This window comes from Felis catus, chromosome B1, assembly GCF_018350175.1.
Source record: "Felis catus isolate Fca126 chromosome B1, F.catus_Fca126_mat1.0, whole genome shotgun sequence".
Lineage (NCBI taxonomy): Eukaryota > Metazoa > Chordata > Mammalia > Carnivora > Felidae > Felis > Felis catus.
Window position 1 is genome coordinate 161,268,262 of NC_058371.1, and position 126,135 is coordinate 161,394,396.

Consider the following 126,135-nt stretch of genomic DNA (forward strand, 5'->3'; position numbering starts at 1 on the left):
AAACAGCGATAAGATGCCCTGGAGGGTTGAAGGCAAGCCCGCGGGGGCAAGCAAGGTCAAATCACATCATGGGAACAAGATGGGATCTTACATAGTTTGCGTGTTGACTGTTTCCCCCTCGCCAACAGGGGGACGTTTGTTCTTGTTGTTAAATAATTAAATAGGCAGTTTGTATTTATTTAACATACGGACTCTAGCCAATGCCTGCTGACAGCTACCAAAATAACCCCGCATTTCCTAGCTCCCGATCGCTCAGAAGCCTGTTCCCTGACTGCGGGGGGCACCTCACTCCCCTCCAAGTCTCGGAACACCTTTTTTCATCACTTCAAACAATAAATCAATTCACAGCGTGTGATCCAAAAACAACAGCCCAGTTTTATTGGATTAGGTTCCCGTTCTCCGAGGCGCTTCCCACCACCAGCGCCGAGCTGTCTTGAAACTATGCTCAGCTGTGGGTAGAGGACAAAAAAAAAAAAACCACAAGCTACAACTTCTCCTCATTGGTGCTTGTCCAGGAGAGAAAGTGAACTGTGCCCTAATGCTTTAAAAATGGGGGAGGGGCGCCTGGGTGGCTCAGTCGGTTGAGCGTCCGACATCAACTCAGGCCATGATCTCACAGTTTCCGGGTTCGAGCCCCGCATCGGGCTCTGTGCTGACAGCTCGGAGCCTGGAGCCTGCTTCGGACTCCGTGTCTCCCTCTCTCTTTGCTCCTCCCCTGCTTGTGCTCTCTCTCCTGCTCTCTGTCTCAAAAATAAACATTAAACAAAAATTTTTTTAACGGGGTAGAAAATGGATAAATTGGAGCAGAAAGTAGGGTGTTTGGGAGAAGCAGGTCATGGAGAGAGTTGAGGAAGGACAATATTTGTTCGTTTATTTATTTTAACATTTATTTATTTTTGAGAGAGAGAGAGAGACAGAGCACACGCAGGGAGGGGCAGAGAGAGAGGGAGACACAGAATCCAAAGCAGGCTCCAGGCTCTGAGCTGTCAGCACAGAGCCCGATGCGGGGCTCGAACTCACAGACCGCAAGATCATGACCTGAGCCGATGTCGGTCGCTTAACGACTGAGCCACCCAGGTGCCCCTGAGGAAAGACAATATTTAAATGTCGTGTTGGGCAGTCCCTGATAAAGCGGAAGCCCCAGAGGCGGGCTTCAGGGGGAAACCACTAAGCTGCCAAAGACAGCCGCCCCTTGACCGGTGGAGGGTAGAGCTAAGAGAGATACTGGGAATATTTCTGTATTGTCAAGACTTTTGCTCTATCATATGTGCAGAAAACGTTATCACAGGAGATGTAAACCAGACTCCTCTGGAGGCTTCCTGGGCAGGGGAGTGTTTGAGGTATTTAGGCAGTGCGTGCTAAAGAGGGATCTGCAGTGGAAGGTAAGGCGGTGGGGAGGAAGCTCTCTGCCCCGCCCTATTTGGGGGCCCATTGGCCAGTGGCGAGACAACGCGTGGGTACCACCACACTGCAGCAACTTCCTCCTGATGCTCCCACTAAAGTGGGGGCACGGAAGGACAGGGGAAGAAGCCAGCAAAGTCGGAGGCAGGGGGCAGCCCAGTGGGAAGAAAGGTGCTTTTCCTAGTCCTGATTCTACCTTCACCCCCTCGCTGACTCTTGAATGGTCTCTCTGTGCTGTGCAATTCCCCTTTTTTGAGGGACTCCACTGATGGTGAGCACTGTGAAGGAGTCTTCATTGTCAATATTAAAACCAAGCGTCAGCGAGTCAAAGTGGCTCTACGTTGAACTGTTCAACTTCAGTAGCCCCACGGGGGTTGGAACTAAGTTCCCTTCACGCAAGTAAGAAGGAGGCAGTCTGTTTTCGTGGCAAAGCATTTCACCCAGAATGTCGTGTCTGAAGCAAGAAGGTTCCCTCCCCATTGCGTGTGCATTTTAAATGGTCTGGCCTCAGTTTCCTCACCTGTGAAATGGGTCTGCCGACTTATCACTGTCTTGTTCTGAGGATTGAAAAGCATCATGGAAATGGAAAGGCTGTGTGCCCTGTCATTCATTGTTAGTGCTGTTCTGTTAATTAATCTTGAAACACCAGAGTTCATTTCTACTTCTTCCCGAAGTGGGAAACCTCAGAAGTGATTTTTTTTTGTTTGAAAGTCATCACTCTGTCCCTTATTTTCTCATTTGTAGAGGAAGGAAGTTTTCCTGTTACAATCCCCAAGGTTTCTTCCAAATTAAAAAAAAAAAAAAAAAAGGGCAGACAATCTATTCAAAAATGTCAGTCATGGAGTCTTGACCTACTTTGGAACGAGAAGCAACTTCTGAGTAAACCTCAGCTTGATCTCTATTAGCTCAGTCACAGAAGCAGATGTTCTGGGCTTGGGTGGCTCTGGAGCTGGGGCCGAGCCCTCGGCATGTTTCTAAGGCATAATAACGTGGGTGTGGATACCAGAGAAGTATGTCATACCTTTGCATTATCTGGGACCACACTCCTGGGAGGCTCATTCAGCTATTCATAGCCAGGAGCCATTTTTGGTCACTGTCCCAAGTTTCCTATCAGAAGCCTGCTTCTGGACATCACATATCCTGCTGCAATCTTTCCCATTCCCTGGACCACGAATCAAGAAACCACTGCCAGAAGCAGTCAAGTTGCTGACTATAGATTCTTCTGGAAGGGTCCCTCACCTCTCTCTGTACTTCATCCCTTCTCCCTTTCTTGCCCCACTCACTGGGACCCTCTACAGTTTTCTCTATCATCCCTTCTCTCTCCTCATTCTTTTTTTTTAATTTTTTTTTCAACGTTTATTTATTTTGGGGACAGAGAGAGACAGAGCATGAACGGGGGAGGGGCAGAGAGAGAGGGAGACACAGAATCGGAAACAGGCTCCAGGCTCGGAGCCATCAGCCCAGAGCCCGACGCGGGGCTCGAACTCCCGGACCGCGAGATCGTGACCTGGCTGAAGTCGGACGCTTAACCGACTGCGCCACCCAGGCGCCCCATCCTCATTCTTTCTCTCCTCTCCGTTTTTCCTTCCTCAGCACCTCAGCTGATGGCAGATACTATTTTCCATATTTCCAAGCTTCCGCACGGCCAGCCTCACTCACATTTCCCTTCTGCTCTTCCTTGCCTGTCCCATTTCGATTCCTCCCCACAGAGGGCAAGGGGACTATGTCCAAACTGGGACCAAATACAATCAACAACGAACCTAATGACCCCCCACACCCACGGCCCATTAAAGGCCAGCATGATATTCAGCAGATCAAAGGACCAAATATCAAGCCCTTATTAGAATGGGACATTTTTGTTCCCTGTGGAGATTTAGCCTGTCGAGTTGAATCCCTTGACATCCGTAACACAGAGCTGGATAACGGGCAAAGGAAAGAAAAAAAAATCACAGTTTGGAGGTTATGGAAAAAAAGGCAGAGAGACAGATCAAACTAATGTGATAAATACTGAGTGTGAGACCAAAAGCTGAATGAGATGGGGAAGCGTTTTGTGGGGAAGGGGCCAGTGTCAGTGAATGGGTGCTGCGGAATAACGTGGGGTTGCAGGAGAGCTGGGGAGACCAGCAGAAGGCGGGAAAAGCGTCTCTGGGTTATAAGCTGGATGCTCATAGCCATTTTGAAATAAGAGATACAATTTAGAGGCTGGATTCCTTCTTGATTACTTTTGGCGATTTGATTCCATCTTTGAACAGAAGTGTCTCTAGAAACTGAGCCGTGTGAGTCAAGGGGGCAGACAGGTTCCACACTGGAGTTTAGGTAAGCACAGGAACTTCTGGGTTGTCTCTAGATTAAGCTCTGACCGCTGAAGTTTACAAAGGGTGATAATCACGGGAATTTCCCCTACGATACTCTCTCATCAGGCAGATTTTTTTCAAAGGGCACTCATTTTCGCAGAATCAGAAAGACATGAAGTGGCATCCCTGGGCATCTGATCTTTGATATATCCTTCCTCTTCTGAGAAATGAGTGCTTTAGTTCCAGGCTTACCTGAAGCCATGAGGAGACTCCCGGAGACGGGAAACTCCAGCGCTGTGCGGACGAGAAAAATTGTCTCTCTCCGTAGTTCGAATGGCATTCAGAAATCCAATTAATGTTTGGTTTTTAAAACAGAATCTGTAATTGTGCTCCATACTTCCAACTGTTCTGTGTGACAATAAAATAAGCTACTCTAAAGATGACTCAGAGTCATTAGGGAAGTCTAGCTCTGTAGGATCAACTTTCTCTTTGGAATAACAATATTTTATGTTTTTATCATTTCTTTTATCCAAGAATTTCAAAGCATTTTAAAATCGTTTGGGGTGATAGGAAATGTAATGTTTCATAAGTGATGTTACATATGCCGATACTTTGCCTGGGGCCACAAATTACTTATGCTATGGCAGCGATGTCGGTATATCTAATTTTATTCCACTTGCACCATAAAAGCATCACTCTTAATAATTACGAAAGCTATTATTTATTGAAAGCAGAATGCTTATTCTGTTAGTTGTATCAAGTGCTTTGCATGTATTAGCTTATTTAACCTTCCTGTGAATCTAATCTAAATCTCATCCTACTATGATTCTTTGAGAAAAGTACTGCTTTTATTCTTTCTTCACAGATGATGTATAGTAGGTTCAGAAGGTTAAGTAACTTGTCCATTGTCACACATCTGCTAAAAGTGATTGTGCCCCTTATTGAGTGAGGACCGGTCAGTTAAATTTCTGGTGATCAGTTACTTCTCCAACTGTCATCCGCATGGCATTTTATGCAGCCTCTTAGATCATGAGGAGAGGGACTTCTTAATCCTGGAACTGTGTGGCTGAAATCTTTGCCAATTCTTCAGTGTGCTAAGGGGTAGCTCTGTTGTCCCTTGACACCTTAGTAAGTAGAGAAAACTCCAGGGTGATTTTGAAAATATAGCAAATGAGAACCCTTCTCAGCTGTCGGCCAGTTCTCTAGAATTACAACTACAGCACGTCGCGTAGCCAAAAATTCCAGTATTGGAAGCTACAGGGCCATCATCTTTCCCCTGGATTGTTGCGATATCCTCCTCTTAATTGGTCCCCCTGCTCCTACCCTTGTCCCCTACAATCTCATATTGATTGAGCATTTAGAATAATCGTGAAACCAAGTTAATTCCCTGCTTAAAATCTCCCATTGCTCTGCCATCATATTTACCATAAAACCCACAGTTGAATGCTTTACGTGATCTAACCAAGTCTACCAATAACCTGCTCCCATCTTATGCCGCTCTTCCTGGCCCAGTCCTTTCCAGGCTGACTCACTCGACCTTGACAGATCATCAAGCACACCACGTTCGTTCTGCCCGAGGGTGTTTATAGATGCTGTCACCTTCTGCTGAAACCTCTTACCCCTAGTTTCTCCGTTCCTTCCCCTAGTCTCAGGTCTCAAATATTATACTCGGTCTTCAGTCTCTCTCTCTCACTCTCTCTCTCTCTCTCTCTCTCACACACACACACACACACACACATGCACACATTCTCTTCTTGCTACATTTTCTCCTAATGGCTTGTGTCTTTCCTTCATAGCTCTTATCCATATTTACTTTCTATTTTTTGAGTACTCGTCTAATGAGCACCACGAGAGAAAATTCCTTATCCCTTTCATCACCGTTGGACTCCCAGTGCCTGAGACGTTGCCCGGCCACGCTGGGTACCAGTGAAACATTTGATAAGCTGAGTGGCTTTCGGTATGAATCCTTATCAACCACCTAATTGCTAATTGCTTTGGAAATCTATTCAACTTCTTTAAGTCTCGGTCTTTTCATCCGTCGAATGGAACTTGCAATAACTGCGTCACGGAATCTATACGATAATGTATATGATAGGTACATAAAAGCTTCATAAGTTACTAAACCTTGTATGTAAAATTGCAAATTTCAGATTCAGCTTCACCCCTCCGAAGCAAAAAGAGCACTTTGCTAACTGCAAAGTGCTGAACTCAGCTTGCAGGAGGCGCTGATTTTGGACAACACGTGGGCAGTTTTCACAAGGCTTGGAACTGGGCTCCAGGGCCCTCAGAGGCTCAGAAAGGGGTGAAACAGGCCCCACTTGTCCCCTGAGGCGTGCACTGGCCCCTCAACTGAGCCAGATGCTCGCGTTGCTTATTTAGGCTTCAGAGACTCAGCTACCTCCTACTGGCCCTTCGCCCTCTTTCCTAACTGACTTCTCCCCCAAAGCACAAAGCCAAAGGGAAACCCACAAGGGCATGTGTATCAACAGAGCACATGTCCTTGGAGGGTCAGGGTGACTTGTGAGTATTTTAAGCGACAAAATGAAGGAAAGTTTCTGCAGGCACCTAAAACACAGGGCTCTTATCTGTACTCAAAGTAGACATCACTCTCTTAACTGCTTATAGATGTTTGGAAGGAAGGGCTGCGTCCGATTCAGACTAAGACTTTCCCCAAGACGTTTTGACGAAAGCCTTCTTCCTTCTTGCTGATCTGGACCTCAAAAAACAGTAGTGTCCGCAACTCTAGTAGGGGAAAGGTCAGGATGAATAGAGGTCGCCTGCTAGGGGAAGAGGTCACCTTGGAGACCAAAGTCTAACATACACATTTTCCTTTGACTTTTTTCTTCTCATCAGGGGGCACACTAGTGACAGGGGTACCAGCATCTGTGGGACCAGCCTTGGAAATTCTCTAATCCTCTCTAGCGTCTTGAGGTAAACAGAGTATCTCAGAGCAGACTACAGATCTTCCTCGACTGAGGATGGCTTACATCCTGATGAATCCATTGTGTGCTGGAAATATCCTAAGTAGAAAGTGAAAGTGCACTTAATACACTTTACCTACTGAGCATCTTTAACTTAGCCAGGCTTGCTTTGAAACGTGCTCAGAACACTCACAGTAGCCTACAGCTAGGCAAAATCATCTAACACAAAGCCTATTTTATAATAAAGTGTTGACTAGTTTGCGCGATTTATTGAATACTGGACTGAAACTGAAAACCAAAATGGTTGTACAGGTAGAGAATGGTTGTAAGTATGTTGGTTGTTTGCCCAGATTCAAATCCAGAATTGTCAGGTCCTGTTTTTTTTGTTTTTTTTTTTTTAACATTTTCTTATTTTTGAGACAGAGACAGATCATGAACGGGGGAGGGGCAGAGAGAGAGGGAGCCACAGAATCGGAAGCAGGCGCCAGGCTCCGAGCCATCAGCCCAGAGCCCGACGCGGGGCTCGAACTCACGGACCGCGAGATCGTGACCTGAGCTGAAGTCAGACGCTTAACCGACTGAGCCACCCAGGCGCCCCAAGAATTGTTAGGCCCTAATCCAGGATGTTTCTCCTGAGTTGGAACAATGAGTAGAACTCTGGGGTGAGCATTCAAAAGTACTTCTCAAAGTAGGAGTCATAAAGCAAAAAGAGAGGGTGGCGTTGACATGGCACCAGCTTGGGAACAGATATTGGAACAGAAATCTGCGTCCTGCCTGGAGAAGAAATGTGCTGAGCTGATCCAGCTGTGGTGGGTGGTGCACACCTGGTGGGAAAGCAGCAGCAGTTTTTTTCACTGTGCCCTAGGCCAGCTGGGGGAGCTCCAAGGAGTGTAGGACGAACTTCCCCGCCCTCCCTCCACCCAGGCTATAGCTGTTGGGATCTACCGTGAACACAAAACACTTCCTTCCTTAAACACCAGGTTGGGCCTCTCCCTGTTCCTCTGAAGAGCTATAATAGGAGCTGGAGGGATGCATCAAAGAAACAGCAGAGCTGGGGATCCATTCAGCAAACTTTAATTGCTCCAAAGGAATGGTTATAGTGCGTCTACATAAAAGCCCCTAATTATCTGTTAACCCAATAAAACAAATTTCAAAGGGCCCACAAAGACCTATTAACCAAATGTGTAATCTGTAATTACAAATCATCCACTGGGCAATCAATAGCTGTTTTAAGCCATTACTTGAAAGTTTATGCACTTCCGTGGGAGATGGTTTTCCTGAAGCCTTTCATGTTTGTTTTTAAACTGAAATATACATAAAAATGTGATCATGGGTACAAGCTACCGGCTGTTAGGAAACTCGCACATCAAGATGCAATATCTGAATTCTGATGAGTTTATAGATGCAGACTACGATGTTGGGAACAATTCCTAAATTGTACTAAAGACATTGGATTTGGGCCTGGAAAACTGAAATTGAGTCTACAAGAATAAAATGCCCGTCTTAATTCAAGAACTAGCAACTTTGGTGTACCTCAGCCACGAAACCAGAGCATCCTGACTCTTGGGCCGAACAAGATGCTTATAAGGTGGTTTCATCCACGCGTGTGTTCATTTGGCCAACAAATACTCATACTATACTCCTAGTCTCTGGCAGACCCTTCTCTACACAGGGAACATTAGACTGACAAGGTCCTGTCCCCACTGAGCTTGTATTTGGATGTCGGCAAGAAATGAGTAAAGGGATAAGATAATTTCAGAGAATGGGTTGCTATTGAGAAACTGCAAAGAGATGAGGGGATAGTGACTATCCCGTAGGAGGCTGGAGAGGGGCTGACTTAGATGGAATAGAAGGTTTCTCTGAGAATGTGATTCTTTAGCTGAAGACTGATGAGAAGGACCCAGGAACATAAACCTCGGCAGTGAGCTTGCCATGTGTGGAAAACAAACAGAAGGCCAACACGGCTGGAGCACATGAGCAACGTGGTTACAAAACAGCATCAGAGAGGCAGGCAGGGGACCAGAGCATCTGGGGGAGTTGTCACGGTAAGGATTCTGTGCTTCATTTTAAGTGCAGCGGGAAACCATAGAGCTGCTCGAGTAGAGGGATGACCTGAAAATACACATTTAAAAGAAGAACATTCTGGCTGCTGAGTGGATAATGGAGCACAGGAAAGCATGAGTAGAGAGGGAGGCTACTGTAATAATCCAGATGAGGAAAAAAAACAAAACAAAACATAGGCTTAGATTACAGTGACAGCAAGGAAGATGATGGCGAGAAATGGTCGGGTTTGGAATCTAATTTTGCTATCAGAGCCCACAAGACTTACTTCATATGGAGAATGAAGGAAAGTGCTAAGTGGAGGCTAACTCCTGAGATGTTGACCTGAGCTATTGGGTGAATGATGGAGGTGGTCACGGAAATAGGGGAAGATAGATGAGGAAGAAGCAGTGGGAGATGGAATCACAGGGATCAGTAGATCTATGTTGAAAATGAGTTGGGTCTGCTTGTTGGGCATCGAAATGAGTGTGTCAGATTGGCACTGAAGGACAGAGCTCAGAGGAGAGGTCAGGGCTGGAGCTTTAGCATGCTGAAAAGTATCCCCGTTTCAGGAAAATGGAGACTTAGAAAGACTAAGGGGTCAGATATGACTAAGGTCATACAGCACATGAGTGTGACCTCATAGACCCCCACGGTGACTTCCTTCTGTCCCTAAGCTGCATCCGTGACTCCCTTGTCTATTGAACCTCCAGCCACGCTGTGTTTCACTCCACTTGTTAAAGGTGCAGAGTGGGACCTTATACTCAACCTACCTTCTGTCTGGACAGTCTTCCAGTTTTCCATCTGCTTAACGTCTCGCACAAAGTCATTTCTCAGAAAAGCTTTTCCGACCCCCTGAGGAAGATCATGTATGTCTGCAATTTGCATTCGTGGTTCCTTTTATGTGTTACATGTCATAACCAGATTTGAATATGTGTGATTATTTGATTAATTTCTGCTCATCTCCTAGAATATAAGCTTCATGAATGGCCTCTTACTACTAGATATCCAGGACCTGAGTAATCAGGAAATATACATTGAAATTGGCAATTGATGAATAGCGGTAATCTACAAATATATGTCAGTGTATGTTGAAAGAATCAATACATTTCTAAAATTTTAAGATTTTTGTTATTGAATTTTGAAAATTAATTCATGACTACAAATATATGTCAGTGTATGTTGAAAGAATCAATACATTTCTAAAATTTTAAGATTTTTGTTATTGAATTTTGAAAATTAATTCATGACTAGATATATTCATGACTAGATGGATTGTTTTATTACTTGAATGATACTGAGGATTTAGCTTGCCTTCATCTTCTACTAGATGTATCAAATTAAAACGAAAGCATCTTTATCCTTTGGGGGATGTCAAAGGCTAAAGATAAAGTGTTTTACTAGTTTAAAGACAACACCTAAATAGGCATATAAGGGTATTTCTAAATACAGACAAAATGCCAAAACATCGTTGAGTTAATAGCCTACGTAACCAAAACTTTTCTTAGAGTCGCAAACGAATTCATTTGAACAGATTCTTGTTTTTCCTTCCTTCTCATCCTTTGCTCACTCACTTTTAGAAAGTGGAAATACTTGTAGAATATGTTTCAACTGAGAGGGACCAAGAACATCCCTGGTAATCTTCTAGAAACTGCCAAATTAATCCCCAGAGGTTAGAAAAGCTGACCGCGGTTTTCTCTCCTGTTGCCTTCTTCGTTGATGGCCAAAAGACTCGGAACCCAATAAAGCTGTCAGAGGGCATCTGTGGGCCATGGGAAAGAAAGTGCCGTTTGCACTTGAGCCAGATGTAAGAAGTCCAGCTAACCCGCTGGAAAGTCTGTGTGCAGAAGCAGAAGTCCTTGGGATTACATGGAGCGTGAGAGAATAGCCCAGTGACTCCAGCAACTAGTGAAACCCAGTCTCCCTGCCATGCCCACCAAGGTCCCAGAAGTGGGAGCAAACCAAGCTTGGGGATTTCAGTCCATTGACTCCCACCATGACTATAGTCACAGTCGACACTGTATGTGAAACAGAAAAACTGCCACATTAGCCCACAGAATCACAAAAAAATAACAAATTGTTGTTGTTTTAACCCTCTAATGTGTGTAGTGATTTCTTAAGCATCAACATAAAAGATTATTTGTATATTTTTATATACCAGTCATAGTTAATAAATAACATATTTCTCTATTATCATTTACAATAGCATTAAAACAACAAAATATATAGGATTAAATACAATGAAAGCTGTTAAGATCTATGTACTGAAAATTATAAAATGTTACCAGGAGAAAGTAAAGAAATCCTAGATGGGGAACTCCCGTTTGCTTCCTAAACTGGATGCTGCCCAATTCACAAGTCCCTTAATAAAGCCAATTAGATAAGAAGAAAAAAGAAGAAGAAGAAGAAGAAGAAGAAGAAGAAGAAGAAGAAGAAGAAGAAGGAGGAGGAGAAGAAGAAGAAGAAGAAGAAGAAGAAGAAGAAGAAGAAGAAGAAGGAGGAGGAGAAGGAGGAGAAGGAGAAGAAGAAGAAGAAGAAGAAGAAGAAGAAGAAGAAGAAGGAGAAGAAGAAGAAGAAGAAGAAGAAGAAGAAGAAGAAGAAGAAGAAGGAGGAGGAGGAGAAGGAGGAGAAGAAGAAGAAGAAGAAGAAGAAGAAGAAGAAGAAGAAGGAGAAGGAGGAGAAGGAGAAGAAGAAGAAGAAGAAGAAGAAGAAGAAGAAGAAGAAGAAGAAGAAAGAAGAAGAAGAAGAAGAAGAAGAAGAAGGAGGAGAAGGAGGAGGAGAAGGAGGGGGGGGAGACAATGATGCCGATGATGGTAACGACAACAGCAGAAAGAGAAAAAGAAAAAGGAAATCCTAAATGGATTGAAGGATATGGCAATTTTCATGGCGCAGAGAATAATAGCATAAAGAGGTCCATCTCCTCAAGTTAATCTACAGATTTAATGCAATTCTAATCAAAATCGCAACAGGTAATTTTGCTAAAAATTGACAAGGGAATTCTAAATTTTACATGCAAGTACAAAGGGTTAAGAATAGCCCCACCCACCACATAAACTGTGAAGAAGCTCTGATTTAGAGAATTTAGACGACCAGACATCCAGTCTTGGTTATAAAGCCCTGGTAATAAAGAGAGTGTGATGTTTGCACAAGGATATACAAATACACCATAGGAACATAACAGAGAGCACAGAATTCAACTTATACACACATGGACACTTTTATTGACAACAAAAGTGGCAAGGTATTAACCAGAGAAGAAGGCATGCTCTTTTCAGTAAATGTAGCCATACCATTGGAACATCCACATAGGAAAACATGCTCCTTGGGGCGCCTGGGTGGCGCAGTCGGTTAAGCGTCCGACTTCAGCCAGGTCACTATCTCGCGGTCCGTGAGTTCGAGCCCTGCGTCAGGCTCTGGGCTGATGGCTCAGAGCCTGGAGCCTGGTTCCGATTCTGTGTCTCCCTCTCTCTCTGCCCCTCCCCCGTTCATGCTCTGTCTCTCTCTGTCCCAAAAATAAAATAAACGTTGAAAAAAAAATTAAAAACAAAAAAAACATGCTCCTTGACTCTTAACCTCACCCCACGTACAAAAATCAATTCCAGGTGGATTCAAGTTCTAATGTGACAGGTAAAACACTAAAGCTTCTAGAATATAAAGTATGGGAATGTCTTCATGGCCTTGAAAGAGGAAAATACTTCTTAGAACACAAAGAGGGGGCGCTTGGGTGGCTCAGTTGGTTAAGCATCCAACTTCGGCTCAGGTCATGATCTCACAGTTCATGAGTTCGAGCCCTGTGTCGGTCTCTGTGCTGACAGCTTGGAGCCTGGAGCCTGCTTTGGATTCTGTGTCTCCCTCTCTCTCTGCCCCTCTCCACTCATGCTCTGTCTCTCTGTCTTAAAAATAAATAAAACATTTAAAAAAATAAAAAAAAGAACACAAAGAGTAATAATCATAAAGAAAACAATATGTTGGATTATATTAAATATCTGATTCATCAAAAGATACCATCCAGAAAGTGAAGAGGCAAGCAACAGAAGAGAAGATATCTGCAATGTTGAAAACCAACAAAAGATCCAATCTACAATATCCAAAGACCTCATGCAAGTCAGTAAGAAAATCTCAGAAAAGCCAACGGAACAATACATAAGACTTGAACAGAAACTTTACAAAAGTGGATCACCACATGGCCAATATGCCTAGTAAAAAGTCTTCAGTAGGGGAAATCCATATTGAAACAACAAGGAGATTGTGTTACATGTGCACCAGATTGGCTAAATCTTAAAAAGTCAGTGAATTACAACCTGCTAGAGACACATGAAGCAAAAGCATCTCCCATATTCACCTGCTCGCGTGAGGAAAAATTAACATAACCACTTTGCAAAACTGTTTGGCAATACCTATTAAAATCGAACATATACCTAGCCTCTGACCCAGAAACTGTCCCCCTAGGAATATATCCAATAGAACTGCATACACGTGTTCATCAAAGCACATGTACAAATCTGTTTATAGCAGTACTATTCTTAGTAGCCCCGAATTACCAACTCAAACGTCACTCAATTGTGAAATGGACATATTGTGCTGTATTTTTTTAATGGAATAGTATAGAGAGCAGAGAGAATGAATGAACTACCACTGCGTCAATAGTATGGATGAATCTTACAACCATAATATTGAGATAAAGAAGGAAAATGCACCAAAACATATGTAGGACTCTGTTTCTAAAAATTCGAAAGTAGGCAAAATTGCTCTATGGTATTAGAGGCCAGATTAGAGATTAGCTTCAGGGAAGGGGAGAGAGGAAGGAGCAACTGCGAGTATCACAGTGTGGGCTGTGGGGGCTGCGACTAATCTGTTACATCTGGGTGGAGATTATATGGCTGTGATCACTTTGAGATTACTAACAGAATGGCGATTTATTATTTGCGCCCATTTCTGCATGTATATTATACTTCCATAAAAATTTTTATTAAACAATTACTTTGCCAACGTGGGACAGGCGGCCCTCCTTTGCTTTCAGACGTGAGTCTCGAGAAGAGCACATCGCTGGTGTAAGTTGGAAAGCGAAATCTGAATCTAACCCTGGCAGCACTTCTCAAACCCCAAATGAAGAACAATCTATTTTATTTATTTATTTATTTATTTATTTATTTATTTATTTTTGTTTAATGTTTATTTATTTTGAGAGACAAAGAGAGGGAGACGGCAAGTGCATGGGAGCAGGGGCAGGGGGAGGGGCGGGGGGAGTGGCAAGGCAGAGAGAGAATCCCAAGCAGTTTCCAGGCCCAGTGAGGAGCCAGTCAGGGGTGGGGCTTGATCTCAGGAACCTTGAGATCCTGACCTGAGGCGAAATTGAGAGTCTGAAGCTTAACCCGTTGAGCTGCCCAGGCGCCCCAGCGGGAACAATCCATTTTAAAAGTGTCAGTATCGTGCAAGACAAAGAAGGGCTATGGAAACATCCCAGATCAAAGGAAACTAAGGGGACATAACAGCAAAATGCCATACTTGTGCATTCTGTGCAAAAGGAATAGAATAGATCAAAAGATCTAACTGGCAAACAGCAGTATTTTTGTTAAATCTACACGATAATATTTAGGCATAAAGGGCCATGATGAATGTAAATTATTCTCAGATAGTTCAGAAAAAATATTTTACATACACACATACGGATGCACTTAACTGGTAAATCTGGGTAAGGATATTCGCTGTGTTTTATGTACTATTCTTACGCCAGCATATTTTCTCCAAGCTAAGAGTTATTTCAAAACACAAAGCTTTCAAAATTCCAGTGGCTTGTTGGCTACCTTCGTTGTACCGACACTAGTTGACGTGGTTTCTGAGTTTGTAAGTGTTACCAACAACTGAATAAATGGTTGCATAGCTTGTACAGCCTGCTGTATGTGATTACTGAGAAGTACTCCAATCCCAGCCGCCCAGCCTGGTTTACTGACCAGGGTGGCCCCAGTAGAATTAGCAATGACTTACGAGTCATTTTTAATATCCCTTAAATCTGGGAAAGTATAATGTCTGTGATGCTTGCATAACTTTTCTTGTCATTTATCAGTGCGATCACTGAGCACCTACTATGTGCCAGGCTCTGTTTTAGGGCACTGAGGGTAAGGCTAAAAGGTAGAGAACATACATGCTACCTGAAGTCCAAAAGGGAACGTAAGAAGGTAGCAAGAGAAGAACAATACAATCCAAGCAATATTTATTTTGCAAATGCTTATTGACTGGATTTCAATACAACGCAAAAGTTTTCAAAAGACAACTAAATACAAAAATAATAGAGCTATAAAAAGTCTGTCTACTTAATGTTCAAGAATCCAGAATTACTGAGCTAAGGAAGGAAGTGTGTTGTGGCCTTCTACGAATACATTCAGAGTCGCCTACCACAACAGCTGCCCATGGGGTCCGTACCAAAGAGAACAAAAGGAATTAAAACAATCCTCATCTATGGAGAGATTATTGCGTACCAGACACTTAAGATGTTGGACGTATGTGCATATGCGTGTATAGATAGATAAAGAGATTTATTATAAGGAATTGGCTCCCATGATTATGGAGATTGAGAAGTGCCAAGATTTGCAGTTGGCTTTCTAGAGACCCAGGAGAGCCAATGGTGTGAGTCCCAGTCCCTGAGTCCCAGTTTGAAGGCAGGGAAAAAGCTTAACATCTCAGCTCAAAGACACTCAGGCAGAGAGAGCTAATTCTGCCTCCCTCAGCCTTGTGTCCTGTTCAGGCCTTCAGTGATTGAGTGAGGCCCAACCGCGCTGGGGAGAGCACCTGCTTTACTGAGTCTACCGATTCAAGTGCTTATCTCAGCCAGAAACACCCAGAAGAACATCTAACCACGTATTTGGGCACTCCCTGGCCCAGGCAAGTTGACAAAGTTAATCATCATCGTGAGCAAGTGCAGCCCATTAGCCGAGTGGTCGCTTGCCCACGTCTTGGGGACAAAGAAGCCGGGCATACGAGTCTCTGAAGTATTCTTGAGTGGGAAGTAGACTTTTCCACCCATCAAAACTCAGAAAGCAGGGAATTTCCCAAATGTAGGAAGTGGGTTAGGATTCTGAGTCACCAAAGAAATGACAGATGTCCCCTCTACCAGGGCAAGAGTTGGCTTTTTATTTGAGCACCATGGGAAGTCACTGGAGGACCTCAACCAGGAAGTGATGTGATCTGATTTATACTTTTCAAAGGTCACCCCGGCTGCTAGGTAGAGACAGATTGTAAGGGGCAAGAGGGAAAGCGGGAGGCTACTGCTGGAGTAATGTCGGCCTGGACCGGTTCGGTCGCAGTAACGAGACACGGTTAGACCGAGGATTCGGTTTGGTGGTAAAATGAGTGGGACTTGGTGACAGACTAGATGTAAGGGATTAAGGAATGGGGCTGGTCAGGGGTGACTCTAGTTTTTCAGTGAAGAAATTGGGTGGATGGTGACCTAAGTTATCGGGATGGGGAGTCAGGGGGGAAAAAGAGGGGAAACAGGAGTTCATTTCTGACATGTTAATTTTGACGTGGAAAGAGGTGCCGATTAGTCATCCAGTCACACTACAAAGCAGACATTCGGGTATTGCAGGTATGATGTAGGAGAGAAGTCAAGGTTGGAGAGAGAAATTGGCAGGATGGGCCTTGGAGCCACTCAGCTTTGCTTTGACTTAAAACTTGAGCTAGTTGTACATCTTTGAGCTCTGGCATCCTCAATTACAAAACAGGGCTACATTAGTTTCCTAGGGCTGCCATAATGAAGTACCACAAACGGGGTGGCTGGAAACTTCCGGAAGCTAGAAGTTAAAGGTAGAGATGTAGGCAAGGCTGGCCAGCCTTCCTCTGAAGGCTCTAGGGAAGAATTCCTCCTTGCCTCTTCCCAGCCTCTGGTGGTTGCAGGCAACCCGTGGCATTCCTTGTCCTGCAGTTCCCTCACTCCAGGCTCTGCCTCTGACATCAAGCGCATTGTCTTCCCCCCTTTCTGCATGTCTCCATGTCTCTGTCTCCCTGTGTTCAATCTCCCTCTCCTTTCTCTTCTAAAGACCCTAGGCACTGGGGTAGAGGGCACCTTAATTCAGCATGACTTCATCTTGATTTGATTACATCAACAAAGATCCTATTTTCCAAGTAAGGTCACCTTCACAGGTAGCACAGAATAGCTATTCCACATATGTTTTTGAAGGGAAACAACTTAACTCACAATAAAGCATAACATCCTACTGGTTCGGTTTCTCTGAAGGACCCTAATACCCCCAACACTTGAATCTGGGTTTGGCGACTTGGGAGAATTGTCCCGGGGGTGGGTTGAAGCAGCTTCGTTGACATCCAGGGAAGTGTCCGGTGACCAGTGCTGGCAGGAGAGGCAGCATTGACCGCATCCGGATGCCACCCCCTTTCTCTTGTCATTCTTCCACATCTGTCCCTGGCAATAGTACCTAAACGCCTTTCAATAAATTCTTTTTCTGATATGATCATCCAATTAGTCTCTGTGACGTAAAGGTGGCTGATAAGCCTCATAAACCCTACCTCCTTGCCCAGTTTCATCACATTTGCCCTTCCCCCCCTGGTTCCTACATGCCACCTCTCTGGACCTTTCTTCTCCAAACTCTTGTCACCTGGGTCTTCGGCACCTGGCCTTTCTTGGGTCTTTACATGATGGCTCCTTCTTGTCATTGAGGATTCAGCTCAAAGGGCTCCTTTCAGGAAGGACTTTCTTCCTACTGTGTGACTTAAAGCAATCCCTTCTCCACCGAGAGACCTTCATTAGTCATTTTCTTTTCTTCACAGCACTTGTCACTATATAAAAGTGCCTTGTTCATATTTTTACACGGTTATGGTCTACCTCTCCCATCAGAAGTGATCCCGGGAGAGCAGGGACCTTTTCTGCCTTGTCAATGCCGCACCCCCAGAACCTCGGATGGTGTCTGACTCACGGTGTGCAGGAATCATTTGCAGAATAGAAAACGGTGAAGGCCCCCCCATAGGAAGCGCCCGGGCCAGTCTCCCCAAAGGCCCTCTGCCCTGCTCCAGGGCTCACTCTTCATGCTGGAGCATTAATTTCTGAGTGTAGGCAACTCGTGAATTTTTTCTTTCTGAGGATCTAGGCTTTATCCCCCCCTCGGGGTGCCAGCAGGGGTGCTTCTGTCCATGTCGATTACTGCCATTTAAACTCGGAAAAGTGCCGGGTGTGTCTGACAGGGAAAAGTTAGAAAGCCAACCCCCCCCCCCCCCCCGGCCACCCCTAGCTACCAATGGCACCAAGAGAGCCCTGGCTGTGCTGGCAACAAAGGGCACCCACTGGTACTTTCCATTGGGAAGCAACAGTAACAAAAAAGATTTATTTCTTTGCTCTGGTCTGTCCTAATCCTATGAGTATGTTTCTTGCTGGAGAAAGGGGAAGAGGGCGATCTGGTTTTTCAGGCTTTTGGAGGAATATTTACAGGGCCGGCCTGTTCGGGGTGGGCACGGGGAGGAGGAACACAGATACAGGGAAATCAGGAGGGGAGTGAGAGAGGAGAGAAAGAGCAGATGGCAGAGGGCAGAACTGGAGCGAAGGGATAAATGCAACAGAGAGGAGACAGAGGATGGAGGGAGGGAAGGGAGAAGAGCAGAAAGGGGAGGAAGAGACGGTGGGAGGAGGAAGAGAGCTTGAGACCAAAGGGAGGGACAGGTACAGAAAACTGGGTTTCACGTCGCCCTTTTTTTTTTTTTTTTTTAATTCCAGTAAGAGCAATTTCCCTCAGCGAGTTACTGGAAGCAACTCCTGTGCGGTTACTCTGGATCCTGTGCACTGTGTTTCCCTCCTTTCTCTCCCCTACAGGCTCCTGTCCAACCCCCACGGTGAAGAGCCAGCCCAGAGAGTGCATTTATGTGCACCAAACACTGCTTGAAGGACCACCTCCAAGTTCAAGTAGTAACTTGTTTTTTCAAGTTTATTTATTTTGAGAGAGAGAGAGAGAGAGAGCGCGCGCGCGCGCGCAGGAGGGGCAGAGAAAGGGAATCCCAAGCAGGCTCTGCGCTGCCAAGCCCCCAGTGTGGGGCTCGAACCCATGAACTGTGAGATCGTGACCTGAGCCAAAATCAAGTCATACGCTTAACCCACTGAGACACCCGGGTGCTCTTCCCTGTAGTAACTCTTAATCCTTGCAACCACCCAAAGATGGAAGGCCAGTGCTAGAGGCCCCATATTTCATTTTTTTTTTCAACATTTTTTATTTATTTTTGGGATAGAGAGAGACCGAGCATGAACAAGGGAGGGGCAGAGAGAGAGAGAGAGACACAGAATCAGAAACAGGCTCCAGGCTCTGAGCCATCAGCCCAGAGCCTGACGCGGGGCTCGAACTCACGGACCGCGAGATCATGACCTGGCTGAAGTCGGACGCTTAACCGACTGCGCCACCCAGGCGCCCCTAGGCCCCATATTTCAGATGGGAAAACTGAGACCCAGAGAGGTGAGTAGCTTGCCAGAAGTCACACATCTGATGATCTAAGGAGCTGGGGTTCAATTCCAAGCAGTCTAGCTCCAGAGTCTATCTTTCTCAACCATCCCTTCATTCAATAGTGAGGAGCTACTCTATTCTAGGCACCCTCACCTCCCTTCCACCTCCCCAGGCACAGCTAATTACCCCATTCCCTGTGCTCCCGAGGTGTTGTGTATTCCCCGGGTCCCGCGGTAATAAATTGTACCTGTGTGATCTGCCTCCCTCAGGAGCCCTGACATTGCTTGAGGGCACTCGTTAGACCTTCTTCCTCACTGTGGTGCGTGGCACCCAGTCCTGGGCCTCGTACAGAGCAAGCAGGTCCTCAGAAAATGTTGGATAATAAGGAGTAAGTGATTGATTTATTGATGGTATCTGCTGTGAGTTTGGAGGTACTGCCTCAGATCCTAGAGCTGCAGGCTTCCCTCGGCTGGTATGGAAAATGCCAAAGCAGCGGTCAAGGCGTCCGAAAGGCAGTGTGCAATTGCCCGTCTGTGTCCTGATTCATTTACCTCGAACTTGCGCAGCCCAAGGCGAGACTGGGGCGGGGTGGGGGAAGCAAGGGAGAAAATCACCAAAGCTGGGGCGGGAGGCATCGCATCGGCAGGAGCTGAGCACCTCCCGGGACGGTTCAGTGCTGACGATGCGTCTCTGGGTTGCCAGCCGTTAGCGGGGGCTTCAGCTGTCGTTTGCTCACGTCTAAGAGAGGGCCTGGTGGGGGCGACATGCAAGAGAAAGGTTCCTCTGTTCTCAGCAGATCCGGCGGCATTCACAGAATCACAGACCCCAGAGAGCAGCCAGTTCGGTGGTTTGTAACACCTCTTTCTTGCTGTGAGTAGCGGGACTCTCTTCTAACCAGATATACGCACCAGATAAACGTCAGGTAGCTCCGGTTAAAGCAAGGGTAAAGACTCAGAATCCCACCCACTCCTATCTTCACATCACTGAGCATTCTGAAAACCACTGAGATCTCGTGACCCGCTCATTTCAAAGAAAGCTGGTGAATTCCACCCCCACAGAGCTTACGCGACCCATAGGAAGCGACCTAGGTGCTGTGTAGCTTCGAGGTAGGATTCACCAGATCTGAAGAAGAGTTTCCCCCATTTTGTCCCTTTGCTTCTTTTCTGATAAATACAAATCCACTAAAAATAGTGATGAAGGGGCCCCCGGCTGGCTCAGTCGGTTAAGCATCCCGACTTTAGCTCAGGTCAAGATCTCACGGTCCGTGAGTTTGAGCCCCGCGTCGGGCTCTGTGCTGACAGCTCAGAGCCTGGAGCCTGCTTCGGATTCTGTGTCTCCCTCTCTCTCTGCCCCTCCCCTGCTCATGCTGTCTCTTTCTCTTTCTCTCTCTCTCTCAAAAACAAGCATTAAAAAAGAAAAAAAAAACAGTGATGAAAACGGTGCTCCGTATTTTCTAGTATGTCGTTTTCAGACCACCCTCTGAAGCCTGGCACGCTGCTGCTTGTTAAAACCAGCCTACAGCCAGACTAGACAAACGGGGAAGCCCGGACTTCTATTCCGTGCACTTGTGTAGCACTTGACAGAAAACTTTTTCGGATGTGGTGGCGTAATCTGTTGAAAGAGTAAGTTGTGTGACAGGCAAATGTTGCCAGAAGACAGCATCAGCACCCCCTCCCTTTTGTCTCTTGTTTTCTGAAGGCCGGGTTCACAGAAGGCGGAAGGCCTTACGCAGGTTTGCCCAGAAGGGGTGAGGCAGGGGCTGGGGATGTGTAGGGGAGCTAGGGGTATTTGGGGAGGCTCTCTGGGACTCGCAGGGCCTAGCAGCTTTGTGGGACGGCACGTAGCTGGGACTCGTGCTCAACAGCACCACAGACTCCCGAGAGGAGGCAAGTCCTCAACGGACACAAGAGCCAGACCCAAGGCGAAGGTCAGTCCCCTAGTGGGCACCAAAGCAGCGAGAATGCCTGGCTTCCAGGGGACCGTGCGTGACTTTCTTTCCCCAGCTTTCCCGAGGTATAATTTACAAATAAAATTGTACTATATTTGAAGTGTACAAGGCGACGATTTGATATAGGTATATATTGTGAAAGGATTCTCACTATTGAACTAATTAACACATCTATCACCTCACATAGGCCCTTTTCCTTTTTTTTTTTTTTTTTTTTTTTGGTGAGAACACTTAAGATTAATCCCTCGCCAGCTTGGTAGGATAGGGGTGGGGAGCAGATAAAATTTGATTTAGAAAAGTTCATTGTGACCTGTGTTTTAGAGACAAAAAGATCCTTGTCGTAGACAAACTTGAGGAGGCCAAATATGCTTCACGCATTATCTTCTTTGATCTCCGCACTGTCACGTAGGGTAATTAGAGCGCATGTTGTTCCTATTCTCATGTTCTCAAGGAGAAAACTGGCTCTCGGGGTGGTTTAGTGTCCCACAGCTATTAAGAGGGGGAGCTTAGGGGTGCAGGTCGCAGTCTCGCGGTCCGCGGGTTCGAGCCCCGCTTCCGGCTCTGGGCTGATGGCTCAGAGCCTGGAGCCTGCTTCCGATTCTGTGTCTCCCTCTCCCTCTGCCCCTCCCCCGTTCATGCTGTGTCTCTCTCTGTCTCAAAAATAAATAAACGTTAAAAAATTTTTTTTTTTAAATAAAAAAAATAAAGAGGGGGAGCTTGGAGTCTTCTTTTTTCCTTTGAGTAGCACTTCCAAGATTGTCTCAGAAAGAGAAGGCATATCAGATACGATGTCATGGGAGAAACTGCTACTCTTATTTTTAAGAAAGGAAAGGGGTGGGAGTATTTTTCTAATTAGATTCCCTCAAGCTTGTACCGGGAAGGATGTATGGTGACTCACAAAAATATTTAAAGTGCAGTGTCGGGAATTGGCCCTCTGCATTCACTGCAACCTTCTTCAGTGATTTGCAGCCCTGCAGAGTACTTGGTTAAAAGTATTTCCTAGGCTCTCTTGAAGCTAGGGTTCTGGCTGGGAATTCGGTTCCACCTGTTTGAAGTACTGATGTGAGGTTGAGAAGGTGGAAGTGAGCAGGGCCACCTTTTCCCTCCTGCTTTGGCTGCTGCTGTTGGCTAACATGGGTACAGGACCATGTTTCTCTGCTGTAGTGTCCTTGTCTAGCCCCTAGCGGCATGGGTGTGAAAGTCAGTAGCAGCAATCCAGCAATAGCCATCTCCTTATCCCTGCACTGCAGCTCTGAGATGAGCTTTTAGAGTCAACAATTCCAGTGGTAGCCTCCTGAGTTTCATTTCCTGGCTGCTCCAGAAACCGCAGCTCCTTTGGTGGGTCAGTTCGGTAGTGTTTTAGAGGAGGCATATTTGTAGGATGAGTCTAGAGACCATCTTCCATGCATAAGCGCCGAATCCCCTGTATTAAATCCCTCTCTGCTTGAAATAGAATAGTTATAGGTTTTGTATCAGTACCTTGAATGATACATAAAGTTCCGTAAAATCACATAAACCTTGCAAAAACGTCCTGGAAAATGAAATGAGAGGGAAACAAGCCATGATATTGGTACAAAGTGTGTATCATCAAAGTGTCTCCATTTGCAGAGGGTAGATCACTAATTTGGTTTCTAACCTTTCTAAGGGTGACTACAAAGAGGAAAAACAAATATTTGACTTACAAAATCCATTAAGCCAAAACATTCCGTTTCATGGAAAAGCACCATGTGTTCCAGGATGAGAAAGAAATTTCCCTCATGGGTCTTAAAAATGCTGTGAATGATAATAATATAGTAGAGGTGATCTGGGCACAGTAACTCACTAATTGATTTAAAAACAAAACAAAAGCCAACGCTGGTTAAAGTGGTTGCAATTATTTACAAAAACATCATGATACAGGCACATCTTACACATTTTATTTAAATTAATCCTGTGAATATGAGTTCATTCCCCAATCTTTTGGTAGGGCAATGCTCTTTCTTTGATTCTAAAACCTGGTTTGAATTATGCTGCCATTTCTCTCTTCTATAAATCACATCCACAATATATCATCTATGATTTGAAGTTAAATTGGAGTGTGAAATTAAACAAATTGTGAAACATTGTGAGTATGTATTTCTTCTAAGTTTTTTATAGGTTTTTCTCCCATTTTTTTTGTAGTGGTTATCATACCCTTACCTACTTTGAGAGCAATTTTTCTTGGCCACTCACCTTTATGAAGTTTTTCCAAATATTTCCCTTGATTTTGATTGAAATAACTCCAGTCATACTTTTTTGGGGTAGTGAATATAAATATCAAAATATACTACTATTATAAGTTCAACTGACATAAATATGTTCTCAACAAGACAACTTGGCTGGCATGAGCACAAGAGGGCACACAGACTGGAGAGTAGCCCTATTGAGTCAGAGTGTCCAGTGGGTCTGGACATCAGTCTCTACAATCCACAGAGGGTCTAGAGCACTCTGGTGAAAGTCATGTCAAGTAACACCAGAATTGAGTACCGTACTGCCAGAACTTAAAACGGATTATCTCATTTAATTCTATGAACAGCCTATGAGCTCCTAGCTCCTAGGCTCCTACATGACTGGACTAAAATCTTATAGTTAATTGATGGCAGGGCTGAGATTAAAACTCGAGTCTTCTTAACTCGAAACATTAGCCACAATAATGTTCTTTTTACAATATCCCTAATCTAAAGTGGAAACTGGGGATACCCCAAAGTAGAATTCAGCAAAAGCATTTCTGGGGGTTATGATATAGTATCAACCTAGTCTGTGCACGCAGCTTTCTTCTGTTCATGGATAGAACTTGAGTTTCAAACAAGAGGCGAGATGAACTAATTATTCTTTAGACAATTGTGCGTAAGCATGGTTTCTATCAACGAGGTTTTCAATGGATTCTGAATGTCAGGGAGTTGGAGGTTATACTGCCTGACAAGTACCCGGAGTGCAGCTATTTTCATCATTGGGTAAGAGCAGGCTAAAGCTTTACTAATCAGCCCAAAGAGGGGTAAGGATTGACATTCTTGGGGGTAGGGGAGTTGTAATCATTGGACAGCAGTCCGAAGAGAAAGTGACAGCCTATTTTATAGTCTGAACAGTTCGTATCTAACGTAACACTGGCGTGATTTGCCTTTATTTTAATCATAGGCAACTGAGCTATAGAAATGTGTATGATTGAGAAATAACTCCTTTCTTCCAATTTCCTTTAGACATCTAAGAAAAGCTAATAATCTTCTAAAATATATTGAGATGCCTGGGTGGCTCAGTCGGTTGAGCGTCCGACTTTGGCTCAGGTCATGATCTTGCAGTCCTTGGGTTCGAGCCCCGCATTAGGTTCTGCACTGATGGCTCGGAGCCTGGAGCCTGCTCTGGATTCTGTGTCTCCCTCTCTCTCTGTGCCCCTCCCCTGCTCATGCTCTGTGTGTCTCTCTCTCAAAAATAAACATAAAGAAAATTAAAATACATTGACTAAAAACCAATCCAGACCAATTAATATTCCTTCTACTTTCTTAGTCCTTTTTTAACTTACTGAAGTATATTATACTTTCAGACTTCATTAACCTTTAATGAACACATGTACCTGCCCAGCACTGCTCTGTACCCTCTCCGATGGATCATCTTTATTTAATACACTGACTAAGATCTATTATCACATACTTCCCCTTGATTTAGCTTCAAACTCAAACAAACAAATGCATGCCACCCTCTACATTTGTTATGAGTGGACCAGAAATGTTAGGTCTTAGACTTCCAGTAGCCAATGTGATAAGTTCTTACCTGAAAACATCAGGTTTTTGGTATGTCCATACTATAGGAAATCCTAAGTTCAGTTTATGTGTGATGCTCTGGAATGATCATCACAATACATGAGAATTTAAAAACGTAAGTTGCAGTTCCAATAATATTCCCATTTCTTTAAATAACAGAAATAGGTGGATAGACAGGTAGAAAGGCATGGGGGGAACCATACCAAACTTATTGATTACCGAAGGAGGAGTAACAGTTAAACAAATCTTTTCAAAATGGTGGTATATTACCTACAAATTAAAAAGAAGATTGGAAACAAATTGGTGCTGGAAAAGACTGGAAAACCTGCAGACAAGGAAGGTGTACTTCCTTCCGTATTTCCCTGTTAAGTCAAAAGGGGAGTCTGTGGTTAAGTGGCTGGGGACTGCCCCCAAAGTGCTTCAGGCCAGGAAGTCTTCCAGCAAGAGAAGGCATGAGCCATAGCCAGCCACAGCAGGCGGGATGGGATTTTAAGCTGCTGAAATGCAGGGGACTTTCAGTGCTTCCAAATGCGGTCTGTGTAAGACTAGAGAGTCTGGGGGTAGCCGTGGGATGGGGGATGAGAGCCTGGCAGGTGGACTTCTGAGACCCCCTTGCCACGGGTTTGCTTATTGGGATTCTCGTGTACCTTGGGCTGCAGCAGGGACAGCAACAAAAGAAGTCGAAAATTTCCAATTCCATTGAGAGGGACTTTGGAGTCAAACACAATTTACTTAATCTCGCTCTTACATAGCTTCCTCATTTGTGTAACGCAGATAAATTTATACCTTCTAGGACTGTTATGAGCATAAGATGAAATAATGCAGTTAGGCACTTAGTATTGAATACGTGGTCACTTAAAAGGAAAAAAAAAAAGGGAGTCAGCCACATGGTAAATAGAGGCACAGGGCAATGGCGGGCTTGGAATGCCTTCCACTAGACCATTGTCTTCAATTTTCCCTGTCACCTTTAGATATTAAGCATTTCAGAGACCTGGGGTAAATGGTCACCAGCATGTGCTCTGAGCACCTATTCATCCTGGGGACTTCCTCTTCCCCTTTTTAAAAAAGCTGTCTCATTTTGCAAGGTTCCAACCTAATTGCTCATCAGCCTAGGAGGAAAGATGGCCAACAGGACATGAAGCTCACTCATGTCTAGTGAGCTTTATGGGAAAGACCCCTTCTTTCATCCTAGACCAGGACAAAACACAAGGCCTTTACTGACCCAGGTAGTCTGTCTTGATGAAGACAGGATAATAAATACACAGCGAGGCAGTTTGACATAGTGCTCAGAACCCAAACTCTGAAGCCAGACTCCCTGGATTCAAACCCTGCCTCTGCCACTTACCAGCTGCCTGACCTTGGTCGAGCTACCTGACCTCTTCGTGCCTTAGTTTTCTGATCCACAAAATAATAACTACTGCATATGGTTGTTGAGAGGATGAGATTAGTTAATGTATGCGAGCACTGAGAACAAAAGAACTATGTAAGTGTGATCTGGAAGAATTAGCACACACGCTCCATTTCTCATCCCATGTCCCTACAGCCATAAGTCAGTGATAGCACTGTTTTTCACTGAATCTGTTTGAGGTCTCTGTATTTTTCTGAACAAAGCCACTTCACGTAGTTGTGAATTGATCAGCTCGCCAAACGAAACTACCTTCACATCGTATTGTAACGTCGACTGGAATATTTAGCGGTAAGCAGTAGAGACAGTCAGTTCACCCATACCAGTTTTCCCTACCGGACCCTCGCCCAAAGTAAAATGTGTTCTGATTAGGGGCAAATGATGCCATACGAGGGGGATTGGACACTCGGGCCGGGCAGCCTGTTGTGTGGACGCAAATGTTTTCAGCTGCCCCAGAATGCTTATTCACATCCTGAGGCAAGCAGCCATGAAAACATCCTCTTTGCCTGTCTTCGTTCTTCATTTGCTATAGAATAAGAGCGGCTGCTAAGCCACAGACCACAAAGAAAAAGGTCAGTCTCATAAACCACACCACAGTCCTGCTGATGTGCTTGAAAAAGCACGCACACTTCAAAGCCAACCATGGACCGAGACACATAGGCAAGCTGCTCAAGAATGTTTATTTCAACTAGGAACATTTACCCTGAGGACCCAGCCCTTGTGAGGTTAAACCCCTCATAGAAGAACCCACATCATAAAAGCTGCATTTAACCAACAAAAGTGGAATCAACAGTGAAGGAGACATATGGGTAACAGCTTGTTAATTTATAACCAACAATAACAACTGTTGAAGCAAAGGCAAAGTGTTGTGTTCACCCCCACTCTCACTGAACCGAAATCCTTGGATTTGCCCTCTCTCTGATGCTCTTCTCTGCACTTCAGACCCCACTCCCTCTGCAAACCCAACATTTTGTTTTGTTTTTCTCACGAGGCTCAGATGAACAAGACTGTTCTTTGAAACCCAGAGGGAAAAGGGGAAACGTTCCTGGAGGACGCGGGGAAGTTCACATGGCATATAAGGAGATGGACGGATCACAAAGCTGTGAGAGCGATAGATAATTCTGGAACTTCCTTATTAATTTTTACTTCAACCATCATCCTCACCCAAATTTAGTAGCATTGGTAATAAGTAGCAAAGTGGTTGATTTGATTTCTTTACCTTTTCTTCCATTTTTGAAGGTGAATAAAATGGCTAAAATATCATCCAAAGCCCAGAAAAAGGACAATAAAGGGCTTGCCCATGTACCAACTAGAACAGTGACATTACTGTTTAAAATCCTAGGATTCAGGGGTCAAACAAACTAGTGTGTGCGTTTCAGCTCCACTGCTCTTAAACATGAGGTTGAGGGCAAGACAGTGAGCCTGAGAGGTAAAGTTTTTTCATCTTCAAATGGAGATAAGTAATATCTACCTCCTGGTGTTATCTTGAGGCTCAAATAAGGAAATAAGTGTAAAATAGCCAATATACATCCAGGTACATAGTAGACATTCAATAAATGATAGTTATCACCATCATCGTTATCACCATCATCATCACTGATAATTATCCAAATAAGGTAACCTATTAGTTATATGACCGAAACATCTTGAAAGATCCCAGAGACAGTCAGACTCAGTGAGCATGTGTACACTCTCAGAGAGTCAGATATGTGGTGTCATCTTACAAGGGAAGAATATTGAAAAGTAACTCATCAAAATTATCTGAATATCTATTAACTATAAACAGGTATGAGAGAAATTTGGGGGATGATAGCAATGTTCTAAAACTATATCAAGGGGATGGATGCTCAACTCTATAAAGTTAACAAAATAACTGAATTATACACATACAGGGAATGGGTTTTATGATATGTTAATTATACCTCAATAAAATTGCTGAAAAATATTCTCCATGGACAGGAGCTGAAGGGGAATTCAGAAAACGGGAAGAACAGAAACTACCTTGCATGTAGCATGGAAAGACAAAAAGATGAAAATATGAAAGCTGGATTAAAAGACACAAGGGCAGGGGCGCCTGGGTGGCTCAGTCGGTTGGGCGTCTGACTTCGGCTCAGGTCACGATCTCACAGTCTGTGAGTTCAAGCCCCGCGTCGGACTCTGTGCTGACTGCTCAGAGCCTGGAGCCTGTTTCAGATTCTGTGTCTCCCTCTCTCTCTGACCCTCCCCCGTTCATGCTCTGTCTCTCTGTCTCAAAAATAAATAAATGTTAAAAAAAATTAAAAAAAAAAAAGACACAAGGGCAGAGTGAGAGTCTCTATGGTGCACTGAATCGGAATCCTAGAAGGAGAAGAGAAACACAATGGACAGAGGCAATTTAAAAAGGGCTAAGAATGTTCCAATATTGATGAAAGACACAAATCCACAGATTCTAGAAGTCAAAGAATCCCTAATAAGATAAATAAAAATAATTTGAGCTTAGACATATCATAGTGAAACTACAAAGACCAAAGACAAAGAGACTATGTTAGAATCAACAAAGAAAGACAAATAACTATCCTCAAAAGAACAGACTGATCTGACTTCTCAACGTCAATGATGGAAATCAGAAAAGAGTGGAAATAAATGTGCTGAAATGAATGAACCAAATAGAATTGCTGTCCTTGAATTTTATTTGCAGTGAAAACACTGTTCAAGAATAAAGGTGAAATAATCCCCTTAAGGCTTGCCACCTGCAGACCTTCCTGAAAATCAAATTCTTCCTGGTTTTTTTTTTTTTTTTTTGGTTTTTGGTTTTTGGTTTTTGGGTTGTTGGTGTGTGTGTGTGTGTGTGTGTGTGTGTGTGACAGAGAGAGAGAGAGAGAGAGAGAGATCACTGAAATTCTACATTTCTTCCTGGGTTGGGCCTTGAATAGTCAACAATTAATTAGGTGCAGTCCCTAGCTTCAAGATGCCCCAAATCTAGACCAGGGTGATTAGATTTAGCAAACAGAATACAGGACACCCAATGTAATTTGCATTTAAGGTAAATAATATTTAGTATCCGTGAGTCCCAAATGGCACACAGAACATGTAACTGGGTGTCGTCTGTTTTACCTGGCCACCAGTCTATCTGAGGGGAGAGATGTCAGAGATATTGTTGGAAATTGTCAGCTGGTAGGTGACATCCACATCCCAGGGACTGGATGAGATAGACCAGAGCTTGGGGAGAGCCTGTCAAATGAAAACAGACAAATAAAGGACCAGACCCAGCATTCCAGACTTTAAAGGGTGATGAAGGAAAACAGGTGGACCAGGGAGGGCAGGCCAGAAGGCAAGTTGCAACGAGGAGGTTTCCCATTGCATGAAGCTGCATTCATTCCACGAGTATTGAGTGTCTGTTACAGACCAGGTACTGTTCTAGACACTGTTATAAGCAATAGAAAAATGGAAAAGAAGAGATTGTTAAAAACTGAGAACAAACTGAGGGTTGATGGGGGGTGGGAGGGAGGGGAGGGTGGGTGATGAGTATTGAGGAGGGCACCTTTTGGGATGAGCACTGGGTGTTGTATGGAAACCAATTTGACAATAAATTTCATATATTAAAAAAAAAAAAGAAAAATGGAAAAGGATGCTTTGAAATTTTTACCTTGGAGATCATATTCTTAAAGCTTTTAGAGAGCCATTTTTCCTACTCTAGTGACGACCAGGCCACTTGCTACAATACAATCCCTTCTGTTATGGATTGAATTACATCTCACCAAATTCATACGGAAGTCATAATGGTAACCAACTCTCACTACCTCAGAAAGTGACCTTATTTGGAAATAAGGTCATTGTAGATGCAATTAGTTAAGGTGAGGTCATACTGGAGTAGGGTAGACCCTTAATCTGACATAAAAAGAGGGGATTTGGACACAGACATACACACAGAAGGAGAACACCATGTGAAGAAGGCAGAGATCTACAAGCCAACGAATGTCAAAGACTGCCAGCAAACCACCCAAAGCTGGGAGAGAGGCATGAAACAAATTCTCTCGGCCGCCCTCGGAAGGAACCAACCCTACCAACACAGTTGTTCTCAGACAGCTGACCTCCAGAACAGTGAGACAACACATCTCTGTTGTTCACGCCCATCCCCACTCCCAGTGCTCAGTGCTTTGTTCCAACAGCCCCGGTGGACTAGTACTTTGCTTCACAAAACTTCCCTAGAAGGCTGACCAGCTGGTACTTCCAGATACAGCCCAGGTAGCCCCAGGTCCCCTCCTGGACGGGGGGTGGGGGGGGGTGACTCTCCATGCAGATGCTGCCCGCAACAACCTGCTCCCAAGATCAAGCCTCAATTGAGGGAGTCTCCTGTCTGCAATTTCTGTACTTCCAGCCCAGGGACCTACTGGCAACTTTAGTGTCTCTCCCCACTCCGACTAAGGAAGAGAAGTTCTGTCACTTTCCCTTCCTCCCTACCCTTCCGAGTCACCCCTTTTGTCTACTTCTCGTGTCCTCCTTCCCACAAAGCAGGTGTGCATGCCTCAAGAAGACTGCCCAAAAGAACTTTCCTAGTTCCCCTTTCCCCTTCTCCCCCAAGCCTCACCCCCAGTGAGTGTAAAATGAAGCTGCCTACCCAGGCCCCACTCTGGGTAAAAGTTGTGTTGTCTTATATTTCCTGTCTTTCCTGGACCCATTTCTTCCCAGATGACTCTTCCTTGGTCCATGCTGATGGAATGTTTAAGTATTCATTAAAAGATATTAATTAATCACTCATGGGCACTGTGCTAGAAGCTTCAGGAGAATGTGAGACAGAGACCACTTGTGTGTTAATATGAACCGTGGTAATCATCTAAGGGTGATGGGTAAGTCTCGCCTGAGGCTAACTCCAGGGGATTTGTATGGGCTTCCTGGAGAAGATCGGGACTTCTAAGGCATTGTGGCTCTGTGAGAAGGAATGATAGATAGATGAGTGATGTCCATGTGGACATGGAATGGGGGACGCCAGCATGGGATGACCCATGATATTTACCACCACGGAAGTACAGAGACTCCGATGTGGATTCAAATTCTGGCTCCTAAGTGAACTTAGGCAAGTCTCAACCTCTCACGACCTTCTGAGCAATTTAACCCCTGAATGTTTGGGTAAATATTTTGACAAGTAGATGATAACCAATAAAACTAGCGATCCTAGCACATACAGGTATTTTATGTTAATCCATTTTAAGACAGGAGAAAGTGGGTGTGGGGAGCAGATGTAAGAACCAAAATAATTACAGCATAAAGCAGAATAGATTTTAAGAGCAGTAAGACGTACAGGTACAGAATGCCATGGGAATTGAGAGGCAACTTCCAATTGAGATCGTTTCCTTGGTCTTGAAAGGTGGGAGCTGATTGGAAGGGAAGAGACCATATGAAGTCTGAATGGGTGAAGGCAGAAAGAATGGGGTGTGTTCATGGGTCTATGGTAATATGAGAGAAGCTGGCAAGGAAGGTTTGATCAGGGAACCTGCATTCCTGGCAAAAATCTACATGGGACACCAACTGGGTTATGCTGGTACAGGAGCATCTTCTTCGTTCCTAGTGAGCCAAATTAGTCATGACAAACGTTACCATTTGTGAGGACCATTTATGTATTAGGCATATGAATGCGGTCTTGATAGCTTCATATTAGTATATTGAGACAGACCCCACTATTATGGAAACAGATTTCCAGAGCCAATCTGCCCGATATCACACATCAGTAAGTAGTCGAGACAAGGCTGGAACCAGGATTTGAACCTAGTTTGAGCCAGGACAAACACCTGATACTTGGTGACTAAAAGATGGGCCAGTGAGGGAATAACTAGAGGCTAGTAATACAGGAGCCTTTGACAGCTTTTTTTTTTCTTTTTTTAAAAGTTTACTTATTTACTTTGAGAGAGACAGAGACAGCGTGAGCCGGGGAGGGGCAGAGAGAGAGAGAGAGAGAGAGAGAGAGAGAGAGAGAATCCCAAGCAGGCTCCATGCTATCAACGCAGAGCATGTCGTGGGGCTCGAACTCATGAAACTGTGAGGTCATGACCTGAGCCAAAACCAAGTCGGATGCTTAACCGACTGAGCCATCTAGGTTCCCTTGCCATTGACTGCTTTTAACTCAAGATTACACACACATGAAAAAGTCTAAGTGACACTGAAAACATTCAGAAAGAAAGGACTCCTTTGTTGTGTGGTCAACCAGCTTTCATTCCTGTAATAGTGGAAAATGCTGGACAGAAATGTGGGTCTGTATTTCAGACTATTGATGTGTCCTAGCCACACAACTCCCCCCTGATTTTAAGAGGATTCCTCTTCTTTATAGTCACCTTTCAGCCCTCTCCCCTTTCCTTTCTAGAGGTTCTACTATAGGTATAGATGCCGTGTCAATAAAGAAAATCAAAACTGATGATCTTTTATGTGCCTAACCCATTTTTAGTAAGATCGCGTGGTTAGTGGTTGTTCTTTGTTTCAGGCGGGGAGGACTCTCGGGCCCCGTGGAGATTCTGGACGGAACTTCCTGATCACAAAAGATGTTCTGGCCACAAGACAGTACCCAACCACCTGCCACAAATCAGCTTCCTCCAAGCAAGTGACAGAACTTAATGTTCCAGAAGCAAGTGAGAATAAGGTCGAAGGGTGGAGCATGAACATCTCACAACAGAATAACCTCTCTTCAAAATCCAAGCCAACAAGAACACAAACCACTTTCTTGGGATGCCTCATGTCAACCCTGTGAATTACTTTATAGTTCACGTTAATTTTTCGATAATCTCTTTTAGGAGGAAACAGGCCAGTTATATTAGACTGGACCACACAACACTGTCGCTGTTTCACCATCATTTTGCCTACAAAACTGGTCATTTCACACAAGTCAACCTAATAATAATTGTAGCAATGTGTAGTATTCTCAAAATGTTTCATATATGTATTTTTCAATTTAAATGGAGACCGTGGGGTGTATGTGCCCCTTTGAAACAGCACACCTGTACCCCTTGGATATATACCTAGTAGTGCAAATGTAGGTAGCAGCGCTGACAACAACCAAAATATGGAAAGAGCCCAAATGTCCACCGGCAGATGAATGGATAAAGAAGATGTGGTATATAGAGACAATGGAGTACTACTCAGCAATCAAAAAGAAGGAAATCTTGCCATTCGCATCTACGTGGATGGAACTGGAGGGCATAACGCTAAGCAGAATTAGTCAGAGAAAGACAAATATCATAGGACTTCACTTAAGATACAAAACAGATGAACATAAGGGAAGGGAAGCAAAAATAATATAAAAACAAGTAGGGGGACAAAACATAAGAGACTCTTAAATACAGAGAACACACTGAGGGTTGCTGGAGGGGTTATGGGTGGGGGGATGGGCTAAATGGGTAAGGGGCATTAAGGGAGACACTTGTTGAGAGGAGCACTGGGTGTTATACATAGGGGATGAATCACTGGAATCCACTCCTGAAATCATGATTGCACTATATGCTAACTTGGATGTAAATTAAAATATAAATAAATAAAATAAAAATAAAATAAAATATAAAATAAAATAAAATAAAATAATAAAATAAAATTAAATTAAAATAAAATAAAATAAAATAAAATGGAGACCTTGGGTTGTAAAAATCAAATGAGAAAATATAGCACATACTAAATTCTTAATAAGTGTTTGTGGAATCTTCAAGTATATAAACCCCAGTGATCTGATGGCCTTGGTTGTATCTTACGCACACTAGGTATAAACTTTTTTTTTAATGTTTATTTTTTTTATTATTATTTTTTTTTAAACTTTAACGTTTTATTTATTTTTGAGACAGGGAGAGACAGAGCATGAACAGGGGAGGGTCAGAGAGAGGGAGACACAGAATCTGAAACAGGCTCCAGGCTCTGAGCTGTCAGGACAGAGCCCGACGCGGGGCTTGAACTCACGGACCGCGAGATCATGACCTGAGCTGAAGTCGGCTGCTTAACCAACTGAGCCACCCAGGTGCCCCAATGTTTGTTTATTTTGAGAGAGAGGTCAAGCATGAGAGAGGGGCAGAGAGAGAGGGAGAGAGAGAGAATCACAGAACCCAACACAGAGCTTGATCCCATGAACCATGAGATTGTGACCTGAACCGAAATCAAGAGTCAGATGCTTAACCGACCGGGCCACCCAGGCACCCCTAGGTACAAATTTTCTAACGTCAGGCTGAATGCCCTTTAACACTTTGAAGCTGAGTTTCACTAAGCTTGAAAAAATAATAAAAAAAAGTTCCACTTGATTTATATATGTACATTTTTATTAGAATTCTTCAGAACTGTCAATAGTTGGACAATACACCAGGAAAAAAACACATGGAACATCAACATCCTTTAAACTTGCACCGCGCACATATTTACACATAAAGTTACTGTATATATAAAAAATATTTTCAAGGACTCATGGGCTGGGGAATTATTCAAAAGACATTATTGCTACATTTCAATATTTACAAAAAAAAAGCCATAAAATAATTTCAAACATTAAGCCACTGCAAAGAAACATCCAATGTGGAAAAAAAAAAAAAAACCAACTATAAAAATATAAACTTTCAAGAATATCCAAGACAAAACTCTCAGTGAAGTGCCCCTGAAGTACCTAGACACCCACAATCAACAGCCACTTATCTTACTATGATCAAAGTCAATAGAAATACAAAGGAAATTCTCTGACAAAGTATGGCAAATAGCGACAATCTCTTACGTGATAACAAAACCCCAAAACCTGTTACCTTTGGAAAGGTGCGAGAGTATAGAACTCCAGTGCAAATGGTTACTTCCAGCTAAACGACCACAGTTCTCTAAATGTAGTCTAAGGGACCCAGGAGGGGGAACCGTGAAGGCGGCATACCTGAATCTCGCGAGACAACAAACATGGCCGCATACACAGGGACCTCTGACGGTTGGGCAGGGAATTATTTAAAAAAAAAAAAAAAAAAGTCAACTCTAAGAATAATATCCAGGCTACAGCCCAAAGGGTACAATTTAAATATGTTTCAGCGGGAGAGTAGCCTTACGTCTAAGGAACGGATACAGTATGTTGAGTATATAAACATCAGAGTGCTTTAAGTGTTGGTGGATTGCAAATAAATAAGTACTCAAGCACTCTGCTTCCTACATGGCTGCTATGTAAGCTTTCGGGAAGCTCCTCTGGACAGCTGGGTGAAGAGAAGCAAGAGCAGTACTGATGATGAAGGCCAAGCTGCTTCTTGAGTGTTGAAGGACCCTCTTGGGCTCAAGGCAAGAATACCCCCCAAAATATTTGTCTACAAGCATACACACACGCACACACGCACACACACTCATATAGGTACTGGCCCGGCGTCCAGGATATGCCTGCAGAGGAGGCTGAATCTAAATTTAATGTCTGGCTACAGAAGGATCCAAACTAAAACAGCACTGTTTTGTCACTCCCGAGGGAGTCATGCAGTCAGTCAGTCACTTTCTCAAATGGCATCCAATCCATTGAGCACAATGCCATTCTGAAGCTGGTAGGCTTGTTCTGGAGCATCTGCAGAGCAAGTTCATAGGCTACAAAAGGAGATCTCTGTTAAGATTGTGCTTGGCAATTATGGTTTTTTTTTCTTAAAAAAAAAAAAAAAAGCACTGTTTCCTTCAAATTTGTCTGGCCCTTAATCTATTTCTACACACAGCAGACTTGAGCCAGGGTCATATCCAGAAACTACATCTTGTGGGTTTTCTCTCCTCAATATATGAACATGTACAATTTATAGATGAGTATATACAAATGCTGGCTGGGGAGGCCTTCTCTCCGATTCAGTGCCCTAACAGCGAACTCTATTTACAGACCAGGTCAGTAGTACAAAGGCTCATGCCCAGCAGCGAGTCTTATGTTCCTGCTCGGGGAGCATTTTTCCATGGCCTATGTCTCATTCCTCAGCACGAAATCCTAGATTTCTTAAGCCCAGATATTCATAGACTTCTGCCCTTTGTTCTAATAACATTCCATTTTCCACATCAAGAGATCAGGTTTCAGCTTCTAATCTTGCTGCGTCATCGTATCATTATGGATGGTTCTGAGGCCCAAAGGCGACTACTGCCATTTATTCAAATAAACTATCAACTCTGCTCTTCAAACAGAAAGTGGAGAAGCCTTGGAAAGGCCCCAGGGTGTGTGGCCCATCCCACCCTCCCTTGCTCCAAGTCTGCATTTTGTTTTTGTTTTGTTTTGTTTTCGTTAATGGGGGCTGCCTCGTTATCGGGGATATGTGCAGTTCGAACCCTTACAATAGCGTGGTGGCTGATGACAAAGATCATTGGCCACTAAAGTGTGCTTGCAAAGACGGGATTACAGCGGGGTGTCCTCTACCCTGGAACAGGATGCGAGTTGAAGGGGGAACGAAATAACCAGGATAGGAACCAAAAGAAGAGGGATCGTTCTCGCTGGGGAGACCCCGGCGCTCCTCCTGCTTCAGGCATCCTCGTGGACCAGCAGAGGTTGGGTAGAAGATGTGCTGCTGCCCACAGAATTGATCCGCACACAATGGTCCACTGCTGTGGGGCGCTCCCGGTTCGGGCTGCAGTTTGCTAAGTTGGAATAAATCTGAGGAAAACAAGCCCACAGTTAACATGCCAGTCCCTACACCATGAACACAACGACAAAGGGGCCCATTTGGGCTTCGGGATCGCAAATAACTTACAAGGCCTTTTAAAGGGAGGAGACTTACAAGACTTTCACAGCCAAAACCCCAATCCTATTGACAAAAGGAAACACAAGCTTTGTTTTAGCCCTCATTTCCCCCCAGGTCTGATACATAAAAAGTGATGGCAAAAAAATGTGCTGGGACGCATCTGGGAACAAGTATCATCTAACCTATTAAAAAGCTTTATAAACCTCTGCGGCCAATGATGAACCCAATGGCTGATGTCATTTGCTGGGAAATCGGTGGCCCTTCCAGGGGTGGGAAATGCTGTTGTATTTGAAATCCGCTCGGACACCCGGAAAAGCAAGCTTTAACCCAAAAATATCAGTGGTGTGCTCTTAGAAAAGGTAGCTCCGAGCCACGATCCATTAAAAAAAAGCAGCTTAAAGAAATCTGAGTTATAGTAAGGATCACGAATTCTTCCTTAAGAGCAGGAGAAGAAATAATGGATTTGAGTTCTGAACGCCCCCCCTCCCCAAATCACTGGGAGGGATCTCCCAACTTCAAACAGCTCTTCATTCTATATGGCTTGTGGGCATGACAGCTAGCTACCATTTTCTGGCTATGCTTGTTTGAGCAGAAGGTCTATTTCACTGCAGTAACAAGCCGTCTTTTCTATGCCTTCATTCTAGTTCACATCACCCCCACTGTCCAAAGGCTGAAGGGCCATGACACGTGACACAGAGAACACGCCGACCCCATGACCGGCACTTGGGGTGGGGGAGGAAACACGGCGCATCCTTATGGAACGTTCCGCTTCCACATTTCTGCATGCAAAGCCCTCCACTCTTTTTCCTTCTCATCTCATGTGTTTAGGCTCAGAAAGGGGAGCCGGGCAGAAAGAACTGTTTCCATTGCTTTACGTGGCTGCCCAAAGCCCAGTTTGTCACCTAAGCCAAGGAGAGAAGGGATGAATAAAGGTCTTCACCCCCAGAGCCTCAGAAGGGTGCATCTGGAACCAAGAGAAAGGAAGGAGGTTCTACGCCTGGCCAGAGGGAACTCACATGATTGGTGCTATCTGAAATCTGCTTCTCGATTAGCTGCACGATCTGCTTGAATGTTGGCCTTTTCAGGGGATCAGCATCCCAGCAAGTCTTCATTATGTCATACCTGCAAAGCAGAAAGCCATTTTTCTCTCACCCCCCAATGCCGTTAACCTGGCTTCTCACGGCGTATGCCATGTGACAATCTCAAATTCCAGGGCCGTGCAAACGGACATACTGAATGGCACGTGTGTGATGAAATAAAACACCGTATATGTGAAAGGTGGCTGAAACTTTCCGCATATTTGGCGACAAGAGATTATGAAAATAAGCTACAAAAATGACATTTGATCAAGATGTCATAAAAAGGAACCAGGTGACATTGACATTTCAAACCGTACTAGTGAAAACCCTTAACATCTGGGTTTCTATCTTCGTAAAGGAAAATAAAAGGGGAAGCACTATCTGAAGGAAAACGTGTCGGCCCTTACATTTCAGCAGGTGCGTGCTCAGGGCTGAGCATTCGGAACCCTTCCTTGATCATCTTGTAGAACTTAGAGTCGACTGGCATTCCAGGGTAGGGGCTGCTTCCTGAGGCACAAACAGTTTGCAAATCAGTGTTACTAATAAGCAAGCAGGACACTGACAAACCTTAAAGAAGATGCAGAGTCTAACCAAGGTGCCTTTGGCAAGGCATTTTACCTAAAGAGAACAGCTCCCACAGAAAAATCCCATAGGACCAGACATCACTTTCAAATGTGTACACACAGTTGAAAATGCTTTCAGGTGCCATCCACTTCACAGGTAGCCGAGCCTGTAATGGAAGCACAACAGATTCGGCCAAGTTAATTAAGAAGCTAAAAAAAAAAAAAAAAAAAAATTCCTGTAGACATTGCTCCTGCTGAGGGGGTGAGGGTGAGAAGTTGACTGCCCGCCATCTCACAAAAGCCTTTTCCCCTAGGACCTCAGATGACTCCTACTACCTCTGAAACTGGGGGCTCACACGATCCTATCCCCATTTTCAAAAGCGGGACACTGAGTCAATACAGCATGGTGGTTAAGAGCACAGCCGTCAGAGGCAGACACATGGGTTCAAATCCTGGCTCCGCCACTGGCCTTGAGTAACAGAGGTCTGTGAGTTACCACTGAATGTGTTTTCCCTTTTCCTTGATAGAAACATGGCCTCCCACAATAAAAACGACATTTCCCAGCTCCTTTGCAGCTTGGTGTAGCCATGCGACTCAAGTCTGGACACTAGGTTGTAGGTATGATACGGCAACTATAGGAAGACCTTCTTAAAAGATGGCTGGCATGTGCCCTTTGCTCTTTCCCTTCTCATCCCTCCTCCACCCTGCCTTCCGATTGTGGTGGCTGGCTATCCAGTGGCCACCTTGGGCCAAGAACAGGAGGGCTACACCAGAGATGTAAGAAAATGGAAGGGTAAAAGGATTTGGTCCTGAGTGCTTCACAGAACCTCTACACCAGCCGTGGCCTGCGGCTACTACACTTCTTTTACTTTTCTTTTGGGTTTTCTGTCCTATGAAACCCAAACCATCCTTCATGAATACACTGGGAAGGTCACAAGTATCTGTAATTAGAAGACAATCTCGGGGCGCCTGGGTGGCTCAGTCGGTTAGGCGTCCAACTTCGGCTCAGGTCATGAACTCACGGTCCGTGAGTTCGAGCCCCGCGTCGGGCTCTGCGCTGATAGCTCAGAGCCTGGAGCCCGTTTCGGATTCTGTGTCTTCCTCTCTCTCTGCCCCTCCCCTGTTCATGCTCTGTCTCTCTCTATCTCAAAAATAAATAAACGTTAAAAAAAAAATTTAAAAAGACAATCTCAATATAGTCTGCTAGAAAGCAAAAATAATACTTCATATTTCACGAGGTGTTTGGTGGGTTAAATGAGATCACGTAGGCAAAAGTGCTTACCACAGTACTGCCGACGGACCAATCTCTAAACGATTGCCTTGCACAAGCGAGCACACAATAAATAGGGGCGGCTCATGGTGACTGGGACTATTCCAAGGTGGCAAGAGGCAGATTGGTCTTTACATTCAACAGCTGAACTTCACATCCTGAACTCTCTCTGCTAAAATCGAGTCAGACTTGCTGGGACTATTGCTCTTACAGACATTCTGGATTCCTGGATCTTAATCTACCACAAAAAGCTAACTCAGTGCTTCTCTTAATCCATTCAGGATTGAAACTGGGAAGACAATTTTGTTTTTCTAGTGTTAAAGTTATTTTAGCCAGCAGGAATGAGGAAAGAAAAGAAAAGAAAAGAAAAGAAAAGAAAAGAAAAGAAAAGAAAAGAAAAGAAAAGAAAAGAAAAGAAAAGAAAAGAAAAGAAAAGAAAAGAAAGAAGAAAAGAAAAAGAAATTAAGGAAGAAAAGAAAGGAAGAAGGAAAGGAAAGGAGAGGAGAGGAGAGAAGAAAAAAAAGAGAAAAGAAAAGAAAAAAAAGAAAGAAGGAAGAAAGAAAGAGAAAGAAAGAAAAAGGAAGGGAAGGAAGAAGAAAAGAAGAGGAAGAAAGGAAGAGAGGAAAAAGAAAAAGAGAGAAAAAGAGAAAAAAGAGACAGAAAAAGAGACAGAGAAAAAGAAAGAAAGGGAAGGAAGGATGGAAGGGAGGAAGGAAGGACACCTTCCAGTATCCCCTCCCAGATTTTATACCTAAGTTCCTACAGGGAGCTTTAACCTGAGATTGAAGGTGTCCTGAACTCAGGGGCCTGTGGACTTGGAAGGGGAAAAAAAATGCCACACATTCTTATTTTCACTAACTTCTAAATGAAGTTTAGCATTTCCTTAAGTTCTGGATGAAAGCAATAAAGCCCAGTAATGTCAGCAGGTCCTGTGATTCCATCACCAACAGTCACTGCAGACACCTCCATCATGATCAGTGTTTATATTCATCACCACTTTGAAATCAGTTTTTAGACCCACGGCTAGAACAGGTTATTCCGTGTAACAAAGAAACACGCGTACTGATGTCAAAAAATATCCTTTTTTAATACTTTGATAACTATATTCCAATTTAACTGCTTTTCTTGGTAATCCTATAGGTTTTATTTTATGCACTTAAGACAATGTTCTGACAAGGTATCCGCTGGCTTCACCCGCAGAAATATGACGAAGAACCTACAAGGAATGGAAGAACTTGCTGAGAAGCTGACACGGGGAGATGTCACATGACTATGATGTAGCAAATCTGAGGCAGTAACGTGTTGTGGGAGTTTCCCTGCTTTTAACTTGTCCCATAAATCCTCCTCGCCCAGGAGCCTGGTGAAGAGAGATCTGTAATTGGTTCGTGCAACAGACTTGAGCTGGAGCCCACAATCTAGAAGCCTGGTGGGACCTAACCCATCCTTGTTCATTACAGGTCGCGAACCAATCACAAGCTATTAAAAGAAGGTGCAGCATAACCGCTGTCATGATTATTTACATCCCACATAAGACATCTATAAAGAACAGTCAGAAGCACGAGCGCCACGTGCATGTTGGCTGCAACGCACCTGAACTCTGTAAAGTTCTAAGCACTTCACCTAGATTCACTCATTTAACCCTCCTAACAACTTGATGAGTCAGGTGACAGTATCATTTCCCAAGAAGAGAAAAAGAAGCAAGGTTGAGAGGCCCCGGGGAATTCTTGCCAAACATCACAGAGCCATTAAATGATGGAACCAGATTCGAGCTCGGCAACGGCAGTCCAGAAACTGCCGTCTTCCTCCTCTTGCCCTTCTGTCAATATTCCAAGGCCTGGATCGGGGACTACCTCTCATTCTTTCTTCCAGTAGTGCATGCACCGGGATGGAGAGAACTTGGTTTCATTAACCCTCGTAATAATGAAGTGCAGCGTCAGAAGAGATTTATTAGAAACACATGCCTTGATCAGGAAGGAAAGCCAGAAACACTTCTGTAAAGCCAAGCCAAGTACAGCCTACCCATAGAGATGGCCACAGTAACGCAGGACAAAATATTTCATTATCCTAAGGCACACACACAGCTACCATCAGGAATAAATCTGGACTGGGGAAACAGGCCTAGGAAAGAGATGCAGAAGAATATATACACGGGACTGTATGGCTTCCCAGACTAACGGGATGCTGCTTTGTAGATCATGGGTTCTGGATTCAGCCTTTAACCGACCTGTGTCATCTCAGAATCAGTGATGCTTATTACTAAAACATATAAAACATACTGTGCTTTAGTTTCTCCAACTCTGAAAGAGTGAAGACATTGCATTCTAACACCCAGGGGTTGTTCTCAGGATACAATGAAAATTGGCAACGAAATAAAGCACTCTGAACTAAAATCACTATGTTCTATAAGCCCATGATTACTTACGAAACTATTTAATATGCTCTCTATTGGTTATAAGATCCAACGTTCTACATACCTAATTCTGAACATAACCTTAGATTTTAATCTTTTTCACATAGCATGTCAATCTCCAGATAAAATTCCCCCGCTGTGACCTTCAGGCCCACATTTGTTTCACTTGAACAAAACAGAGTTCATTGCTATTCTCAGGCTATAATGAAAATTAAGGCTATTTCTGTTTCCTTCACATGCCCCATAATTACACAATTAGAATTAGGAATTCTATTATCGGAATGTTAGTTGTAGTAATGTTCAGCATACCATGCAAATTTTGCTGAAGGACACTTAATTTGACTGCTAAAATGCATGCTATCTCAAAGGTAGGATTTGCATTACGAAACTCATAAAAAGCAATTCTTAGAAAAACTTGAGACTAACATCCTTCATTGGACTGTCAAGCAGAGAGCGGGTACTTACGTTTCCTTTGACCACATAATTAGAATCATTCTTGATGTCTCTGGCTAGACCAAAATCACAAATCTTTGTGATTCGACCATGAGTAAGGAGGATATTTCTAGCAGCCAAGTCTCTGTGAATACACTATTAGGAGAGTGGGAGAGAAAAGAAAACCATTTACATTTATTTTAAACTCCTCAAGAATGAAAACTACGTGCAACGTTAGGATGCTGCTTCTGTCACACAGGTCCAGTAACTTGGCTTCGCACTGAAACTATTTGGTGCACCAAAAATAAACATCTAAATTACGCTCTGAATGATGTGTGTTTCGCATCGTTAGGACCTTAATTACTACAATCGCTTTCAAAACCAACTCGAATACATTTTCTTCCTCTTAGGACTGCTTTCATTCACAGGAAAATACATTATAAATAGTCACATCATACTTTTTAAACTGAAAACTCATTTTGCATGCTTCTTTTTGAATGTCCTTTTATAGAGTTTCTGAAATGTGTTTGCAACTTCAATTTGATGTCTCCCAAGGACACAGGGAAGAGGCTCTTTATTTCAGCCATCCTACATCCTCTTTTAGTTTGGTAATTGTTTGGAAATGTCACCAGTGACACTTACGGGGAGGATCTGTTACCTCCTCCTAGTCTGCCAGTCCCATTTGCTAGGGCACCCCCTCACCCTTCCAGAGGCTCTGTTCCTTGTTTTGATCCTATCATTCTCTTCCCATCCCCATCTTTTCCCCAAATGCTTATCATTCTGACTCCTTTATTCCCCCACACTTCATAAACCATACAATATGTGAGGTCCAACTTCAATAAAGCCCAAGTATGTGTTTCACCAAGCATTGCAACTGCATGAGGTACCCCTTCCTTTTGCTGATGAAATCATTCTCTCTATTTTCTAAGAGCAGCTCCCATATCCTAAAAGCCAAAGTTTTTAAATGAATTCAATGCATAAAAAAAAATATTCATAGAAAGCTCATTTAGACAGGCTTGCACTTTAAAGCTTATAAATGAGACCAGGAATTCCAAAAAGACAGCAGTTGGAATATGAAGAAACTAAATCTCCTCTGTTTTTGGTTACTGCACTTTAAAATGACACTGTGCATTCGAGCTATGGCTCCAAAGTGGGGCTTGGGGCTGGGGGGGTTGGCGTGGGAGTGCTTTCCCGGGAACCACGCCCACTCACATTCTTCGAGGCGAGGAATGCCATGCCCTTGGCCACCTGGTACGAGAAGCTCAGCAAGTCCTCCAGGTCTAGAGCCAACTCATCGTCCTCCATGATGGCGGGAGTCACATCTCTTTCTATGTATGAGCCTGTTAGGAGGAGAAGGACTTTGTTAGCAATTAAACCTCAAAGCAAGGAAAACAGAAGATGGTGACAACAGGGATACCAAAGGGCTGGTAACGAAGGGACTGATGTGAACGTGCAGCCAGGTCATCCCCCCGGTGCTGAGGAAACGGAAGTGCTCAAGCACAAAGTTAATATTCATCACCTGGGGCCTCAGAGGAGCAGGATCGTGAATTAATACAAAAATCTCATGTTTTTGATATGTAAAACATGTATCTGATACATTTTGACATGCAAAATACATATTTGATACACATATATTTTCACACATGCAGTAAGATGCGCATACACAGTAACAAATGCTCTGACCCCAATACCCACTTGGAACCCTTAACTGCCATTCAACATTGGCACTGTTATTGGGGGCTACTATAATGGGGAACCAGTCACTATGGGGCATGGTATTATATTTCATAGCAGTATGAGAAATCCTCTCGAAATGAAAAAGGTACCCACCTATCCTGGCAGATCTCCTTTTGTCTGCCTTGGTTGGCACAACATAAGAAACTCCGGGTTTCATGTCCATGTATTCATTAGTACTATCGTTGCTGGGAGAGAGGAAATATCCATCCATCAAATCATGACTGAACAAAATGGGAAAAAGGGGAGTACCCACGAGGCAGGCTCTATACCCTCATTCCCTTCTTTACAGAACAGGCTGATTTTGTTCAAAGAAAGTACTGCCAAGTCTGAGTGAAGAAAATCTTGTCCATAAGATAGGAGATTTTAATATTCAACATTAGGGTCCAATCCCCAGGAATGAGACGGCATGTTTTGTGTTCAATCGTAGATGGGATTTGGATTAGAAATTCCCCATCTCTTGACACCAGGGATTTAATGGGGAAACAGAGAGTAAAAAAAATTAACCCCCATCCCCTTAAACTCTCTAAATTAGCCCCAAGAGACAAGATGAAAGAGACAAGACACAGAGGGCAAGAACTTCTGAGATGTGTTATGGGGGGAAGGCAGGGATCGTTAACATATAGCGACTGATGGAAGAAGGTTTTAAAAAAACCAAGTTTAGTTCAGATAAACACCAATAATTTGGATGATTTTCTGAACCATCTGGACCTCTTGAATCTGCAACATTTGGCTGGAAAGTCTTCAAGATTTCTAGTACTTCCTGCTTCTGATTAGCATAGAAACACTGTGACAACAATCTCCTTCAGATTATGCTGGTGGTTCCAGTCCCATATGGGATCCCAGTGCACAAAGAACACCACGTCGGATTGAACAATTTAGGCCATTATTTCAGAAAGTTGAAAAATATCTATGGGGCCAAGGTTTTTAGAAATAAGGCAAAGTGGCTCATTTATTTATACAAAGAGCATATGTTCTGGAGAAACTAACCAAAGGTGGTTTGTACTGCATTTTACTACCACCTGACACTACCCAAATTCACTGGGCTAAAAAAAAAAAATAAAACAAAAAGCCTTCGCCTGGGGTTTAAAACTTTAGCCAGGGCAGGTACAGAAAAGGGCTTTAAGAGGTAACCGTCCACCAATAAGATTTGCTCTTCTTGAGGGCCTGGAGTCAAGTTCGAAAGACAACGTCTTGCCATCTCAAAATGCAGGGGGACAGAGTGAATAAAAGGCAGAGGAGAAATCCAATACACAATTTCAGAAGTATAGAGCATAAGGGAGGAGTATGATTTCTGCTGGCCTCTGGGTGAATCTAGGAAACCCTCATAAATGGTGGATCTCAACCTTGGGAAAGAACAGGCACGGTATGGCAGAGAAGAATCCTATTCTGGTTGGTAAGCCACATTCGTCCTCCTTAAAGGAATTTGAAGCTCCTTACACATCATTCAAATTCAGAACTATATTAAGGATAAAACAGATGAAAATAAGGTATAGAACTTTTAAAAATGTGCTAGTCTTTGTGCCTTTTTATAGCATGATGAGTTTTTTAAAAAAGGGCAAGGTATACAGAAATAATTCAGAGGTAGATGGTGAGAAACCTACATGCAGAGATACGTTCAGAGCTCTCTGCCACTCTGTTAAAGGTTTTCAAGAAGTTTACCGAGCCAACGCAACAATACAGTAGCAAGCCCGACAGGGTGAATGAAATGACACACAAGAACAGAGTCATAAGAGAAACAGGTACAGAATTCATTCAACTGAACAGAACTAATGCCTTGAAACAAACTAAAGATGCATTTTAAAAAATCAACGGAAATCTAAGTTTAACACTCTTCAAATCTTGACAAACACTATTCGAACTTTCTAAATTGTTGGTGACATCTAAATGATTTAATAATTCTGATTTTGTGACTCGAAGTATCTCTGTTCAGTTTGTTTTTTTTTTAACAATCGGCCTTGATTGCAAACCCTTATGACCCCTCGAACTGCCTGTCAACAGCTATTTATGTAAATCAGCCTTACCAGGAAGACTCCTTTGACTGCAGAAGGTTCTTATAAAGTGCCACTTCTGCATGATCTTCCTGCTTTGAGCAAATAAATGAATCACGTTTTCTTCTCAAAAAATTCAAAAGATCACCATAGCAACAATACTCAGTAATGACCAGGGTGGGCCCTACAGGCATATAAGAGAAGGTTAAATAAAGAGAGATGAGATATATAGACAATGCTGCCCCCCCTCCATAATTACACTCAGGAGTGATCATAACCATTAACATTCAGGTTCGTTTGATAAGACCACTTAGTACCAATACAATCCTACCTATTGATACTGCTGGCAAAAAATAGCATTCTGTGGGGTCACACTGAACAAGCAAGTCCCCTTTACCTGACTTTCTAAGTAATGTCAGTATGTCAGTGCTTGGAGCCAGGCATGACTGCTAGCTTTACAAAGAGTTACCGCTTTCAATGTTGTACGACTATCAAATTTCCTCCATGAATCCTTTGATTCACTTCTGTTTGGAGGGGCCCACACCCTCTCCCACCGTTATTGTGGAAATGACACAGAGAACAAACTGCATAATAAGAAAAAGCAACCACAACGGAACAGCCAGCTGATATGTGACCGTGCCTACAACTGCAGCCCTGAAGTTATTAACAGGCAACTAATTCACTTGGGCAGACATGTTGGCGAACCATGCATGATGTGGATGCCACCTTCACGGGGGCTGTTCTAAGAAATTATGGAGGCCGTCAACTTGACAGCGAATCTCTGTACATCTTGAGGAAGATGGCTCATCTGGTCCTTTGGACCAACATGTTTTCTGGAAACATCACAGAAATCCTTGATGGAAGGCTCTACCTCAGAACTGCTTCAGACTGGAAATTTATTTTCTTGCAGAAGTGAAGTGTCTGCCTCATTTGGTGCATTATTTGAGAACTGGCAGGCTTCGAAGTCTATCTTTAATTATGACGTGCAAATGAATGTTAACCCTTTAGTGACTACAAATGATCCAGCAAAGTATAAAGCCTGCAAGATCGGGAGACGTGCTAGATGAGAGGAGACATTCTCAAGATACTCAGGAGGTCAATGTCGAGGCAACATATGTGACAGTAACTAGGGTATGTCCTGGGCTGTCCCACCCATGACGATAAAACTCAAATACACACTCTGAAGAACAACACTTTTGGGAGCAGAGGCGTGAAATTGAGCAAGAGGTAACAACCTGGGCAAAAATCTTGCAAGAAGCTTATAATCGAGCATTGTCGAAATTGTATTAAAATCTCCCCTTTTTTGATCATTTGAAAGATAATAAAAGGTAATTTGGTCATGGCTTTACCTCCAACGGTGCATGCTCCGAGAAGATTCACAATATTCATGTGATTGCCGAGGTAACTCAAGACTTTGAGCTCGGACATGAGGGCTTCTCGTTCGGTTAAATGGGCACTTGCTAAAATTAGAGAGATCTCATTTTAGCAAAAAGTACATCTGGCAAGCCAATGTTGAGGGCATGCAGCAGCCTACAGGAGAAAAGCTTACGTTTGAGCATCTTAACAGCAACGGTCATGGCTGCATCCGACTTAATCAGGCCATATGCAGTGGCCTCAACCACCTTCCCGAAGGCACCGGCACCCAAGGTTTTCCCTGCAGAAAGGAAGAGAAGAGAGCACGTGGTGGTGTTGGGACCAATGGACCACCTGTGTAATCTCCAACTCAACGATTAAGGAACTGTTACGGAATTAAGGACAAATCTGTCCATGACATCTCCCTATAATGTGCAGTAGGCCAACTCTATCAAAGGTGGTGACATTTCACAGAAAACGTGGTTTCAGGTGCAACAGAACAAAGGAAGTTATTGGGGTTCCCTAAAGTCTTTGTTATGCGCACCCAAAGAGGTTACACGGAAAGCCCCGGCTTCATACTGACCAAAACTCAGCCTGTTTCTGGGAAACTCCCATTTGTGATCGTAAGGAAGCTGTGTTGGGTCTATGTAAACATAATTGTTTCCATTTATCTCCTCGACAACCTTCCACTGCACTTCATACATGGGTTTCTGGTCGGGGGAGAAAGGGAAAGGTATATCGTCTTTTAATGATGAACATTTCAATCATTACAGCGCTTATTAGGGGAGAGAGCAAAGGAAGGATTACCTGTAAATATTTGTAGGTAAGTATCATCACGATGATACACATCATACCAGCTGCGATCACAAAACCAATCAGCAAAGGTGTGAACAGGGTGTGAGGATGCATTTGTTCTAAAATGAAAGGGGAACGTGGAATCACAATCTATTGGCAGGGACGGATCTTTACCACAACCACCTGACCCCAAACTCGCCCATCTCCCATTTTACAGCCCATGGCAGGGTTCAAAGCCATGGGCATTCTCCGCTCCTTGCCTCGCTTATTATCTTACTCTTGTTATTCAAAGGAATCTTTTCAAATAACAACTGAAACCAGGCTCCTGTGGAGGTTGAGATTTCTGTAGCACAAGAATAGTTTTATGCCGCTTGTCAACAAAAAACAACATACGAATGAGTTTTGTACTTCAACCAAATTCCTGCTTTGGACAGCTTTAAGAAGTTTCCTTTCTGGAGGGTCTAAACTTTCTTCTTTATGCTTCCCTGCATTTTCCAAATTTTCTACATTGAGCAAGAATTTCTTTTACAACCAAGAAAACATTGTAAGAAAACATTTTTAAAATGTTCTTTCATTGCCTGAGTAAAAAAAAAAAAAAAAAAATCTATGATGAAGAACAATGGAAGATTCTTCCTTCATTACTCAAAACTGAAAACACACGATTTTTTGGCACACATCTTTGCCAACTCAAGAAAACAAAAACTAAGCCCTAAGAATGTAGGCGCCCGGTTTCTTTGTCTTCTAACTTCATACCAATTCATCAATTTGTCCACAAGGATCATTTAACTTATGTTAGCAGAGGTAGTCAGTCACTCATGATTCAAATATTGCAGACATTAAAGAAATAGTTCACTGACATGACTTCATAAAAGTCAGTGTTAGCTTTCTGATACAGTGCCTGGCGACGTATTAAAATGTGATTTTAAATAACTAAAATTTTAAATTAAATTTAAATTTCTAAATTGCCCTAATTCTGGTTATGTTTGGCTATACGGTAAATATACTCCCCTATTTTTTTCTCTACCCTCTTTAAATGGAAATGATTGGAAATATGCGATTCATTTTATACACACACACACACACACACGCGTGCATGCATGCATACATATGTGCACAGACACATGTAAATATAAAGTGTGCAGTTAAAATCACTACATACGTGTTATTAACAAACAGTGCAGAATGAAACTTAGTGAGTTTGATGACGGCATGGTACAATGTAGAAATTACCAGAAATGACATGGCCATTGGTGGAATGGACTGAAAATCATGACTGATATGGCAGGCAGAGCCTAAACATCCCCTTAAATTGGATTAAAAAGAAATATACCTTTGCTGTTACCTTTAAATGCAAAGTTAAAAAAGGCAGAAGTCTTGCCCACATTGTTGGAAGCCCTACACTCGACTGTGCCATTGTGTTTGAAAGCACTGTAATCGATGGAACTTTGAACCACTAGTTTTCCAGACGGCGATACAGATGAGTTTTGCATCTGCACATCCAGTGGCCCAACAGGAACAGGACATCTAGAGGGAAGAAAAATAACAACCCGATTTACTCCAGAAAGATCAACCATCATGAAATACAATGGGTTTGGCATACTTTTCAAACTAAGTTAGCAGGTCATAATCAGGAATTTCCTTTTACGACCAACAGCGGGAGGACAGATGGGCACTAGGTTCCCTGGCACAGTGAGAAAGAACAGCATGGTGGACAAGAAGATCCAGGGAGTGAGACAGGAGTTCGAATCCCGATTCAAACACCTATTCCATTAAGCGGTTTCATGACCGGTTTCAACGGCACATGAGCGTTGAAAGAGAAGAGCCTAGAGGAGGAAAGAGTTAAAGTCTACAAGGATGAAGACAGGGCGGCCCCCAAATCCCCAGCGGCTGAGACCCTGCAGCTCCAGGTTTCATGTAGGGAGACAGAAGCTGTACCATCGGCTCGTACTCCAGGCAGCAAAGCCCATCAGGGGCTAGACCCAGACGACCCTATTTTAAATTATGTCCTCCATACGCCCAATACCTTTCTATTCCCTCACCTCGTTTTATTTTTCCCCTTGGCACTTAACACCCGATTACGGTAGCTGTTCATTTCATCTTTCGCGGACCTCTACCCATTAGACATAAACTCACAAAGCTGGGACTCAGGTGTGTTTTGCTCACCAGACCGGCGTCTAGCATACAGCTGCCCTCCAGAAACATTTGCTGCACACATCACAGTAACTGCTGGGGTTACTGCCACTGCCGGGGCATTTCCAGGGGTCTCGAGCCCTCCTTATTGTTCCCCAAAGAAAACATTCCACTAAAACTCCGCTGAAAACAACAATCCTACGTAACCTCTTCCAACTCGTCGTGATAAAGAGGTCTATTCTGTGAAAAATAAAATTCCTATTATTATCCTGACTATTCAATGGTGATGTTACACTGGGCTTTTAAAGCCCGAGCACAAAATAGCGTTTGATGGATAAAAACAGCAACGTTGACCCCATTTTCATCTTCAGGTAATGTGAAAGGACAATTTAAGGCTTAAGTGCAGATTACGAGGGAGAGGAAAACACAATGCCAGATGTGCTCTGCTCAGGGGCTGGGCACCTAATCAAGGAGAAAACCTTTTAAAAACACGCAGCTTACAGATGCCATATGTATGTGGTAACTGCACGATCATTACTTTTTGGTAACTTGGCAATTAACTTCTGAGGTAACTTTTTTCACGGTAACTGCAGCCACGTTTCCCACACACATTACCTCCTGTGCAGAGAATGGAAATCTAATTACTCTGTCCTGGAAAATTGCTTTATCTACCTGCGGGCTAGAAATTGCGTGATAAATCCAAAAGATAACCACCAAAATAGAGAAGTCGCTCAGTAATCATTTTTTAGCCAACAAAATTAACGTCTCCCACGAAAAATAGAGCAATTGTGCCCCCTACAAAGCCACGTGGAGAGGAGAACAAAATAAACAAAGCTTCCAAAAAAAAAAAAAAAATCTGCAAACATATCTGAAATGCAACCAAATTACAGTCCTTCCCTTACGCATGTCAAGCGGTACCCAAAATCATCACCTCACCTCTGCTCAGCTCCTGGACAAAAATACCAATCTACTGTGGGCTCCGGGAATCCGGCTACCAAACACTGTAGTATGCCACTCACGAGACTTTCATGAGTCAGGATTTCTGGTTTTGCTGCAGGAAAAGAGAGACGGTCACACGTCAGACTGCTGGAAAACCTCACCAAGACTTCCTCCCTCCCTTGCTTTCAAGTCCTTAGAACTTTCTTGAGGTTTGAAGAGGACCCAGAGGGAACACATTCAAAGGGGAGAATCTGAAGCAGGGAGGGAGGCAGAAGTGAGGATCAGACCGGGAGGGGCTTACAAAGAGCTGCCCAACCCCAGCGTGGACTGTCCACACTGCGGACGTGGGGGTCCCCGACAGCTCCCCGTTCGGGGATGACTGAAGTGGGGTTTGCAGGACCACCTGGCAGGGTTTCTGTGTCCTGTGAGGGGCAATCGGAAAGACGGCTTCTAATCCGAACGTTAGGATGCCAGACTGTTGGGAAGGTGGAAATCGCGTTTAAGATTCCTGCCACCAGAATTTCACATCACTGAACCTGCCATAGGAATTTCCAGTTATGGCACGGACTGGAATGGATGAAATTAAGAGGAGTTCCCTCTGCCCATCTCAGGAAGGTCCTCTTTTGGGGGTGGGGCGGGGGGGTTGGGACAGAAGGGAATGGGTGCGAATGAAAGAACGGAATCATACTATTTACAGAGAAACCCAAACAGGAGAGTAGAATACAATACGGGCTTTGAACTCCGAAGTTTTATTTCAAATGTAAAATATGGGCAGAAAATTGTAACAGGAAGCCAGCCCGAGAGTTTTATTCATACATACACCTAAACCTGTGTACAATCACTGAAAAAGTAAATTGTATCAGCAGGCATGCTCTAATTTGACATTTCTGGGTAACTACAATAATCAACTGGTATTCAATCAAGAGTGCCCTAAAGCACTGCAAATTCTTGAGATTATTTCTAAAGTGAAAGGAAAATGAACTTATTACATTCAGTTGTTCTCCTGGAGATACATTGGAAGACTGCTAACCCTTTGAGAACGAGCAGGCCAGACTGTGAGCATCCAACAGCAGGGATGAGGGGATGCTCACCCTGAATCCTTAGCACAGCATCAGGCACAGAACTATGGGAGGCCGCACACGTGGCGGCCGGGCCTGCAGAAGGGCGCCCACACCTACCAGGAACCCGCCCCCCATCGGGCCTCCTGGTACGTAACGTGGGAATAATGACCGTACCCATTTCACAGCGATGCTATGACAATTAAATGAGATAGAGCACACCAAGAAGGAAGAATGATACGCACAGAAATGAAATAGATTTATTTGTTATTAGTTTGTTAATGATTCAGTTATCGGTTTCGATTCAGACTACCTACCCTCCTTGGTGAATCAAGTCTGCCACCGCCTAATTTAACTGTATTTGCCACTCTAAATACTCTCTTCAGTGACGTACAAAGTGCTTGAGATAACGTGATAACGTGTATGTGTTGTAACTCAACGCCCTGGGAATCTGACATCGAGTATGTTGCAACTGACTGGGAAAATACACGTGGTGAGAAGGTTAAGACGGACAGATCGGAAGCTTAGGAGCTAACTCCCTCAAAGGAAGGGAATGTTATAGAACCACCTCTCGGCACCTCACCTCCTTGGAGGCAAAACAGCTTGGCAGGGATCAGAGTGTCCGCATGCATGGCACACCCACCTGCCACTCAGCCTGGCCCCGCGGACGGGCAGGCCATTTGGCTAATATGCACGAAAGAGCGGCACTCCAAAGCGATCTCAAGGTAGGGGCCTCCTTGAGAGTTTGGATCCAATGCCAGCTTTCACAAATAGAGCAAGAAGACGAGCCATCGTCTTGCAAAAGCATCCATCTGGCAAGTCTCATTTAATTATCATGGGCAACTGTGTGATTGGGCTGAAAAGTAGGACAGAACACAAAAAAACAGTGGAACTTTAGGAGAATGCTATTTGCTGGAGACGGGAGGCGCCATACGGCAGGTCTCTCTGGACTCCATTCAAGTGTCATCTCCTTTTTCAAGCCATGCTCAACTCTCCAAAGCCAAGTTGGTTGGTCTCTCCTCCCTGTTCCTGCAGCATGTTAGGGTACCTGACACTCTTATACGACATCCTGGTCTGCCTCTTCCATCAGACTCTAGGTGCTCAAGGGCAGAACCACGTCTTACTGACTGTACCTCGGATGTGGAGCAGGGGCAGAGCTGCGTGGACAATTAATTCCCCTCCAAAAGAACAAGGTCCCCAGAGTCAAAGGAATTCGATTAGAATCACAAGAAGGGACCTAGAAGAAGAGACTAGTGGTGACTTCCCTGTGTGGGGGGCACCATTTCCACTATTTTGCAATAGCGGGCCGTAAGATAGCCACACATCTACCTGTGCATGTGAATTTTTGTTTAGCGCAGAGATTCAAGGTGAGGGGGGAGGGTCTACACAGAGATGGGAAAGATAACTGGATAGGACTTAGACGGGAATCGAGATTCTAAGACAGATGCCCTTATACCAACATTCTTTTTGTCACCCATCCTTCCGAATGCCACACGATAGATTCTTTCAGTAGAATTAAATATAAATCCAGTAGGGGGGGGAAAAAAACCCTGAAAGGATACTTCAGATGTTAACAATGGTTATCCCTGGGTTACGGAGAGTTTCAATTTCATTCTTTCGACTTACCTTCTCATTTTTTTTTTTTTACAATGAACATGGAGCTAATAATGAACCAATAAACCATTTTTTAATTAAAAAAATTGGAACAGCTCAAAATTACATAATCAGTTACATTTAGCTCTGGCTACAATCAAGATCCAAGCCTTCCAGCATGACACCTGGTAGCAGTTACACAACGGCCAGGCCTGGCAAGTGGCGAGGTCCGGCTGGCCTACTTGTTCTTGTGTGCTGGTTAATTGGGCAGATTTCTAAGTTACTGTCTCAGGCCAGTTGTAACCTAAGGCTAACAGGGAGCTTTTATCCAGCTGGTCCTTAGCCTGGCCAACCAAGCTCAGAAGGCCTCCAAACTTCAATGTGCGTTTGAAGCACTAAGAAGTTAAATGTAGATTCCTGCCCCCACCCCCACCCCCCAACCCAATCCCAGAGATTCAATAGGTTGAGGATCTGACCCAGCAATGTGCCTTCTTAAAGTACCTACGAAAGACCCTGATCAGGGCCGGGACTAGGGTGAGGCCAGAAAAACACATAGGGTGTGGATTTTAAGAAGGCATTCACCCTCCTCAAGGTTTGTAAATATAGGGCTGGCACAGTCAGCGAGCACCTCCTTAAATTTTGCACCCAAGGCGCCTCACCCTAATCCCAGCCCTGTCCTAACATTGGTGATGACAGACCTCATTTTGAAAAGGCTAAATTACATGAGTACAGTTTCAGCTCTACATGGCAAGTTGCACTATGAAAATGTTTAATGCATAAAGAATGAGCTAGGTATAAATCTGATTCCTAAAAATGAAAATCTGGGCTCATCTGCATTTTGTAAGTGCCTCGATGCACTGTGTAAGGCATTAAATATGCATTTTGCTTTTAAAGATACATAACTCTGCAATTCTCCAGGTTAAATCTGAGCTGTGGTTTCTGAGATATTCGGCAATCAGCAGTATACCAAATGACACATTCCCTAATTCCTCCCAAGTTGGAGGTTTAGATAAGCCTAAGAGGTGTATGAGTTATGTATTTCCTGCGGAGATTAAGAAAATAGCCTTTTCTCCTTTCAAAGCTTCATGGACCTGAGTCATTCCAGTGTCTCCAACAACACTGATCAGCTTGTAGGCTGATTTCAGAGTGCTTAATGACTCTACTGAGAATTTATGGCTCATGCAATTAAAAATCCTAACCATTTGCTGATTTACCCCAGAAATATGTGATCTTGAAAAATATTCCTTGTTACCACCATCAGGCCCATACGGAAAGCAAGAACAAAACAAATTTTTAAGAACACAGCACAGATAATAGGAGCTGGGGTGGGGGTGAAAGGAGACACACAAGTAACCGGTGCAGAAGCATTTTGGAGTTGAACTCCTCTCGCCCCCGACCACCTCGACCGGCTCCTGCTACGCATGCACATTTACCCACGCTCTATAATCAGCAAAGAACATGAACTTAGGTCCCCAAACAATAAAGAAACTAAATGAAGAGGGCTCATAAGGATGCATTTTGTTTTTATGACTGTAGGTCTGCTGGTATTTAATGGCAACATAGCAATGCTTTGTAGCAATCTGTCACTATTTGTGCCTGGGTCAAATCTGTATTCCTGCCATCACACTGTTACGATAAAGGAACTTAAGTCAGCTAAAATAGGAGTAGAAAACAATTCAGGTTAACTTTTACTTCTGCTTAAAAATATCCCCAGAATAGATATATTGAAAATATATTTTGTTTTACACATTCTTTTTTTTTTTTCAGCGTTTATTTATTTTTGGGACAGAGAGAGACAGAGCATGAACGGGGGAGGGGCAGAGAGAGAGGGAGACACAGAATCGGAAACAGGCTCCAGGCTCTGAGCCATCAGCCCAGAGCCCGACGCGGGGCTCGAACTCCTGGACCGCGAGATCGTGACCTGGCTGAAGTCGGACGCTTAACCGACTGCGCCACCCAGGCGCCCCTGTTTTACACATTCTTAAAGATCGCCGGAAACTGGCAGATGGGCACTTTGATAGAAGTTTGTTTAACAAATGAAATAAAACTTCAACTATAGGTGCCTGTATCCAGGTATCTTTAACAGAGTATCTACCATTAACACACACATACACACACACACACACACACACACACACACACACAGTGGCACCTGGGTGGCTCAGTCGGTTAAGCTTCCAGCTCTTGGTTTTGGCTCAGGTCATGCTCTCACAGTTCATGAATTCGAGCCCCGTGTCGGGCTCTGCACTGACAATGAAGAGACTGCTTGGGATTCTCTCTCCCTCTCTCTCTCTCTGCCCCTCCTTAACACTCTCTCTCTCTCTCAAAATAAATAAAATTAAAAACAAATCAAAACAAACAAGCAAAAACACCCTCCTAACAAAGTGATATTCTTTCTAAACTAGGGGTAAGCTAACTTTCAATGAAAGGGTGAGGCAATAAATATTTTAGGCTCGGATTTTTTTTCTACCATTCAAAAAAAAAAAAAAAGTCTTAGTGTATGGGCCCTTCAAAAATAGGCTGCAGACTGAATCTGGCCCCAGGTCTTACAGTCTGCCAATCTGTGTTCTAAACAGCCATTAAAGATCTCCCAATCCTGAGATTGGGATTAACGAAGATTAAGTTAAAATAATTAAAAAGTAATAAAACTGCCTGCAGAAAGCCTTCCTCAACCAGAACCCCCAGGCTCAATTTACAGGGGTACCACTGCCATGTGACCCAGACATGGGGCAGGAGGATGTGGACACAGGCGTGGAGTGCAGGCATGTGATAAAATTGTTAGTACAAGCATTGAATTCATTTTGCCACATAATTCAGAAGTGGAGGAGAACGGTTACTGACATCTAACTCATGGGAAAAATATGCACCTCTTCGTGGGTTTGCTTAAATTTACACTAAGCTATAGGTGAACCTGTAAATACATGTATAACTGAAGGTGGCTAATTTGATGTAAAAACATCCCTGGCTCAACTGGAAAGGAAGTTTCCATAGAAGAGAAGTTCCACTAATATGAAGAGGAATTCATGCTGTTTTTAGAATAGTGTGCCCCACGTTCAGGGTCAATTCTGGCAGTTTACATGGTTACATAACTTAAACCTGTTTCTCCTGCTTTTCTACCATAAACATGAAAGAATGGCCAGATCATATGAACAAAGGGCCTTAACAGTCTAGAAGGTTGCCTGTTCTCAAGCAGGCTGTGTTTAACTAGATCCCCCAAATTAGCAACACACCCCACCAGACCAACTTTATTATACGACATGAAGGAAAAATGATACCAACGCATATCCTAATTTTTTTTAGAATATAAGAGAATCCAATTCTACTTTTTTTTTAAATTTTTTTTAACGTTTTATTTATTTTTGAGACAGAGAGAGACAGAGCATGAACGGGGGAGGGGCAGAGAGAGAGGGAGACACAGAATCGGAAGCAGGCTCCAGGCTCTGAGCGGTCAGCACAGAGCCCGATGCGGGGCTCGAACTCGCGGACCGCGAGAGCGTGACCTGAGCTGAAATCGGACGCTCAACCGACTGCGCCACCCAGGCGCCCCTCCAATGCTACTTTAAAAGGAGGTTGCCATGATATTCCTTTTTTCTTTCCACTTAAGTGTCTCCAGCAATTCTTGCAGCCACAGAGATCCTCTTAATTAGGAAAAGGAGATATTAAAGTGTCACATCAAAAACAACACTCGTAACTCCCAAGCAATTTAACAACAAAAACGCATTTCAAATTCGGGAAGAGAAAAATAAAAACAGGGCTCAGACACCGTCAGATATTGCAAATGAATACACACTACCTATAAAAAGATTAATGTAAAAAGACAAGCGACTGTTTTTACACGGATTAGCAACCACGCTAAGAAGATCTGAAAATTATTCCTTAATTTAGAACTGTCCCAAAAGCCAGCACAGTGCGTCTTCTGTGACATATGTTTAAGACATGGGAGCATGAAAGATAATGACAGATGATAACCTTATTTACTCCCAGGCACTTAGGCAAGGTCGCTCATTTGAGATTAAACAAGATAATTATAAACCTTAAATAAGCATTTGATGGGTTTCTTTAAAACCCCAGTCACATCATCCGTGTCCCATCCCCCATTCTACACAAAGTCTCAAAATCGCACCAGACATAGACATGAGTTAAAAAAAAAATTATGCACTATCCATGCAATGAGATACCAAAATAAGGTTGCGGAAGAGTATTTCATGATGTGGAAAGATGTGTACAATGCATTCACTATTCAGCACCAAAACACAAGCTTACGAAGCAGTAGGACCTCAGTTTTATTTAAAAAAAAAAAAAAAGTCTAAAAAAACAGTCACGAAGAACATATACACAGTAAGGGATATATTAGCAATGGTAAGTAAATGCACTTTAAAAGGTATAATTGAAACGTGCTTCTTATTTTTGCTTATTCACATTTTCTAGTTTTTCTAGAACTATGCTTCACACAATATTTTATAATTAAAAAAATTGTTTTAATTTCAAAACACACGTACACAAATGTCTGCACGAGCCATGCTACATTTCTGGTTACGGGGATAGCCTTACAGCAAATCCTCAAAAGCAAATAAATAAATCAAGAAAGGATTCTATTCAGCACTGGCTTTATTTAATGTTTAAGAATTCTAACACTTTAATCTAGAAGACCTAATAGAATCTATCTAATAGGAAAAACAAAACACTAAAGACCAAAGCCGCTCAAGGCTTTGCCTTAAAATGGTTAGCCTCTAACATAAGTATGGCCTGGACACCCAAATGTTTGGAAGGTCATCGCAATCCTTAAAAAATGGCTGACAGTTTAGAAGGCAGAAAAACGTTTCCACCTTCCAAAGAGGCAAAGTTCTAGTAACTGCTCTTGTCTCCTGGGGATCTTGAAAGGCACAGACCCAAAGTCCCCCAAATGAGCAATCCTTGAAGGCCACCCCATATTACCATTTTATCCTGGGGGAAGGTTCTTGAGACCTCCCACTGGGTGGGTGACCCAGAGGTCTTGCTGGCAGGCAGTCTAAGCCATCTATCTACATGGCCAACTTGACAGGTCTGCCCTCGCCTTTGGTGAACGTGCTGGCATGTACCTTGTTTGCAGGGAGTTACCCTTAGAGTGGCTTCCCCTAGAAGAAGGATAGTTTAGCCATTCATAAGTAGACTTAACCATAACCAGGGGTGCCTGGGTGGTTCAGTTGGTTGAGCGTCCAACTTAGGCTCCGGTCACGATCTCGCGGTTCAGGAGTTCGAGCCCCGCATCGGGCTCTGTGCTGACAGCTCAGAGCCTGGAGCCTGCTTCGGATTCTGTGTCTCCCTCTCTCTCTGCCCCTCCCTCACTCACACTCTACGTCTCAAAAATAAACAAACATTAAAAAAAATTTTAAAAACTATAACCAAAAACACATAAAAGGCAGCCCAGATTTTGCAAATGTGGTCAAAGAGAAACTTTCTCTTCAAGAGGCCTTATTCCAGATGATTTACTACTTTGACTGATACAGGTACACTGTATGATCTATAAATAATTGCTCATGCCAGACAGGATGTTAATTACATGATACGGTGATGTGAAAATAATGCATTATTTAGCATTTCCTTAAATTGTTTCAAGCCCCGTTAACACTCTGCTGTAAATAATGTAGAGTTGGAAACTCTGAGAGTTGACTTGGTACAGTTTGGCGGTCATTTGGATAGCCAATCTAGCTTAACTTTCCACGTGTTCCACATATGCCCACTGGTGAAGGGTAAGCCCCAGAGTTCTCCATATCTCACTTGTCCTGTCTGCCTTACTTTACCTCCACCTGAGTACCACAGTACTCTGGCTCCACTGGCTAGGTTTGTCCTGAAAGGGGAGACCTTTAAGACTGGAGAGAGATCTATTTATGGCCCCTAGATATCATTTACCACACATTTTAGAATCATAATGCTGGTCCAGAAATGTCATCAGATAATGTGCTAAAGAGGCATTTGAAGGTTACTGGCATATCAAAACCAAAATGAAAGTCTCACTCAAACGGTTAGCACATCTATTGTCAAAAAGAGAAGAGATAACAAATGTTGACAAGGGCATGGAGACAAGGGAAGCCTCACACACTGCTGGTGGGAATGCAAACTGGTGCAGCCACTCTGGAAAACAGCATGGAGGTTCCCTAAGACATTAAAAATAGAACTACCAGGGGTGCCTGGGTGGCGCAGTCGGTTGGGTGTCCGACTTCGGCTCAGGTCATGATCTCACTGTTCGTGGGTTGGAGCCCCGTATCAGGCTCTGGGCTGATGGCTCAGAGCCTGGAGCCTGCTTCCGATTCTGTGTCTCCCTCTCTCTCTGCCCCTCCCCCACTTGAGCTCTGTCTCTGTCTCTCAAAAATAAATAAATATAAAAACAAAATAAATAAATAAATAAATAAATAAATAAATAAATAAATAAATAAATAAATAGAACTACCATAAGATCCAGCAATCCCACTTCTTGGTATATATATATCCCAAAAAAACAAAACCATTACCTTCAAGAGACATCTGCACTCCAGTGCTCAGTGGATCCACGCCAGTGGATAAATGGACAAATAAAACGTGTACCCCACACACAGGAATATTACTCAGCCTTAAAAAAGAAGGAAATCCTGCCATCTGTGACAACATGGATAAACCCAGAGGGCATTGTATTATATGAAATAAGTCAGACATGGAAAGACAAATATTGCACGGGATCACTTAAATGGAGTCTTTAAACAAAAATGAAGTTCATCAAAAAAGAGTAGCAAAAGGGTTGTCAGGGCCTAAGGGATGAAGGAATTAGGAAGAAGTATTAAAGGAGTACAAAGGGTCAGGTATAAGATGAATAAGGTCTGAGAATCTAACGAGTTATATGGTGATCATAGTTGACAACACCGTATCATATAATCAAAATTTGTCAAGAAAGTAGAACTTCAATGTTCTCACCAAAAAACCAAACAAATTACCCTCCCCCCACCCCCAAAATCCAGAAAACCGAAAATAAAAAGGGTAAATATGTAAGGGGATGAATATGTTAATTAAGTGGATAGGGGAATCTTCTCAAAATGTTTACATTCATCAAAATCATCATATATACACTTTGAATATCTTACAATTTTGTCAATGATGCCTCAATAAAGCTGGAAAAAAAGTTACTGGACCTTCTTAAAATCATTCCAGAGGTTTGAAAACCAACTGCTGATCATATGATCATATCATAACTGATATGATCACAACTGATACATATCATAACTGATATGATCATAACTGATACATATCATAACTGATGATCATATCAGTCATACTTTCTTTCCACAGTTGTGTAGGTTACTTCAGGACTCAACTGGGATATTTGAAAGTGTATGCCAAAATAAACGTAAAAAATATGTACATTACTGATTAACACTTAAGTCTGCTATAAGGTTCGAAATATTCAAGGATATTGGGTGGTGACAGAAAAGAGAAGTGGATAATTTAGAGTTAAATGTACATTTGGCCTTTTATTTGTGCTGGATCTGGTAAAAACCTTACCGTGTCACATTTATTGTAGGCAAGGAGACCAGAAGTTTCCAATGGAGTATCACAGGCCATGTATAGAATCTCAGTGGTGTCATCTTTCTTATACCTCCAGGAATTTTGGAAAGAGTAGTACCTATTAAAAAAGCACTTTTGGGGGGCACCTGGGTGGCTCAGTGGTTAAACATCCGACCTCGGCTCAGTCCGTGAGTTCGAGCCCCACGTCTGGCTCTGTGCTGACAGCACAGAGCCTGGAGACTGCTTCAGATTCTGTGTCTTCCTCTCTCTCTACCCCTCCCTGCTCACACACACTCTCTCTCTCTCTCAAAAATAAATAAATGTTGAAAAAATTAAAAAAAAAATAAGAAATCACTTTTGGGGCACCTGGGTGGTTCAGTCAGTTAAGCATCCAACTCTTAATTTTGGCTCAGGTCATGATCTCGTGGTTCATGAGATCAAGTTCCGTGTTGGGCTCTGCATTGACAGCACGGAGCCTGCTTAGGATTCTCTCTCTCTCTCTCTCTCTCTCTCTCTCTTTCTCTCTTTCTCTCTCTCCCTCTCTCTCTCTCTCTCTCTCTCTCCACCCCCCGACCCCCGCTCTCTCCTCTCTCAAAATAAATAAACTTAAAAAAAAGAGAAAGCACTTTATTATGTCACTGTATCTGAATACAATGACATAATAAAGTGCTTTCTCTTTTTTGTATGTGTATATATATATATATGTGCTTTCTCTTCATATATATATATATATATATATATATACATACACGTATATATACATACATATACGTACACATATATGTATGTATATATACATATACGTATATATATAAGAAAACACGTTTGGATAGTTCTATACATTTTAGAATGCTACTTTCCTCTCAATTTTAATCGACAAAGGAAACAAACGGACATTTAACTCACCCAAGATATCAAACTTCTTTAGAGAACTAAGAATCTGATTTCTGTATGCATCTTCAATAAGCAGTTAAAGGGTGATTATAGTAATGCAAATTCAATGCAAAGAGTCACCGGCTTTTCGTGTGTGTGTGTGTGTGTGTGTGTGTGTGTGTTTTAAGTTTATTTATTTATTTTGAGACAGACAGAGAGAGAGCGCACAAGTGGGGAAGGGGCAGAGAGAGGGAAAGACAGAATCCCAAGCAGACCCTGTACTGCAGAGCCTGATGTGGGGCCTGAGCTCACAAAAGGCGAGATCATGACCTGAACCGAAGTCAGACGCTTAACCGACTGAGCCACCCAGGCGCCCCTCTTCTGTTGTCTCAGCGAAAACTCCCATCAGTTTCCACTGGAAGTTCTGCTCAAAAATGGCAAACATGTTATAGCTCTTGCCTGGCCTTTATAAACCACTTTTAATACCACAGAGCCAACATTCAACAGAACAGACCCATGTAAATCATGGCTTGGTTAGAGAAGTTAAAAACAGACTTAAAACATTTTCAAATTTAATATGCTACATATTTTTCTCTAACACAAACTGACAGAACATGGTATTTTTTAAAGCCTCCCACATAAGCAATTAAAACATACACACATGCACACACTCAGGGTACTCAAATCTACATGTGGAGTTTTTAAAACAAGTGAATTTTTCAACCATCAAACATTGAACCATTCAAAATCATGGATTTTCATAAGCATTTCAGCTGAATCTATTACGCAATTACACATTAATGCCACTGAGTAAAAGTCACTGAATTTCTGCACTAATATCATGCATTTATTATTCTAATTTCTATCAATTCTAATTTTTGCAGAGCACAATTCCTTTCATCCTTGGGGCTAAGCTTATTTACAGAATAAATCACACAGTAGATCTTCATATGGATTTGGCTCAGCTAAAGTGTTATGTCAAAATGGACACAACTCTCCAATTTAAACTTTCAAAACTATTTTTAGCGTTTGCCTTTAAAATTTCACATTAAAAAAATCTTTTTCAAAGAAGAAAAAAATCAACAAAGAAATTAGCTAACTTGATCTGTGAACAGCAACCGAACATACTTCACCAGAGGTCTGATGTTTTTGAAGTTTCACACAAAGATACTACCTCTGTCAGGGGCAGCTGAGTGGCTCGGTTGGTTAAGCGCCCGACTCTTGATTTTGGCTCAGGTCATAATCTGGTAGTTTGTGGGATCGAGCCCTGCTGACAGTGTGGGACTTGCTTGGGATTCTCTCTCTCTCCCTCTCTCTTGGCCCCTCCCCTGCTCACACACACACTCTCTCTCTCTCAAAATAAATAAACTTAAAAACAAATACTACCTCTGTCAAAGAACTGGGAGATAAGGAAATCCAATGTGGAAGGTCAGTGAAAAGAAATGGCCACTGTTAGTTAAGTGTTTGTAATGAACTGACATCAATGAAAGATTTCTTGAAGAACCTTAACCCACGGGGTCAGACAACACTCTTGTCTGTGTGCCCAGTGTCATGAAGCAGAAGCTCAGGAAATGTTAGGTGCATGTCTGTGACCCAGGCCCCAGCAGAAACAAAAGGCCTTCTGCACCAACGGGGAATCCGAGAAAAAATTCATTTGAGAAGCTTAATGCCGTTTCTCATCCAGTTTCAAAACAAGCATGAGTTCACCAGCAGAGGTGACTAACACTGATCCTGCTGGATGGCAAATTAGCCTGGTAAGTAAAATGGCAGCAATTTTGTCACCAGAGAAAAGTAAGGGTGACTTCGGGGACATCTTTCTAAGGTCAATGACTCACGGCTAACCGGCAGACCAGACTAGCAAATGGAAGCATGGAAAAGGGGAAAGAGACAGATCTCAATGTCTCCTTGACCTTGAAGCCAGGGAAAGAGAGACGCAAAATGCGCTTCATTTTATAAAATTCCCAACTACTGAGCTTCTCAAAGTGAGGTCTGTGGGGCAGGCCATGGCCATGATCCGCTGTTCCTGGTCAACAAGAGTTAAGTACACAACCTGATAATAAGCATTTACAAGGAGCAATCTGACAGAGTAATTTTTCTATCTATTGGATCTCACAATTTAAAAAAATCAAACGTGGGTTTTGCATATGTCTGTTCTTTTTCATTTCACTTTCCTAGTGACTGGCTCTTACCATATTTTTTTTAAGTTTCTTTATTTTGAGAGAGAGAGAGAGAGAGAGAGAGAGAGAGAGAGAACCAGCAGGGGAGGAGCAGAGAGAGAGAGAGAGAGAGAGAGAGAGAGAGAGAGAGAGAGAGAGGAGGGACAGAGGATCCGAAATGGGCTCTGCACTGGCAGCAGAGAGCCCTACACGGGGCTCAAATCCATGAACCATGAGATCATGACCTGAGCTGAAGTCGGATGCTTAACCGACTGAGCCACCCAGGCATCCTGGCTCTTACTGTATTTTATAGAAAGTACTGGGCCAGAATAAACTGGAAAAAAAAAAAGGAAAGGTCCTTTACCACAGATAGTTGGGAAACACTGCACCAGAACACCCAAAAATTGGGTTTTGTGTGGACAATGTGCATATTAGCCTGTAAGGATATTGATTTACCTGCAACCGTCTCTTAAATTACCCGAATATTGAGATTTTGCAGAAGCAGATCATTTTGCCCGTGTGTAATATGCTAAACTCCTCTGATTAACACCTGAATTGATCTGGAGATGTCTGGAATGCAGGCCAATGAGATACCAGATAATCAAAGCTGTTCAGAGGAACTGAGATGTTAACACGATTTCCTCCAAAAAAGAGGCAAGTTCTGTGGTCAAACAAGCTTGGGCTGCACACAGCATCTACCCGCCCTCCTGGGGAGGCATAACACACACCAGCACAGTAAGGATCCTGAGAAGGCCTGTAGTTCAGAAACTTGTTTAGCTCCACAGACGTGACGCTCTTGATGTAAACACGTAAGAACATCTTGTGCTTGGAAATGAAGGTCTAGTTAAAAGACTCCAGAAGAGCAATCAAAAACCTGCCCTAAATGGCACTTACTAGCTATTTCCTGTCTACCCTTGAAATGGATCATGCTACCTGCCGCATACCGCGGAGCTTCAGCATCAATGAACTTGTAAACTCACTTCTGAGCAGGCAAGCTCCTTCAGGACAAGAAACCGGCGCCCATTCTTTGTTCTCACCAGCATACAGGAAGTGCCCAGCACAGTGACTAAGTTGTCTCCTAGGGAATGTTCCGGGTTGTCTTCTTATCCCCCCCGCACCCCCCACCCCACCAACACACATCCAGGACGGCTAATTCGGATGGGTCATTTTGTTGGCCACTCCTTGGAATTCTGTGTCTTTGGAGCCCTCCTGTGCCCTGGTGCCCTGGCTGGTGCGGTATGGCAGGCACCTGCTATCTTTCCTTGGAAATGCAGATAGGCCCCCAGAGTAGAGCCAGGGGAAAAGCCCAGCACACAGCAGAAGCCCCAGCTGGTGAGCATGCTCCCTTGGCCTCAACCTCTGGGCAAAGACATTTCTCCAAGATGTTGTGGGGGCCACAGCGGGGCAGGACTCAGGTGTTCCGGTTCCCATGTCCAAAGCCAGCCTCCCATCCTAAACCACCTGCTTCCTCTCCTTAGTACCCATGTGCTACGCAGGAGAGTCCTATGGAGCTGGATCGATATTGCCTTCGTCTTAGTAGGAGAACAATCAAAACACAAATAATCTCACAACTCCGAAAAAGAAAGCACTGTCACAAAGAAATCATGTCAGAGCTTGATAGCATCTCTTACCTAACTAACACCATAATCCAGGTCTCATTCAACCTCTGCCTCCCCAATTCAACAATCAATAATAATACGTTTTCCCCCAAGCGACAGTTATTTTTAACTTCTAGGGCTCCTCTGTTTGCCTCAAAGGCGGAACCCAGAATCTGAGCGCCCTCCACAAGGTCGTGCGGTCAGCGAGATGTAGGGCAAGGAATTGGCTTTCGTACACATTCTTCCAACCACCAAACCACGGGGTCTTTGTTAAGGTCAAAATTATCATGAAACATTATTTACACAGCACACAATGAGCTCAGTTCTGCAGCTGTTACCAACACGAGCCACAACTTAAAATAATAAAAAATAAAAAGATAAGGACCCGTTTGTTTTACTCACTGTTCACGTAAACATTCAATGTCACGGAAGAATTGACATCGGAATTGGACACTTGAAACGTGTAAGTGCCTCCTTCGTTCCCTTTTAATCTGGTTAGATGAAGTTCACTCACATATCTACACACACACACACACAGGGAAAAAAAAAAAGGCAATAAATCAATCACTTGTGAAGGGCCTGCCTCAAGTGAGTGTCTTATCCACCATTTCTGTCTGGAAATACACACCTGTTTGAGGAAAAATAAGACTCACTTAACTCAGTATTAACAAGATCCACATTAGCAAATATAAACATACACACCTATATTTACCTTGGGACAAAATGGCTGCCCAGTGAGGGTGCTGAGTGGGGAGAGGCAATGCAGCCTCCTCCCGGTCCCTGGCTGGCCTCTTGTCTGTGGTCCCTCTCTGCCCACGGTCCTTCACTCAGTCTCCTCCCCACCGGTGTCCTGAGCTCACCTGCCCCGCTGTGCTTTCACAACACTCACCTGGAAGGACCCAAGCCTGGCAGGCATCTACACGGAGTTGTCTCCATGCAGAGAGCAAAGTCGACACCGTGGGCCCTCACCTTCCTTCTTGCAACTCCGTAATCTCCTGGTTTTCCTCCCATGCCCAGCACCTCTTCCTAGAGTCCTTCGTAGTACTTGCCATTGAAGCTTCTCTTTTATGGCAGGGCCGGCAGATATGGCTATGTAGACAGAGTGTGGAGTTCTGCCAGAAGCCCTGGACACAACCGTCTTGACGTGACCCTGAGCAATCTACTCTCGCACCAAACTACCCACTGTTTGCTCACAACTTTCAAATCTTTACCTCCAGTTCAGACTTCTCAGTCCTACGCCTCCTCTACAGAGCTATTTTCAAGCCCCCAACCCCTGCCCTGTGGGTATAGCCAATGATGACTCACACCTGTGACGTCCTCCCAAGTCTTGCCCTTGGACACTTAGGCCCACTTGAAAGTTGACTGCCGATCCAGGTCTACAGCAATGAGTGACCGCCCGTAGAGAGGGACAAAAAGCCAGCTCCAGAGGACCCCTGAGATCAGCCTACTGCTCACCCATATCCTTTTTTTCCTCCTTTATCCTCCCCGCCCCGCTCTCCTACTCCCTGGGAGGTATCTCTTCCCCTTAATGAAGCCCTTGACCCAGAATCCCTGTCTCAGGCTCTGCTTCGAGGGAACCTGACCTAGGATACTTCCTACCTGAACATCTCTACTAGAGAGCCCATGGTCAACCTCAATTTCAACAAACACCAAGCCGAACTCACAGTATTTGCCCCTGCCAACCTTTCCTCCTCCTTGAATGGCATCACCCCTCGCCATCCAAAGTGGCTGATGGACACAGGATCCGAAGGGACATCTTCAGCAGCTACCTCTCTCTCCCACCCCCTCAACCACTGAGTATTCCTGTGGAGGTGGCCTGGATGCCTCCCAAATCCATTCCCTTCCTTCCCACCCTTCCATCTTGGCCCAGGACAACATCATCTCTCACCCACATTGCTGTTACAGCCCATAGTTTCTGACTGGAAAAAAATACAAAGTCTAAGTGGGCATCTACCTCTGGTAGCCATTTTGATCTCGGTCAAGTTACTTAACTCATTTGTGTCTGTTTCCTCTTCTACAGAAATGATGAAAATAAGAGTCCCTAATCATGGGTCTTGTGGAGGACTAAAATTATTGACTCACTATACGTCAGGTACTTAGTGCAGCACAGTCAAAAGCACCTGCAGCTTACAAGAAGGAAGCTACTTTGCCTAGTTTACTCTTTTAATTTTTAAAATCACTTTTATTGTATTTACTAGTTTTCTTCTACTTGTTACTATTTTATGATCGCTTCTATTTTCATCATAAATCTGTTGAGGATCAAATGAGAGGGGTGTGTGTTATGACAGAACTTGGGTTCACTACCTGGCCCAGAGCTACCGAATGAGGCTTTAGTTACCTTACATTTTTAAAAAAAGGATTCAAGGCACTAACTCTCCTCTTTCTGTGGAAAAAAAAAAAAAATTTCAATGTGTCTCTAGCACATGCCAGTCACTGCTCGGAACTAGCCTCAGAACTCTGGGAGCAAACAATCTTCCATTTCACAAATGAGAAAACTGAGGCACAGACTTCCGTGCATGCTCTAATCACAAAGCGAAAGGAAATACTGGTCTAAAGACTCAGGAAGCAGGCCCAAACTTCTTTCCACATGAGGTGACTTCTCATACATCTATGGGTCACAGACACAGGCCCTGGTAAGCCAAGGAGAGACAGGGAAAACATCTGATCCTCAGCGTAAGGCTTTTTTCTTACCTGATATTACTTTCGTTGTCAGACTTGGGATAATCTTCCCATTTATCAGTGAGGGTTCTGTTCATATAGACCCACCGTTGGTGCTCAGGCTTGGGATATGCCTCATATTCGACAATCAGATCCACATTCTCGCCATCATTCACGAATATTGTGGTATTCATCATAGGGAAGATATTAATGAATCCTTTAGCTGATTATAACAAAATAGAACAGGAAGAAACTATTATCCACAGCCATCCAACGGAAAACCCAACTTCACCTTTGGCTTACAAAAATAACTGGCTGGTTTCAGAAAGGACGCGCTTGAAATGTTTATTCTCCCTTCTCTGTCTCTCTTTTTTTTTTTTTTTTCAACGTTTATTTATATTTTTGGGACAGAGAGAGACAGAGCATGAACGGGGGAGGGGCAGAGAGAGAGGGAGACACAGAATCGGAAACAGGCTCCAGGCTCCGAGCCATCAGCCCAGAGCCTGACGCGGGGCTCGAACTCACGGACCGTGAGATCGTGACCTGGCTGAAGTCGGACGCCCAACCGACTGCGCCAACCAGGCGCCCCAGCCTTCTCTGTCTCTTAAGGAACTCTCTTCAAGAGCTAGCACCACCCTGTAAGTCTTCTAGAACTACTTCTTAGGTTAGAAAGTGTTGGGACTAAATGGTTAGCCCACACCCAGACCCAGTACAATTGTATATGTGATAAGAAGGTGTCAAAAGTCAAGAGGGGGAAGAGAGCTCAAATTGTCAATAAAGGTGTTGAAAGAACGCCATTTAGTATTTGAAGAAAAATAAACCTGTTACCTCCTCATCATGTAATATATCACAGAGGAAATCAAGTACAGCATTTTATTTAAAAAAAAATTTTTTTTAATGTTTATTTATTTTTGAGACAGAGAGAGACAGAGCATGAATGGGGGAGGGCCAGAGAGAGAGGGAGACACAGAATCGGAAGCAGGCTCCAGGCTCTGAGCTGTCAGCACAGAGCCTGATGCGGGGCTCGAACTCACGGACCGTGAGATCATGACCTGAGCTGAAGTCGGACGCTTAACCGACTGAGCCACCCAGGTGCCCCAAGTACAGCATTTTAATAATCAAACTGTATCTTTAACTGACAACAGAATTAACTCCTATCAAACTTCTACAGAGGGGGCAGTTTTCTAGACGTTTTAGAAACAACAGAAGAGGGGAGCCTGGGTGGCTCAGTCGGTTAAACATCCAACTTCAGCTCAGGTCATGATCTCGTGGTTCCTGAGTTCGAGCTCCATCAGGCTCTGTGCTAACAGCTCAGAGCCTGGAGCCTGCTTTGAATTCTTTGTCTCACTCTCTCTCTGCCCCTCCCCTGCTCACGCTCTGTCTCTCTCCCTCTCAGAAATAAATTAACATTAAAAAAAAAAAAAAAAGAAAAAAAAAACAACAGAAGGAACAAAATCAAATCATGAAAAGTCCTAAGAATCTGAATACATAGCAATTTTAAATGTCTATACTGTAAAATTAAGGTAATAGGAAAAAGAACATGAAAATCAATAGATGGAAAATATTTAAACTAGTAAATCAATTTTTAATTTGAGAAAGAGCCCAATAGGGTGGGGGGGAAGGGAGAGGGAGGGGGGGGGGAGAGAGAGAGAGAGAGAGAGAGAGAGAGAGAGAGAGAGAGAATCCCAAGCAGTCTCCACACTCAGCATGGAGCCCAACATGGGGCTCGATCTCACAACCCAAGCCAAAATCAAGAAGAGTTGGACACTCAACCGACTAAGCCACCCAGGCACCCCTAAACTGGTAATTAAAAATAAGGCATCACTTTTCACTTCTTAAAAATAGCAAAACTTCAATAAAGCTGTTAAAAAATAAAGTCTATCCATCCTATGGAAAAATAGCAAAACTAATTTGAAAGAAACTCAATAATTCTCCAAGTGTGGTAAAAGTAGCGTGCTGAATTACACACTGTAAATTGGCACAACTCTTTCAGAAAGCATTTAGCAATATAGATTTTCTATAATTATCTATTCTCCAATTTAACCCTGTAATTTCCGTTGGAGAACTCTTCTTAGTGGGTAGCTACATGCAAAAAGAACGGCCCTCTACCTTGGATATAATAATTTTAAAAATCAGGGCACTGATTAGAAATGGTTCTATGACAATCACACAAGAAAGAGCTTGAAAAACACGTAATAAAATAATTGCCAATATTATTTTTATAGCCACCATTTATGGAATGCTTGCTATGTGCCAAGAACTGCCTTAAGTAGCTTGGCATTACATTTTAATTAACAATTATGACAAATATTTAATTCCATAACAATACTAGGGGAGAAAGCTTATAACTCCTAATGTATAGATGAAAGATACCCAGTCCTGGAAAGCTTAAGGGCTAGCTGCCCAAGGGCAGAGCCCAGATTTGAATACAGGTTTGTGAGACGCCAGGCTTGGCTTTTCTCACTGTAACATATCCCTAGATTCTCCATATAATACTTCCAGTTAGAGAGAGAGAATAAGCTTGTATGCATCACTGAAACCCTGCTGCATACAAAAATACAAGCAATATACCAAATCTTAAAAATGGTTATGTCACATTTAGTGGGATTATGGAAGAGCTTTCATTTTATTCTTCTAATTCTTGGGGCGCCTGGGTGGCGCAGTCGGTTAAGCGTCCGACTTCAGCCAGGTCACGATCTCGCGGTCCGGGAGTTCGAGCCCCGCGTCGGGCTCTGGGCTGATGGCTCAGAGCCTGGAGCCTGTTTCCGATTCTGTGTCTCCCTCTCTCTCTGCCCCTCCCCCGTTCATGCCCTGTCTCTCTCTGTCCCAAAAATAAAAATAAAAAACGTTGAAAAAAAAAAACTATTCTTCTAATTCTTTTTCCAAATTTAGTAATTATAAACTTTTAAATACATTTTTCATTATTGTTGGCACTATTTGGCTACATATATTAAGGTCTCCCAGGAGTTGTCATTACAGCATTGGCTGCCTCTTGGCTTTCCTATAGATTCAGAAGAAAAAGTGGAGTCCAACTCTCCTTTGCAGTAATGGAAAAGGATCTGTCATAGGTGAGAATAAAAACTCATCCAAGTCAAAGTTGGAGATGGAAACCACCATCTTGTTCTAATACCTAAATCATAAATTAAAACCTCCTGTCATTTTTAAAGCAAATTTAGGTTAATTCTGAGGGAACAAATGTTTCACCTAAATGCTATGTTACAGTTTCCAGTTCTTAAGGTCATCCATTCAAACACACCCAAAGCAAAACACTCAAATATTCCAGACAATAATTGCACTGAAGTGAGTTCTCTCATTATCACCACACGTGTATACTACCGAAGTTTTCCTGAGTTTTCTAGAGTTCTTTACAGGCTCAATATAGTTTTATGTCCTATAGTGGAATAGAGCTTCAAATTCATGAAGTATAAGAGTTATTAGAATCAAAGAACTCCATCGGCGTTGTTTGAACAGAAAGTATGATCTTTTTCAGGTACGTCTCCATTAAGAAGTTGGTGACGCATTAACGTTTCGTCAAGTGCAAACTCTATGCCAGGCACTTCTATAAAATCTATTGCCTTTTCTCCTCTCTGCAGCCTTTGGGGTTGGAGGCTGTGTTTCTCAGAAGAGGAAATGCAGGCAGAGGTAAAGTAGGGTGCATTCAAAAGTCAGGTGGCACAGCTCCAGTTCAAAACCAGGTGGGGACTATCCCAAAGCCACTGCACGTCATATGCACACTTGATCTTAGCTGAAAGGCCAAGAAGGGATCCACATCATATTCAAATCCGACCTCCAGCCCCAAAAGAAATGACTTTTCTCTTTGTCTCCCTCTTTCTTGTCCCATCCCAACCCATCCCGAAACAATACAAAACCAGATTCAGATTTCACAGCCACAAGCCCTTCCAGTTATACAGTTATATTCTTGGAAATTGATGAATGGATTTTCAAAATCTGATTACATACAATAATATGCTCAAAACATCCTTACTAATTGCTTTCTGGAGCTGAAGCTGATCTATCAACATGCTCCCTAATCAACTTAGCAAATTAGCACTTATGGAGTTTAATATTTTAAAAGCATAGCTTTCTATTCAAATTAATAAATGGTTCACAATCACGTTTAGGGAAAAAGTAATAATACTCTTTCTGCACACTGACTCTATAATTGCAAGTAAAGGGTCTTTTCCACATTTAGTGTGTAATGCTTTCCATTACAACATGGGCAGAAACACCAAAATTATATGAGATTATTGTAGAATAAATCACAGGCCTCTAACATTGCTTCATAAATTATTGAAGAAACAGGGGGGAAAGAGGAGAAATGAAAACAAGTATCACATCGCTTTATTATTGCTCATGAGGAAGTTTCACCACCATGCAAGTACTTAATCAAAGTCAAGCTCTAAGAACATAACTGCACTAAAAGGCAAGAAAATAGATTAAATTCGAACAATACTCAAAAGACCAAAGAAAAAAAAAGTGTAAATAAAGTAATTTAAAAATTATTATTATTTCCAGGAAATCAAGAACAGTACTTCACTGCATTCTGCCCTCATTAAGTAGATCTTGGAAAATAAAGATTTGGTGAGATTTCCAGAGGAGGGAAGAAAAGGTTAAACCTTTACATAGTATGTACTAGCTAGATGCGCTGAGGACCATAGGTACCATGATCCAGTTTATGCTAGGTAGAACCAAGGACCTAACTAACCCCAGTGGGGTTCCTTCCTGAAGGTTTATGCTACGGCCTATAAGGCTACAAGACAGGGTGAAGTGACGGGCCTACTAGGAAGAAAAAGCCCAATTCAGCCCTTCCTGCAACAAATGAACCAGACCCCTGGGCGGTAAAAAAGATAAACCAAAGACTGAGGCGCCTCCCTAAAAGATGCAGAGAAATACTGTAGGCTCTCAGCACTTGCTCTCCTCCATAGAGAAGGTCTACACCCACTTCCAAACTCAAGTCATTCAGCAAGGACCAGAAGTTTTGAAAAAGCTCCAGTTCACACTTTGTGTGGTGGGGAGGGGAGGGCGGATGGCAGAAAATGGCCCACTGAAACAACTTCAGTTACATCTTTCCTCTTCCCCTCTATTAAACTGGTAGGATCTGCTCTTGGGCTCTAGTTGGAAAAAGGCTACCGTGATCATTTTCATTCATTCATTCATTCCGTGATCATAAAATTTCTAAGAATCGCTTCAAGATTCTATTAACATAAAAAGGAAACTCTCTAGCAACGTCTTCTTTCACTACTGTCGGTAATTTATACGTTCGCATAGAGATATTTACCTACGACTTCCAAGGTTGTTGTGACATTTGCCGATCCAAAAGTATTATTGGCATAACACATGAACACTCCAGAATCGTTAACTCTTGCTGAGCTGATCGTCAACCTTTCCTGACGTACAAAGTTGAAGTCACCTTGGTGCCAGCTATTACTCTGTGGCTGTGCATTAGTTTGCTGGTTACAGAAGGAGAGGGAAAAAAAAAAATCAAAGATTACCATAAAATTTATATTCAGGATCTTTCCTAGCTAGATAAATTAAAAATAGCAGCAATTAACTTCTCCATATTAACATTCATTATACACTACTTAAGTAAGAATAATAAAGCATCATGACAAGTCTGTCATTGGAACACTTCATATTCCTGGATTATATTGAAAGATAGTCACTATTGGAAAAAACATGAAAATTCATTTTTTTAATAACCATGGCATACCTGATTCCAAATTCTCTGCAGCACTAAATATCTGTTTAGCAGTGCCAAATTTTAGAAGTTACTATATAAGAAATACCACATTTTACAATGCTGATATTTTACTCTATTTTACAATGAGTCAGCATAGTTAGATCATATCAGTATTTCCTGTTACATGTATTTTTTTAAAATTTTATATCCTAGCGATTGCAAGAAAACACATCTCTAATAATCATGTTCTATTAATATTTATACTATTTTCATGAATAAAAGTAGAATCCCAATGTCTAAAGCTAGCTTGGAAATTCATCCTACAGTTCTTACCCAGCAGAATTTTGGCAACTATTAAAAGGGGTCCCATTGGGGCGCCTGGGTGGCTCAGTCGGTTAAGCAGCCGACTTCGGCTCGGGTCATGATCTCACGGTCCGTGAGTTCGAGCCCCGCGTCGGGCTCTGTGCTGACAGCTCAGAGCCTGGAGTCTGTTTCGGATTCTGTGTCTCCCTCTCTCTGACCCTCCCCCATTCATGCTCTGTCTCTCTCTGTCTCAAAAATAAATAAACGTTAAAAAAAAAAAGGGGGTCCCAAAGTATGTAAAACATGTAAGACCAAACCCAAATTACTTAAGCATGAGCTGAAGAGAAAAAGTTACAAATTTACTCTTGAGATATCACCATTCACACATGGAGAGATTTCTGGTATGGAAAATATCATGGGAAGAAAGTAAAATATAAACTATAGCTCCTCTCTGAAAAGATTAAAAGGAGTACCAAAGAGCTTTCTTCATCTTCCAAATTTTCTGTAATATGAACACATTCCAATTGAAAAAATAACAACTGAAAAAAGAAAATAAAGGAGCTGATACTGACATGGAGAGAGATCAAGGGTTTTTGCTGGCCAGGCCATGGTGAGCCTATTAGCATTAGACCAATCTGACGGCATTGTAAATCAGAACAATCCTTGTGGAAACCAGCTTGGCAGTATGTTCATGTCCCCTGATCGATTTCAGCAAATTTATCTCAAGGAAATAACTCAATTAAAAAAAAAAAAAAAAAAAAAGCTCAAAAATATTTACTGCAGTGAAATCTCAGAGATGACCTAAATGTCTACCAAAGATCAAAATCATGAACGTGAAAATAAGAAAAATGGTTATATTACTTAAAACACCTAAATCGAGTGTACCTTAGAACGGCAACCATGTGATAATACAGATGCGTGGGGGCAGAGAGAAAAGAAATATGAAAAAAAAAAAAAAAAGTGGGCTATATAGTGTTTATAAAGACCAGTCACACAGTCTGTTCAGCATCCAACTTTTGATTTCAACTCAGGTCATGATCCCTGGATCATGGGATTGAGCTCCACGTTGGGCTCCGCGGGGAGTGTAGAGACTGCTTAAGATTCCTCTCTTCCTCCCTCCCTCTCTCCCTCTCTCCCCACCCCCACCCCCTCCACTGCCCACATGCTCTCTCTCAATTAAAATAAATAAATAAAAATAAATTTCAAACAAAAAAACGAGCCAACATAAACACTACTGGAGCTCTTGAAATGCTTGAGGTCCAAACTGAGTTGGGTTGTAAATATAAAATATGTCCCCGCTTTGGAAGACTTAATATCAAAAAAGTAATGTAAAATAACCCATTGATACTTTTTGTTAATTACATGGTAATATGTTAGCTATACAAGGTTAAATAAAATATATTACAATCAATTTTACTTTTTTTACTCTCTGTCATGTGCCTACTAGACAATTTTAAATTACATAGGAGGTTCACATTATATTTCCACTGCATAGCACTGCTACGTGCAGTGGTAGAATTATATGTTTCTCTTTTTTTCCTCATGTTATTATATTTTTGGAAAAAAAAATTTTACATTAAAATGAGCATACATAAGAGCAGACTGCCAAAGCTGAATGTTTTGAAATAAAAAGAAGAGAAACCTGCTTTGTTAACTAACTGTGAGATCTTGAGCAAGTCAAGGATACGAGCAGTCATAGCTTTTGTTTCTTTTTCTTTTTTTTTTTTTTTAAGACAGAGAGAGACAGAGCATGAACGGGGGGAGGGTCAGAGAGGGAGACACAGAATCCGAAGCAGGCTCCAGGCTCCGAGCTGTCAGCACAGAGCCCGACGCGGGGCTCGAAGTCACAGACTGTGAGATCGTGACCTGAGCAGAAGTGGGACGCTTAACCAACTGCGCCACCCAGGCGTCCCACCCAGCTTTTGTTTCTGAAAGGGAAGGAGAGAAGGTCTTTAAAGAAAGGTCTTGAAACGCCTTTCCAATTTGAAGCACTAGGCAGATTTGAAGATACTCCCTTCCCAGAGATTCTTCTAGTAATTGGCAGAAATCTGCCATTTTGCTGCAGAAGATCAATCAAGAAGATGCAATAGCAAGGTGAGGTGACATTGTTCTGTCCTCTCCCGGTCCATCATGTCATAGACTTCTCTGCAAAGGCAGAGTGACGATGGACAGGTAACATCACACATTCTAGATTTATGGTATCTCTTCCTTCTAGTTCTCCCAAGAGCCCAAAGGTCTTCTAACAGGGAGTTAAACCTGAACAATGAACATGTCAATGCGGGAAGGAAAACCTTGGACCTCAGTAGTGATGCAGACCCAACACCCAAACCTGAAGACCATTTTTAGGACACTGTCAAATATCCTAATTAAAAGTAAAAAAATACAAGGGTTTAAAAGCATCAGAAAAGCTAACCAAGATTCACAAGTGTTGAATAAACGCCAAGACTCTCTTACGTTTTAAAACACACAACAGCAAAAACTCTAGGACAGTCATCTTATCCTAGATTTCATTGTGAGTTAGTTATTCCAAAGGGTCAGAGTCAAATGCCATGGATTTTTAAAATAATTTGATAGTGCTAAGAGTGCTAAGTATTTCAAATTAAGCCAAAGGATATCAACAAAAGATTCATGGATGAACCTTGGCGGAGAGCCATGAGCCCCATCTGCAAGTCACATATTACATATTGTTTGCATGTGATTTGGTTTTCCTTAACCCTTGAGATGCACACTGGGATTTCCCCAAAGAGCTCCCAATACCAAAGGCTTATCTTCCAATGCCAGTGGATTAATTGGGAATGGCATGTAGGACTCCAGGGAAAAACGGTTCAGAACAAAACTGCCTGGGGCAATATAATTCCTCATAGAAAAAAAAGCTAATTTTCAAGTTGTATGGAGGCTCAAATATACACATGGTATAAACTGTTCTCTCATCTGAAATCAAGGATTATAGAAAGCCAATTTATATAGGATTGCGTTCTATAAGGTCAGTCAAAAATCCATACATAAACTATCGTTTTTATTAAATTCTATGATACGGAAACGAAAACTTGTTTCTCTGAGCCATTGGTTTGAAAGAACAAGTCTAGTACAATGCATTCTCCTACTCAGTGGTGATAGGCTTCACCAGCAAGGGATCATCCATCACAAGTCTATGTGAATACCATCATACTACTTTGCATTACGCCAATCACCATGGTTACTTATCTAGCAAAGCATTCTTTAAACAGGCATGAAATCACCAATGTTGAATACAGAGCAAGGGGAGGGAGGACAGGAAGAGGAGGAGAAGGAAACTATATTATATCTTTCCTCCAATGTAATGCACATATGTATACGAAGAAAAACCGCCGTAAAAGCTAGTTAACTAGATGGCCAACATTATGCAAATAAAAATTACTGAAACTTCAGTCGACGGGAATTTGAAAACAAAATATTTGGGAATTTAGACATTTTAAAGACCTTGCTATTAAGGAGTATTTAGAGAGGAAAAACAAAAAACAAAAAAACTTCCTATAACTGGCTAAAATTTACTTAAGACATGCCTAACACAGTACCTGACATATAGTAGACATTCAATACGCATTTGTTAAATGAATGAGAACTTAAACATGTCCAAATGTTTCAGATTAAAGATAACCATTTTATTAATAGTGACTAAAACAAACAGAAAACCATTAGCAACTTGATCTCAGGTAACCAGCCTCCGAGGGGAGAGTCAGATCAATACAAAAAAGAAACCCAGCTCTCAAATGGATAGGCCACTTTGTGGGAAAGCGAAGAGCTCTCTCTAGTTAGCATCTGAGACCATTTACTCTTTTTCAACGTGAAAGGAAAAAAAAAACCATTGACAACTTTGCTCAATATTTTAAATAATCTGCCCTGGATAGCTTTGATAATAGTCTGAAAATATGCAATCATTAGTTTTCTTAAAATTTCCCCAGGAAAGTCAAAGAAACAGCGTACAGTAACAAAAGGAGTCTCAAGTCCTCTCTTTGATTTTCTCAACGTAAATTTACCAAATGACATGCATGTGTCACTAATAATGAAGATACACACCCACATATGGTGTCACGAAAGGGGGAAATCTGCATCTCGACTCACGCCCAGACAGTCCCACCTCAGACAGACATACCAGCTGAGCCTCCCCAGGACAATTAATAGACCCTTTTAAGGAAAAAAAAAAAAAAAAAAAAAAAACCCTTAACATCTCCCACAAAGAGAAAACCATCGATGGGGGGGGGGGGGGGGGGGAGGGAACAAGCCACTTACCGGGCTGTTTTCCTTGATCCACATCGAGTCCACGGAACTAGACACATCTTTTATCAAGCACATCACGGAGAATTCTTCCCCTTCCCTAAGAAGATGGCTTGCTTTGGACACAGACACAACTGGGACAGCTCTGATGGCTAGAATAAAAAGAAATGGGACCCTCAAATAGTCTGTTCTATTATATGCCATTTTCACTTGCCACTTTTCCTCAAATGCGCACAACTTATTCGGTGGCCTGTTAAATAAAATATCAGGTATGCTACTGACTGTAGTGCTTGCACATCAGCAGGCATCAGCAATTAAATCTTGTATCCTTCAAGCAAATTCATTAATACCAGGTGAAAAAGATAGGACTGTCTGCTTTGAGATTACAACGCTCCTTGACAATGCTATTTTGAAACGGGCAGGCCTGGCATTAATCTTTACCTCACACAACCTTGGATGGTTTCATGAGGATGTGACCCGCACCTAGTTAAATTCTTTCAACCGAACAGGCATCTCTCCCATAGGCTGTAAAAATAATACGTTGTCCGTCTCTGAAAACCCCCATTTGAAATAACCAAACTTTCCTTAACGCCAATGAGCACACTTTTTCAAAAAACCTTAAAAAAAGCCCCCCAGTTGCTGAATGTCAACTGGTGTCGAATTTGATGATCTGAGATACAAAATCTAGACATCTTCCAGCTACCAAAATAATCTACATAACGCCAGGATAACAACAAAGTCTGTACTCAGTTGGTACTTGCCTCCTCAGATTGTGAAGAGTTTGGGAATGCATGAAAATTAAACAGCCGAGGAGAAAGTCAATCCCTCTGTCAATACTAAATCAAGGAGTGAATAATGTGTATGCTAATCTTTTCAAATAGTGTAACTGAAGCTTCCCAGTGAGTTTCTCTCGGAAGGAACACCTCGTGCGGTGACAAAACTTGGGGTGCTCCGATGTCGGTAGGTTTCACGGCGGTCCCCTCCTCCTACTGCCCCCTGTAGGGTCTAAATGCCAGTCGTTGGTCAACGCGCCCCGCTGGAGGCAGTCGTGGGCGGTTGTGTGGGGTGGGGACTATGCAACAAAGAGTTCACAAGCAGCTGACAGTAGTCTGAAGCCGGCGGGAGTGAGGAAGAGCCAGCTGCCTGACGGCCGATCGAAAGATGGACCAGCGAGAAGAGAGAAGTCGTGTACCAATCAACATCAACAGCTGCTCCGCCTCCCAGAAGAACGCGAGAAGGGCCCCCCCTTACCTGCCCTCACTTTCAGGGTGAATTTCTTCGACAGCACGGACTTGCCCTTCCGGTCCGCAGAGCAATGCAGGCACAGCCGATGGTACTCGCGCTTCACATTCCTGATTGTGATGCCAGCCTTGGGATCGGTGACGAAAGTCAAGTCCTTGGGAAGAGGCTTCCCCTCGCACCCCCGGAGGGAGTAATTGGTCACCTCTGGGTCTGTCAGAGGACAGCGGACCAGCGTATCATGGTCTTCTTTCCCATACAAGGGAAGGTCAACGAGGAAAAGCTTTGCGGGATCTATAGCGTGTCAAAAATCAGTAGTTTGAATGGTTGAAAACATTTTTGAAAAATCTCAAATGACTCCGACGTTTCTCTTTGCGAGCAAAAGTAGAATTTACCCAAATGCTGCTAATTAGGTAACAGTTAACATTTGTCCCTTTCCATGTGTCAGACACCAAGCTTGGACCATTACGCTTTCTCTCATTTAACCCTCAAAACAGCCCTCAGTGAAGGGCACTATCATCATCACCCTTTTATACATGAAGAAACTGAAGTCTCAAAAAAGTGACTCTCCTAGGGGCGCCTGGGAGGCTCAGTCGGTTAGGCGTCCGACTTCGGCTCAGGTCATGATCTTGTGGTCTGTGGGTGCAAGCTGTCTGTGCTGACAGCTCGGAGCCTAGAGCCTGCTTTAGATTCTGTGTCTCCCTCTCTCTTTACTCCCCCATCCCCTTTGCACTCTGTCTGTCTGTCTCTCTCTCAAATAAACATTAAAAAAAAATTATTTTTTTTTAAAGACACTCTCCTAAAGTGACATGGTCCAGAAACGGCTGGGCGGAACTCGAACTGCAGTCCGACTGATACCACAACTTGGGCTCTTAAAAATCTGGGGATATTTTATTACAAAACTTACTCTTTTTCCACAACAGAGGATACTCTAAGGAGCATGAGCCAAGACTAAGCTGGTCTGATATTACCTATCAGGATCAGAGAGGAGAGGTATTCTTCCTCTTAACTGTTCTGTGGGGACCCCCTTCCAGAGTCCCCAATCTCCAGAATCTTTTGGCTTCTGCATAGAATCTGCGAAAACTATTAGCAGGCCACCCCATACGAATGTCACGTGGGTCCCGCTCTATCCATACTCTCTTGAAAGACGCATATTAATACAAACTTGTGGAAATCAACTGAAGCCATATTCCCAAGGGGAGCTCATGAGTTTCAGGAATGCGGTGGCAAACACTTTATCATCCAAACCAGGACGCTTGTGAGTGAAGGGGAGTGCTATTAACAATTACACCAGGACACCAGGTGTGGACTGGAAAAGCCTCAGGCAGACTGGGACCTCATATAAGCAAAGACAAACCTCATTCTGTATACACAATACGCTGCCACCTCTCCTGTGTAAAGAGAATACAGATACACGGTTGGGCCAACAGATTATGTTTAAAATGTTTCTTACTTGTCCTTTCTACCTGGAATTCAGGTGTTCCACAAAAATCAACTTGGCATATTGAAATATATACTGACCAATTTTGAAAGGTAATTTTCCAGAACGAATTATGCACCTCCCAGCCTTACTAATGAGTTCTATGAATAAAGTACTTCATGATGGCTGAACTATGGTCTGAGGCCATAGCTAATTTGTTTGGTTTATTTTTTGTACATCTACTCTTGCTCGGTGGCTTAGTCTAGCTCCTACAACGCCCCAATTTCTTTCATTGCTGTAACATGAATCACTTAAGTATCCAAACATCTTAAATCAGTAATAATTCAGCATAGGGCTAAGTTACTAGGGAAGACTTTCCCTTCAAAGAAAACCATGAAATCTGCCAGACCGACCTGGCGAATTCAGTCGTCCCCATTTATTTAGTGGTTTACCCATTGCGTTAATGTGCAGAATGATACTTCATTAGCACCTGAAAATTAAAGAGTACCTTCCTGAATGTCAAAGAACAGCACACAGGTTAGCTCAACAATTACAGAATCATACCCAGAGGCTAAGCTGCGCCTTATCACTGTGTATTTTTCAACTACCCACCTAGGAAAGAATAACAGATAAACTAAGGAGAGGCAGAGTGAATTTCATGGCAACCTTCTCTACAGTGAACACTAGGTGAGTCAACTGTATTAACCCTTGATAGAGCTAGAATTTGCACAACGCGGTCTCCTCAAAGACAATTACATCAGGACGACAGAGCAGGTGATCTTATCTGAAGGTTGCAATGGAAACCCTGAAGCTCTACGATCTAGGACAAATTTACTCATTATTCCTCCACAAGAACCACGGGTGAGGCCTCCTACGCAGCCTCTTTCAATGGTAGCCCCAGTCTAGGTACAGACGCAGGACCAGAACTGGGACTCTCTTTGTCCTGCTAGAACCTGGGTATATCTCTTAAGCTTTAAGTACTTGTTTTTACATCAACAAGAAGATCCTCCTGCCTACGCCCCTTCAGCAAACCTCCTCTTGAGAAGGAGGTGAAAAGCACAAATACAGATGAATCATGGAGGTTGTCATGGGATATGAGGTACAGAAATCCAACCATCATATTTTTCTTCTAAGAGGTCACAGTTTGTTTGTTTTATCTGTTCTTCGGGTTTTGGGTTTGTTTTTTTTTACATGAATCCACTGACAACTATTAAGAACCTAAGAGGGACAGGGGTTGATTAGCTGACTGGGTGATTTTTCCGGAATTTGCTCCCTAAAAGTGGATCAATTCTTTTGAAGTGTTGGCCTGTTTAGGCCTTTAGAGGCCTTTAGTTCCCTGAAGTGTTTTTACTAAGTGGGAGTATCTAGGATCTCAAGGCATTAAAATGCAGCTTTCCCAAAGGGCCCAATTTATTCTCAGGGTTTACTCAGAGCTTCCAGAACAAATGGGCTCACCATATTGTAACCTCATTAGGAAGAGCATCACAGCCTTGCAGACCTTCAGCTGGAGTCATAACCACAGCCACCATGTGTCAAAAGATGGGGGGGGGGGGGACTAACTAAGAATAATTTGTTTTAGGTTTTCTAGACCCAGCCAGTAACATTTTATCTCTGGCTGGCCATGTATATGTCATCCATAATTAAGAACAAGCTCTTAAGTTCTCCAAAGCATAGCATGAAAGAAAGCCACACGTTTACCTCTAACAAACACGTAAATGGAACTGCTTAAGCCGCCTCCGTTGGTGCACGTGTAATTGCCCGTGTTGGTGGCCTCTGCTTTCTCCGTGATCCATTCATTGTGTGTGATCTCACTCGACTGGCCCAGGGTCTCAAAAGTCCATTTGACAAACCCTGGATCGGTGCACAACAGCCTAATCTCGTCGCCAGCACTGACTATTAACTCTGACGTTGCTGGATGGATGGACGGTAGAGACCATTCCCCGGACTCGCAGATGGTTGAGAAGAGCCTGCCAAGAAGAGTCAGAATCGTGTTGAGTATGATCTTTTTCCTTGGCGAAATAAAGCATTTCTTCCGATATTGATTTCCATCTTCTGTGTGCTCTACAATAAAAATAGGACAGAGCTGCCCGGCTATTTATAGTTAGAAAGAGTTCTGTTTAAAGTTTAAGTTCATCTACTGAATTATTTTCTGCAACTCTCAACTAGAGGGTCGCACTTGGTATGCAACCAACTCACTGGATGCCATGGCCTTCTCTGGGCTAAACACCCCAGCTGGGTCAAGTTTCCACTCTGAATAGGGGCCGTCGCCGTGGTACTGACTTACTGACACCCAGCCTAGAAACAACAAAAACAAAACCTCGCACTATAAAAACACACACACACAAACTCCTGACCTGTTACTCTCGTGGCAAAACGTACATGATCATGACACAGCTTGGCTGTGAACTGTTATTTGTATGCAGTGCTCCTTACATGGTGATGTTCATCAAAAGGAGAACTATTTATGAGTTCCAAGCAATAGGGCAGAAAATGAAAATCCCATTTGAAAGATCAGACCATGAGAGGTTTCACGACATTTGTCGGGTTGCAGCCTAATCAAACTAATGCCTAGACAGGCGTCCTAGTTTAAAGATGCAAACTTTAGACTCTGAATATGAAACTTGAACCTTAGAAAATTCGCAGCAGTCAACTCATTCATCCATCTGTCGCATAAATGCATGAATTACGATCTGCAAAAGCTTTGGGCATAAATGCATTAATTGTGATCTGCAAAAGTCCACGTGAAGTGCAACACGTGGTTCTTACACACACTCCAGAGTTTACAGAACACACTGCTTCCATGTCAGAATAAGTGAAACATAGCTCCGAGTTTTAGCTTTAAAGCTGAAGAAGTAGGAGGTGGGCTGGGCCAGAAAAGGCCAAAGACGAGACACGTGCCATGGACATATACCACAGAGACCACGCGCAGAGGCACCATACGGTTTTCAGTAGAAAGGTGACATGCAGAGTAAGATACTAGAGATCAATTGGAGTCAAGGAAATCAGTGAAAAGCCCTGGTTCTCAGGTAGGCAGAAGCGATAAGACTTACAGTAAGGATTTGAGACTAAGGATGCCGCGTACGCCAGAGGAAAAACACATCAATGGTTATAGTGCAATGAAAGCTACAAAGATAGACTCACCTACAGCCTGGGTGAGGGAGATGGAAGAAAGAGTCCCTGGACGAGGTGGGCTAGAGCATCAGGGGAACAGAACTCCCTGGGGTGCTTTCAATCACTTCTGCAAGGTCATGGGCGAAATGGGATACCTACCCCACACCAGGAAACTCTCTACACGTTTGGCATGATTGGGGGTGGGGAGGTGGGGACAGAATCATAAAGGGATGGGGACAGGAGGGGCGAGAGCCCTGCAATAACATGTGGGGTTAAAAGACGGGATCAGACAGTCAAGGGTAAGAGATTGTGGAAAAAAGAGGAACACACAGTACCAATCTTGGAGAGCTCTCCCAGCTAAGATTTAAAACTCAAACAAACAACAAAAACAACAAAAAGGCACAACCAGAAAGGAAGGGGAGTTGCTAAAGAGGGGAGGGAAGGCAACACATCAGACGGTTTCAAAGAAAAGGTAGTGGGTCCTAAGGCAGGTGCTGAGCAAGGTCAAGGGCATGAACCAAAGTCCCTGCATTTGGTGGGAAAGAGATCACAGGAAATCTGAGAGTACAATTTCAGGTGAGTGGGAGTGTCTGCGTGCTCCAAGGTTAAAGTCTAAGTGTAGACCTCTTGCTGAGAAGCTGCAGCAAGAGAAGGCAGAGAAATAGATCTGTAGTCAAATGAGGCTAAAAGTTACAGAAGGGATCCCTTAACATGTGAGCATAGAAGGAAGAGAGTCTGTGGAGTGGCACGGACCAAAGATGCTCCGAAGAAGCACTCAAACTGTCTGCCGCAGGTGCACATAGATGACCAGTCTCGATTCCAATTTGTCATCCAGACAAACGATCTCATCCGGGCACCTTTCAACCATGGCTTCAATTGCGGCTCCAAGAGATCATGCCAAGTACACCCCAGATTAAAGACACTCAGCAACTTGGATTCGCAGACGGTAATAACAAGGTCAATTATAATCATCAAATGTTATTAAGCACCAACAACATAAGAAGTGCTATAGGCCAAGACCACCTATACCTGCTGGCCTCAGCATCTAGATGGAGGAGACGGGATATAAAAACAAAGTGCTTGGGATTATTTTTAAAGTTATACAGCACACTAAATAATGAAAATGGGCACAACAATAAATGAAGACGCTATCACTTCACTTATTTATCCCGTGGTGAAAAGGGAGTAGTTCCAAGTAAATAGCAGTGACGTGGACAGTAAATTTAATCCAAAAATTCTTAAAGAATTTGTATTGCCATATATTTCGATCAATTCAGTTTTCTCGGGAGTGGATCTTAAGGGTATATGTAGATATTACAATCCAGTTGAATAAATATTGCTGACTTCCAGAGACCTACTATGCCAATGTATGCTAAACCTCACTGTGTGACCTAAGGCAGGCCACTCAACTTCTCTGTGCCCAAGTTTCCACATCTGGAAAACGATAAAAAAAAAAAAAAATACCCTCATCTCAGAGTTCTTATGGGAATCAAATGCGGCAAATACATGTAAGGAGCTTAACACAGGACTGGGCACCTTTAATAAACATTGGCTATTACAGCAAAGCCGTAAAGTATACTTGGTAAGACCTTGGACTGAAAACAGTCTAAATGTCCATCCTGGCTCTGCCATTAGTCAGTGTGTGATCCTTAGGCCGGTTCCTCATCAACTGGGTCTCAGTTTGCTCATTTGCAAAGGAGGGACAGTAACAGAACCTATTTCATAAGGCCATTATATAAAGCCCTCAGAACCGTCTGGGGGCACCTAGACAATACTAGTAAATATTCGACACGATTATTCTAAAAACAGAACCTCTTGGGGTGCCTGGGTGGCTCAGTCGGTTGAGCGTCCGACTTCAGCTCAGGTCATGATCTCGCAGTCTGTGAGTTCGAGCCCCGCGTCAGGCTCTGTGCTGACAGCTCAGAGCCTGGAGCCTGCTTCTGATTCTGTGTCTCCCTCTCTCTTTGCCCCTCCCTGACTCATGCTCTCTCTCTGTCTCAGAAATAAACATTAAAAAAAAAAATTAAAAAAAAAAACAAAACAGAACTTCTTATCACTCCTCCAATTGGTCCTGACTTATTCACTTTCTATGAATGTAAATGGTTCCGTCATTTCCCAAACAGGTTCCTGCCTGACTTCTGCCTCCTTGGCAGCAAATCCTAGCAATCTTTCTGCCACTCCTCCTTGTCTGTCTTTCCACGCCTGCTGTCCCGCCCCCAGACTGGCCACTTATTATCTCACAGAGAGACGGCCTCCTCTCCTAAAAGATCTCCATGTCTCCGGCCACCCCACTCACAGCTCCTCAAACCTCATAACCCTGAGATCTATCAGCCTAAAGCACCACCTCTCAACAACCCCACTCCCAGCCTCAAAAACCCTAACAGAGGCTGCAGCAGCTAACTCTGACATCATGTATGGTTTGCAAAGCACTTTTCATGGGTGCTTTATCATTTAATAGCTAATTATAGCTGCTTCCTCCGGACCTTTACCTGCCTCTCCAATAAGACAGATCCTTAGGCTGGCTGGCTAAGGAGCCTGTAAACCACTCTATTCCTTGTTCGGTCCATCTTTCCGCCCATGTCCCCAGAACACACCAACTCCACAAATCACCTTCACGCCACGTGGAAAGCCCTGTTTTCATGGGTGTTAGTCCCTCCCCATGATCACCTGTCCTCACTAAATCCGTCCAACATGTCCAGCCCCATCACCCATTTGGTTTGTACTGATGCTTACACGTGGTCCATGGACGTCTACGTCTTACCTCCTCCTAATCCTAAATTGTGTTTTTTCCCCTGGCACAGTCATGAAAACATTCCCTTCGATCCCTGAACATGTGAAAGATCCGAGGAAGGACAGGTTCCTAAACACCCAGCCCCTGTAACAGGTGTCAACAGCCCACCGATCTACCCCCAAAAGAGGACAGATGGCATTTCTGCGGCTCCACTAGGGGAGTGGCTCCACTCATCCATTAAACTGCTATAGATACCTCCAAGAAAGAAGCCTCCAAATTTGAGATCACTGCTGTAGGCTTTCCTTCTAGAGATTTAAAAAACAAATTTTAAAATAATTGCCACCAGAAGCATTAAGGATTTTATTTTCAAAATACATAATTTGTAAGTTCAACCCTCTAACTCACCCTGTAAAAGGACAATAGAGCTTATATTACAGTGGGACTCTGTGTATCATTTATTCTCTTTTTTCCAAACTATCTTGAATGTTATTATAATGTTCTCACAATAGAAAAAAACCAGAGATACATGTTAAAGGTTTGCAAGGGGCACCTGACAAGTTGGAAGAACATGCGTCTCTTGATCCCAGGGCTATGAGTTCGAGCCCCATGTCGGGTGTAGAGATTACTAAAAAAATAATAATAATAAACTTCAAAAAAAGTGTATATACACATCTACCTGCCTTTATTATATTTTAAATTCAAAACCAATAAGGTATTCCAACTGAGCTTTGAAATTGTTCTGAAATCACACGTTATTGAAAGTGTTTGGCACGTAGCAAGTTCTCAACAAATGTTTGTTGAATTGGGTTTTATCTACATCAGGACTCTTTGCATTAGAAAATGTGCTTCCTTAATTGTGTTTGGCTAAGGCTAATTTATGAGTTGTTTTCTATTCCCTGAACACATGTTAATTAATGAGCCAAAAAAAAGAAATGGCAAATCCTACCATTGTGGGGACCAACTACTAGAGGGACTGATGGCTCTGGGCCATCATAGTCAATAATGTTGCAAGACTTTAACACTATCAAGATAAATGCCAAAAAAAAAAAAAAAAAAAGATAAATGGCAACATACCTTCAATAACCTTTCACTAGTGTAAAATTCAACCATACCCAAAAGAATTGAAAGCAGGGATACAAACAGATACTTGCAAACACATGTTCACAGCAGCATTACTTACAACAGCCAAGACGTAGAAACAACCCAAGTGCCCATCAACAGATAGACAAAATATAGTATGTGCACACAAGGGACTATTATTCAGCCATGAAAAGGAAATTCTGACACCTGTTACCACATCGATGAACTCCACAAACATCATGCTATGTGAGACAAGCCAGAAACAAAAGGATAAATGTTGTATGATTCCATTACATGACGTACCTACAGTAGGCAAATTCAGAGACAGAAAGTAGAATAGAGACTACCAAGGGCTGGGGGATGGGGAATGGAGCGTTAATGGGTTTAATGGGTACAGAATTTCCATTTGGAATGATAAAAAAAGAAAAAAAAAAGTTCTGGACACGGATAGTGGTGATGGTGGCGCAACATTGTGAATGTGAATGGCACTGAATTGGACACTTAAAAAAAATGGTACATTTTATGGGGCGCCTGGGTGGTGCAGTCGGTTAAGCGTCCGACTTCAGCCAGGTCACGATCTCGCGGTCCGTGAGTTCGAGCCCCGCGTCAGGCTCTGGGCTGATGGGTCAGAGCCTGGAGCCTGTTTCCGATTCTGTGTCTCCCTCTCTCTCTGCCCCTCCCCCGTTCATGCTCTGTCTCTCTCTGTCCCAAAAATAAATAAACGTTGAAAAAAAAAATTAAAAAAAATGGTACATTTTATATCATGTGTATTTTACCACAATAAGAAAAATGTCTAAAATTAAAAAAAAAAAAAACAGAAAAAAAAAAAACAAAAAAACAAAAAACAATTCTTTAAAGGCCCTGGCTGGTGAAGCCTCAAACCTTCTCAGCTACCCTGGATCTTTCTTAGCTGACCACTGGTATCAGCCTCTGTGAGCCCCCTGACTTTGTTTTAAGTCATATCATTAAAAAAAATAATTAATTGTTGTCATGATTTTTACTCGTTCCACACAGTTGTGCCTGAGGGTCCGAATAGCATCTTGACTACCATCTCTCTACGACCTTACACAAAGCAGGCATTCATAAAAGGTCTTTTAACCTTCTGGGTTGAATAGGCTGTATGTTTTAAATGATGCGGACTCCTGGGGCGCCTGGGTGGTGCAGTCGGTTAAGCATCCGACTCCTGATCTCGGCTCAGGTCATGATCTCATAGCTTGTGAGTTCGAGCCCCGCGTCGGGCTCTGTGCTGACAGCTCAGTCTGGAGCCTGCTTTGGATTCTGTGTCTTCCTCTCTCTGCTCCTCCCCTACTCACACTCTGTCTCTTTCTCAAAAATAAACATTAAAAAAAATAAAAAAGGGGCGCCTGGGTGGCGCAGTCGGTTAAGCGTCCGACTTCAGCCAGGTCACGATCTCGCGGTCCGTGAGTTCGAGCCCCACGTCGGGCTCTGGGCTGATGGCTCAGAGCCTGGAGCCTGTTTCAGATTCTGTGTCTCCCTCTCTGTCTACCCGTCCCCCGTTCATGCTCTGTCTCTCCCTGTCTCAAAAATAAATAAACGTTAAAAAAAAAAATTTGTTTTTAAAATAAAAAAAAATAAAAAATAAAAAAAAACCATGTGGACTCCTACCCAGGAGACTCTGAGCACTCAAGACCATTAGGTTCTTTTCTGCACCTCTGCTCTCCTACTCACGCTATCAGAGTCACTTGGTCTACTTCTCAAGCCTGTTTACGGAAGTTCGGCTTGTGGTGTATTATATATATAAATTAAGTGCATGTTATGAAAATTGAAATGTATGTGGAGGCGGGGGCAGGGGGAAGGGCTGTTGATTCTCTGATAACTAAGAAACACTCTAAAGGCGGCTCAACTAAAGGGAGTGTCAAATTCAATGTGGCTAAAATAGGAGACGATTGGAGGAGGGCCTCCAAGTCACAAACAGGGTTGGGGGGGGGGGGTGTGGATCTGCATCCTAACAGTTTCACGAGCATTACATTTAAGGAAACTAAGTTAGAAACCACAGACCTTGCTTGCATCTTGGGTGTGGTGTATGCGGAGAACCCCCGCCAGTCATCCCGAACTCAAAGTCAACCAAAACTCAAAGACAAGGTTCTGCTTCTCCACCAAAAAGAATGCGGTCGCCCATCTTTCTTAAGTGAAAAGAAAATATTCAAGGCATACCTGAATTAAAAGACTAATTGAGGGTGCCTGGGTGGCTCAGGTCATGATCTCAGTTTGTGAGTTCGAATCCCACATCGGTGAGCTTGAGCCCCGCTTTGGGTAAAACACGAGCCCCGTGAGCTCCGCTCCGCTCCTCCCCTCCCCTCTCCTCTCCTCTCCTCCCCTCCCCTCTCCTCCCCTCCCCTCTCCTCCCCTCCCCTCCCCTCCCCTCTCCTCCTCCCCTCCCCTCCTCCTCCCCTCCCCTCCTCTCCTCTCCTCTCTCTGTGCCCCTCGCTCACTTGCGCCCCCCCCTCTCAAAAAAAATAATAATAAAATAAAACAAAATACTAATTGAGAGTCCAGGTTGCACTTCTACTAGAGAAGGTTCTCAATGATCAGTGTAAGTGAGAGCCACTTGCTTGAGCACAAGGTTCTCCCCAGGCCCGCCAGCAGTGGCTGGACCCCTCCCACCATTGCTGCAAACCTATTCTCAAAGATCCTCCCGAGGGCTTTGCGCCCTTCACAGATGTCTAAGCTGCGAAGCCTGGATTTACAGCTGGGGTTAAAAGTAAGGAAGTCATTTCAAAACCTTTTCTTTGGACACAAATATAAGGAACCAGGTAAAATAACGGCAGGGAGGAAAACCCACGTAGAGGGGCCTATTCTAGTTTTGAGGAAGTAGGGCAGGAGGAGTCGCTACGAAGGCAAAGCTCAAAGCCCCATTGTAGTCTAACTACTCATTAGTTCAAGTACTATTTAACCACAGTTTGTAATGAAAAAAGGGGGGGGGGGCTAATGATTTGTATATCCTACTCTTTCTGACATACTTTTGTATCCCCACAGGAATAAACTGGATGAAAACCAAGTTGGAAGGATCCTAGTAATTGCCCGCAACACCCATGAGGCTTTAAAAACAAGTAGATGATACTGGAAATAGAATAAAGCGGGAGGGAGCGGGAGCATGAGCTCAGTGAAAACCAAACGAACCTTATAAAAATGCTCTGGCCCAGTGGCAGGGAGACTGTAAACCCATCCTGGATCACCCAGAGTGAAGGAAGCCATGCCACGGGGGATCCCAGCATGGCCCCCACTTTACTGTTGGGTTCAAGCTACCATACGTACCCAAGTCTTTTGCTTCAACACTGCATAACTATTACAATGGTAGTGAAGTAGATGCTGATGGAGACCTCAGGGACAAACCCAACACCAATGAAATAAAAATACTGAAAGGTGATAAACATGTCCCAGGACTCCAAGGGGGCAGCTACTGTTCTCCCCAAAAGCACCATGAAAAAAGTTCCAGAGGCAGGGGCCGTGAGGGCTGAGCCAGTAAGACCTTGTCCATTGGCACGTGTCGCTGTTTATATGTGTGTTCAAGGAAAGGCAAGGCAAAGTTCTCAGAGTGTGAAGGTGTGTGTGGTAGTCAGGAAAAGCTCATCCTACAAGGACCTCGCCCCTACCTTACTCCCACACAAGCTCTCAGAACCCAAAGCAAAGTCTGTATCTCTCTCTGTGCTCAAAGCCTCACAGAGCACCAGGAATACAGAAGGTGACAAAAAATGCACGGTGAAGGGATCACTACATGTATTAAATGTGGAGGTGCCGGACAGGGAAGGTAATTGGAGACATCATCCTACACAGCGGCGTGTCTCTGATCTAGAGTGCTTTTTAACCAGTCTTCCTGCAGGTCAATTTCTTTCAGGGACGGATAATTTTATACATTCTTTTATATGACAGATCGTGAAATAGAAAGTAAAATAAATTCACTTTTCGGGTGGAAAATCACGAGCCTTCAAAGAAACCAAACCACCTTACAACAACACACTCCCAAACATACCATCCAAATCCCTACTGCCCCCAACCTTCAACGGCACCTCCATGGGCAAGTTTGAGAACGGTCCTAATGGATCACATGATGCCAGATTCACAACTCTGCTATTTCCAAAGCACTTTCTGGGTAAGAGAGAGTTCAGCTGTATCTTTCACCTTGTAATTCCGAGATTAAAGCACTTACCGGGATAGAGCTCATTATTAAAATCTACTCAGGTTAGACACAAGATAAATAACAAGTAATTGACACAATCTCACTGTCTTAGGTCTTCCACGGCGATATTCCTGTGGCCGTGGCCTCAAAACCAATCCCTTGGCACAGTGCACATTTGTACTTAGTTCTTAAAAGTGACAGAAATTCTCTATCTGCACGCCCAGCCTTGGTACTACATCAGACACAGGATTTGCAGTGATTATACAAAATTTGTTTCCGTATTTGAGACAGTTTACGGTTTCCAGCCATAGCAATACACCATTGTAAAACGATCAGCCGTTTGAAAGTCGGTTTAAAATCGTAAAATAACACAGACTTCACTGCAGCATCGTTTTTGAAAACAGCAGCTCCTTAAGTATATTGCAACGTTGGTCTAAAGATTATGAACTAATTGACAGAAGGGAACTAATGGGCAGAAAAACAAAAGCCGGAGCCTTAGTCATTAGTGGCAGCGAGGGACGGGAACAAAGCAGGCACTTCTGAAAGGGTCTTCATTGATGAAATGGTACTAGAGCTCCTACTATTTGTCCTGGGTGGGGCTGGGGCCCAGGAGAACACAGAGCCTTAGAATGAAGCCAGCAGAGCAAGAAGGGAAACGGGGCGGGGCAAGAAGAGGATTCCCAAAGCTCAGAATAAAGAGCGTGACCTGGCTGTGTGACCTGGCCAAGCCCCGGGGTAGAGGAGGGGAAAGGTCTATTAGGAGCAAATATGGCAGACCTAAGAAGGTGTGTGCAACATCACGGTGTGAGGCCATAGGTCCTGAGGGGCAGGATCATCACAGGGCCCCCTTTGGGATCATCACAGGCCCCCTTCATCACAGGAAGGGGGTGAGCCCAGCCTGACGGGGAGCGACTGATGTGTGCTGGTCAGACCTCAGAGGGAGCAGTAAAGGATAGTATTGATGGGTGAGTAAAGGTCCTGGGGTGGGCTGCATCTGAGTATCGAAAAAGCGAGAGGAAGAAGACAGGACACCTGTGTTTGGCTTAGGTGATGGGGAGATGCGGTGCTGACAGCCTGGAGGAGGAAGAAGATTTAGAAGTATTTGGACCAGTGGGTGGCACTGGAATGTCCGGGAAGTTTGCTGGGGGGACGGCTGGGGGGGGTGCTGTGTCAGGGCCACAAACACACTCACCAGCACACAGCAAGTGACTGGGGGAGGGGGGCTAACCAGCCGTGTCCCTAGAATCATCCAGGGAGGAAGAATACAGAGGGGCCAAAAAGGAGATGACAGACACAAGGTGGCTAGAGTAGGGTAGAGATGGCATGGCTAGGTTGGTAAAGGAGAACCAAGAAATTCCAGATAAGGTGGTGTAGAGGACCTTCTAGATGGATGCCAGAATCTCTGAGGGCATGCAGCCGGTGGGGGACCAGAAGTGGACAGAGAACGAGCCCCTCAATTATCAGCACACAAGACTGGTCACTAACAGACACATCCTAGCCTATATCACTCATTACAACGCTGGCCACACGCCAGAATCGCCAACGTCCCAGTCCCACCCTACGCCAATTTGCACCAGAATCTCCAATGGTCGTGGGTGTGGGAGAAGAGGAACCTTGACTGCGCGTGCTGTTGAAGGCCGGCAACCTTGGGGCCACGGGGGGGGGGGGGGGGGCAGGAGGACTCTTGGAGCTCGACAGCATGGGAGGCAGCGGCTCCTAGAGGGCTGAGTTATAATGTGGGGAAGGGGAGCCACAGAGGCGGGAGAACAAAGAAGGAAAGACAAGGAAGAGGGACAGCGAGAGGAGTGATTGGCAGAGAAGGTCAGTACAGACCTGCCGCAGGCTCCTGGGCTGTTGCTGCCTGACCTCAGGGGCTGATGAATGTGGCCATAAGGTGCAGGAGCCTTATGTGGGGGTCAATGGCACCAAAGCCAAGGTGAAAAGGCTTATTGTCCAGGTCCTTTCCTTTTTTTTTTTTTTTTTGTTAATGTTTATTGGGGGCGAGGGGTGGAGAGAGCAAGAGAGGGGAAGGGAGGGAGAGAGAGGGGGAGGGAGAGAGAGAGAGAGAGGGAAAGGGAGAGGGAGAGGGAGAGGGAGAGGGAGAGGGAGAGGGAGAGGGAGAGAGAATATGAATCTCAAGCAGGCTCCGTGCTGTCAGCACAGAGCCCCATGCAGGGCTCAATCCCACGAACCATGAGATCATGACCTGAGCCAAAATCAAGAGTCGGACACTTCACTGAGCCACCCAGGCGCCCCTCCAGGTCTTTTTTCTTTGGACCTGCTCTTTCCAGGAAAGGGGTACAAAGGGGCCAGTGGTACCACATGTGGGTCCTGCCTTCTCATGGACGTCCAGGGAAGAGAGGTTCATCAGGCTCCCCAGTGCTAGAAACGGATGTCCCACCATAAACAGGGGTGCTCATCTCTCGGAAGGCAGGGCCAGGCTGCATTCCCCCCCCCCCCCATTCTACCTTCTCACCCACCACCTTTCTGTGGGCTTTCAGCCTAGGTGGATTCACCTGTGGTTTGGGCCCTTCCTGCCTCTGCCACGGAGAGTGGTTTCCTCCTGGGGGCCAAGTCAGCCCCTCCATTTTCTGCCTTAACCACAGAACCAGTAAGGTGCGTGCTTGGACAAACCCAGAACTACTGAATCACCTGTGTTGATCATACCTTATCTGCTGTCCTTGCATTTCTTGCTCTCATGGCTATTATTGGGATCCCTGGTGAAAGAATGCACATCTCGTCCTCGGCTGTAAAGCACCTCCCCAGATTCCTCAACCTGGTACAACTGGGAGCTTCTCTGTGCCTGTACCTTCAATTCCTTCATTCTACTGCTTCTTGATTCACAAGCATGCCATCTGGTGGCAGAAGAAGACCTCCCCCCCCCTCCGCCACCCCCCCCCCACACACCCCCGACCTCGAGCAAAGCAGACCCAAGATCAAGGAGGTGTTAAATATTCTGCTTTCTTCTCAGGAAACTTACAAAGAGGACCGAGCAGCAAAGATTCAAGCTTCCAATAAATGCCTTTTAAAGACAGGACACCTGTCAAAGCTTTTCTCAGGTTGGGGGGAATAAGCAAAATTATTAATTGTTTGGTTTCTGCTAAGATAAATAATATTTATCTACTTTAGATAAAATGTATAACTGCCTTTTTTTTTCCTCTTCAGCAGTTAGGGAAGGGTGTGAAGAAAAAAACGTAATGGTAGGGAATACAGAAGTTCTGGATTCGAAATCTTGGGCAAGTCACTTAGGTTCTCTAGGCCTCAGTTTCCTCTTCTGAAAAATTATAAAGAGGCCATCAAAAGCTCTCGGAGTTTAGGATCCGTAATCAAGTACTTAGGCCACAAAAGGGTCAAGATCCAGTGGCTGGACATAAAAGGTACTCGACTAATTGTGGCAAGAATGAATAGCAATGATTCTCTTAGGATATAAATAGTATCTAATCACTTTGTTTTAGAACTCCTGTGTGAACTGGGGGTTGATGGGGGGGTGGTGGGGGAGAGGGGAAAGTGGGTGATGGGCACTGAGGAGGGCACATGTTGGGATGCGCACTGGGTGTTGTATGGAAACCACTCTGACAATAAATTATATTTAATATAAAATAAATAAACAAAACTCATGTGTGAACATAGAATAAGGGCCTAAATGTGGAATCTGATCCCTGGCTCTTAACTTCTTATAATGTGAACAGAGGTGTGGAGAGGTGAGTATCACTCAACACTGAAAGGACCCTTCTCCGCTGATTATTTTGCAAGATTCCTTCTAGATTTGCATACCTCACCAGCAGCAGAAACTGTCATGGGACTACTTAATAGATTTCCTACTCACTCGTCCCGAAGAAAAATACAACCCAATGTTTGAGGAAGCAGGACTTCCTCTTTTGATCTCAGACAAAGACACACAGGGAGAGGAAACCCTTCTCCGCCATTATGAGGTCAGTCTTTGGGGAATCAGATAAGGTCTGGATTTGACAAGCACAATATATTAGGATCCATCCCTGCAACAGAAAAGAGGAACTTTCTCATTTCCAGGGGGTTTTCCCCAGCAGCCCAGTACAGCTCCTGTTGTAAATACATACATTTCCGTGTTTCTGAGTTCTGGAAAGCACTTACTGAAATCTGAACCTGATAAGAAGCATTAAGGATTTGAATACAATAACCACCGGGAGACCCTCACCATCTGTGAAGCTTGGGGTGGGGGAGGAGGAGCTCTTGACTTCTTTCAACTTTATTTTTTCAACGTTTATTTATTTGTGGGACAGAGAGAGACAGAGCATGAACGGGGAAGGGGCAGAGAGAGAGGGAGACACAGAAGACACAGCCCAGAGCCTGACGCGGGGCTCGAACTCTCGGACCGCGAGATCGTGACCTGGCTGAAGTCGGACGCTTAACCGACTGCGCCACCCAGGCGCCCCTCTTTCAACTTTAACTTCCTTAACTTAAAGAAGGATTGGGAACAAAGTGAAAAAAGCAAAAAGAGCTTGGGGAAGGTCAGCCGTACTAGCCAGAGGCCGGTGTTACCCCAAGTCCTGCCAAGCACCAAGGCAGAGTGCCATGTGTGGCTCACCTTCAGGCTGCATGCTCCAGAGACAGAGGCCGGATCCTTGCAAGATTTTGCACAAGGACCTGTCGGGCATCAGCTACCCTCACATTAGTGTTGCCCTGCGCGGCTGTGGCAGTGCCTACCGGTGAGGACCCAGGATGCACCCATGCTAACTAATTACCATCCCATTTACCCCTCCTGGGAACTAAGATTTCCTCAAAATGCCAACTCCCAGGTTTAGGAGGGGAAATGAGGTTGTGCGCACAGCACATGAAAACTTTAATAATAATACATGCCAACCATAAGCACTAGTCCTACTTCCACAGCATCTAATTCTAATGACATCAAATAAAATGCCAGTAAGTGAGGGGCCAGCTTGTCCGTATTTATATATACACACAAATCTACGCCAACTGGGGCATTTCAACTTGGTTTTCATGGAGACAAAACATCCAGGACATAAAACCTACCATTTTAACCATTTTTCATTTTACACTTGATTGGCATTACAATGTTGTGCAAACACCACCACTGGGCACCTCCAGAACTTTTTTTATCATTGAAACTTTGTACTCACTGAACGGAAACTGCCCCTTCCACCGCTACTTGCCCCATAGCCCCTGGCGACCACCATTCTACTCTCTGTCTCTATGAATGGGCTATTCTAGAAACCTCCTATATGTGGAACCATAAAATATCGGCCCTTTTATGTTTATATCAGCAGAATGTCTCCAAGGCTCTTCCTTCCATGTTGTAGCATGTGTCAAAATCTCCTTTTGAAAACTGAGTAATATTCCATTGTATGCACAGAGGCCGTCTGTATATATCCATTCATCCTGACATGTGGGTTGTTTTCCTAAGGCATCTTTGAAACCTTGCCTTCAAAGGTCTTTTTTGAAAGACCGCTCGGATTTTCTAGTTCTAAAAAATGCTAGGCATTATGCTTGGCTTAAGTAGACATTTAAGCTAATTTTCACCATAATGGGTAAATCAATACATGTGACTAGTGAATAAATTTTAAATCCTGTTTTTAAAAAAAAATTTTATGTTTATTTATTCTTGAGAGAGAGAGAGACAGAGACAGAGTGTGAGTGAGGGAGGGGCAGAGGGAGAGGGAGACACAGAATCTGAAGTAGGCTCCAGGCTCTGAGCTGTCAACACAGAGCTGGACGTGGGGCTCGAACTCACGAACCGTGAGATCATGACCTGAGCCGAAGTCAGATGCTTAACCGACTGAGCCACCCAGGCGTCCCTGTAAATCCTGCTTTTAATGGATCTATCAGATAAGGGAAATTGTACCTTCCCATCCATCCCATACACAGAGCAGACAGAACCTTTTCTCCTTCTGTTTCCACTTTCAAAATGTCACTTTATAGCCACAGAGCTGGTTTATACCCAAGGAAGTAAAAACAAAAGTATTAATTTTTTAAAAAAGGGAATTTTATCTGAGGCAGTTGCCAGGAAAAAAAAAAAGGTTACCAGCATTGATAACTGTCTTGCAAACAGACTTGAATTAGCTGCAGCTTTGGATAACAAGCAGAGGGGGAATCCCCTCTCTCCTCCTTTTACAGAATAGGTAGAAACATTCAGAAAGCTCCCTTTTATTTGCCTTTGTGTTACCTTGCCGAGAAGAGATTCCTTTTTTTTTTTTTAAAGGTGCTAGAGAGAACCAATTTCCGGGAAGGCAGAGGAGTTGTGGGGTCTGAGTTGAATTTGAAGAGCTCAGACTAAGGTTGAGGGCAAAAGCCCAGAGTGTCCCTCCCTGGCCCAGGGTCCCACCCTAGAGGAAAGGGGGAAAGATCACACTTGGGTGGAGGGCAGAAGAAGGAATTCATTCTGGGTGGCCTCTGTGCTCTCATAAAATACAGGAGGCAGGGTCTCCTTCAGATGAGTTTGGCGGGGCAGGGAGGGGGGAAGGAGGGGAAGGGAAGGGAAGGGGTGCATAGTAGCAACTTACTCTCAAACGGTTCAGAAACAATAGTACGTATATACACAACATAAAAGTGTCGAAATGTTAACAAATCAGAGAGTCTAGGTAAAGGGTATCCAGGGGCTCTTTGTACCAGTCTTGCAACTTCTGTAACTTTATTTAGCAATGTTTTAAAGTCTAGAAGCAAGCTCAGAGCCTGGAAATGGTGGTGCTTCTCTGAGCCTGGGTGAGCAAGTAAAGCAACAGGAATGAAAAAAGGTGTTCGTTTCGGAGGCAGAGAACCACGGATCGCAATCCAAGCTATGTGAGACTTGGGGGAAGTTACTTGACCTTTCCAAGCCTCGGTTTTCACATCTCTAGCAGGGGGTACAATATTTCAGGATTCTTCTTTCACCTCCAAATCCTGCATGTACCTTGCTGCAGTAAATGGTCTTGCTTTTACTACTGCTACAATTACTGTGCATGACAGCAGCGAAGGAGGATAAGGGAGTACCCAAGAAAGCATTAGAGCCACGCTGGGATCCATCCCTCCAGGATGGGCAGGAAAGCGCGGGTGGGGGGGATATGGATGGACTGCAGTTATGAGGGAAAATGGCATCTGGTAAACAAAGGACACAGGCACCAAAACATAAAATTACAGCCATGTGCGCCATCCACGGTCCTGGCCAGCTCCACAGATCATAGCTCTTCTGATTGTGGCTATTTGAGCAGGCATTTGTGTTTATGACTTTTGTTCCAAAATATATTGCGTTTATTACACTCACTTAATCTAAAAGGGGTTTACAATAAGTATGAGAGGGTATGTTGTGTCTCAAACGTGAAAGAAAGAAAGAAAGAAAGAAAGAAAGAAAGAAAGAAAGAAAGAAAGAGAAAGAAAGAAAGAAAGAAAGAAAGAAAGAAAGAAAGAAAGAAAGAAAGAAAGAAAGAAAGAAAGAAAGAAAGAAAGAAAGAAAGAAAGAAAGAAAACCACAGCAATCAACTAATTTATAAATAGGCAACAGATCAGTTCTATTAAAAGATTCCCATAAGCATGTCAGCACCTTTACCCGCTACGTCTTGAAAACTGTGTCTTCACAAAACCCTGAGCCCTCATTCTCAATATATGTAGTTTTATAAACACGTGCATGCTATTGGCAATCCTATACAGTATCAGCATAGCTCACTTAGTGTCTTATTTGAGACACATGTCCCCACCTTGAAGCTGTTGCCTCTGGGAAGTAAATGCCATGCTTTCTCCTTCTGGAACAGAAATGAAAAACTCTACTTTATCCAGGTCAAGACAAACAGGCTAAAATAAGGCAAAGGAGGGGACGCCTGGGTGGCTCCGTCGGTTGAGCATCCGACTTCAGCTCAGGCCATGATCTCGTGGTTCACGGGTTTGAACCCTGTGTCAGGCTCTGTGCTGGAGCCTGCTTCAGATTCTGTGTCTCCCTCTCTCTCTCTCTCGCACCCTCTCTCTCAAAAATAAATAAACATTAAAAATTTAAAAAGGGGGCCCCTGGGTGGCTCAGCCGGTTAGGCGTCCGACTTCAGCTCAGGTCATGATCTCGCGGTCTGTGAGTTCGAGCCCCGCGTCAGGCTCTGTGCTGACGGCTCAGAGCCTGGAGCCTGTTTCAGATTCTGTGTCTTCCTCTCTCTCTGACCCTCTCCCATTCATGCTCTGTCTCTCTCTGTCTCAAAAATAAATAAACGTTAAAAAAAATTTTTTTTAATTAAAAAAATAATAATAAGGCAAAGGAGGGCACCTCTGTTATTCTATTAAGTGGATTTGGAAGTGGGTGGGAGACACACAGTGCCCCAGCATCAGATCCTGTAAGCAAAGCAAGCAGCCCCTCTTGGACACTCTAAGGGGAGTGGGGACAACAGCTATTTCCCTGAAAACGTCTCAGATGCCACCTTGACCACTCCAGCTGCTGATTTATGGCACATGTATTATGAATGTGTCCAAGAGCAGAGGACTTCTCTCCTTTCCCATATGCCTGGATAATAACTCTCAAGAGCCTCTTCTCTTGGGTGTCCCCAAAACTAGACCCCCCCAAATGAGAATCAGTTTATGAGACTCTGCTGCCACCGTGCAAGGGACTGGCCCTTCTGCCACTAGGATTTGATGGCGATGGCAACTGCTCCCGTGAATAAAACTTTCTGGTGACAACTCTCTCCAACTGCATACATTAACCGGCCCCATGACCCAGGGATAAAAAGGGGACGCCCCCCACCACCACTATTCATGCATGCATGCATGCATGCATTCATTCATTCATTCGCCTAAAAATATTTACTAAATGCTTGCCACTTCTGGGACCTTGGGCAGCAGGGAATAAGCAAGGTCTTTCCCCCTCATGGCATTTATATTTAGCTCCACCAATGAGCAATGAACCAATAATTATACAATTGTATAATTACAATGTGATGAATATGACGAGGCGCACTGTCCTGTGGGAGCTGACCTGACCCACCCTGGGGGGTCGAAAAGGATTGCAAAAGAAACAAGCCGGTTGCGACCTGAAGTGCACTAGACCAGGGAGCAACATGGTCCCCTGGCAGTGGGCAGAGGGGCGGCTCCTGCAGAAGCCGCAGCTCGAAGGAGCAGGACACCTGTAAGGAGTGAAAAAAGCACTGCGGTGAAGCATGAGGCGCATGCTGTGTGCAAAACAGAGATCCAAAGGAGACACTGGATGCCCTGAGTGGGATCTACCTGAGTTAATCAGAGAAGGGTAAGTACTTTTCAAACACTACCTCTAGGGGCGCCTGGGTGTCTCAGTCAGTTAGTGTCTGAGGGGCTCAGGTCATGATCTCCCCATTCGGTTCGTGAGTTCGAGCCCTGCTTCGGGCTCTGTGCTGACAGCTCAGAGGCCGCTTCAGATCCTCTGTCCCCCTCTCTCTCTCTACCCCTGCCCCGTGTGCTCGCTCACTCATGCTTATCTAAAATAAATAAACATAAAAAAAAATGTTAAATACCACTTCTAAAGGGGCCTTCCCGTTCCCTCCCCCAGCACATGCACATGCTCTAAAGGCCCCTTGCAGTCTCTACTGAGGCCCCTTGCAGTCTCTACTGAGGCCCCAGCCCATGGCACTGCAATTGTCTGTTTTCCTGTCTGGACTAACCGAAATTCATATCTGTCTTTTTAAGCGCAACAGAAAGAGAAGGGAGAATTGCACCCTGGTCTGACATTCAAGGGGCCACACGAGCTTTAACTTTTCAATTATCACTGCCTGACGCTGTGACAAAGCCCGAGAACTAGACCACTGGTGTGCAAACCTCAGCTTATACCAGCGTCACCTAGAAAGCTGTGAAAATGGGCCGCGGGGCCCTGCTCTGAGTTTCCCCTTTCAGCAAGTCTGGGGCAGGGCGGGGAGTCTGCCTTTCTGAGAAGTCCCAGGTGATGCCCCTGCTGTGGTCCGGGACCACACTTACAGAAGCAGTTACTCCCCAACCCCACAAGACGGTCAGCTACCAGAAGAAACTCATAGCACTCATGCAGCAGAGGAAAGAAAGAAAGGAAAGAAAGAAAGAAAGAGAGAGAGAGAGAGAGAGAGAGAGAGAGAAAGAAAAAGAAAGAAAGAAAGAAAGAAAGAAAGAAAGAAAGAAAGAAAGAAAGAAAAGAAAAAAAGAAAAGAAAAAAAACAAAGAAAGAAAAGAAAAGAAATTTTACCAGTATCTGTATATTGGAAGTCAAAGCAAACGTACAATAACAGATTTTCTTGAGTGAGCAAATCTGCCTGGCTTTTACACCTAGAAATCGGCCTCGCGCTGGGTCCCCCTGACAAGCTTTGGCAGCCGCTCGGGCACAGATTTCTCGAATCCCCAAGCTTTAGAAGTGGGAAATGTTGCAGAATTCACCAGTCACAGCTACGGGACTCCAGAATAGTGACACTGGGTGGCAAATACAACTTCTGCAGCACATCAGACCTCAATCTGGTGCACTCCATCTGAGGGCCCAGAGCCCAAGCCCACAGCCCAGGCTAATCCAGCGCAGGCCTCTGAGCTCCCATTTGCAGGGGGGTGGAAAGCAGAGCAAACAGCAGTGCAGGCTTCCCCCAAGACGATCAGTGTTCTTGCACACAGCCCTATCGCGGAACAGACATCGCTTGGTGAGGAGCTCACATACACCATTCACCAATTTGCTAAACTGCTAATCAGAAAACCGCTGCAAAATTCTGCAACCATTCTACATTTGAATAAACAAAATACAAAATAATTAGACCAAAACAATCACATTGGTCTAAAAGCACAGTAATGGACAAAATTAGTGTATTCAAATTTGTTGCGAGATTCATCAGAACACTTGCTGGTCAATTTGCTTAATGAGCGTTCACTTTTCCCTTAATTTTTCTTGGGTGACATTCACTTAGAACAATACATTAGGCCTGCTATCCTTTTGCAAAAAATTCGTACTGACCAGCTCTGTTTTCAAAATGATTTCTTCTCAATCTTTTTTGTAGAAAATTAGAGGAAATGTCTGAAAATGGCTTTACTTTGTTTTCCAGAATTAAAAAAAAAATGTTTTAGGTTTATTTATTTATCTTGAGAGCGACAGAGCGAGCAGGGGAAGGGCAGAGAGAGAGGGAGAGGGAATTCCAAGCAAGCTCCACACTGTCAGCATGGAGCCTGATGTGGGGCTCGAACTCAAAAACCATGAGATCATGACCTGAGCTGAAACCAAGAGCTGGACGCTTAACCAACTGAGCCAACCCAGGCACCCGTTTTCCAGAATTTGTTTTTTAAGTTTCCAACACATCCACTGAGAAAGTTTTACTTCTTCCTTATATGACTTTAGAATAATGACTCCTTTAAAAAGGTGGGTGGAGGGAGAGGCCAATTCTGAAATCATCACCTTTTAGCATATCATTTAAATCAACAGCCAATTGAAGGAAACTCACATTGGAGGAAGGATATTTAGTATTTCTGGAAATCTAAATTAATATTATGTCAAGTCCTGGTAGCATTTTTTTCAAATGACTATAATTAGAGATATGCAAATTTTTCATGGGGGGGAAAAAAAAGCCGACAGTGAAAAATGCACCTAATTAACTAATGATTTTATCTTTATTAGACGATATTAAAAGTTTAAATGTGGTCTAATGCTCTTAAAACCATAAAATAGCATGATCTCCTTTAGAACTCAAGGAATATTACAGCAAACAATGGCAGAGTCTGTCACTTTTTATACATTTTCCTCAGAAACAATAGCTCAGATACGAGCTTCCTGGTAGTCTGATAACTTCAACCATTACATTTTGTCATAAACAATAAGTTTAGAAAGCTAATGCTAGGTAGACCATAAAATGTTCAGTCCAGTCTTTCGGATAGTTACAACCACTAACTTTTCTCTCTGCGACACATTTTTAGTAACTTATTTTGGAAGAAAATGATTTATAAAGTCAGCTACCGATGATGATGTAATGTTTCAAGGCTTTGCTACTTTGGTCCCAGTTTGGTAGACAGCAAGGTTACCAAATCTCATGTTAAAAAGTCTACAGATGGGGTGCCTGGGTGGCTCAAGTCGGTTAAGCGTCCGACTTCGGCTCAGGTCATGATCTCGCGGTCCGTGAGTTCGAGCCCCGCATCGGGCTCTGTGCTGACCGCTCAGAGCCTGGAGCCTGTTTCAGATTCTGTGTCTTCCTCTCTCTCTGACCCTCCCCCGTTCATGCTCTCTCTCTGTCTCAAAGACAAATAAACATTAAAAAAAAAAAGTCTACAGAGAGGGGCGCCTGGGGGGCTCAATCAGTTAAGCATTTGACTCTGGGTTTCAGCTCAGGTCACAATTTCACGGTCTGTGAGTTCAAGCCCCGCATCAGGCTCCTTGCTGACAGCACAGAGCCTGCTTGGAATTCTCTCTCTCACCCTCTCTCTCTCTCTCTCTGCCTCTCCCCTGCTTGTACCATCCCTCTCTCTCTAAAAATAAATAAACTTAAAAAAAGAAAGTCTACGGAGATTCTGGCAAAGGTGCTGCAGTGACGGCACCATAATTACTGAATCTCCCCCACCCACACCCATACTAACCATAAAAACAGACAAACAGAGCAGAACCAGAAACCTAGGGACAGCGTCGACAACAAAACCAGGAGACAAGGTATTCCCTGTATACGTGAAGGTGAGGACAACCAACCAACAGCTTCAAGAATTGCCATTAGATGGTCACTAGAATGTTCAGAGAGCCATTCTGAGAACACCCACACAAAGTGGCAAAGGGCTTTGCGAGGTCCAATTTCACCAGTAAGTGCAGAGGGAATTGTGACCCACGTAGTGTCTAATGTCCTGGAATGTTCTGGGGTGGGGGACATCTGATTCTTATGAATTAACAAGAAAGGAGAAAGCTTCATAGAGAGGAGAAACTGCTGGGGATGAATCTAAGATGAGCAAAACAGGGGCAAAGGTTGGGGTGGGCAGGTGGGAATGGGGACCAAAAATGTAAGACCTTAGACTTTAGAAAAGTAGACCACTCCTTGAAAACAGCGTAAGTGGTACTCTAGAATTGTGAAGCCAGAAATGCTACAGGAAATACAGGAAAACTCATGGTGAACAACAGAAAAGAACCACAGCGGAATTCCAAATAGTTAAAGACACAACAAGGCACAGAATGACTTCCCTAGTATAGACAATAAAAATCATGCCAGAAGGAAAGAGAACAGATGAAAACTATAACCCAGCAGTTTCAAACTAAGCTGAAATACATGAGATCAAAGAAGCTATAAAGAACCATACAAACCAGGATTTTTAAAACCCCAAAATGACTTGATTGGAGAAAATGGAAGATTTGAAACTGGAGGTAAAGAACTAAGAGAAGAATTAGAAGTAAAAGAAAAAAAAAATCAGAAATGAAGGGTAAATTAAAAAAAAAAAGCACAAGAACAAATAAAATGAATACTGCCTTAACCAGAATATGGAGAGGAACGAAATTCTTACATTTACACGAATCATGAAGACACTAAAAGGCTTTAGGAGAAAGTGATTAACATAGAAGACAGGCAAAGAAGATCTAACATACACATAATGGGGGTTCCTAAAGCCAATGGAAAAGAATAGAATAAATAGCAAAAGCTTTGCCCCAAGAAAACTTCCCTGGGTAAGTACATATTTAAGTGGTGCACCGTGTCCCTAGAAAAATCAATGCAAAGCACCCAACACTGTAAAATACTTCTGGGCCTCAAAGAACAAAAGTAAAATACACTCCTTTGGATATCTCGGCAAACATACCAAGTGAAACATGAGGGAAAGAAAATCAGATTGTCAGCAGACTTTGACAACACTTTATGGCAAAAGACGCTACCGTAAAATATTAAAGATACTTGAGCAAAGAAAGATGAGCCAAGGATTTTATATCAGCCAACCTGACTCTGAAGTATAAAAGCGACAGACAAGCTGTTATGAACATAGAATTCAGGAAATACTTCCCAGGAGTGCTTCCTGAGGCATCTAGTGAAAGATGAGCTTCAGAAAACCAAAGTGCCAGGGAAGACAGGACATAAGGACCAGTGGCCAGGATCAAACATACATTTATTTACCAGTAGAACAAAGAGTGGTAACAAAGGAAATAGAAGGTAGGATTGCTATGTATTATGATAAAGCAATTTCAGTACAGCTGTCAGCAAAATTAGGGGAGGGAGGACTATCTGAAAAGTAGCATATGCTTGCTGATTGTACAGATAGTAACCGGGGTGAAAGAATATTACTTCAGATGCCAAGCTAGGGGGAGAAAAGGGAGAGGAAAGAACAGGCTTCTAGATAATTTAAATGTTACTCACAGCAGGAAACCAAGAGAGAATAACCTCCACCCCACCCCATACCCGAAAGAGCAAAACAAGGGTATAATATGAAAGGTATCAGTACAGGGGTGCCTGGGTGGTCCAGTTGGTTAAGCACCCGACTTCGGCTCAGGTCATGATCTCACGATTTGTGGGTTCGATATGAATATGATCAAACCTCTATATCATAAATTTACAGGAAATACAGGGAACAGACAGCATGTTGACCACATGAGAGACTGAAAAATTGCATAGGGTAAGCACTCCGTTTCTTCAACAAAAATGGGGGACTAGGATCTATAATAAATAAGAAATGACTGAAAGGCCACATCAACCAACTGCAATATGTGAATCTTGTTTGGGTTCTATCAAACGTTGACGTTATTTGCATAGATCTTTATATGTATCATATTTCAGTAGGGGAAATGTGAATGCTGGATCATCAACAACATTGTGGAATTATACTGACTTGGAAGGCTGTGACACTGGCATTACCATTACTTTTAGGGGAAGGGAATCTTTGTACCTTAGAACTACATGCTGAAAACATTTGTAGGCGAAATTCCGCAAGGCCTGAGATATGCTTCAAAATAATGGCAGGATGAGATGGACAGAGATAAAGCAAAAAGACTAGTTGTTGATCCAGCTGTTGAAGCTGGATGACAGGCATATGAAAGTTTGTTACACTATTAGCTATGTCTCAAATGTCCCCATAATTTATTTATGCATATATATTTTATTTTTTTTAATGTGTATTTATTTTTTAGAGAGAGAGCAAGGCAGAGTGCAAGCAGGGGAGGAGCAGAGAGAGAGCGAGACACAGAATCCGAAGCAGGCTCCAGGCTCTGAGCTGTCAGCACAGAGCCTGATGTGGGGCTCGAACTCACTAACCGCAAGATCATGCCCTGAGCCCAAGTTGGCTGCCCAACCGACTGAGCCACCCAGGTGCCCCATATATATATACTTATTTTAAAGTTAACGTGAGGTTGGATTGTTCCATCTTAAAATGGCTACCACTGGGTTTTCAAACAATCCAAGGAATTCATCTAAGTCATAGGCCCCCTGCTTTTTTTTTTTTTTTTTAAATCCTTCTCTAGTTAACTGATTGCAAACTTAAACAGGTTCTATTTAAACTAGGCCCTGAAGGAGCGCCTGGGTGGCTTGGTCGGTTAAGCATCCGACTTCGGCTCAGGTCATGATCTCATGATCCGTGAGTTCGAGCCCCGCATCGGGCTCTGTGCTGACAGCTCAGAGCCTGCAGCCTGTTTCCGATTCTGTGTCTCCCTCTCTTTCTGCCCCTCCCCTGTTCATGCTCTGTCTCTCTCTGTCTCAAAAATAAATAAACGTTAAAAAATAAATAAATAAACTAGGCCCTGAAATTCTCACCCGGAACAGTCAGTACTAACCAATGATGACTACACTGGGTTCGCAAACACTAGTCTTGTCACCCCAGAGCAAGCATATTACAGCAACTGATCTCCTAATTACTTAAGTACCCACGCTTGCATTCCCGAAGCAGGGGTGTTTCATCAAAATTGTTAGGTGACATCCTACCAAGCACCTGAGGAATCCTTATGGGCTTCTACCTAAGCTGTGGTCAGTGGGGATATCTTCTTGCCCTTATAACTCAAGGGAGTACCACTTTCCATCACTAGGCAGACTGTATCCTGGATTCCTTCCTGAGGATCAACACTAACAACGCCAAAGGCAACAAGAGTCCTACCGGATGCCCAAGAATCGACAGAAGAACTTTACGGTCCTCAGTAATTCACCAGGGTCAAACCTCACCGGGACAGTGCTTGATTTGAAACCGGAGAGCTCATCATACCATGGATCTCTGAATCTCAGGCTAAGATGCAAACTCTCAGGCTAAGATGCAAAAAAATCAGATGAAGCCAGCGTGCTGTCCCCTCACCCAGGCCACCTACAGGAACAGGAGAGTGGGATAACTCACAGAATACCTGTCAGTGGCTGAAAGGCACTGAGTCAGACCCAAAGTGCCATCCGTGGATCGTACTTATTATTAAACCCAAAGGCATCCAGATTTGAACAAGAAAACGATGAAAGAATTTAGAAAGGAGGTGAGGGGCGCCTGGGCGGCTCAGTCGGTTAAGCGGTCGACTTCGGCTCAGGTCGTGATCTCGCGGTCCGTGAGTTCAAGCCCTGCGTCGGGCTCTGTGCTGACAGCTCAGAGCCCGGAGCCTGTTTCAGATTCTGTGTCTCCCCCTCTCTGACCCTCCCCCGTTCATGCTCTGTCTCTCTCTGTCTCAAAAATAAATAAACGTTAAAAAAATTTTTTTTAAAAAAGGAGGTGAAGAGCCTCTAATCCCCGGAGACACACTGAAGAGCACTCAGCCTGGACCCCTGAAGCATCTCTCTCAGCTGTGAAAAAGCATTCTGGTACATTCTGAGAAAAACGGTTCCAAGCCTGCAGACTGACAACGCACTTTGGCACAGGAAAGGCTCCACGATGTCCTGAAAGTGAAGACACCTGTCTGTGTTCACAGGCTTTGTTCAGCCCCCTTCGGTGAGTCCTTCCAGGAACTGCTCAAGTGGCTCTGAAGTTATGGAGACTGTTCTGTTCTAGCTAAGAAAAGCTAGGACAGAAGTGAGAGCTCAGCCCTTCGGAAGGCAGGACCTGTGGCAGATGGGACTCAAGGGACTAATACCATAAAAAACTCTCCCTGAGTCAGTCCCTCCTTCTCCATGAACTTAGTCCCCCAGCCCCTCTGAGAAACCTTACCTGTCTCTGCTTCCTTCCTTCATTGGCCAAAATGCGGAACCGAAAGAAATCTAAATTAATAAATCTAAATAAATCTAAATGAATCTAAATTAAGCTTTCTATGAGAGACCCCTAGACTTTTCTTTCTGGGTTCTTTGTGGGCCTGGGCTCAGGGGACCAAAAAGAATTCTCTGGAACAGAAGCCCCAACACGACAAGGATTTTTGCTCCGTGTGTTCACGGTTATACCCTCCTCTCTTCAGCAGGCAGTCATTCTGAAACTAAGGTGATCATTTTAAATAATATCCCTTGAAAATGCAGAAATGTAAATCAGGCTACACATTCAGATCTACTAAAAAATTCATAAACCCTTCTACATATGCTAGTTTATTTCAAAAAGCAGAAGGGGGGGTTCTTTTTTTTTTTTTTTTTATGAAAGTGATGCATTTTGGTTGAACTGGGAACGTGTCTACTATTTCCCTGCAGTAAATATCCTGACAATATTATCATTAAGTAGAAAAAAACATCTCGACCTCCCAATTAACCATTTTCAAGTGGCTGTTCCAGTGACATATTTTTGGATTAAGAATCCGGGTTTAATTCAACAATGACAAGAAGCCTAAAGGCCAGTCCGTGTGGTCTTACCAGGCCCTTTCTTAAAATGAAGATCCTCCCAAGGTACACTGACTCAACATCACCCATTAAAAAAGAAATCTGGGAAAGTCAGAATGGAAATGCATTTAAAATATTTTACAAACTAAAATCCCGAGTCACTTTAAAAGTACCCACAGTCTTTCCAAGTAGAATAATTCTCAAATTTTTTAAACACGGTCTTGTTTTCTTTTAAACATGCACTAGCCAAGTAGAGTAACAGAGAGCCAATGCCCCTCCCCTCCACTCCCCTTGGCACTTCCAAAATCTCCAGTGTTTTCCCCAGAAGCCAAATCTATATTAGATTCCTTTCTATAAATACTTCCTTCCAATAAAAAGACAATACCAAATAATTTCCAAAGTTCTTTGTGATAATCCCTCTTTTGCTCTGAGTCTTGCTAAGCAATTCTGCTTACTGACCAACCTGCATAGGTCATTCTATTTAAATTACTGACAGCCTGGGATTGTTTTTGAAGAATTTTTTAACACCCTTTGAAATAACCTGAGTCACCTGGGGTAAACCCAAAGGAAGCTAGGTGTTTTGCCTCACTCAAGAACTTTAAGATAACAAGAAAAGGAGTAAGGGTTTCTCCTCTTTTAGTTTTACCTATTATTTTTTTCCGCTTGGTTAGGAACAAGACATTCCCTGGCAGGTGCCATCATATATACCTTTTCCTTTTTAAAAAAAAATTTTTAATGTTTTTATTTATTTTTGAGACAGAGAGAGACAAAGCATGAGCAGGGGAGGGGGAGAGACAGAGGGAGACACAGAATCCGAAGCAGGCTCCAGGCTCTGAGCTGTCAGCACAGAGCCCAACGCGGGGCTCGAGCTCACAGACCGTGAGATCACGACCTGAGCCGAAGTCGGACGCTCAACTGACTGAGCCACCCAGGCGCCCCATATATAACTTTTCCTTAAGTGATTGACTTTTCCTCCCACAAACAGCCACCTTCCCCCCACCCCAACTGCTCATTGCTTTGGGAAGGGCAGTAACCAGTGTCCCTAATTACCTTCTAATTACCCTACAAAGCAGGGCTGTAGAACCCAGGGCAGAATCTCAACATGTCCTAAACCATCCAGGATCCTTATCAAGGCTGGGGGGTTTTGCTTGTTATTGTTTTGGATTTTTTTTTTTTTTTTAAACAAATGAATTTATGCAGACGGCTACAAGCCTGGATTATCATCTTACTCGACATTTAAAATCTGCTAATAAGCAAAGAACCAAAAATCATCTCTGGCCACTATTGGAATTTGAGCCTACAAAATCTGTAATCTCGCTGGCGGTGATGAGGCAGGCAGGGGAGGGAGGGTAATCAGCCCCGGACTTGAAAGCAACTCAAAGTACATATCCGTGGACCTCCTCTGGATTTGCATTGTACATACACAGTATGTGTAATACATGCAGAAGTGAGGTCTGTACTTTTCCATTTTGGAAAGTTAATGTCTCTGAATAAGTAACTGCTTGACCAGATTACACTTAACAAAAATCTCATCACATACGGCATTATAGGAAATACGGCAATTGCTGAAGAATAAAAATCCTAAGAAATTACCCTATCTCACCTTCCAGCGGATTCTTTCCATGGGAGTCTTCTGGCTAACTATAACCCTTTCCTTTTGGATTCATACCTTAACCAGTTCCTTAACCAAGATTTAACTCAGGCCCCAGATCTTCCTCTGCATCAGCCACTCTCCCCCAGAAGTGATGCCTCTTCCTCTAATCCAGTGGTAATGAATATGCATCCTGGCTTCCGGACCAGGGCTGTTCTTTAAATCTTATTACAAATCGTATTACATTAGCACCCACCCCAGCCCTTATCTTCCCACAGCTCCTAGGCTCCTTAAACACAGGGATCACATCTCAGACATCATCACATATTTCGGCATGACAAGTGAAATGGTGTGATCAACGGGAAGCTGCTGAACTGCAATTTCATTTCTACCGCCTTCCCCTACCGGACGGCGGGCTGACCTGACACGTACACCGAGCCATGACCATGAAATGACCAAAGGGAAAGGACAGGTGGGAAGGGAAGTCCGGCTGGTGGGTAAACCGCAGAGCCAACAATCCACCCCCGAGTAATCAAGGGAGAAGGACTCCCCTCGTCCTTACAGATCTCTCCGCCTACACGCAGCACCGCTGGCTTTCTCTCAAAAGTATCCATCAGTTGGGAGATCAAATAGCAATTCATTCTTAGGTGAAGGTTAATTATGATCGATTCCAGTTTCTCTAGACCTCGAACTTCCTTTCGTTCCTCTTACCTTGGCACTCGGCTAAAGTTATCTCGCCGCACGATCCATCTGTGGCTAGGTACCCCCAACCCCCAACAGATCAACAACCCGCTTTGAAGCTGCGAGCTCTTTATTGGCTATTTTCGGCATAGCCAAAACTGGTGAAGAGTGCTGGATCATGTTCGAGTCGAACCAGAATTTAGGGAAGACTCAACGCAAAGCCAAAGCAGTGAAGAAGGAAAAACGGCTATTTTATTCAGAAAAGATTCCAGGCAGGCCCCGAAAGGGGTCCTCAAACCAGCTGAGGTAAGCAGGGCCTAACCATTTCAAAATGACAATTATTTGGCTTTCCTCATATTTGCAGCCAAGACCCTATGACTAGCTCTGGTAATGCAATAAAGTATTTTCCAAACCTCAATCAAAGAATTTTCCCTTGGGGCGCCTGGGTGGCGCAGTCGGTTGGGCGTCCGACTTCAGCCAGGTCACGATCTCGCAGTCCCTGAGTTCGAGCCCCGCGTCAGGCTCTGGGCTGATGGCTCGGAGCCTGGAGCCTGCTTCCGATTCTGTGTCTCCCTCTCTCTCTGCCCCTTGCCCGTTCATGCTCTGTCTCTCTCTGTCCCAAAAATAAATAAACGTTGAAAAAAAAATTAAAAAAAAAAAAAAGAATTTTCCCTAAAAAAAAAAAAAGCTCAATTTCCTTCTGGGGCAATTTAAACTATTTTCATTGTGCCATTCTTCACTCACATATTACAAATATTTGAAGACTGTCATTCACTAAAGCTTCTTCACCTTATCTTCTCTGGCCTAATAAATCCAATTTCTTTAAGTTGCCTTCAAAGGGCCAATTTCCCAAAGCTTTAATCAACTCTGTGTCCTCTTCTAAGCCCAAAATGTCCATTCGGTTCTCTGAGAAAACCAATAAACATCCTTTAAAAATGGCTTAATGCCGGGGCACCTGGGTGGCTCAGTCGGTTAAGCATCTTACACTTGATTTCGGCTTACGTCATGACCTCATGGTTCGTGGGTTCTAGCCCCGTATCTGGCTCCATGCTGAAGGTGGAAAGCCTGCTTGGGATTCTCTCTCTCTCCCCCTATCTGTCGCTTATGCGATTGTCTCTCTCTCAAAAATAAACTTTTTGATAAAGGTGTAACCCAAAGAATGAAGACAGAATTATCCTCCTGCTATATATTTCTTTTCACGAAAATTTACTTTTCATCATATGACTGATACACAACACACAATTCTTCATAATCCTCATATCCCACCGTTAATATTACACAGCTAAGTTCTGTTGACTTTTGGGGTTTAGTTTTGCTCTCACGTGGACCTGACCGCCTAAGAAGAATCTCATTTGTATCTACCATCATGTCTGGGAAATGGAGTTTCAAGTTCATGCAGCCTGTAAATAGTCAATAGACAAACACAACAGTGTCCAACATATTCCTCCCCTCAAACGGGATGCTCCTCCTCTGACTTTATTTCCATCAATTCCATGGTCCCACCAGTTCTCCCAGTCACCCACGCCTATAATAACTCCCGCTCCCCTTCGCCTCAACCTCATCAACGTCTGACACACCCAAGATGCCTATAAATTTGCCAAGTGAATTCAGTCGGCTACCTTTATCTTCTTCGTGTCTCGTAAGTATTTTCCCTTCTTTCCAGAGCACACACCCTAATACCCAGGCCCTCACCCCTTCACCCAGAGGCCATCTAAAGAGTCTGACTGTCCCTCTATCCAGCTCCCCTCCCCATCAGCACAAAGCTTAGCCATGACACGAACCATCCTGGAAGAGGCCCCTGAGAAACTCTCCTTGAGGTATTTGTACACCCGTGTTCATATCAGCATTATTCAGAACAGCCAGAAGGCGGAAGCAACCCAGTGTCCATTGGTGGATGAATGGAGAAACAAAATATGGCAGAAAATTATACATGTGCATATGCATACGCATACATACATACACATATACATACATTTCCCTCCTTAAGAAGGAAGGAAATTCTGACATATGTTACAACATGGATGAACCTTGACGACATTATGTTAAGTGAAATCAGCCAGTCACAAAGACAAATACCGAATGATTCCCTAGCGTAGTCAAATTCACAGATACAGAAGATAGAATGATGGCTGCCAGGGGCTGGGGGAGGGGATAACAGGGAGCTGGTGTTTCATGGGCGCAGAGTTTCAGTTTTGCAGGATGGAAAGTGGTCTGGGGATGGGGTTCCACAACAATGTGAATGTACTTAACGCGGTTGAACTGGACACCTAAAAATAATCCAGATAGTAAATATTAACGTGTGTCTTTTACTAAAGGGTAAACACACACCCCTTCAGTCTTCATTACCTACAAGCAAGGTGGCCCAAGTTTTCGGAGCAGGTTGGGGACTGGACGGCAAGGTGAAGCAAGCGGTCCTGGCCTAGTAAGCAAAGCCCAGAGAGCCACTACTGGCTCAGATCCACCTTAGCCCTGACCTCTAAACTCTTTTCAGAATCTGGACCAAACGCAGCATTAAATATCCCCTCCCTACAGTGCTCCTTGTGGCGAATCAAAGAGGCCACCTTTTCCAGCCTCTTCCCCTCCCTATCCCCTCCCCCCCCCCCCAACCATCACACCAAGTGCAAGGACTGACAATCCTCAAATGACATCTTAATGTCTTAATCCCCTATTTCCACATCCCCCATTTTCCCAATCGAAGCCTCACCTACAGACACTCTACCCTCTAACGCGCAGAAATGAATCTCAAATATTATCTCCCACATGGACACTTTGAAAGATCTCTGATCGCTATCATCTGCCCACCAAGACATAAACGTCTCTCTTTTGAAATCCTGCCTGAGCACTCTGCACTTCTTTGGACACCAAATGCGATTCTGGTCAGCCGCTGTGCTCTTACTCCATCCCTCCCCCACCTCTAGCCCACACCTACAGTCCCTGCAAGGACCAAGGCCTAGGGAATCATAGATCTTTGTTAAACGGAGTCTGACATGTTTATTGAGCATTTCTTATGTTCAACGCACCCTCTGAGTGCTAGAGAACAGGAGATATTAAACCCAGGAGCACCACTGTGTGTCTAGCCTGGGGCAACAGCCAAGTTCGGCGGGGGTCCCTCACTCTTAGGGAAGGAAGGGAGTCACAGAAAAGCCCCTCACCCTTCAGGTGCTTTCAATGCTGCATCACACAGGGTTCATGGACCCTATGTGAGCTACCCTTACTTACTCACCTTGAGAAAATGGCCATTTTACAGAGCTTTCCCCTCCTAAGCTTGCGTCCAGAAATCTAACCTGTATCCACCGAAACGGGCTAAGAACAAGGCAAAACAAAGAACCGGGGAGGAAAGCAGGCATTGCTTACTAATGGTGGACTTCAAAAAAACAAACAAAAACTAGACATTAAATGTATACGTTTCATCTTTATACCATAAAAACTCCTCTACATAATCTGGTTTTAAACTATATCCAATTTTTTTTTTTTCCTGAGAGACAAACCTGCAAGAGGAACAAGAAAATCAGCCTAATAGTGAAGTCCCTGTGCTGTCCCCATCAAGGACACCATACTAGGCATGTTATGTGGGTGACCTCACTCACTCTCTTCGGGAGCCCATGCCATCATCTCTGAGTCACATAAAAAGAACCGAAGCTTATGGAGAAGTGAAGAGTCTCTTCCCAGATCACACGGCCAGCAAGGGGCCAAATGCGTAAAAACCCAGGTTGTCCCTTTCGAACCCCGAGCTCTTAACTCTGATGCCACCTGTGCTGGCTAACAATTCAGCTTCAAGTTTGCAAGCGTCAAAAACCTCGCTGTCAGAAAGATATGCACTGGAGATACCTAACAGTGTGTCGTAAGCAAAACGTTAAGGCTAAAGCATACGGTGAATGGAAAAATCAGCAGATGTGAATGCTTTCATTGGAGAAATCCTCTGGGTTGTTTGTCTTTCTGGGAGGAAGGAGGAAAAAAAAAAAAAAAAGGCCAAGATCTGTTCAGTCCCTGAGTAGTGATTCCGAAGTGTTGGGTCAAAAGCCAGATAAAACTCAAAAATTAAAGTTTATTTCACATTAAAAGCTGTCACGTTAGTACTTACTGGTACCTACGTGCAAAGATTACAGAGAGAAACCGGCAAATTCTACATAGTCACAGAGGTTACTCGTTTATTAGGTGCCGTCCCATCCCAGACCCTGTGCCAAGCATCTGTACAAGAGTCTCTTCCTAATCTTTAGGACAATCATATTAGAGCAGGCATTATTTCCATTTCTGGAAGAACAATAATTCCTATTTTACAGATAATAATTATGACTGACATGTATTATGTTTGTACTAAAAGTGTGCCAGGCAGCACGATCCTAAAAATTTATTATGTAGAAGCACGTATACCGGCACAGAGAGGTTAAGTAATTTGCCAAAGTCACACAGCTGAAAGGAGGATGAAAAAGTAAGTTCAGCAGGGCAGCCGACTTGCTCCAAGGTCCCAAATGTGTCAGCCATGGGGCCAGCAGACTAACACAAGGCTGTCTTCATTCCCCAGGCCTGTGCTCTGTCCGCTAGGTACCAGCATGGTCCCATCTGCACTCGCCAGGGCCTAAGGCTAAATGCCTAAATGTCTAAGGGCAGTAGAGAGTGGTATTGCCTAGTGCCTCCTAAAGAGGACTGATCCTTCAGTTCAAGAGAACAGAGAAATCAAGGTCTTGACATAAATTCTCCAGATTCTTAAGTATTGCCTTGATGTTTCCTTAATAAAGCATCACTTGGGGGTGGGGGGGTACCAAACAGGTTCATGGATTATCAGCTTGTAAGCTCTACTTATTCAGAATCTGAGGTCAAAAGATGGGCTGTTTCACGTCCAAAATGTCCAAAACCAGAGGTACTACGGGCCAGGCTTACTCGGTCCCTTCACTTTCAACAAAGATTTACACTGGCTTTGCCCTGGATTCACACTTGTGCCTCTGCTAACTCCCCAGTAGGCCCTCCTCACTCTGGATTTGCAGCCCCCGAAGCTCTCTATTCAGGTTACAGAAACTGCGTATGAAATTTTGCGTCTTTAAGGTCCCTTCAAATGTCTTTCAATCCCTTGTTTTGAAAGCTCACACACAGGAATGCGGCAAAATAAAGCACTTCCCACGTCCCAGTCTGTCAACTGTTAAACTAAATTCATTCTGGATCATGCTGCTGTAGCCTTGACCACAGCCTTTCAGGGGTTCCCATCCTGCAAGGCCAGCTCCAAGAATTCCGCTCAGGGCACCGCGGCTCATTTCCTGGTGTCCTTCTTTAATCAGCTGGGGGAGACTTGAGGAAATGAGTCAAAATCCTAAGAGCAGCTTCTAGCAGCCGTCAACAACAGCAGCAAAATCCATCATCAAAACAACACCTGTACGCAAATGCTCTGCCAGGGAGCCCACAAAAACGCTTGGCCCATTTCTGACGAGAGTCTGTCTGGGTGGTAAATCTCTAAGGGGGAAACTGCCCTTCTATCTCATGGTGACCATCCAGGGTGAATGACCAGTGGCGTTAACTCATTCCTGGGAGTTTTCGCTTTCACAAAGCATGCCCCAAGTATACGACGCGAAGGCCATTTTTGTTTTTTGGAGAGGTGGATGGCAAAATATCTCAACTGACTTTTCCACCATCGTTTTAGAGACAGTTTATCTTCATTTCTGAGGGCTTCTGGAATGGCACATCTAACACATACAGCCCTCATGCCCAGGGTCGAGTGCCAGCATACCCCCCAGACAAGCTACATTTAATGACTCCCCTTCCCGGTGAATACTTCCCTCAAATTGAGAACACTTTCACCCACACATCCTAAGAAAGGCAATTCTAGGTCTTTTCCTACCAATATTTGGAAGGTAATGACCTTGACCATCCTGTATTCCCAGAATCTCCAACGATACCTGGCATATAATATGTGCTCATCAAATAGTTTCCAATGAATCTCACAACTGATTCTGTTAAGGCATGTGAATGGTATACAGTTGGGCATATGGGGCTAATCTCAGGCTTTACCACTGACTATTTGGGTAACTGACTCATCCTCAGCCAGTTTCTCCGGCTATGAAATGGTAGGAATGGTAACAGCACTACCTCTAGGGCTTGTTGAGAGGACTAGAAGCACCATGTAAAGGCCCCAGCATGGGCCTGGCCCGGTTTTGAATAAAGAACAACTATGTACAACAGACACATAAAGGGAAAGTTAAGGCATGTCAGAAAAATGTGTTGTAATAACACAGCATACATAATTTATCAAGTCATAAGAAAAAAATGTGTGGATGAGTGGGAAAGACGAGAAGGGGGATGTGACTTTTCTGGGATCCCTTTCCAAGACCATCATGTTATTCCCAACAGGATCACATCCAAAATGTCCCGTGTCCAGCTTCCGGCTCTGACTCTGGCCTCACACCTGCAGGAACGAGGGGAAAGTATGATTCACTATTCCTTACAGGCTTATCTTGCTGGGCACAGGTGTTGTAAACACTGAGGGGAGCAGTGACGGGGGGTCCTACAGAGCCCGCACCTCCTTGATTGAATTCAAAGGGAAACCAGGCACACATGTGGATTGAAGACGACTCAGGATAAACCACACCTCCCAGCTTCAGCGGGGGCAGGGGACCAGGAGGCTACCCCCCCCCCCCCCCCGTGGTCCCTGTGACCAGAAAAGGCAGAGGAATTTCAGGGAGGCAGAAAGGAATCGGGGAAGGAATTCAGAAAAACTGTAGTCTACACTCAGAACACTGGAAGAGGAGAATGTGGGACCCAAAGGGTCGTTCCTGATGCAGATGCTTCACTGTCCTCTTGAGGAAATTGGGATCTCCAGAATTGAAACGACCTGCCAAGGGCACACAGCTAATAAATGGCTGAAAAAGGAGAACCAGAAGGGCAGCACTAGGCTTTGTCACTATGCCATACTGCCCCCCAGGAGCCAGACCTTTAAATTCCCTGCGCCAAAAATCTGCTCGAGGAAGCCGGATAATTAGGAGCAGGAAGGAAGCAACCGATTCTTTGAATTTTAAAAACGGGGAAACTATTCTGCCCTTGTCTTCCTGGTGCCCTATTCGGGTCCACACGCATAACTGAAATTAAAAATGCCAAGGCACAAAGACGTAAGGACCAAATGTGTCATTTGAGCTTAGAGCGGTCAAATCCGCCACGGAATCTGGGCACTCACTTATAATCTCTCTCCCGCCCCCCCCCCCCACCGGTCCAGATGCAAGGCTTCTCTTCCTCCACCGGAAAGCCCTCACAATGCCCTTCAAGCCCGTGAATGAAGAGGCTACACCTTGAGACTTTATGGGAAACTGACCGGTAGTTAATATAGTACCACAATAGTACAAAGCGATGCTTCCTTTTGTAGCCCGTGAATCCCAGTTCAGACTCACTTTCTGCCCACTGCATCAGCGAGGTAAGCCTTGAAGGTCTTTAAAAAATGACCTGGGAGAGAGCAGGGTTTCAGGGGTTACCTGGGCGATCTGCACTCGCTCGCGCACTAGCGACACCCAGAAAAAAAAAAAAAAAAAAAAAGGGAAGAAGGGGCAGGAATCGGAGGGCTTTCAGGAGCCTGCAAATCCTCCTCCTCCACCTTCAGACCTAAGTTCCCGCGCAGATAAAACCGGATTTTCACTACAGCTTTAGGATCCAAGTAAGATTTTGCAGAAAGTTCCACTCCATCTCCCACCCCCGCCCCAGGCGGCCCTTAAGTAGTGTAGCTATCACGTGGGAAGGGGTGTTGCAGATCTCAAAATTCCCAAAGAAAACGGGGACCCGCAATTACGGGTCGCAGACACCTATTCCAGCGGCTTGCAGAGGCCGGCCAGCCTGTCTGGGCATTCTGGCCAGACCCGGGAGGAGACCAGGTCGAAGACCTGAGCGTTCCAGCGCACGGTCCCTGCCTCCTCTCGGTGCAGGCGGCAAACGCGGCGACCAGCCGCTCGGAGGCGCGTGGCAGGAAAGAAACGGCACCGCGGCGGAAAGGGGCGAGCCTTTGGCATGGGATTTACAAAAGCAAAAAGTCTGCAACCTAGCGGCTGCTTTCCACACGCCCAGCCCAAGTTGTCCCTGTAGCCGCCACCTCTAGGTTCGCGGGGTCCGGCTCCAGAGCCGCACACCGCGCGTTTCCCAGACAAAATGCCTAACGGGAGGGCCCGAGGACACAGCGAGCAGAGGCGGCAGCGGGTCGGTCCCCAGCTCTGGGGCACAAAGAGCGCCCGCGGTTTGGAAAGCGGCAGCCACAGAGCAAAGAAAAGGCTCTCCAACTTTGCCCTCGGCGCGGCAGAGAACCTGCGGGCTGCTCCTCCAGTGCACCGGTCACACACGCGCAACTTTTAACAAAAGGAAGCAGTGGCCGCGCCTCGCACCGCGGAGATAACGCGCTGGGTGCGGACCCGGGACCCGCCCGCCTGTGCCCCCGCGCACCCCCGGCACAAAAGCAACCCCGAACTCGAACGCAGCCTGCGGCCGCACCTCACCCACTCTTGAGCCCCCTAGCTGTCCTCCTTCCCGGAAGACCCCCAGCTCAGCGCCCCCGCCACCAGCGGCAGGGGCTCCTTGCACAGGTGAGCGAGGCAGGGCGCAGGAGAGTCCCGGGGACGCCTCGAATCTTCCCGGAGGCTGAAAAGCAAGGGCACCGGAGGGCCGTCAGCCACCTCTGCCGACGAACCCCTGCGGGTTCGAGCCCTGGGGGGCACAGGCTGCTCCGGGGCGGGGGGGTGGGGGGGGGCGCGGCCCCACTGTCCGCGGCGCTCTCCCACCTGTCTGGACGCGGAGCAGGAGGAGCAGGACGCAGAGAAAATCCCAGGCGCCGCGAGCGCCTCTCATCGCGGTGGCTGCGCTGGGATCGGAGGTCCGTTCCACGTTCCTGCTCTCGCCCAAGTGCACGGAGCGCGGCAAAGCCGAGCCCCCAGAGCCGCGAGCGCGGAGCAGCGGCCCCTCCTCCCAGCGCCCTCCCCCTGCGCGCCAGCCACGCCCCTTCTCCGCGCCCCTCCTTGCCTCCCCTCCTTCCCTCCCTCCTGGGTCTCGCTCCCTCCTGGCGGCGTCTGGCTTCTGCTCTTTCGACGTGCTAATCCCCGGGGGCTGAGCCGGCGGGGAGGAGGAGGGCACGCTGGCCCTCGCCGCCAGTTCCTGACCCCGGAGCCCCTTCATCTCTCCACCTCTCCTGCTCCCCTGTGATGTGGTCTGGCGATCAGAGGCGGTTCCCGGACGAGGGAGGTGCTGCCCGCGCGCTTTGTGAAGCCCGGCACCCAGTGCACATTAGGGCACGAGCCCGCCACCTGGCAGGTGCTCCCCAGACAATAAAGGTCCAACGCAAGGCCCTCGAGCACGCTCCCGAGGGAAAAGAGGGGACGCCGCTGTAGGCGGAGGTGGTGCGGGAACCCACCGGAATTGGGGCGCGGGGATTACGAATTAGGCCCCCACATTCTCCATTTTTGTTAATCAGAGTGGCCCAAGAGAGGCGCCTGGCACCATGGTAAAATGCTGAGCCGGACTGTAGGTAATTCTTTATGCTCAGTTTCTCCACCTGCTCTTAACACAATTGGTTTCTATTGGTCGGCGTGGTCTCCGCCAAAGAAGCTCCTGCTGAGACTTTCCTGGAGAACCGGGCTTGGCATTCGAGTGGGGAAGAGAGCCTAGTGAAGTTTGCTCTGGGAGCTCGAGTTTTTAAAAAAAAAAAAAAAACCATTTGCGCCAGAATCGTTGTGCTAAGCCCTCTGGGAACGTACCCACCACCCCCACCCCCTGTAAGGTTTCTCTTCCCCTGTATCAGGGAACAGTTACGGGGGAGGGGGGGGGGGGGAAGGCGGGAGGCTGTAGGGTCTCGGCCGTCCTCTTAGCTGCCCTAGCCTGTACCAGGAGCAAAATAATAGGAAAATTATTCTCTTAAACCAGGTTCCACTCCCTGGGAAGTGCTTTATCCAAGGTAACAACAGTATCTGTATAGGGTTTTATAGTTATTCCTTACTCTGAATATTATTTCATGCTCACAACAGCAGCTTTGTGCGGTAGGTAGAGCCTAATGTGTATTATTTGAGTTTTAAAAGTGGCCCAAGATAGCACAGCAAATAGAGGGGAGAGCCAGTCATTTTAAGACTGACTCCAGGTATGATGACCTTTCCCTATGCATTCTAATAAACCACTAAAACACCTTACCAGAGAGCTTAAGAGTGGAAAATAAATAGGAGCCCATCAGAAAAAGCAGTGGAATAATATAGATACACCTCGACTCTTCTCTAAAATTGCATTCAAAATTTATAATTAATCAGCTCCGACACTCCGCTTTATTTAATATTGAAAGCTCCCCTGTTTAATATTGACCTATTAGGACCTAAGTTAGTTTTTTAAATTGTTTTTAAAGCCGGTCACTTAGATCAATACGTATGATTGCCTGTCCTTAAATTTATGTGTTCATTCAACAAGCATTTAAGTATCTACTCTAGGGACTGGGAGTACCATTGCTAATAGACAGATATGGGCCCTGCCACAATCCTTATGGTCAAGTGCGAACCCCCACCCAAATGTCCTAGGAAACGTGTCAAGTCATATAGCTGTGGGAAAACTGAAATTCAAAGGTCTCTGTGCTCTGGGCCATCAGACCATGTCTTTTTCTTAGGATGACAGAGATAAAACCTACCACTCAGAGCAATCATAAGTTTCTGGGATCTTGATTTATTTCTAAAATCCATTTTGTAGTAAGAAAAAAAATCACTGTGAGTTAAAATATCAACATTATGCCTGGGAGAAAATTTACAATTTTCTTCTTCAATCAACTGATATTGGAGAGGATAACAAGTCTTCAGGAGAGTGGGTGAAAAGAGACCATATTGCAATTTAATTCTAGGCAGGAAACTTCTTAAAAAAAAAAAGGCAGAATAGAGAATTCCATAATGCTGGACTGTCAGTCATGTTTACCATCCAACAAATAAATATCTGCTGAGCACCTTGGTAGGCACAAGACCTACAAAAATCATAAAGACGAAGTCCTTGCCTAGGCGGATTCACAGTCTGAGAGGGTAAGCAGATACCCAAAAAGATACTCTAATATTTACTAACAGGATTTGTGTGCAACCAATACACGTCAAGTTGGCCATGCTGGTTGATAGAATATTGAAATCCTTGGGGCGCCTGGGTGGCGCAGTCGGTTAAGCGTCCGACTTCAGCCAGGTCACGATCTCGCGGTCTGTGAGTTCGAGCCCCGCGTCGGGCTCTGGGCTGATGGCTCAGAGCCTGGAGCCTGTTTCCGATTCTGTGTCTCCCTCTCTCTCTGCCCCTCTCCCGTTCATGCTCTGTCTCTCTCTGTCCCAAAAAATAAATAAACGTTGAAAAAAAATTTAAAAACAAACAAACAAAAAAAAGAAATCCTTCTGTACTGATTGGAAAAAAAGCCACTCCCCTAAACACCTAAGTGCCCCTTCACTCCAGTTCCTTTCTTGAAATACCCCCAAATCTCCTCAGATCCAGCAACTAAAGGCTTAATGTCGGGCATAGTAAAGAGCCTCCAGTCCCTGTGCCTCCAGGGTTACTAACTATTTTTAGTAATACCTCATGGCAGCTACGTACTAAAAGGAGGCATGTATGGGGCGCCTGGGTGGCGCAGTCGGTTGAGCGTCCGACTTCAGCCAGGTCACCATCTCACGGTCCGTGAGTTCGAGCCCCGCGTCAGGCTCTGGGCTGATGGCTCGGAGCCTGGAGCCTGTTTCTGATTCTGTGTCTCCCTCTCCCTCTGCCCCTCCCCCGTTCATGCTCTGTCTCTCTCTGTCCCAAAAATAAATAAACGTTGAAAAAAAAAATTTTAAATAAATAAATAAATAAATAAATAAATAAATAAACAAAAGGAGGCACGTAGAAGGTGCTCTAAGTGATGTGCAATGGGAATAAACTGTATTTCTTAGATCATGTCCAGTAGAAACACAGCAATGGAAACGCTTAACATTGTCAGGTAGGATACATAGGACCGATTCTGTACTCTTTTTTTGTGACAGCCCTGGAGCCTCTTATAAATTATACTTTACATATTTTATTGTTTTCATAACTGTATTAGTGAGGACTCTGGGTTGCAACTTGTAGAAACCCAACTCGAACTGACCTAAGCAAAAAACAAAGAAACCTAAACCTTAATGGTTCTTACAACTGTTCAAAGTCCAGTGACAATAGCATCTTAGACTTTGCTGGAGTCAAGAATTCAGAGTCATCAACGTGAAGGTGGTGTGGAGTATGTGCGTGTGTGTGCGTACACATGCATTTTCCTCCGTATCCATCCTTCAGCAGAACTTTCCGTGCACTCGGGCCTACAGCTTATTATTTCCAATGTGAGCAGAGCTTCTCTGCCCCCGTGAAACCCTCCTATGAAAGGTCTGCCCCGATTTAAGTCACATGCCGATCTGGAACCAGTTGCTGAGACCTGACCAATAGAATATGATGACTGGCCAGGTCTGGATCACATGCCCATCCCTGGAGCCAGGGGTTGGAAGTGGATTTCATCCACATTATGAAGAAGGATGTGTCCCCAAAGAAAAACTGAGCTATTCTCACGGGAAAAAGTACTAACACTGCACAAATAGAACAAAAGATGTTTATTATAGTCACACAGTCAAAATCTCTAACTTGAAAATTTTTATATTTCTGATTGTAAAAGTAAAGATGTCTATCCTAGAAAATTTAGGAAATACCAGTGGTGCCTGAGTGGCTTAGTCGGTTGAGCATCCGGCTCAGGTCATGATCTCATGGTTTGTGGGTTCGAGCCCTGCGTCGGGCTCTGAGCTGACAGCTCAGAGCCTGGAGCCTGCTGCGGATTCTGTGTCTCCTTCTCTCTCTCTCTGCCCCTCCCCTTCTCATGCTCTGTCTCTCAAAAATAAGTAAACATTAAAAAAATTTTTTTAAGGGGCACCTGTGTGGCTCAGTCAGTTAAGCGTCAGACTTCGGCTCAGGTCATGATCTCACGGTCCGTGAGTTCGAGCCCCATGTCAGGCTCTGTGCTGACAGCTCAGAGCCTGGAGCCTGCTTCAGATTCTGTGTCTCCCTTTCTCTCTGACCCTCCCCCATTCATGCTCTGTCTCTCTCTGTCTCAAAAATAAATAAACATTAAAAAAAATTAGTTAAAAAAATTTTTTTAAAAAGAAAATTTAGGAAATACAAAAGACCATAAAAAACAAAAATCACCCGATATATAATTACTGAAGAGTTCATTTTGGTATGTTTCCTTTAAGTCTTTTTTCTCTGTTCTTTATAAATTTTTTTTTCCTTTATGCAATTTAAGATTTTACAATGTTTGTTAGTTTTCTGTCCATCTTTTTTACTAATCATAACATAAGCACTGTCCCAGATGATTAAAAATTCTTTGGAAAGTGTATAATGGCAGTATAATTTTAATTG

At 44.0% G+C, this 126,135-nt stretch overlaps 1 protein-coding gene and 1 long non-coding RNA gene across 2 annotated transcripts; one reads left to right on the forward strand and one right to left on the reverse strand.

Moving 5' to 3' along the window:
* The first annotated feature begins 30,123 nt into the window (after positions 1 to 30,123).
* LOC123384703 lies at positions 30,124 to 33,104 on the forward strand. The gene is made up of 2 exons (XR_006596159.1): positions 30,124 to 30,436; positions 32,664 to 33,104. It is a non-coding gene; the product is annotated as an uncharacterized LOC123384703 (long non-coding RNA).
* Positions 33,105 to 35,676: 2,572 nt separating this feature from the next.
* KIT (KIT proto-oncogene, receptor tyrosine kinase) lies at positions 35,677 to 121,656 on the reverse strand (the record flags this gene model as incomplete). Its single annotated transcript, NM_001009837.3, is given in 22 exon segments — positions 35,677 to 36,776; positions 37,881 to 37,986; positions 38,351 to 38,450; positions 38,562 to 38,673; positions 42,652 to 42,774; positions 43,831 to 43,958; positions 44,449 to 44,540; positions 46,377 to 46,527; positions 47,693 to 47,803; positions 47,893 to 47,997; positions 48,280 to 48,406; positions 48,504 to 48,610; positions 49,822 to 50,015; positions 51,558 to 51,672; positions 66,753 to 66,868; positions 69,042 to 69,231; positions 74,287 to 74,458; positions 79,261 to 79,397; positions 80,497 to 80,778; positions 83,603 to 83,842; positions 83,845 to 83,871; positions 121,521 to 121,656. Coding segments are annotated over 22 exon segments (2,934 nt in total).
* Between the last annotated feature and the right edge of the window lie 4,479 nt (positions 121,657 to 126,135).